Below are 120,042 nucleotides of genomic sequence, written 5' to 3'. Positions count from 1 at the left end.
AAATTTCCTTACCGAGAAAAATGCAGGCTGGGTGCGGTGGCTCATGCCTATAATCCCAGCATTGGAAGGCCAAGGCGGGCGGATCACCTGAAGTCAGGAGTTCAAGACCAGCCTAGCAAACATGGTGAAACCCCATCTCTACTAAAAAAATACAAAAATTAGCCTAGTGTGGTGGTGGGCACCTGTAATCCCAGTTAGTCGGGAGGCTGAGGCAGGAAAGATTGCTTGAACCTGAGAAGCGGAGGTTGCAGTGAGCCAAGATCGTACCCCTGCATTACATCCTGGGTAATAGAGCGAGACTCCGTCTCAAAAAAAATTAAAAAAAAGAAAAAGAAAAGAAAAGAAAAATGCCCCAGAAAGGGATGCAAGACTGAAGGGAACAGAGGAAGGTGCTTGGGAGAGTCTGGGAAGGAAGGGATCTCAATCTATTTACTTCGTTAAACAAATATGAGTTGAATTGAATTCCAACTGTGGACCAGGAACTGCTCGAGGTCTGGAAATGCAGTTCCAATTCTTCTAGTAGAAAGAGGGGATCTGAGAAGGCCTTTAGGGACAGGTCTGGGCAGCCTTAGGATGTCTTTTTGCTCCCTTTAGATGTTGCATCTCAGAGTTGCAAGAAAATCCCCCTTCCTCAGGACAGTCTCAGCATGGATGCGTGTGTCCAGCCTATCTCCACACTGGCCCTACAGGGCTTGAGGCCAGCCAGGCTGAGCCAGGCAACCAAGCGGCTGAAATTTAATCCCAGTGGTGGCTCAGATGTAACCACAGTTCTTGCCTCAGGGAAACCTGGCTGTGACAGAGAAGGCAGAGAAAGTGACCTTCCTTACCACCTCTCCTCATGACCAGAAGGGTTGGCACTCACTTCGGTGCCCTGGGGGAGTCCACCCTTGACTGAGGCCAGCAGCACCTGGGTCTGGACAAGGGCTGGTATCAGACAGTCTGTTCCAAAAGGCAGATCCCTGGTGGGAGACTAGACGTGGTAAGAGAACAGACAGCTGCTATTGCACAAATGAGGACTCTGGCATCACAGGCACTGAGGTCAAATTCCTGTTTTGTCATTTGCAGTGGCAGACCTCAGAAAGGGCCCTGTTCCTCCTCTGAAGCTCTCTTTTCTGAACAACGGGCTGAATAATATCTACTGCACTGGGCAATATCTACTGTACCTGAACTGGGCAAGGGAAACCCCTGGCCCATGACTTGGGCTCAGCAAAATCTAGTTCTTTTCCTTTCCCAGTCACATACACATGCCCACACACCCAGCAACCTAATCTGCCCAGATCTCCTGGCCAGGAGGTCAGAGGACCACTCTCCTGGAGGGCTCATTATTTGGGATTGGAATCCTTTGCAGAGGATTTCTCAGGGGAAGAAATGGGCACTCTGAGCCTTTTTCAACATTTCCAGCTGAGAAAATGTATACTGAAGGCTAACTTGCAGTTTGAACCAGCAATTGCTGATCAGGGACTCTCTTTACAGTTACAGACCCTTGGCCATATGCGTCTTCCCCTGTTTCTATTCACTTTCTGAGAGGAGGCAAGAACTAAGACCTCCCTCTGCCTAGTCCTTCCAGATCTCAGAAAGAGATCCCCAGGGACTGGCTGAAAGCAAACAGAATCAATGGCAGCGGGAAGAATGAAAGTCAAATTTCAAGTAGAACCTCCTGTCTCAGTAACAGGAGAAAAATTTCTCCAGTAACCTTGAGTATCTTCTGAACATGGAAACTGAGACCCAAAGAGGTCAAGCAACTGTCCAGAGTCCCACAGCATGGAATTGGCTGAACCATGACCAACAAATCAAGTCTCCCAGGCCAACGTTCTTGCCAGGGCTCCCCAGATGTCTATCAGGGCAGAGAGAAAGAGGGAGGTGGAGAGAAGAAAGAGAGAGAGAGGGAGAGCATGGGCAGCTCTCCTCCCTCTCTCACATGCAGCCCAGCTGGCTGCCTCCCAGTCTCCTGGGCCCTGGGGAATTTTCCAGCCTCTCTGGATGGGAACAATCAATCTCCTGCCTCCACCAGACCCCCAACATCCCCCATCCATGCCAAAGCCGAGGCCATGACCCAAGTTCAGAAAAGAGAATATCCCCTCCATGTTCCTGTACCCTGAGTTCCCCCCATCTCCAGTGTTAGCCCTGGGCCTTCCTCACTGGATTCTATTCCACAGTGGCTACTGGGAGAGCCTGTTCTGCCAACCTCCTTGAACACCTGCCTCCTTTCTCCCAGACTTGGGGTGGGGGCCTAGGCAGCTGAGTTCCTCTCCCAGGCCCTGCACAGGCATCTGGGTCTTGTGCCATGGGCATGTGGGAGTAGAGCTGAAGAGGGGGATGTGGCTCTGAATGCTGGCACAGCTGTGTTCAGAGAATGGGGGCTTTGATAGCTTCTGAAAGAGGCCAGGAAGCACAGGACCCCAGCCCAGGCGGGAGGGGGTGGGGGGCAGAAATGGCTGAGTGTGGCTCTGAGGGCTCCTGCTGCCACAGACAGGGAGTGTGGAGTGTGGAGTGTGGAGTGGGAGGGGAAGTGGGGCAGTAGGGAGACAGCAATGGGAACTACAGGCTGAACAGCATCATCAGAGAGCCCCCTGCTGCACCAGCAGGAGCCAGCGTCCCCATGAGCTGGTCAGACGGCGCTTTGAGGGTTGCAAACCCATGTGTTCAGAGAAGACCATCAGCTTGTTCCACAAAGAATAGTGGGAGGAATTGGAGGGCTGGAGCCCGAGTACATCTGAATCTACCTCGTGAGGTCCCACCAGAAGGCCGCCTGTAGTGCCTCTCCCAGCGTCCTATGGGGAAGGACCACTTATTTCTCTGTGATGTAGGGGCAGGTACTAATCTCTCTGCGCTTCAGTTCCTTCACCTGTAAAATGGTAATAACCCCTTGTTGTATGGTTTTGATGTTGGAGCCATGTAAATGTTTTATATAATTAAAATACAAAATTAATTAGAGTTTACATTAATTTTAGATTAAATTAAAAAGAAGAAAAATAAAGCAACCCCTAAAAATATAAAACAAATTATAACAAATGTACCTAACTGTATATCAAGTTGGAGCAAAACCACATAGAAGAATTTTCTTTCGGCCAGGCTCAAGCCTGTAATCCCAGCACTTAGGGAGGCAGAGGTGGGCAGATCACCTGAGGTCAGGAGTTTAAGACCAGCCTAGCCAACAAGGTGAAACCCCATCTCTACTACAAATACAAAAAATAGCTGGGTGTGGTAGTGCACACCTATAATCCCAGTTACTCGAGCAGCTGAGGCATGAGGATCCCTTGAACCTGGGAGGTGGAAGTCTCAGTGAGCCAAGGTTGTGCCACTGCACTCCAGCCTGGAAGACAGAGTGAGACTCTGTTTCAAAAAAAAAAAAAAAATTATTTCAAGTGATTATAAAACTCAGCATTTTGACTATATCTCTCTAACCCTCTAAGGGCAAAAGGAGCCATGGATAAATTTTAATGTTGGCATTATTATTTTGAGAGTTATACACACACACACACACACATATACATATATATATATATATATATATATATATTTATTTTTTTTTTTTTCTTTTTTGAGACGGAGTCTTGCTCTGTCATCCAGGCTGGAGTGCAGTGGTGTGATCTCAGCTCACTGCAAGCTCTGCCTCCCGGGTTCACACCATTCTCCTGCCTCAGCCTTCCAAGTAGCTGGGACTGCAGGCACCCGCCACCATGCCCGGCTAATCTTTTATATTTTTAGTAGAGACGGGAGACAGGGTTTCACCGTGTTAGCCAGGATGGTCTCGATCTCCTGACCTCATGATCCGCCCGCCTCGGCCTCCCAAAGGGCTGGGATTACAGGCATAAGCCACCGCGCCCAGCCTATTTTGAGAGTTATTATAACGTACTATTTATCATAATAAAGCAAATAACTAATTAGTAATATTAATAGTGTTAGAAACCAAGATTTTGACTGTAAGAGAAGGAAATTTAAGCAAAAACTGCTAATCTTTTTTTTTTTTTTTTTGAGACAGAGTCTCTGTTGCCCAGGCTGGAGTGCAGTTAGTATAATCTTGGCTCACTGCAGCCTCCACCTCCTGGGTTCAAGCGATTCTCCTGCTTCAGCCTCTGAAGTAGCTGGAACTACAGGAGTACACCACCATGCCCAGCTAATTTTGTATTTTTAGTAGAGATGGGGTTTCACCATGTTGGCCAGGATGGTCTGCCCACCTCAGCCTCCCGAAGTGCTGGGATTACAGGCATAAGCCACCATGCCCAGCAAATACTGCTAATCCTTCATCTGAATTGGAACTATCAGCATGAACTCATGCCACTGAAAAGGCTCAGAAGCAGTGACAACCCAATAACAATGAATCCCCTGTGTGTCCCAATTGTGATCTCCACATAGCACTTCCTACTAAAAGGAACAAGGACTCTTTGGTGAAATTCCAGGTCTGGGCCAGGATAGCTTGACAGACTAGAGAATAAGGAAGTTTGGCTGGGTGGGGTGGCTCACATCTGTAATCCCAACACTTTGGGAGGCCAAGGCAGGAAGATTGCTGGAATCCAGGAGTTGGAGACCAGCCTGGGCACATAGCAAGACTTGGTCTGTACCAATAAGAGAAAGAAAAGAAAAGAAAAGAAAAAGAGAAATAAATAAATAAATAAATAAATAAATAAATAAATAAAGAGGGAGGAAGGGAGGGAGAGAGGGAGAGATGGGGAGGGAGGGAGGGAGGGAAGAATGAAGGAAGGAAGGAAGGAAGGAAGGAAGGAAGGAAGGAAGGAAGAATCGATCAGCTGGGTATGGTGTCACATGTCTGTAGTTCTAACTTCTTGAGAGACTGAGGCAGGAGGATCACTTGAGTCCACAGTATGAGGCTGCAGTGAGCTAGAACGGTGCCACTGCACTCTAGCCTGGGTAACAGAGCAAGACCTTGTCTCTCTAAAACAAAAAAGAAAGAGAGAGAGAGAGAGAATAAGGAAGTTACAGTTATACAACTCAGGTTAGGTGAGGGTCATTTTAAAAAGACCCAGTAGCCAACTTGAGAAGACTCCCACTGGCCAAAGATGAAACAGTTTCAGCATTAAAATGAATAATGACTGCATGAGATTGAAACACATCAAATACATGAAAAGTTCATGAATTCATAATTATACTGAAAAATAAAACCACTGGTCACCTTTGGACATTGGTAGGGCACCGATTCAAGGTTTTGAAAATTAACAGGGGCTAGCACATCCTGTTGCTGGCCTGACCCATATTCTCTTAGCACTCAACAAACCAAAGACTGCTTGCTGCCCGAGGATATTTGTGTCTGTGGAGGAATGCTCGGCCTAAGTGCACAGTAAGTCAGAAGCGCCAGAAGGTTAATGCCCCTGGGACCAGCCCTCAACAAGTGACAGGTGGAGAGGTGGTAAATTATTATTATTGCTATTATTATTATTATTATTATTTGAGACAGAGTTTTACTCTGTCACCCAGGCTGGAGTGCAGTGGTGTGATCTCGGCTTTGTAACCTCAGCCTCCCGGGTTCAAGTGATTCTCCTGCCTCAGCCTCCCCAGTAGCTGGGATTACAGGCACATGCCATCACACCTGGCTAATTTTTATATTTTTAGTAGAGATGGGGTTTCACCAGGTTGGCCAGGCTAGTCTCAAACTCCTGACCTCAGGTGATCTGCCCACCTCGGCCTCCCAAAGTGCTAGGATTACAGGCATAAGCCACCGCGCCCAGCTGGAGTTGGTAAATTAAAACCCCAGCCTCCTCATCTCTCAGGTGGGAAAACGGTGGCAAGTTCTACACCAGCTCCCAGAGCGCCCCAGCAGGCATGCGTTTCATTTGTCCACGGCCATAGCCTGTTCCATTATGCAGCCTTTACTGGATTCCTTCCCTTTCTCGTCTCTGCTTGCCATCAAGATCTGGGAATTTTCAGACCCACCAAGTCATGAAGACATATGGGCACAGCAGCAACACAAATGGTACATTTAGAATTGGATGTAAGCATGTCCAGAGGGCATGAATAAGCTACAAGTGCAGGGAGTCCAGATCCCACTTTACCTGTCTCTGTTGCTCCTGTACCTCTCTCAGCTCACCCTGTAGACTTGTGGGAATTTCCCTATAACCAGGCTTTAGAGGAGGAAAACATGTAGGCCTGGTTCATGGGTGGGTCTGTCTGATCCATCAATATGAGCTAAACTTGGATGCTGCCACACTACAGCCCCACTCAGGGGTGGCCTTGAAAGACAATGTGAGGGGAAATCCTCCAGGGAGGACATTTCAAGCAGCACACTGGTGGTCTACTCTGCAGTGAGAGAGGTGACTTGAGGAAAGTATATACACGTGGATTCTTGAGCAGTGGCAGTGGCTTCATTGGTTGGTCAGGGGCCAGAAGAGAGCAAGATTGGAAGGTTGGAGATAAGGATGTCCGGGGAAGAGGTATATGGATGGACTTACAGGAGTGAGCACAAAGTGATAAATCTTTGTGTCTTATATCAGTACGATTAAAGAACATTCACTGAAGAGGGGGCATTGAATAGCTAAGGGAACAGAAGGACTCCAGTGGATAAACCAGCCTTTGTCATGCCAGGGCTTCCATGGTGGGCCCATGAATGGAGTAGTTGTGGCAGTAGATCAGGAGTCTATGCAAGGGTCCACCAGCATGGGTGGCCTCTCATCAAGGCTCGTCTAGCTACTGCCACTGCTGAATGTTTGGTCTGTCTGCAGCAGAGACAGATGCTGGCCCCTCAACATGGTACCAGCCCTCAAGGAGATCAACCAAGCAGTTGATAGTATGTTTTTTGTTTGTTTGTTTGTTTGTTTTTGAAACAGAGTCTCACTCTGGTTGCCCAGGCTGGAGTGCAGTGGTGTGATCTCAGCTCCCTGTGGCCTCGATCTCCCAGGCTCAGGTGATTCTCCCACCTCAGCCTCCTGGGTAGCTGGGATTACAGGTGCACACCACTATACCTGGCAATATCTTTTTTTGTATTTCTAATAGATATGGGGTTTTGCTATGCTGCCCAGGCTGGTCTTCAACTCCTGATCTCAAGTGAGTGCCTGCCTCAGCCTCCCAAAGTGCTGGGATTACAGGTGTGAGTCACTGTGCCCGCCTGATGGTATGTTAATTTCAATGTATCTCTTTCAATCTGGGGGAGGAGCAATATGTCCTCACTGGGATGAGTGCATATTCTGGATAAGGATTTGTCTTTCCTGACTAAATGCCTTGGCCAGCACCAAATATCAAGGGCCCAAAGTCAATGATTTGTCCTTATGAGATCCCTTATAGTCTCACCTCTAACCAAGGGTGTCCACTTTATAGTGAAGGAAGTGTGACAATGGACACACAACCACAGGATCCATTGGTTCTATGCTATAATATATCACATCACCCTGAACCTTCCAGCTTGCTAGTACATTAGTATGGCCTCATTACAGCACATCTAAAGCCAGCTTGGGGAAAAGACCCTCTGGGATTTGGGTGCTGTCCTGCAAAATGCAGTACATGTTTTGAGCTAATGGTCATTATATAGTGTTATATGCCAGATAACTAGAAATCAGGGGTACAGGAACCAAGGTATGGAAGAAGGAACACCCCTCTCACCATCAGTCCTAGTGACTCATTTGGGGGAATTTGTGCCTCCTGTCTTTATATATTTAAGGTCTGCGGGATTAGAAGCCCTGGTTCTTGGAGTGGCAGATGCAGCTCCCAGAGGTCACAGTGAAGGTACTACTAAACCTAAGGCTACAACAGCCACTGGATCATTTGGGGCATCTCATACCAATTGGCCAGTACACAAAGAAAGGAATTATGCAAGCAGAGATATTTCATCATCATTATCCGATGATCAGGCAGTTGTATCAATGATGGCCTGGCAAGGGCATGGTAATGTAAGGCAGATAACTTTAGGCATGAAGGCCTGGATTTTCCACTGAGAAAGCCCTGCAGACCAACAGAATGAACTGTAGAGGAGGGAAATGTTGAATGTTGATTTCAGCCTTGGAACCAACTGCAGCAATGGTTATGGTTTGTCCCACTAACCCACCGGTTGTACAATTTTTTAAAAAAAACAGATGCGGTCTCACTCTGTCACCCAGGCTGGAGTGCAGTGGCATGATTATGGCTCACTGCAGCCTCAAACTACTAGGCTCAAGAAATCCTTCCATATCAGCCTCCCTAGTAGCTGGGACTAAAGACACATGCCACCATACCTAGTGAATTTTAAAATTATTTTTTAGAGACAGAGGTCTTGCTTTGTTGCTCAGACTGGTCTCAAACTCCTAGCTTTAAGTGATCCCCCAACCTTGGCCTCAAAAAGTGTTGGGATTACAAGCCTGAGTCACCACACTCAGCCTGTTGTTAAGACTCTTTTAAAAGAGTTAGAAATTACAATCAGCCACCACCTTGAAGCATCAGAGACAGGATAGAATGAACTCATGGAATGAGAGGCACGAATGGATCCTAGCAGTGCAAAGCGTGGATGGTACTGTGACCCACATCCTTCAGCATTCACCTCTAAAGGAGAAGGCATCTTTGTGAACATCTGTGACTCTGCCTGGAGGCATTTATTCTGGCTGTGGGAGCATGTTGTGCTCAGGGCAAACCAGGAATGCTACAGAGTTAATGCTCCCAGGAGGTCTCAACCAACAGAGAGGGAGTTGACAGTTATATCCTATTTCTTTGCCCCTTGGGTAGGATTCTCTGAGGCAGCTTCTATACTTCTCCGAGGTTCCTAGCAGGATTTAACACCATTTGCCCACCTGCTCTAATACATGCCTCTAATTGGCCCCCTTCTCTTTCCTGTCCCACTTCTCCACTCCTCTCCCAGTGCCTATAAGCATCACTTACCAAATAAACTACTTACATTCCTGACTCAAGATCTGCTTTTAGGAAGTAGATCTTCCTTAGCCCACCTAAGACAAATGGGAGATAATCAAGCATTAATTCTACCTTTCCTGAATGGGTGAAATGTCAGAGTAACAAAGCAGTTATTGAGAGCAGTTTTTCTTATAGATGATTCACAGCTAATAAACGAAGGTGGGCCTGGCGCAGTGGGTCACGCCTGTAATCCCAGCACTTTGGGAGGCTGAGGTGGGCAGATCACTTGAGGTCAGGAGTTCGACACTGGCCTGGCCAACGTGGTGGAACCCCTTCTCTACTAAAACTACAAAAATTAGCTGGGCATGGTGGCACGCACCTGTAATCCCAGCTACTAGGGAGGGTGAGGCAGAAGAATCACTTGAACTCAGGAGGAAGAGGTTGCAGTGAGCCGAGATCAAGCCACTGCACCTCCAGCCTGGGTGACAGAACAAGACTCCATCTCAAAAAAAAAAAGAAGAAGAAGAAGAAGGAGGAGGAGGAGGAGGAATGACAAAGTTAGACAATCTCCATTTTGCAACTGCTAATGAATGAATGAATCTAGACAATGATCATCAGTGCCATCAGATAAAAGGTTGATAGGTGAAGGGGGTCAAATGGTGGCCACAAGAAAATATGTCCATAGGCTGGGCACGGTGGATCATGCCTGTAATCCCAGCACTGTGGGAGGCTGAGATGGGAGGATCACCTGAGGTTGGGAGTTTGATACCAGCCTGACCAATATGGAGAAACCCTGTCTCTACTAAAAATACAAAATTAGCCAGGGTGGTGGTGCATGCCTATAATCCCAGCTATTTAGGAGGCTGAGGCAGGAGCATTGTTTGAACCCGGAAGGCGGAGGTTGCGGTGAGCTGAGATCGCACCATTGCACTCCAGCCTGGGCAACAAGAGCGAAACTCTGTCAAAAAGAAAGAAAGAAAGAGAGAGGGGGGAGGGGAGAGAGAGAGAGAGAGAGAGAGAAAGAAAGAAAGAAAGAAAGAAAGAAAGAAAGAAAGAAAGAAAGAAAGAAAGAAAGAAAGAAAGAAAGAAAGAAAGAAAGAAAGAAAGAAAGAAAGAGAGAAAGAAAGAAAGAAAGAGAGAGGAAAAAAAAGATAATATGTCCATGGCCGAATCCCTGAAAACTGTGAATGTTACCTTGTTTCAGGAAAGGATCTTTGCTGATATAATTCATTACGTGAATTCATTCCTTAACTTCAGTTAAGGGTCATGAAATGAGTTCATCCTGGATTAGCCAGTTGGGGTACATCCAATGACATGTGTCCTTACGAGAGATAGAAGAGGAAAAGACACAGACGCATGAAGAGGAGGAGGCTACATGACCACAAAGGCAGAGATTGGAGTGATGCAGCTAAGGAAGCCAAGGAACAGAAGTTGGAAGAGGCAAGGAAGGGTTCTGCCCACAACCTCCAGAGGGAGACAACCCAGGTTTTTGTTGTCGTTGTTGTTGTTGTTGTTGTACCACTGTGTTATTGAAAACCTAGATTTTGGACTTCTGGCTGATAGATGTCTCTATGGTAATAGATGTCTCGCTGATAAATGTCTCTATGGTAAGAGAATAAATGTATGTTGTTTTAAAAACAAAATTTGTGGTAATTTGTAACAGCAGATACCGGAAACAGATACAATGGAGACCTTTTATTTATTTATTTTTGAGATGGAGTCTTGCTCTGTCTCCCAGGCTGGAGTGCAGTGGCCCAATCTCGGCTCACTGCAACCTCCACCTCCCAGATTCAAACAATTCTCTTGTTTCAGCCTCCTGAGTAGCTGGGACTACAGGCGCCCGCCACCACACCAGGCTAATCTTTTTAACTTTTTTATTTTTAGTAGAGATGGGGTTTCACCTTGTTGGTCAGGCTGGTCTCAAACTCCTGACCTCAGGTGATCCTCCCACCTTGACCTCCCAAAGTGTGGGATTACAGGCGTGAGCCACCGCACCTGACCTACAATGAAGAACCTTATAATTAATGGACAGACACTCTGAATTTACCAATCAGTCTCAACATCACTGAAAGTAGATTAAGGCCCAGGCGTGGTGGCTCACAGCTGTAATCCCAATATTTTAGGAGGCCAAGGCGGGAAGATGTTTTGAGGTCAGGAGCTTGAGACCAGCCTGGGCAACAATGGCGAGACCTTGTCTCTACAAAAAAAAAAAAAAAAAAAAAAAGGCTGGGCTCAGTGGCTCAAGCCTGTAATCCCAGCACTTTGGGAGGCCAAGGCGGGTGGATCACAAGGTCAGGAGATCAAGACTATCCAGGCTAACATGGTGAAACCCCGTCTCTACTAAAAATACAAAAAATTAGCCGGGTGTGGTGGTGGGCGCCTGTAGTCCCAGCTACTCGGGAGGCTGAAGCAGGAGAATGGCGTGAACCCGAGAGATGGAGCTTGTAGTGAGCCAAGATTGCGCCACCGCACTCTAACCTAGGTGACAGAGCAAGACTCCGTCTCAGGGGAAGAAAAAAAAAATTACTCAGGAGGCTGAGGCAGGAGGATAACTTGAACCCAGGAATTAAAGTCTAGCCTGGGAAACATAGTGAAACCCTGTCTGTTAAAAACAAACAAACAAACAAACAAACAAAAAAAACCGCCCCCAAATTAACCAACTGCAAAGTTGTAGACCTTAGTTGGATTCTGGTTTGAGCAAATCAACTGTAAAATTTTATTTTTTGGACATTCAGGGAAAAATGATCATGAACTAAGTATTAGATGACTAATATTTAGTTTAATTTTGTTGGAGAAGTGTGATAATGGAATTATGGTTATTTTTAGAAGTCATTGTGTGTTAGAAATGCATGTTGAGTCTTACAGATGAAATGATAGGCTATCTGGGATTTACTTTCAAATACTCCAGTAAAACCCAACATGACTGAGAGGACCCATGAAAAAAGAAGGGCAGAATTTTGATAATGGCCAAGCCAGGTGATGGAGTAGTTCATCATACTATTCTCCTTACTTTGTGTATGTTTCAAATTTTCTATAATAAGAAATAATGGTGATAGCAATATACAGAGTAGTTGTAGGAATGAGTGGTATTGTGGTTTTGTGATTGAAGAAATGGAGATTTGCAGCAAATGGAAAGCTCTTCTCATGGCCTTTTTCACTTTTTTTTTTTTTTTTTTTTTTTTTTTTGAGACAGGGTCCTGCTCTGTCTCCCAGGCTGGAGTGCAGTGGTGTCACCTTGGCTTACTGCAGCCTCGACCTCCCTGGCTCAAGTGATCTTCCCACCTCAGCCTCCTGAGTAGCTGGGACAACAGGAGTGTGCCACAAAGCCCAGCTAATTTTTGTATTTTTTTGTAGAGATGAGGTTTTGCCATGTTGCCTAGGCTGGTCCCAAACTCCTGATCCCAAATGCCTCGGCCTCCCAAAGTGCTGGGATTACAGGCATGAGCCACTGTGCCCGGCCCATGACCATTTCTTGTATGATCTCTTGCCCTTAGGCTGAAGGCATTACACTGAAGAAAAGCCATCCTCCTGCTGGCTGAGCTGCTGGGGTCCAGTATCTTGGCTTTCTGGGGCTCTGACTTTATCATAGGTAATAGCTTAGAAAACGCAGAAAAGGGGTAGATGGATGGGTGACTACCAATATGTCCCAGAGTCTAGACTGTTCTCCTTTGTGCTTATGGTGGACACTGATGCTGTTCAGCAAATATTTCCCGTTTTCCTATTTCTAGGCCAAAGAAGGAGTGCTCTTTCTTGCCCCCTTGTGGTTGGGTGGGGCGATGTGATTAGTTCTGGCAAATGAGTTGTCAACTGAAGGGACAGGTGTCACTTCTGGGTGGGAGCTATTAATTGCCTTTGTGAAACCCTGCAGAGCTCTTATTATTTTTTCCTGCTAGTATGGTGACTGACAGTATTCGAGATGGTGGGTACTCTATCAGCCTGTGTCCCTGAATGACAAAAATAAGAACTCCCTTGTTGACCGTGTAGCCTGAGAAATAAACCTTTGTGGTTTTGTTTGTTTGTTTGTTTGTTTTTTTGAGACGGAGTCTCGCTCTGTCGCCCAGGCTGGAGCGCAGTGGTGCGATATCTGTTCATTGCAGCCTCCGCCTCCCGAGTTCAAGCAATTCTCCTGCCTCAGCCTCCTGAGTAGCTGGGATTACAGGCACCCGCCCCCATGCCTGGCTAATTTTTACGTTTTTAAAGTAGAGACAGGGTTTCACCATGTTGGCCAGGCTGGTCTCAAACTTCTGACCTTAAATGATCCGCCCACCTCAGCCTCCCAAAGTGTTGGAATTACAGGTGTGAGCCACCGTGCTGGGCCTGATTTTCCTATCCTTAATAGTAGTCCCCACAAACGCTTCTGGGAGATCTGCAGGCTGCACATTTTGAAATATGTTTAAGTCGTCTTATATTTGCTATCTGAGATTTGGGAGTTGTTTTCACAGCATAATCTACATGATCTTGACTAATATAGTGCCATAGGACAACCAACCCTCCAGGCTGCCTGATAAGAAGCTGAAAAACTACTATTGTTGCTATATTACTGTAATCACAATAATTATTAATTATTATAGGTACCACTTGAGTGCCTATTATGTGTACCAGGCATGTACTACCCAGTACATGCAATGCCTCAACTGATTCTCACAACAAACACAAAAGACAAACACTACTATCCCATACTAAGATGAGAAAGTCAAGGTTTAGGAAATGGCACAAATATCTCATTTGTTGCGTGATGGTTTTTGAAGATGCTGTTCATTCTATCATTCTTTGTCCCTTATATAATGTTCCATGGCATGAATTCTCTTTAGCAATTATAGCAAGAACCCCCTTGGAAATCAGTTTTACTATATATATCAAGTACCATTAGCTTGTTCATGCCCTTTGCCCCATTCATTAGTATTATCCAGCTCAGGCTTTTTGAAGTATAGTTAGAAACCTATGTATAGGCCGGGCGCGGTGGCTCAAGCCTGTAATCCCAGCACTTTGGGAGGCCGAGACGGGCGGATCACGAGGTCAGGAGATCGAGACCATCCTGGCTAACACGGTGAAACCCCGTCTCTACTAAAATACAAAAAAAAAATTAGCCGGGCGAGGTGGCGGGCGCCTGTACTCCCAGCTACTTGGGAGGCTGAGGCAGGAGAATGGCGTGAACCCGGGAGGCGGGGCTTGCAGTGAGCTGAGATCCGGCCACTGCACTCCAGCCTGGGCAACAGAGCCAGACTCTGTCTCAAAAAAAAAAAAAAAAAAGAAACCTATGTATATACACACCAACGTATATGTGAAAAGTGAATTAATAACATTAGAATTTGTCTCTTGAATTGTTAGTATGTTTCCTTTAGCCACGAGTTAAGAATGTTACTTGTCCAGTTGCCCGTTTCGTTTGGTGGCCCTGGTGTTTGGTGTTTGCCTCCTCCTTCCACAGGGTTAATTTCCTGTCAATTCCAGCAAGAATATCACTTTCTTATCTGTAACAGTAGTCTGCGCAAACGCTTCAGGGAGGTCTGCAGGCTGCACATTTTGAAATATGTTTAAGTTGCCTTTTTTTTTTTTTTTTTTTTGAGACGGAGTCTTGCTGTGTCGCCCAGGCTAGAGTGCAGTGGCACAATCTCGGCTCACTGCAAGCTCCGCCTCCCGGGTTCACGCCATTCTCCTGCCTCAGCCTCCCGAATAGCTGGGACTACAGGCGCCCGCCACCTCGCCCGGCTAATTTTTTGTATTTCTAATAGAGACGGGGTTTCACCGTGTTAGCCAGGATGGTCTCGATCTCCTGACCTCATGATCCGCCCGCCTCGGCCTCCCAAAGTGCTGGGATTACAGGCGTGAGCCACCGCGCCCGGCCCTAAATTGTCTTATGTTTGTTATCTGGGGCACACAGTGTAGGCCTGGTGGTATGGGGCGCCCCTGGCAGATTTGAACTAATCTTAGGTGAGTGTGAGGCGCCCCCGCGTGGCGCCTGGCGCAACAACATGCTGGATTCTCCTGCGTGGGCCAGGCGCCCACGTCGTCTCCAGTTCTCCCTCTCCCTTGGCCTATTGGTGCCCTCCCACCGCACTCCCGCTCTTCCGCTGACCCACCCCGTAACGGCAACAGCCCTGCCCCTTACCCTGTCTTAGGTGCTCGGTGGGCACGCAGGATCACGGGTCATCAGCCCCGACATGCGCGCGCGCACACACACACGCACACACACACACCTCTCCACGCCTCGCAGCGCTTACAGCTCCGCCCAATACAAAAGATCCCCAGGTTATTTTATTGCTGTACTCAGAGGTCAGTTAATGCCCCCGGCCGCCTCTCCCTCCCCTCTGCGGTGGCTGAGTCCTCTCCTGGGGCTCGGGAACCGCAGCGGGTCGGAGGGTCACCGCCGCATCTCGCCGCTGGGGGCGCCCCGCTTCCCCTCCCCGCCGCCGGGCCAGCCAGGGTCCGAGGCCCGCAGGCCCCGGCTGGGAAGACAGGTCTGGAGAGGCCGCTCCGGGTCTGGAGGGAGGGGAGGTTCTCCGGAAAGGGGTGGCGAGAGAACCCCGCCACGACTGCCAAGCTTCGTCGCGCGCGCTGGAGGGGACACGGTGGGCGCCTAATTCTCGGCGTAGCAGTAGGTCCCATAGGCTGCCTCCTGGGGCCTGGGGAAGCCGAAGCTGCGTACTCCGGGATCCGGGAGCCCCCCGCAGCGCGGCCGCGGCGTGATGATTGGGAAGCGCACACTGCCGTCAGCCAGCCAGCCGCCGTCGCACTGGTCTAGCCCTGAGAACTTCCAGGCGGCGTAGAGGTGCCCAACCTTGGCCACCACGGCGCCTCGTCGCCTGCACGCCGCGTGGGCTTCAGACAGCGTCAGCCGCCCGGGCACGAAGAACACTTGACCTGGGGATCACAGCGGGTCACCGACCGAAAGTGGGGTAGGCGGGGCGGGGCGGGGCGGCTGACTCCCAGAAGGCGGAGTTGGGGGGCGGGGCCGCAGGGGTGCTGGATCGAGCTTGGGTACTAGGAGTGGGGGGATCAAGGCAGAAGTGCAGGGAGGGTTTGGAGAGGTGGGCTGGAGCCCGGGCGGACGGGCGAGCGGGCTGATGGAGGGACGGTGCCTTGGAGGGACTCGGAGACCCTGCCCTGATCTCAAGCTGAGGTCCACTCCTCGCCCCCCACATTTTTCAGACCCCGCCCCAAGACCCTGCCTTCGCCCCGCGCTTCACCTGCCAGCGCGGAGGTGAAGCAGAAGGCGTCGTAGCGGTCGCGCATCCGGTCGCGGGGCCCGTAGCTGCGGATCCCGGGCCGGCCTCGGCCGCCGCACGGGGCGCGCGCAGTGAGCACAGGGTAGCGCACGGAGCCCTCGAGCAGCCAGCCCGCGTTACACCAGTCCAGACCCTCGGTCCAAGCTGGCGGGAGACGGCGGGGGTCGGGGATGAGAGGCGTCACAGGCAGGAGCCAGACTGAGCTCGCCTGGCGCCCTTTCTCGGGCCCCTGAGACAGCTCCGCGGGGCCTGGGAGGTGCTGGGTTCGGCCGCTCACCCTGGTAGAGCTGGGAGTAGGTGGCCAGGCGTCCGTCCTGCTCCTCGCACGCTTGCTTCGCCTCGTAGTAATTGAACTGGTACCGGCCCCGGCTGGGTTGGTACGGAAACACCACACCTAGGGGGTGGCGGAGAGCCTGGGGAGGGCCAGCAGATGGGAGCGGAGGGGGAGGAAGGGCGGCGCGGCCTGGGAGAGGGAGCTGGGGTCCCCAAGGGTGAGGGGGAGATACTGGAAAGGAGCCCTGGGAGACCCAGGCGAGGCAGTCCCGCCTGCTACAGAGGAATGGGGCGGGAGCGGAAGGGCCTCACCCTCCAGGCTCAAGGTCAGCGCCACGCTCTCGTCCTCGATGCCGTTGATGAGCTCGCAGCGGTACCGGCCTTCGTCCTCCAGGCGCACGCCCGCGATGACCAGGGAGGCGTCTAGCCGATGCCCCCTCCGCATCCTGGCGCGCCCTCCCAGGGGCCCATACCCCCGGGCGTGCAGTCCGTTGGTGACGAGGATCAGAGTTTCCCGGAGCTCCCCAGGCTCCACCTTGCTCCAGCGCACCTTATAGCTGGGAGGCGTGGTGCCCAGGACACAGGGCAGCGTGGCCGTGGCCCCACGATGAGAGTGAATGACCTCGTGGATGGGGGGCAGGAGGTAGTGGGGGCCCGGGTGGGATGCTGAGCAGAGGGGGCCACAGTGGCAGGAACCCCCGATCCTCACTGCTCCAAGTGCCCATCAGACCCTGCTCTCCAAATGCTTTCTCCAGAGCCCCCCAACCCTCTCCTCCATTGCTTTCTCAGCAATGACTTTCACTCCCTGAGTACCTGCAATAACTGCCCTTTCCCCTTTCCCCACCCTTGCAGCCTCCCCAAGCCTTCCCCAGATTCTGGCCTGGGCTGGGGTCTTACCTGGGTCTCCTTGGCCTTTGTGGAAGATGGTGAAGACCCAAAGAAGGAAGCAGCAGAGTGTGGGGAGGGTGGGCCCACCTGGCATGATGGGGGGCAGCCCAGCACTGTCTGCAGGGCACAAAGAGTGGGCAGTTAGGACTGGGGCAAAAGGGTGGGGAAAAGCAGGGTTGTCAGTGAACTCCCATCAGAGATTCCTAGAAGGGACTGTCCAGTTGGAAGCCACTGGGGCAGAGAGAAGGGGTAGGTGACAAAAGGAAGGTGATGAGGGGAGGAAGGCAGTGGCAATCCCCTTCCTCTCCCTCTCTTCCTCTGTCACATCCTCTCAGCCTGCAGGTACTAATTTAGCATCTCCTCTACCTGTCCCCTTCATCACAAGTGCCACTTCCCAAGCTTGCCATCTGGACTGCCAGCTCGTCTCTATCCTCTCCCAGCACCCATTCTCCATCTTGAAGCCAAAGGCAAAATGATCTTATCACTCTCCCGCTTTTTTTTTTTTTTTTTCTCTTGAGACAGAGTCTTGCTCCATGTTCCAGGCTGGAGTGCAGTGGCATGATCATGGCTCACTGCAGCCCCTAACTTCTAGCCCCAGGTGATCCTCCCACTTCAGCCTCCTGAGTAGTTGGGACTACAGACATGTGCCACTACCCCAGCTAATTTTTTCTTTTAAGTTTTTAGTAGAGACAAAGTCATGCTGCGTTGACAAGGCTGGTGCTGGGATTACAGCAGGCGTGAGCCACTGTGCCTGGCCTTGTCACTCTCCTGCTTGAAAGTGACTCCCGGTTGCCCTGAGGATAAAATCCAATCTCATAACCACAGCTTCCAAGGCTGTCTATAATCCAGTTGCTCCCTGCACCTCCAGCATGGCCCCCACCTCGCCTCTTACCACTTTGGCCCCTGCACTGTGCCCCAGACATGCCGGACTTCTGGCAGTTTCCCACACAGTCCAAGTTTGCACTCATTTCCTTTCCTTTGTGCCTGCATTGGTTGCACAGGCCTCACCTCCTTTGGGAAACCTTTACTCACCCCCAGTTTGCCACACTGTAGAGCACTGTGATCTGCTGGACTGGGGACCTTTTTTTCTTGAGATAGGGTTTCACTCTCTTGCCCAGACTGGAGTGCAGTGGTATGATCATGGCTTACTGCAGCCTCGCCCTCCCAGGCTCAAGCCATCCTCCCATTTCAGCCTCCTGAGTAGCGGGGACTACAGGTGCACACCATGATGCCCCACTAATTTTTTTTTTCTTTTCTATTTTTTGTAGAGATGGAGTTTCAAAATGTTGCCCAGGCTGGTCTTGAACTCCTGGGCTCAAGTAATGCTTCTGCCTTGGCCTCCCAGAATGCTGGGATTACAAGCATGAGCCATCACACCCAGCCAGGACTTTTTTTGTCTTACAAGTACTTTTATTAGCACCTAAACTTAACAGTGTGAATTTGAACATAATATGTATCCGTATATAGACTATATCAAGGAGGTTTTCCAGAAATTACGAAGTTAAAATATATAAAATTATGAAGTTATTTTTAAAAACTACTTTAAATGCAATTATCTATTTCAGTACAGTAGTTGATTTCCCCCCTTTTAAAAATTTTTTAAATAAGATACAGGGTCTTACTATGTTGCCCAGGCTGGCCTCCAACTCCTGGGCTCAAGCAATGCTTCCACCTCAGCCTCCTAAGTAGCTGGAACTACAGGTTTGAGCCACTGCTCCCAGCTCTTCCTTTATTGTATCATTCTTTTTTTTTTTTTTTTCTGAGACGGAGTTTCACTCTTGTTGCCCAGGCTGGAGTGCAATGGCACCATCTCAGCTCACTGCAACCTCTGCCTCCTGGGTTCAAGCAATTCTCCTGCCTCAGCCTCCCGAGTAGGCTGGGACTACAGGCACCCACCACCACTCTGGGCTAATTTTTGTATTTGTAGTAGAAACAGGGTTTCACCATGTTGGCCTGGCTGGTCTTGAGAACTCCTGACCTCAGGTAATCCACCCTCCTTGGCCTCCCAAAATGCTGGGATTACAGGCATGAACCACCACCTCCGGCACCTGTTGTATCATTCTTATCCCCTTGACCTTAAAAAAAAAAATTGGACTAGGCCAGGCACAGTGGCTCACGCCTGTAATCCTAACACTTTGGGAGGCCGAGGCGGGTGAATTACTTGAGGTTAGGAGTTCAAGACAAGCATGGCCAACATGGTGAAATCCTGTCTCTACTAAAAATTTAAAATTTAGCTGGGCATGATGGCATGCACCTGTAAGTCCAGCTACTAGGGAGGCTGAGGCAGAATTGCTTGAACCCAGGAGGTGGAGGTTGCAGCGAGCCGAGATCGTGCCACTGCACTCCAGCCTAGGGGATAGAGCAAGACCTTGTCTCAAAAAAAATGAAGACTTCTCGACTTCACTGTATTCATTTTCCAAATCTGGCTCCTCTATTTCCTAATTGCATGACTACGCATAAGTTAATTATCATGCTCAAGTTACTTAACCTCTCTCTGCCTCAGTGTCCTCATCAGTGAAATGTGGGGAATAATAGCACACCTACCTCACTGAGTAGTTGTGAGGAGCAACTGAATTGATATATGCAAAGTGCTTGAAATAGTGTCTGGAATGTAATAAGTGCTGTGTATGTGTTAGCTGTTGTCTCCAGTTCCCAGCATAGTTTCTGGTACATAGTGGTGTTAAATAAATGTGTGTGGCTTAATGAATGAACTTTCATTAAGGATTCATAAGAAGACGGGATGGGGAATGGGGAAACGGAGGAAGCACCCTGAGAAGTCACCAGAAATCTAAAGAATGGAGCTCCATCTTCCTGCAAATGAGGACCAAAGACCAGCTTGCCGTAGGAGAAACAGAGGTTAGGCACAGAAAACTTCTCAGTGGTTAAAAGTGAAAGTATCTGGGATGCGAACATGAGCAAGAGAACACTTCTTTATAGGAGAACTTGGTAAGTAAGAGTGATCGTGAGGACTGAAATTGACTGAGACCAACAATGATAGCCCAAATGAATACCTTTAAAATTGAATGTGCCTGACACTGCTCTAAGCACTTTACATGCATATTTTTATATTTACTCCTCCCAGCAATCCTGAGGCAGAAACAATTATAAATCCTATTGTACACATGCTGAAACCAAAGTGCACACATTTTAGGAAATGAGGTCACACAGCTGGTAAGAGGATGCGTTTGCTGCGATTTGAATCCAGATCTGACAGTGAGGCTCAAGCACTTAATCACTAATCTATATTTCTGTATTTCAAAACAAGTGCACACACATGCTCTTCATACCCCTTACAGAAAATACGAGTAGTTAGCAGCTCCATTGCCTACCTGTTAGAAGCTGGTCTCTTCACAGAGACGGAGGGAGCAGTGCTTAGCAGCTTTTTGTCTTGCTTGAGGAAGAGGTTCTGGATGAAGGTTTTGCCAGGCTCCTGGGAGTTCCAAGCACCTTAAAACCCTGGGACTTGAGCACCTGTTCAACACAGTTGCTCCTTTTGCACCTTTGAGGAAAAGCTTCTGTCCTGTGCTCAAAGAAGAAGCCAAGATGCCAAGAACGACCCCCTCCCCCATCAGTCCACTAAGCCTTGTTAAGAGACCTGTGTCCAGCCCAGATCTGTGGAAATCACTATTCTGGGACTAGGGGAAGATGCTGGGCTTGGGATGAGGGCTGGGAACCCATGAAGGGCAGTGGAATAAAGGGAGCAACCCAGGAATGATGACCTGGAAGAGTGCAGAAAGTGAGGTGCTTCATTGTTTCTTGATGCCTTTGGACGAGAGAGGTGTAGATTGATCGGTGGATATGAAGGTGTTGGACTGATGGGGATGGGGATGAACTCTAAATGTGGCTCAAAGATCTATAACTGCCAAGCTCGAGCTGCCTCCCTTTCCATATGCACCTCATGTAAGCAGCATCCCCATCTCCCCTCTCCCCACAACAGAGTACTCACCTCTGCCCTCTGGTGCCTGACTGCACATTGCCTTTGCAAACGGACTCTCAGGTGGGAACCATCCAGGACTTTCAGCTGCTTCAGGAAACCGGACCTCTTCTGTACAACCCCCCTGTCTGTCTGTCTGTCTGTCCTTTCCTTCTCAGTCCCCACCCCATCGGAAGCACAATTTCCCATTGTCTCTGTCTTTTCCCCTATTGTTGACTAACAGGGCCCCTTTCTTCATTCTGTGGGTAATGGCAATGAAATGTCAACAGCTGGGGATGTGGGATGCAGGACCGGCTGGCACATACCACCGGAAAAGGGCCTGGGTTGGGGGCGGGCTCAGAACAGGAATTGACATCCCCAAGAAGAAGAGAATAGGGTGAGGGGCAGAGACCGGATGGTGACAAGGTTGAAATGGAATCTCTCTCAACACTCCAAACTACAGGGCTCTAAAGAGATTTTGTCTACGGCCAGGGGAAAGGCTGGGCTCCATGAGGGCACAGGGAGTGGCTAGCATTGCAATAGGAGAGATGGAGATCAGACAGTAAGGAGGATTTTTCGTGTTCCCTGGGGAGGGAGAATTTCTGAGGATAGAAGGACTTTGGAAATCTCTCCAAAAGAGAGGTTATCTTATTGGTTCCCTAATAGTCTACCTCTTCCCTCAGCACAAATAGAGAACATTTTAAAAATACTCAGAAGGGGATCCTTAGTTTTCCTGGATGGAAATTCACTTTCTCTAGAGTCCTTTTTTTGTTTTTTTGTTGTTTTTTGACACGGAGTCTCTCACTGTCGCCCAGGCCGGAGTGCAGTGGTGTGATCTCGGCTCACTGCAAGCTCCGCCTTCTGGGTTCACGTCATTCTCCTGCCTCAGCCTCCCAAGTAGCTGGGACTACAGGCGCCCGCCACCATGACCGGCTAATTTTTTGTATTTTTAGTAGAGATGGGATTTCCCCGTGTTAACCAGGATGGTTTCGATTTCCTGACCCCATGATCTGCCCGCCTCAGCCCCCAAAGTGCTGGGATTACAGGCATGAGCCACCGCGCCTGGCCTTTTTTTCTTCTTTTTTTAAGACAAGGTCTCCATCTGTTGCCCAAGCAGGAGTGCAGTGGGCCAATCATTGTTCACTGCAGCCTCAAACACGTGGGGTCAAGAGATCTTCCCCACTTAGCCTCGAAATTAGCTAGGACTACAGGCACACACCACTACACCCGTCTAATTAACATTTTTTTTTTTTTTTTTTGAGACAGAGTCTGGCTCTGTCACCCAGGCTGGAGTGCAGTGGCACAATCTCGACTCACTGCTCTGCCTCCTCCTCTTACCTCAGCCTTCAGAGCAGCTGGGACTACAGGTATGCACCACCATACCCAGCTAATTTTTGTATTTTTTTGTAGAGATGGGGTTTCACCATGTTGCCCAGGCTGGTCTCGAACTCCTGGGCTCAAGCAATCTGCCCACCTCAGCCTCCCAAAATGCTGGGATTACAGGAGTGAGCCACCATGCTGGGCCTAATTAAGTCCATTTTAAAATCTTTCCATTGAGGTATAATTTACATACAAAAAAGTCATTGAAATTATGTGTACAGCTAAATGAATTTTTACCTGTGTACATTTAATGTACACAGGTAAAAACCCACCAGATCAAGATATAGAACATTTCCAACAATGCCGAATAGGCCCAGTTGTTTTTGTTTTCTATCAATGCAGAGGGAGGGCTCCCTTGACCTGCCCCTGTAAACAGACATTTAGAAGTGTTTTGAGCTTTAAGTTCCATTTTAGCCTTATTTTCTCTCTGCTGTAGCCCCATGGAAGTAGCTTTGCATTATTAAAACCATATAATTTCATGTTCTGTGAGTTAAAAACTAAAAAAAAAAAAAAATGAGGCCAGGCATTATGACTCACGCCTGTAATCCCAACACTTTGGGAGGCTGAAGTGGGTGGATCACCTGAGGTCAGGAGTTCGCGACCAGCCTGGCCAACATGGTGAAACTCTGTCTCTACTAAAAATATAAAAATTAGCCAGGCATGGTGGTGTATGCCTGTAATCCCAGCTCCTTGGGAGGCTTGAGGGGGGTGAATCCCTTGAACCCAGGAGAAGGAGGTTGCAGTGAGCTGAGATCGTGCCACTACACTCCAGCCTGGGCAAAAGAGTGAGACACCATCTCAAAAAACACAACAAAACAACAACAAAAATACCCTTTCAGAACTGGAGGAGACCTCAGGATGCTGAACATTTACTAGAGGAGGAGATAGAGATGAAGGTGGCTTGCCCCAAATCACACACCATACAGTCGTTGAGTCAAGCCTAGAAGTTTCCACTTTTTCTACTAATCCTCTTCTGCCTCTCTCCTTGGCTATCCAATTCAGACAAGCTCCAGGTTTTCACTAGGGTCATATCTAATAACAGGAAGCCACCTTGAATATACTTTCTTTCTTTCTTTCTTTCTTTCTTTTTTTTTTTTTTTTTGAGACAGGGTCTCACTCTGTCACCCAGGCTGGAGTGCAGTGATACGATCATGGCGCACTGCAGCCTTGACCTCCCAGGTTCAAACAGTCTCTCCCATCTCAGCCTCTCAGGTAGCTGGGTGCACAGATGTGCACCACTACACCCAGCTAACTTTTAAAAATTATTTGTAAAGACAGGGTCTCCCTGTCTTGCCCAGGCTGCTCTCGAACCCCTGTACTCAAGTGACCCTCCCGCCTCGGCCTCCCAAAGTTGTGGGATTACAGGCGTGAGCCACTGTACCCGGCTGACTATACTCTTGAGAGATCTGATTGGCTATCTTTTCCCTATCTACTCCATCCCTGTTCTTAAGCGCTTCCCTCCTCCTCCCACGACTGTCTCTCTCATGAGAGAAGACAAATAGCCCCCTGTCTCCTTGGACAGGACACCCTGATCCAGTGCATCTGATTGGCTTCCTGCCAACTCAAACAAACAGCCTCCGGCAGAGGGAGGAGTAGATATAAATGGCTCCACAGCCTGGTTACTGCGTCCATTCCCAGGCCCATTTCTCCACAAATTTACTGCTCCTTTCTCCACAAATCACTTCTGAACTGTGGCTTGGAAGTCTCTGGTATGTAAATCCATAAAAGGCTGAGTTTGACGGGGAGGAAAGCCTAGAACTATTTGATAGATGCAAAAACAACCCAGTGAGGATCGAATGAGAAAGGAACAGACAGGAATACATATAATAAATAGCCAAACTGTGTTTAGTTTACTCAAGGTCACTTTCATTCTCAGTTTCCCCCCAGACGCTAAAACGGGAGTGGGGTGAGATGGCTGAGGCAAGCTGGGGTCTCCTCACTGACCCAGCATCTCTGAGGAAGGGCTTTGTCAGTCCTATACCTACTGACCAGAATGTGGTGGAGTGATTCCAGACAAGCATGGAGTCCCGACATCTTCTCTAACACCCACGTTCGGCTTCCACCATCCAAGCAGGTTCAGCTGGCCAGTTTTCCTGACCCCTGGTGATGCCCGCATGGTCCCAGTTTATGACTAGGATTGTTGTGTGAATGACTGGAAGGGTTGGCAAGACGACACTTTAGGGAGGACTTGAAAAGGAGTGACTCTCTCTGGTCTTTCTCTTTCCAACATTTTTTAAATAAATTTTTTTTTTTTTTTTTTTTTGAGACGGAGTCTGGCTCTGTCGCCCAGGCTGGAGTGCAGTGGCCGGATCTCAGCTCACTGCAAGCTCCGCCTCCCGGGTTCCCGCCATTCTCCTGCCTCAGCCTCCAGAGTAGCTGGGACTACAGGCGCCCGCCACCTCGCCCGGCTAGTTTTTTGTATTTTTTAGTAGAGACGGGGTTTCACCGTGTTAGCCAGGATGGTCTCGATCTCCTGACCTTGTGATCCGCCCGTCTCGGCCTCCCAAAGTGCTGGGATTACAGGCTTGAGCCACCGCGCCCGGCCCAATAAATTTTTTTTAAAAGATGGGATCCCTAAAAATTTTTTTAAGAGATGGGATCTGGCCGGGTGCGATGGCTCACGCCTATAATCCCAGCACTTTAGGAACTCATGACGAGGTCATGAGTTCAAGACCAGCCTGGCCAGCATGGTGAAATCCTGTCTCTACTAAAAATACAAAAAGTTAGCTGGGCATGGTCGTGCGCACCTGCCCAGCTACTCGGGAGGCTGAGGCAGGAGAATCACTTGAACCCAGGAGGTGGAGGTCGCAGTGAGCCGAGATTGCACCACTGCACTCCAGCCTAAGCGACTGAGCAAGACTCTGTCTGAAGAAAAAAAAAGAAAGAGAGAGATGGGATTTGTCTCTGTGGCCCAGAACTGCAGTACAGTGGTGCGATCATTGCTCACTGCAGCGTCAAACTTCTGTGTTCAAGTGATTCTCCTGCCTCACCCTCCTGATTAGCTGGGACTACAGGTGGGCACCCCCATGCCTGGCTCTCCAGCATTTCTCCAGGGCCAAAAGGCAGCAACATCAAACTCAGCCTGATGTTTTATTTGGACACTCACCTAGACTCCACTCCTGACCACATATAGAGGCCTGAAGTATGCAAGGCATACTCCCCAGAGCGTGCAAGGTAGAACTCCACAGTACAAACCTTTATAGCTACTGGGCATAGGAGACCTTCTAGTAGAGGACAGGAGGCTTGGGTTCTAGTTACAGTTCTGCCACAGTGTCACCTTCGGTGACACAGTCCCAGGCTTCGCCGCTGGGCCTGTTACTTCATCTGCACAATGGAAACTCAATTCTATTTAAATTATTTTCTGAAGGGCCTCAGTCTGCAGAGACACAGAAGCAAATGACTTTATGAAGCTCCTGACTGTATGAAGTTCTCAGTGAAACAGAATAGCACCTCTTCTGCCCGTCTCAGAAGTAGATGAGGGCAAAGTGAAATAATGGAAAGCACAAGGAACAGTAAAAGGCAAATGTCAAGAAGCTGTTTGCAAAGTTACCAAGATGTAAAATTAGATTTTACTTATTAATAATCGTGTCACTTGTCATTCTGTTTATAACGGCCAGTTCACTGCTGATATTCAAGTGGACCATTTAAACTGTATTTTTGCTCAACTATCCCTCCAAATAAATATCTCAAGATCTTGACTGTTTATTTTCTTAGCCCATCTTATTCTCCCAGGCCTCAAAGCTTGGTGTCTCAAATCCCTGGCTTGTCTTCTCATTCTGGCCAGTCTAGGCGGGGTCTGGCTTCAGTTTGCACAGATTCTCACTCCCAGTCTCATATTGGTCAAACAAACCCAGAAGTAAGATCTACAAGTATTAATCGACCATTCTCAGAATAGGATTGGAATAATTTTAAAAAGTGAACTCTGGCCGGGTGCCATGTTCACACCTGTAATCCCAGCACTTTGGGAGGCCAAGGAGGGTGAATCACGAGGTGAGGAGCTCGAGACCAGCCTGGCCAACATGGTGAAAGCCGTCTCTACTAAAATTACAAAAATTAGCCAGGTGTGGTGGCGCATGCCTGTGATCCCAGCTACTCGGGAGGCTGAGGCAGGAGAATCGCTTGAACCAGGGAGATGAAGGTTGCAGTGCGCTGAGATTGCGCCACTGCACTCCAGCCTGGTGACAGAGTGAGACACCATCTCAAAAAAAAAAAAAAAAAAAGTGAACCCCATCTTATAGCTGTATGTTCTTTCACGTGGGAGAAATAAATTCTATCACAGTATTATTATTCCCATTTTATAGACCAGGAAACTGATGTCCAGAAAGGGTTAGTAAGTTAGTAACTTGTTCAAGTTCCTACCTAACCCAGGTAGCCTATCTCTAAAGCTAGATGAGTTCTTCTTTGCTGTGGAAGAATCATTTCTTGAAACTTGGAAAAGGTAAAATGAGGATTTTTTGGTTTCTTGTTTTGTTTTGTTTTTTTGATATCACACTAGAGCATTTTTTCTTTTTTCTTTTTCTTTTTTTCTTTTTTTTGAAATGGAATCTCACTCTGTCACCCAGGCTGGAGTGCAGTGGCATGATCTTGGCTCACTGCAGCCTCTGCCCCCTAGGTTCAAGTGATTCTCCTATCTCAGCCTCCCAAGTAGCTAGGATTACAGGCATGCTCCACCATGCTCAGCTAATTTTTTGTATTTTTAGTAGAGACGGGGCTTCACCATGTTGGCCAGGCTGATCTTGAACTTCTGACCTCAAGTGATCCACCTGCCCCGGCCTCCCAGAGTGTTGGAATTACAGGTATGAGCCACTGCACCTGGTCTAGAGCATTTTCTAATGAGCTTGCTTGACACTCATCTGACTCTGCCAGGGAATGTGACTTTGTTGTCACAACACATTTGATAAATAATCTACAACTTACAAATGCACTGACATTTATAGTCCTGTCGGGTAAAGGCTAACCTGTAGAACTTGATAAAATCATAGGGTTTTATTGCCCAATTGAGACGTTAATCACAAAGGGGTTTTGGTTTTACCATCCTAGAAAGTTAACCAGTCCTATATCTAAATTATCAATCTAATTTTGACAATTCTTTTCTCTTTTTTTGAGATGGAGTCTTGCTCTGTTGCCCAGGCAGGAGTGCAGTGGTGCGTTCTCGGCTCACTGCAACCTCCGCCTCCTAGGTTCAAGCGATTCTCCTGCCTCAGCCTCCTGAGTAGCTAGGATTACAGGTGCCCACCCCCACGCCCAGCTAATTTTTTTGTATTTTTAGTAGAGACGGGGTTTCGCCATGTTGGCCAGGCTGGTCTCAAACTCCTGACCTTGTGATCCGCCCGCCTCAGTTTCCCAAAGTGCTGGGATTACAGGCGTGAGCCACCACGCCTGGCCTGATAATTCTTTTCTTATTGACTGTTTAAATTCCTATCTCTCAAATGCTCCTCAAAGCTGCTCTTTTGTCTCCTTATTGGTTCTCTCATTAATGAGTTAAATAAAATGATGACATGAGTTAATGAATAACAAAAGAGTTTGAGAATTGTGTTTTTCCACTTCTCAACTTCCCTTTATCAAGGGCAACACACTAGCACCCTCTGCTTCCCTTTAATAATAAATCCACCGGCAGAATTACTGCAAGAGTTTTTAGGAAGCTAAAACTCTTGGAAGCGTAGGATCACTTTGTATCTCCAGCATGCAAGGAACCAGCTATGAACTCCAAGATGAAGTGACCATTATCAGCAAGACTCCTCTGCAAGGCCTTCGCATAGCTAAGGACATCCTTAGATGTTTGTTGCTCCCATGGGCCACCATTTCCTGCTCCTCAGTCCCACTAGCAACATCAAAGATACTTTAGGTGCACCTATTTGTGCTTCCTCCGGGAAGCTTTCCTTAACAAAAGCAAGAAACAGGAACCAGGAGCAGTGCCATGTGCTTGTGGTCCCAGATACTTGGGAGGCTGAGGCAGGAGAATTACTTGAACCCAGGACTTTAAAGCTGCAGTAAGCTTTGATTTAGCCACTGCCCTCCACTCTGGAAGACAGAGTGGGACCACTCCCCCCTCCAAAAAAATACCCAAACAAAAGGAAGAAGCAACTTAACAGCTTCACCTGGATATACCAGGCATTCAGAAAATGTTTACTGGCAGGGCGGTGGCTCATGCCTGTAATCCCAGTACTTTGGAAGGCGGAAGTGGGTGGATCACCTGAGGTTGGGAATTCGAGACCAGCCTGGCCAACATGGTGAAACCCTGTCTCTACTAAAAATACAAAAATTAGCTGGGCATGATAGTGGGCACCTGTAATCCCAGCTACTGGGGAGGCTGAAGCAGGAAAACTGCTTGAACCCTGGAGGCAGAGGTTGAAGTGAGCTGAGATCATGCCACTGCACTCCAGCCTGGGCAACAGAGCAAAACTCCGTCTCAAACAAAACGAAACAAAACAAAAACTCAGAAGATATTTACTGAATAAATAAATAAAATTGAAGTTGTCTTCCAATTTCTGCAAGTTTAACAAAAAGGCAGTATAGTTTAGAGGTTAAGTTGCACAGGCTCTGTTCCTTCTTTCCCTGTGCGCAAAACAAACTAACAAAAAAGTTCCATAGCCTCTGGGTGGAACGTCTAAGCATAAATCTCAGCCCTGCTACCTACTAACCAGGGAACATTAGATAACTTACCTACCTTCTCTTTGTTTAATTGTTTTCATCTGAAAATGAGGATAACAACAGCATCGATAAGCAGAACAGTGCTTGGCTCATAGAAAGTAATCAACACATTTTAGGGATTATCACTGGTAGGGGAAGAAGTTTCAAAGGGAACAGAATCAATCAAACCTCAGAGAGCTACTGATTGATTGAAGCGATCACCTGTTGTTGTTGTTGTTGTTGTTATTGTTTTGGCGCTTTTTTTTTTTTTTTTTGAGACAGTTTCACTCTTGTTGCCCAGGGTGGAGTGCATTAGCGCGACCTCGGCTCACTGCAACCTCCGCCTTCCTGGTTCAAGCAATTCTCCTGCCTCAGCCTCCTGAGTAGCTGGGATTACAGGCTCCCGCCACTATGCCTGGCTACATTTTTTGTATTTTTTAGTAGAGACGGGGTTTCTCCATGTTGGTCAGGCTGGTCTCGAACTCCTGACCTCAGGTGATCCGTCCGCTTCGGCCTCCCAAAGTGCTGGGATTACAGGTGTGAGCCACCGCGCCAGGCCTCCTACTTTGCTTTTCCACCTAATAATATGATGTGAGCATTTGTCCTATCAGCACATGACATCAAATTCTCTCATTTTTCATGTCTGCATGGTATTTCAGTGGGTGGCTGTAGCATTATTTACTTGTTTGTTGTTTTTTTTTGAGATGGAGTCTTGCTCTGTCATCAGGCTGAAGTGTGGTGGCGTGACCTCAGCTCATTGTAACCTCCACCGCCCAGGTTCAAGCAATTCCACTGCCTCAGCCTCCCAAGGACCTGGGATTACAGGCATGTGCCACCACGCCCAGCTAATTTTTTGTATTTTGGTAGAGACAGGGTTTCACCATGTTGGTCAAGACGGTCTCCATCTCCTGACCTTGTGATCTGCCCACCTCGGCCTCCCAAAGTGCTGGGATTACAGGCGTGAGCCACCGCGCCCGGCTGCTATTTGTTTGTTTGTTAACTTTTATTTTATGCTCAGGGGTACATGTGCAGGTTTGTTCTATAGGAAAAGTGCGGCCGGGTGCGGTGGCTCAATCCTGTAATCCCAGCACTTTGGGAGGCCGAGACGGGCGGATCACGAGGTCAGGAGATCGAGACCATCCTGGCTAACACGGTGAAACCCCGTCTCTATTAAGAAATACAAAAAAACTAGCCGGGCAAGGTGGCGGCGCCTGTAGTCCCAGCCACTCGGGAGGCAGAGGACGGAGAATGGCGTGAACCCGGGAGGCGGAGCTTGCAGTGAGCTGAGATCCGGCCACTGCACTCCAGCCTGGGTGACAGAGCGAGACTCCGTCTCAAAAAAAAAAAAAAAAAAAAGGAAAAGTGCCTGTTGTGGGGGTTTGGTGTATAGATTATTTTGTCCCCCAGGTAGTAAGCGTAGTATCTGATAGGTAGTTTTTCAGTCCTCACCCTCCTCCCACTCTCCTCCCTCAAGTAGGCCTGGTGTCTATTGTTCCTTTATTTGTGTCCATATGGAGCATAATTTACTCAATGAGATGCCTATTGATGAACATTTAGGTTGCTAAAGGTTGCAACAACTAGTTATCTGGAAAAAGAAAACAGCAGATCTATAACTCTCCTTAAACTAAAATCCAGAAGGCTTGAAAACATAAATGTAAAAATAAGGCCATGAAAATGCCAGGATGAATCATAGAATAATATTTTTTTAATTGGAAGACTACTTGGATTAATTTTTTACTGATTACACAATGATGCACTTAATTGTAGATAATTTAACAAACATAACAATATTAAAAAGTGAAAATCCCCCTTAATCCTACGACATAGAGAAAATGACTTTTAATCTTTTGTTGTCTTGCAGTCTTTCAAGGCATTTGTAGACATTCATATATGATGTGCATGAATATATTTAGTCATGATTGAAATGGTAACATGTAATAAGGCAGAGAGCCAGCAGGTGGAGCAAGAAGGCTGTATCCCCAGCGCTGAGGGCCCCCGCAGCGTTCTGGGCGCTGCACCTGGCTCAGGTCCCCGTGCATGTTTAGGGGATCACCAGGTGTCTGTGGTGGAGAATGCGCAAAGATAAAGATGCTACAGCAGAGCCCTCAAAGCTCTGTGGGCATCCTTCAGACTCAGCGCTTCAGACCTCTGCTTTTCCTGTGTTCAGCTAAGCTCTTGTTCGAAGGGAGAATGAATGAGGCTGGGATTCCTTCGTGTTCTTCTTACCATCATGGTCCTGCTTCCCAGCTCTACTCCCACTGGGGTTGGCATCTTCTATACCACCCCTTTCAGAAATTTTTCCACAGCATCTTTACTAATGTATCTGGAAATATGTCATATGAAAAATATAAAAAAGCAACCCAAATGGGTGTGTTTGCTACCTTGAAACCCACACCCTCTAGGACAACTCTAGAAGCGCAGCAAGCACTGCAAAAGAAAGAGGTGGGTGGATCACGAGGTCAAGAGTTCAAGATCAGCCTGGCCAAGATGGTGAAACCCTGTCGCTACTAAAAACACAAAAATTAGCCGAGTGTGGTGGTGGGCACCTGTAATCCCAACTGCTCAGGAGGCTGAGGCAGAAGAATCACTTGAACCCCGGTGGCGGAGGTTGCAGTGAGCCAAGATCCCGCCACTGCACTCCAGCCTGGGCGACAGAGTGAGACTCCATCTTAAAAAAGAAAGAAAGAAAGAAAAGAAAAGAAAACAAAAGAAAAAGAGGGCCCTGCTATACCCTGCCTTTCTTCCTGGCATCCTTCACCCACACCATGACCAGCATTTACACACACTGAAGGTTTTAAAGGAGACAATGAGGCCAGGGAAAGGCAGAGACAAGACCCAGAGGACAAGGATGCAGGTCAGAGACAGGGCTTCATCCAGATTGGAAAGAATGATGACACCAAGAGGCAGATGGCAATAGTGCTTTAAATAGAAATAAATGTTAAGCTGAACCTGCACTAGATGGCATCAGAGAGCAGCAGTGATAGTGCTGAGATCACATTTCGTTCCATCTCTGTCTGCTCTGTCGGCCCCTATCTGTAGGTAAGCACAAATCTGGGCAGTATTATGGTGAGACTCAAATACGTTAATGTTTGTGAAAATGATATTCTAAACTGTAAACCACCATATGAAAATTATTAAAAAAAAAAAAAACGAATCCTACACTCATTGCAACCACGAGATATTTTCTTTCCTCAGTCTCAGGGTTCACTGGCAGAAAAAATAACTGGGAAGAACTGGAGGAAGATAAATTGTGTAAACTACTTTACGAACCATGGGAAGATGCTGGCTTGGCCTGACTTTTATAACACTGTGTGTAGATTTGAACCCAGTATAGAAAAATAACACAGTGCCTTAATTTTTAGGATTTAATTCTGCTTCAGGCATGTGGAGAGGCATTCAAGGTTCAGTAGTCAGTCTCAGGGGCCACACATACTTCCTCCTGAAGGTCTTCCCCTGTGGCCAGTCATACGCACCTCACCTCTGCCCCACCTCCCTCAGCACTCAGGGACTCTCATTTGTAGCCATTTCTTGATTGTTTTTGTTTTTGTTTTTGTTTTTTGAGATGGAGTCTTGCTCTGTCACCCAGACTGGAGTGCAGTGTTCCAATCTCGGCTCACTATAACCTCCACCTCCTGAGTTCAAGCCAATGCCCCTGCCTCAGCCTCCCGAGTGGCTGGAACTACAGGCGTGTACCATCACGCCTGGTTAAATTTTGTATTTTTAGTAGAGATGGGGTTTTGCCATGTTGGCCAGGCTGGTCTTGAACTCCTGACCTCAGGTCTTTCACCCACCTCGACCTCCCAAAACCATTTGTTATTTTAAAGTCACTTTCGGCCGGGCGCGGTGGCTCAAGCCTGTAATCCCAGCACTTTGGGAGGCCGAGACGGGTGGATCACGAGGTCAGGAGATCGAGACCATCCTGGCTAACACGGTGAAACCCCGTCTCTACTAAAAAAATACAAAAAAATAGCCGGGTGCGGTGGCGGGCGCCTGTAGTCCCAACTACTCGGGAGGCTGAGGCAGGAGAATGGCGTGAACCCGGGAGGCGGAGCTTGCAGTGAGCTGAGATCCGGCCATTGCACTCCAGCCTGGGCGGCAGAGCAAGACTCCGTCTCAAAAAAAAAAAAAAAAAAAAAAAATCACTTTCCTGAAAAAAAGTACATTAATTATAGACAATTTTTAATGAAGGGAAAATATCTTGTTAAAGAAAAAGATTATTCAGTGACACTTGTCAAAGCATGGTAAGGCAGACTTTATTCAGGACCATTGTGATAGGTATAGGGACCATGACAATGGGATTTTGCAGTGGGGCAGAAAGAGAAATTGCGCTCAACTCTCAATACAGCATGGGAAGCAGGAATTTATAACTGAGGTGTAGGGTGGAGGTCAGGAGATGGGAAATTATTAAGAGAAAACACCAGGGGTAAAGGGGATTTGCACTAAAACCTTACAAGATTCTTGCCGAAGACAGGTTGAGGTAATCAGATATCACTTGATGGATGGTGAAGGATGAGGAACCTGATCAGATATCAAGGGTGATCAGGTATCAAGAGCAAGGGGCTTAGGCTGGACAAGGTGGCTCACTCCTGCAATCCCAGTACTTTGGGAGGCCAAGGCGGGAGGAACGCTTGAACCCAGGAGTTGGAGACCAGTCTGGGCAACATGGTAAAACCCCGTCTCTACAAAAAATACAAAAATTAGCCAGGTGTGGTGGGCCATGCCTGTGGCTCCAGTTACTTGGGAGGCTGAAGTGGGAGGATTGCTTGAGTCCAGGAGGTCGAGGCTGCAGGGAGCCATGATCATGCCACTGCACTCCAGCCTGAGCAACAGAGAAAAACCCTGTCAAAAAAAAAAAAGAGTGGAGGGCTTCATGCTAAATTGACTTCACAGGATTCTTTCCTTGAGACAGAATCTCACTCTGTCACCCAAGCTGAAGCACAGTGGTACAACCACAGCTCACTGTAGCCTTGACCTCTCAGACTCCAAGCAATTCTCCCACTTCAGCCTCCCAAGTAGCTGGCACTATGGGCATGGGCCACCACGTTCAGTTAATTTTTTAATTTTAATTTTTATTTATTTATTTATTTATTTTTTGAGACGGAGTCTCGCTCTGTCGCCCAGGCTGGAGTGCAGTGGCCGGATCTCAGCTCACTGCAAGCTCTGCCTCCCGGGTTTACGCCATTCTCCTGCCTCAACCTCCCGAGTAGCTGGGACTACAGGCGCCCGCCACCTTGCCTGGCTAGTTTTTTGTATTTTTTTTTTTTTAGTAGAGACGGGGTTTCACCGTGTTCGCCAGGATGGTCTCGATCTCCTGACCTCGTGATCCGCCCGTCTTGGCCTCCCAAAGTGCTGGGATTACAGGCTTGAGCCACTGCGCCCGGCAATTTTTTTTTTTTTTTTTTTTTTTTTGACATGGAGTTTCGCTTTTTTGTCCAGGCTGGAGTGAAGTGGCACAGTCTTGGCTCACTGCAACCTCTGCCTCCTGGGTTCAAGCGATTCTCCTGCCTCAGCCTCCTGAGTAGCTGGGATTATAGGCGCCTGCCACTATGCTGGCTAAGATGGGGTTTCGCCATGTTAGCCAGGCTGGTGTCGAACTCCTGACCTCAGGTGATCCACCCACCTTGGCCTCCCAAAGTGTTAGGATTATAGGCGTGAGCCACCACGCCCAGCCTAATTTTTATTCTTAGTAGAGACGATGTCTCACTAGTGATCCTCTTGCCTTGACCTCCCAAAGTGCTGGGATTATAGGCATGAGCCACCATGCCCGGTCAACACCATTTGTTGAAAAGACTATTCTTTCTCCAATGAACTGTTTTGGCACTCTTGTTCAAAATCAATTGCCCATAAACGTATGGGTTTATTTCTGGATTCTCAATTCCACTACATTACATTGATCTATATGTCTATCTTCTTTGAAAACCACACAGTCTGTAGCTTTGTAGTAAGTTTTGAAATCAGGAAGTGTGAGTCCTACAACTTTCTTCCTTTTAAAGATTTCTATGGCGGCCGGGCACGGTGGCTCAAGCCTGTAATCCCAGCACTTTGGGAGGCCGAGGCGGGCGGATCACTAGGTCAGGAGATCGAGACCATCCTGGCTGACACGGTGAAACCCCGTCTCTACTAAAAAACACAAAAACTTAGCCGGGCGAGGTGGCGGGCGCCTGTAGTCCCAGCTACTCGGGAGGCTGAGGCAGGAGAATGGCGTAAACCCGGGAGGCGGAGCTTGCAGTGAGCTGAGATCCGGCCACTGCACTCCAGCCTGGGCAACAGAGCGAGACTCCGTCTCAAAAAAAAAAAAAGATTTCTATGGCTATGCTTTTTTTTTTTTTTTTTTTGAGACCAAGTCTCGCTCTGTAGCCCAGGCTATGATCTTGGCTCACTGCAACCTCGGCCTCTTGGGTTCAAGCGATTCTCCGGCATCAGCCTCCAGAGTAGCTGGGATTACAGGCATGCACCACTGCACCCAACTCATTTTTTGAAAAATTTTTTTTTTTTTTTTAGTAGAGACAGGGTTTCACCATGTTGGCCAGGCTGGTCTTGAACTCCCGACCTCAGGTAATCTGACCATGTCGGCCTTGAAAAGTGCTAGGATTACAGGCGTGAGCCACCGCACCCAGCCTGCATTTCTATTCTTTTCTCTCTCTCTCGTTTTTGGTTTGTTTTTTTTTTCTTTTTCAGACAGAGTCTCATCCTGTCACCTAGGCTGGAGTACAGTGGTATGATCTCAGCTCACTGCAACCTCTACTTCCCAGGTTCAAGTGATCCTCATGCCTCAGCATCCCAAATAGCTGGGATTACAGACTCGTGCCACCACACCCAGTTAATTTTTGTAGTTTTAGTAGAGACGGGGTTTCACCATATTGGCCAGGCTGGTCTCGAACTCCTGACCTCAAATGATCCTCCCGCCTCAGCCTCCCAAAGTGCTGGGATTACAGGTCTGAGCTACTGCTCCCAGCCGGTCCTTTGCATTTCTATATGAATTCTAGGATGGGCTTGTTGATTTATGCAAAAAAAAAAAAAAAGAAAGAAATCAGCTGGGATTTTTTATAGAGATTGTGTTTAATTTATATATCAATTTGGAGAGTATTGTCATCTTAACAATATTGTCTTCTATTCCATGAATACAGGATATCTTTCCATTTATTTAGCTCTTCTTAGTTTCTTTCAATGAGGTTTTGAAGCTTCAATGTATAAAGCTTGCACTTCTTTTGTTAAATTTATTCCTAAGTATTTTATTACTTTTGATCCTATTGCCTATGAATTTTTAACATAGGTAGGTTCTTACTGTAGGTAACATTTTGTATCTTCTTTTTTCATTTCAATTATATCACAGACATGTACCCAAGCTATTAAGAATTCTTCGGCTAGGCCGGGCGCGGTGGCTCAAGCCTGTAATCCCAGCACTTTGGGAGGCCGAGACGGGCGGATCACGAGGTCAGGAGATCGAGACCATCCTGGCTAACACAGTGAAACCCCGTCTCTACTAAAAAAATACAAAAAACTAGCCGGGCGCGGTGGCCGGCGCCTGTAGTCCCAGCTACTCGGGAGGCTGAGGCAGGAGAATGGCGTAAACCCGGGAGGCGGAGCTTGCAGTGAGCTGAGATCCGGCCACTGCACTCCAGCCTGGGCGACAGAGCGAGACTCCGTCTCAAAAAAAAAAAAAAAAAAAAAAGAATTCTTCGGCTGGGCACGGTGCCTCCGCCTTTAATCCCAGTACTTTGGGAGGCCAAGGCAGGCAGATCATGAGGTCAAGAGATCGAGACCATACTGGCCAACATGGTGAAACCCCATTTCTACTAAAAATACAAAAATTAGCTGGGCGTGGTGGCGTGCACTTGTAATCCCAGCTACTCAGGTGGCTGAGGCAGAATTGCTTGAACCCAGGAGCTGGAGGTTGCAGTGAACCAAGATCATGCCACTGCACTGCAGCCTGGTGACAGAGAGAGACTGCATCTAAAAAAAAAAAAAAAGGAAAAAAAAGAATTCTTCAACATCATTGTTGAAGACTACACATTAGTCCATTGTATGTTTACACTGTAATTTATTTAGCCTTTCTCCTGTTGTAAGATATTTTGATTCTTTCCAATTTTTCCATTTTATAAATATCACTGTAATAAATATTTCTATGCATCTTGTTATCTGATTTCAGGCCATTTCAAGTATTCATGTATTCTTTTTCTCTCATAATGGCCTCTATTTCTACCCTTGTGAGGTGGTATGAGACCCCATTAAACTGCGAACTCCTTGAGACCCATTTCTCTTGTGATCCCTCATAGCCCCCAGGGACAGGCTGCAGCCTCGATGACTTCTTCAAGAAGTTCCCAGGGGTCTTAGACAGGGTCAGATGCTTCTTATCTTATCCCCATAGCACTGTGTCCTGACCTTGCCATAACTCTCATTACTCAATGATATAAATGCCTGGTAATTAGTTTAAACCCCCACAAGATCATGAGGCCTGACAGGACAAGAGATGGACCTTTTTATACCTCTAGCCCTTAGTATATAGGAGACCTTTAATAAATATTTATTGAATGAATGAGTCAGACAGAATAGTGAGCTCAAAGACTTAGGCCAGACTAGGAATCTTGATTCAAAGATTTATGGTCATTAAGTTTTGAGAGTGGCTGGCAAAGTGCGTCATGCAAAAACTCTAGGTTGGAAAGGGTCCTTGAGGGTGACCTCATTAAGAATTTTAAAACTTCTGGCCGGGCGCGGTGGCTCAAGCCTGTAATCCCAGCACTTTGGGAGGCCGAGACGGGCGGATCATGAGGTCAGGAGATCGAGACCATCCTGACTAACATGGTGAAACCCCGTCTCTACTAAAAAATACAAAAAAGTAGCCGGGCGAGGTGGCGGGCGCCTATAGTCCCAGCTACTCAGGAGGCTGAGGCAGGAGAATGGCGTGAACCCAGGAGGCGGAGCTTGCAGTGAGCTGAGATCCGGCCACTGCACTCCAGCCTGGGCGACAGAGCGAGACTCCGTCTCAAAAAATAAAAAAAAATAAAAAAGAATTTTAAAACTTCTTATATATTTCATATATATAAGTATATATTTCATGTATATATTTCATATATAAATACATATACATGTATATGAAATATTCTACATAACAAACAATTTTGTATGTAATACACACACACATATATTTTAGATAGAAGGGGTAGAAGAAATGGAGAGGTGGGGTGTGGGGGGTGGGAACTGAAGCCCTGTCTGTGGAATTTTCTCAGTGGCTGCAGGATGCTACAACGCAACTCAAGTTTGCCCTGGCATAGTGGCATGCACCTGTACTCACAGCAACTTGGGAGGCTGAGGCAGGAGGATCATTTGAGCCCAGGAGTCCAAGGCCAGCCTGGGAAACACAGGGAAACCCCATCTAAAAAAAAAAAAAAAAATTGTTCAAGGTCACATAGTGAGTGGCAGAATGGGAAAAGGAGTCAGATCTGACTCTCCTTCACAAAATGTTCCTCTGTTGAATCCATCTCGAAGGAATGCCTTTGAAGCATCCCACATCCCTTCTGCAAGTGTCTAAAATTCCAGTAATTAAGATCCATTGTTTAAAGTATTGTCCCCATGTAGCATGTTTTGAAAGTAAAATTAATTTTATGAAAAAAATTATGGGGATGAATGGGTATGAGATACAGAGCAATTATGACAAGGCTTTCCTGTGAAATGGCGATTTTTCTGTGTGGCAGTTTCTAGGGGGCGCTAAGTGAACGGAAATACCGATATGGGGAGGCAGAAAGGGATGCTTTTCTCGGGTTTTAGTTCTTGGGTGGCTCAGTGAGGCAAAGGAACAGCTTGCAGAGGTAGGGGCATGTGCAGTCCCTCTTGCTGACTTGTTTGCAATATCTTCTTTCCCTCCTCTGCTCAATAGATCCTCATAACCATACGGCAAGTCCAAACTCCTCAGCCTGGCATGCATTCTGGGATCCTGCATCTTTTTTTTTTTTTTCTGGCTCACTGCAACCTTCGCCCTCCCCATCCCCCACCGCTGGCTGAAGGGATCCTCCCACCTCAGCCTCTGGGACCCACAGCTGTGCACCACCATGCCCGGGTTCTTTTTTTTTTTTTTTTTTTTTTTTTTTTTCGGTATTTTTAGTACAGTCGGTGCCTCGCCATGTTGCCCAGGCTGGTCTTGAACTTCTGGGCTCAAGCTATTTGCCTGTCTTGGCCTCCTAAAGTGCTGGGATTACAGGCATGAGCCACCGCGTCTTACCCATCCTGTATCTTTCTCCAAGTTCCACTGGCCATGTCCTCCATCTGATCTCACCCAAAGTCCTAACTTTCCCAGGCTAGACTAGGTGTTCCCCGAAATCAAGACCTGTGTCTTAAGCATCCTTGTATCCCCCAGTACCAAAGGGACAAGTTCTGGCACACAGTGGTGAGTCAAAAAGTGTTTGATGAGGCCGGTCATGGTGGCTTACACCTGTAATCCCAACACTTTGGGAAACCGAGGCGTGCGTATCACTTGAGGCCAGAAATTGGAGACCAGCCTGGACAACATGGCAAGGCCCCTTCTCTACAAAACATACAAAAATTAGCCAGGCGTGGTTGTGCATGTCTGTGGTCCCAGCTACTCACGAGGCTGAGATGGGAGGATCACTTGAGCCCAGGAGGCAGAGGCTGCAGTGAGCCGAGATCGCACCATTGCACTCAAGTCTGGGCGACAGAGTGAGACCCTGTCTCAGAAAAAATAAAAAATTAAAAAAATATATATAATAATAATAAATAAAGTGCTTGATGAACATACTGAGATGTCTAGTCTCTAGGCTTTTATAAATAACTGTTCCTGTGAAGGCTGAGTATTCATGAGTATTCAACCCTGCAAAATCAGGACACAGCTATCACCCATTCTGCCTCCACGAATTTCTCAGGCTACTCTCAATGCTTCCCTAGAGTTTTTCTTCCTCGTATTTGTGCCTGGGACTAGCTCAGTGTAGGACACATAGCGTTCTTGGCATCCTGAGAGGGCCAGTTAGTACTGAAGTCCCTTGGCTGCTCAAGGAATGCAGGGATGAGGCAAGTGGAACAGCCTCGGAACCTCCGAAAATGGGCACACTTCAGGTCCCAGTTTCTATGGCAACCATATCGGCAAATTGGCCTCCGCAATGGTTTCTCCTGGGAGGACCGCGATTTTGGTTCCAGCGGACGTCTCTATGGTTTCGACAGCCTAGAAGGAACAAAACGGCATTTCCGGGAAGATGGCGGCGCACAAGTCAGGTTTGGCACATGTGTCCGAGGAGAGGACCCCTCATTGACGGTAAGGGGCTCCCTTCCCCCGAACGGTGGTAGTCGGAGCCCGAGCTTAGTAGCAAACGTGAGAGGAGCGGAGTATTTTTACCCAAGTGGCACTGCGGTAGGAGGGCTGGAATTTATACCTCAGGAGGAAGGAAGCCTAGGGAAAGGGCAGCCGGCTCTTGAGGACAGCTGTAAGACTAGTGCACCTGGGGCCACTTCTGAAAACGCAGATTGACTGTAGAGGGGACAGTGCCAAAGTGTGATCACAGGTTTCAGAAAGACTGGGGTGCACAGCTTCTGTACAGTTATCCATTGAAAATCCGGTAAAGCCATTCCTAACTATGCCATTCAGTTCAACAAATAACGACTGAATGCGTTCTAGAATTCTGGCGCCGCGTTACGTGCTCTGGAGTTGCGGAATAAAGCCGATCTCTTAACTTCCAGGGCATGTAGTTTTCAATTACTGCGACAAGGCTTAGGCTGTGGTCTTACGGGAGAAAGCACAAAGAGCTATAAGAGACTGAAGAGTGTAGTGATGAAGAACATCAGTCCTTGGCCGGGCGCCTTGGCTCACCCCTGTAATCCCAGCACTTTGGGAGGTCGAGGCGAGTGGTCAGGAGTTCGAGACCAGCCTGGCCAGTATGGTGAAACCCCGTCTCTACTAAAAATACAAAAATTAGCCGGGCGTGGTGGCATGATCCTTGTAGTCCAGCTACTCGGGAGGCTGAGGCAGGAGAATCGCTTGACGCTGGGAGGCGGAGGTTGCAGTGAGCCAAGATTGTGCCATTGCACTCCAGCCTGGGCAACAAGAGCGAAACTCTGTCTCAAAAAAAAAAAAAAAAAAAAAAAAAAAAAAAAAAAAGACAGAGGACCACTTTGGAGTCAGGCGACTCGGGCTCATTCCAGCTCCAACATGCAATTCCAGCTCCATCATCTGCCATGTTACCTTAGGCAAGAAACCCAGGCCTTGTTTTCCTCTTTTGCAAAATAAGAATAATATCTATCTCACAGGACTATCAAGATTAAATGAGTTAAGCCCAGACAGTGGCTCATGCCTGTAATCCCAGCATTTTGGAAAGCAGAGGTGGGCAGATCGCATGAGCCCAAGAATTAGAGACCAGCCTGGGAAACATGGCAAAACCCTGTCTGTACAAAAAAAAAAAAATACAAAAATTAGCCAGGCGTGGTGGCATGTGCCTGTGGTCCCAGCTACTCGGGAGGCTGAGGTGGGAGTATTGCTTGAGCCTGGGAGTTTGAGGCTGCAATGAGCCATGATCGTGCCACTGCACTCCACTCCATCCAGCCTAGGTGACAGAGCAACCTTGTCTCAAAAAAAAAAAAAAAAAAATTGACTGAGTTATTATGACAGTATATCAATATGTGTAATCCACCTGTTATGCATTAAGTGCTCAATAAGAGTGCCCTTCCTAAGTTGGACACTTTCAAAAGGGGAACTCCAGCCAGACTGAAATACTGCAGTGGTGTGTGAGAAGTGTGTAGCCCCCACACCAAGAGGACAGTGTAAATGCTGAAGCATAAGTACAGGATCTGGTCTCTACCAAGTACCATTATCTTATGACTTAGGTTAATAAGCACCTCATTAGCTTTGTTTTTACAAGGTAATATATTTTGAGAGATACTATGTAGTGGTAGAGTATAGATTCTGCAGACAAGCTGCCTGGGCTTGAATTCTACATGTTAACCTGTGTGACCTTGAAGTTCCTTAACCTCTTTAGGCCTTACTTTACTCATTTGTAAAATAGGCTAATATTCCCCCGAATGGGCTGGGAAGATTAAATGAAATAATCTTTGTAAAGTCTCAGCACATCCTGGCATGTGGTGAGCACACCATAAATTTAGGTATCAGAATTGACACCATTCATCCTTGACTTCTCTATATGCTGGTCTTTCTGTAGCCAGATAGGGAGCTCCCCAAAGACCAGGCCACCTCCTTCCTCTCTCTCGCCCCAGGGCTCAGGAAAGAGAATTCTTTTTTCTTTCTTTTTAATTTTTTATTTTTTTCTAGAGATGGTTTCACTATGTTGCCCACACTGGTCTGGAACTCCTGGGCTCAAGTGATCCTCCTACCTTGGCCTTCCAAAGTGCTGGGATTACAAATGTGAACCACTGCACCTGGCTGCTTTATTCTTTTTCTAAGAGGGGGTTCTTGCTATACTGCCCCGGCTGGACTCAAGCAATCCTGCCTCAGCCTCCCATGTAGCTGTGGCTACAGGTGTGTGCCACTGCACCCAACTAGCAGAGAATTCTTAACAAGCAGTCAGGATGGAACTGATGGCTGTTTGGGCACTTTCTCCTTTCTTCTTAAAAGGATGATATCACCTCTTCTTCTCTGGTGAAAGTCTGAGGATAGAGACCTTTTTCTCACCATGAATGTCACCCCAGAGGTCAAGAGTCGTGGGATGAAGTTTGCTGAGGAGCAGTTGTTAAAGCATGGATGGACTCAAGGTGATCCCCATGGGGTCTCTTACATCCCCCAACTCCCTGCCTACCTTCTGCCCAGGAGAAAGGCATCATCCTGGATTACCGCCCTCCTTTATTTAAAGGAGGAAAAGCTAGTTTAAAGGGAAATTTGCAGAAGAAAATTTCTGACTTTCCCAGAAAAGGGAAGAAAGGAAGAAATTTGACAGTGGATAATGAAGAAGTTGTGGTTGGGAGGACTAGGGGAGAGAAGAAGAGACATGGCCTCTCTTCCAAAAGAATTATGAAGGAAGAGATAGTTCAGGCTCACACAAAGGCAGGGGACTATATGGAGTGGTATTAGAAAGAAAGGAGCTGGGAGGTCTTCCGAGAGGTACACAGTATACCCCAATGTCAGGTGTGTGAAATGGCAAGAGGCCTGTGGGGGGCGTGCCTTGTGAGGTCTCACAGCAGGCAGGAGAATAAGCCAAGTCGCTCACTGTCCTCTGCAGGCAAAGGTCTCGGCCGGAAGGAGAATGGTATCACCCAGGCTCTCAGGGTGACACTGAAGCAAGACACTCATGGGGTAAGACTGGGTGGACTGAGGAAGGTTAGCATGCATGGGAGAAGGAACCCTTGAGGGCAGGTGAGGCAGGCACTCAGAGCTCATACTTATTCCCCTGGCAGGTGGGACACGACCCTGCCAAGGAGTTCACAAACCACTGGTGGAATGAGCTCTTCAACAAGACTGCGGCCAACTTGGTAGTGGAAACTGGGCAGGTATGAGCTCTTGATAGATGGGCACATGAAACAAAGGGCCTGGGACCTGTGGGGTAGGCAGTCATGGTATGTCACCCATTCACTGGTACTGATAATTCTCTACAGGATGGAGTACAGATAAGGAGCCTTTCTAAGGAGACCACCCGTTACAATCATCCCAAGCCCAACTTGCTGTATCAGAAGTTTGTGAAGGTATTAGAGACTGGGTAACAGCGTCCATCCTTTTTCTCTTCCCTGGTCTCCCTGGGGCCTGAACAGTTGCCTTGTATGCCTTATCAATTCTCAGGACTTTCCTAACATAGTGGGATCCTGTGACCAGCCTTGTTGTTGCTTACTTAGACTGCCCAGACCCTCAGCAGGAATTGAGATCTTCAGGTTCCATGGATCCTGCCATCTGTTAAGGGAGCAGCAATAGGGAGTGAGAGGTAGGGTACAGTCTCTTTAAGTCAGGAGCTGCCAAATTTTGGGGGGGCCAGGGGACATCTAATTCAAAGGACTTAGAAGCCAGAGGAGGCCGGGCACGGTGGCTCACGCCTGTAATCCCAGTACTTTGGGAGGCTGAGGTGGGTGGATCACAAGGTCAGGAGATTGAGACCATCCTGGCTAGCACAGTGAAACCCCTTCTCTACTAAAAAATACAGAAAAATTGGCTGGGTGTGGTGGCAGGCACCTGTAGTCCCAGCTACGTGGGAGGCTGAGGCAGGAGAATGGTGTGAACCTGGGAGGCGGAGGTTGCAGTGAGCCGAGATTGCGCCACTGCACTCCAGCCTGGGTGACAGAGCGAGACTCCGTCTCAAAAAAAAAAAGAGAAGCCAGAGGAGACCTGAGAGATTATCTAGACCATCCCTGCTTTGCAGATGTGGCTAAAAGGGTGAAAAGTGGTTTGCTGAAGAGCCCACGGCTGGCTAGTAATGGCAATGGCAAACAGGACTGGAACCCAGGTCTTCAGGCCTCCACTTTTTACTGTGCCAACAGAAGGAAGCTAACATGTAATGGTCATTATGTGCTAAGGGCTATACATGTTACCTAGCAAATCTTTCCCATTTTTCTACATCTCTGTTACCATCTACTATCCTACTTCAGGCCATCATCATCTCTTGCCTAATTTCTTTTTCCAGCAGCCTCCTAAGGACACCTTTAGTCTCACTCCCCACCCCAACCTTTGTGGAGGATGGACTCCTCCACAAAGCATCCAGAGTGTTCTAAAACATAAATGTCATCATGTCACTGGGTCTTCTTTGACCTAGGATGACACAATCCAGATTTATCGGACTGGCTTATATGGCCCTGCATGCCTGTTCCTGCCATCTCCAGCCTCATCTCTTTTCACTTTTCTCCAGGACCACTACACTTTAGCCTAACCATTAGCCTAACAGAGTCCAATCTGTTTCTTTTCTTTGAAGGCACCACATTCTTCCATCTTCAGGTTATTGCACATGTTGCTCCCTCTGCTTGGGACATTCTTCTCCCTTTCCCCCTTTACCTGCTGAGTTCTTCTTATCCTCCAGAGCTCAGCTCATACATCAGTTACTTTTAGAAGTCATTCTCTGAAGTCTGAGTTGAGTACCCTTCCTCTATCACAGGCAACACTTCCATCATAATTGCCTATGTAGATTCCATCTGGGCTGGGCCCATCTCATTCTTATTCCACTCGGAATCCCCAACTCTGTGGCCCATAGTAGACTCTCAGTCTGATTAAATGAAGGTACTATGAACAGGTACTATGGTTGGGGTGGAGCGGGGCATGTTTACTGCCAGTCACTGGCACTTGTCTACTGTGAAGACCTGATGAATCAGAGCATTTTCTCTTCTTCTTCTGCTCACCAGCCAGTTGTAGGCCAGAGAGGGCAAAGCTGCTGCACATCCCAGCAGCAGCAGCCCAACTCCTATCCAAGTTCAAGTATGCAGGATGGCATGCCTCCCTGTGGCTCCTCAAGGAGCAATGGTGGGGGCTGGCAAACTCCTGCCAGGAGCTATGAATTCTTAGGGGGCTTCCACAAGGGAATAAGGATGGTGGTGGTGTTGAGAAGGCCTTGTCCACCCCCGTGACCCCTCCTAGATGGCCACGTTGACTTCAAGTGGAGAGAAGCCACACAAAGACTTGGAGAGCTGCAGTGATGATGACAACCAGGGGCCCAAGTCCCCAAAGATGTGAGACTTCATTTTAGCTCTTGGGGAATGTGGGAGGAGATGTCCTTAGATGGTAAGAGAAAGGGCTGAGTCTAATGCTTGACTGGGGGCTTCTTGGTGGTGGGTGGAACTGTGTTGTACTAATCTTTGTATCCCTAGTACCTCAAAAAGTGCCAGGTCCTGAACAAGAACTCAGTGTTGAAGGAATGTTTTAGAAGGAAGAGAGGTCAAGCCTTTCTACCGGGTCTGTTTGTAACTGCCGATCTCCCCTAACAGTCTGACTGATGAGATGCTGCTCCAAGCCTGTGAAGGGCGAACAGCACATAAGTAAGTAGTGGTCAGCTCCTTGAGCTCGCTTCTTTTCTCCCCACCTTTGAGCATGGCCTGTGCCACCTCCTGATTCTTTTTACCCCAGGGAAATGATTCCTATTACCTACCCATCTATTGCCTGAAGCTAGGCAGCTCCCCACTCCTTCTACCCTCCATCAACTTTCCCTGCAGGCTTAAGGACTAGGCCCATTTCCCCTGATACCCTTGCTCTGACTTGGACCCTGTCTGTTTCAGGGCTGCCCGTCTTGGGATCACGATGAAGGCCAAGCTTGCTCGCCTAGAGGCCCAGGAGCAGGCCTTCCTGGCTCGTCTCAAAGGCCAGGACCCTGGGGCCCCTCAACCGCAGTCAGAGAGCAAGCCCCCGCAAAAAAAGAAAAAGAAAAGGAAGCAGAAAGAGGAGGAAGAAGCTACAGCATCTGAAAGGAATGATGCAGACGAAAAGCACCCAAAACACGCTGAGCAGAACATCAGAAAAAGCAAGAAGAAGAAAAGGCGACATCAAGAAGGAAAGGTCTCAGATGAAAGAGAGGGTACAACTAAAGGGAATGAGGAGGAGGATGCCGCAGGAACAAGTGGGCTTGGGGAATTGAATAGCAGAGAGCAAGCCCATCAGTCCCTCAGGAAAGTGAAGAAAAAGAAGAGGTGGCACCATGAAGAGGAGAAGATGGGGGTCTTGGAGGAAGGAGGAAAAGGCAAGGAGGCTGCAGGCAGTGTCAGGACAGAGGAGGTAGAGAGCAGAGCGTACGCTGACCCATGCAGCCGAAGAAAAAAGAGGCAGCAACAGGAGGAGGACTTGAACCTAGAAGATGGAGATGAGGAAACTGTTTTAGGTGGTGGAACCAGGGAAGCAGAGAGCAGAACGTGCAACGATCGGAGAAGCAAGAAGAAAAGACAGCAGCATGAAGAGGAGGAGGACATCTTGGATGTAAAGGATGAGGAGGATGGCGGGGCTAGGGAAGCAGAGAGCGGAGCACACACTGGCTCAAGCAGCAGAGGTAAGAGGAAGAGGCAGCAGCATGCCAAGAAGGAAAGAGCTGAAATCAGCATCAGCCAGAAAGCCAAAAAGAAGAAACAGAAGAGAGACTAAAGGTCTGGTCAAGGTGGGGCTCCATTGATTGATTTTCAGGAGTTGAAGCCTCGAAGACCAGGGTTGATGCAGGTCTGCAGGTCTTCTGCACCCCCACTCAATGAGGAGTCCCTCCCAGAAAGGAAACTGATCTCTGGGACGTCAGCTGCTGAGAGGAGCAAGCGGTAGTACCAACCCTTAGTTGAGGGAGTCAGCATAGTCACCTCTGCAGCTTCTAACCCAGGATCATAAACTCAGGTGCCTAGAGAAGCCAGGCAGCTAAAGGATAAGGAATGCTGGGGGCTGTGGGAACAGGAATGCAGATACCCTTTGAAGGAGCATTCCTGCTAAAATTAAAAGAAGCTGAAAATGTAGACCTATGTGAAGTGCTCTGATTTTTAAATATTGTGAAGATTAAGAAAAACACAAATTTAGGTCTATGGGCTAGATTTAGCCCACAGTTGCCAGTTCCTAGCACTACCAAATGAATAACAAACATCATCTTGGGCTCCTAGCCTAGAGATAACTGGCTAGGACTGACTGGCTCTCTGTTCCCAGCCTGGGAAGGTCCTGAATACAAATTAGAAGATACTTCTTGGAGGCCTTTGAGGAAATTCCTTCTGTTAACCTCCTTGTAGTCTTGCTACACTGATAAGTGAACGTAGCTCCTTGTCTGTGTCCCAAATGAGTAAGAATTGTGTAAAGGACAGCACAACTCACTTGGCATCTAACAGTCCATTTTCATTGTTTCCAAATACCATAGCAACCTCTTGCCCGTTGTGTTACCCCCAGAGAGATGGCACCCAATCCCCAGGGTTGCTCCCTGATTTCCACCATTCACTGACCTTTATTGCCAGAGGAGCTGCCAGGACTCCACAGTTCCGGAAGAGAGGGGCTCTAAGTCTTTATTGGGAAGAATACCCACCCACCTTCCCTCACTGCAGACGATAGACACACGCGGTGTCAGGGTAGGGTGGCAGATTCAGCTGGTACTTCTTTTCCAGAGCAGGTGGCACAAAACGACCCCCCAGGTAATGGTAGCGACCAGTAAACTGGGTTGCAGATTTTTTGGGGGCTGTGAGGGAGATGAGCAAGTCTGGCTGGATCCCTCCAGAGTTTCCCTTCTCCACGTCCCATCCTGAAAAGAGGGTGGTATTCAGGAAGAGGCCAGATGTCTCATCCCCTTCTACACCTTATTTTACCCTAGTCCCAGAGAAGTGGGAAGTCCCCTCAGTTCCCACCTGAGGAACTCTGGTCCAACAAGCTCCACGTACCCTTGGGCCGTGGTCTCTTCATGGGGCCAACATGTAAAGGGGACTTCTGAACGCTGTTCCCCAGCCCTGATGGGGGTCCAGAAAGCTGTGTTCTGCCCCTCTAGACTAAAATTATTTTAGACCTGGTGTGGGCAAGAGTCAGGAGGGTAGGGCCCCAATCTCCGCCCACCCCTGCCCCACCTTCTGGGTCCCAGCACCTGAGGGAATGTCAATGCTAGCAATGGGCACAGTGAGTCCCTTCAGGACGCTCAGGATGCTGTGGAACGGTTCCCGAACATCGCCCTTGAAGCTGAAGCCAAAGATGGCATCCACCACCAGCTCATACAGTTCATCAATCATCGTGGGCTGTGGTGGAGCAGGAAAAGGATGTCAGAGCCAGCAGCTGCACAAACAGCCTTAACTGGAGAGGGCTGTCCTCTGCACCTGCAGACCATTCACAGAGACGCAAGTATTGTATCTCATTCAGAGGGCAGCCTGAGGCCTAGAGAAAGTGTGAGTTGGTCACTGATTCAGGCCAAACTGAGACGAGACAGTTTTTGTTCTCGGTGCCTGCCTGCCCGCCACTGGGGAGGCTACAGGGTGAGAGAGCCTGAGACCGAGTCAGGAGAGCCAGATTATGGTTTCAGCTCTGCCATGATACAATTCAGTGACTTTAAGCAAACCACTTCTCTCCACCTCAGTATCTTCATCTGTAAAATGGGTTAAGGAAAAAAATTACCCAATTTCCCATCCCTTAATTCATGCATCTGCAGGAAGGGTTTCAGATAGGGCAGCCACTCTGGCCTCCGAGGGGCAATCATGTGTTTACTGCATGCTAGGGCAAGAGGATCTGACTACAGAGTGGAAGGAGGGACCAGGGAGATGAAAGGGCAGGGAAGCTTTAGAGAAGGTGGTGTGTGGGACTCATGGAGCACACTTTATGAAGGGGGAGAAGGCTCTTGCACACTTATTTGAATACCATCCTTTAGGCATCTTCTGTACCAGGCACTAAAATGAGCTCAGCCTGGAAACACGATGGAAGAGCAGAGCACAGGCAGTGGTTACTGGGAAATGAAGTATTCAACTGGAGCCACCTACCTCTGAGGGCATTTCCCCAAGGAAAGGGATGTCCATTTTCTGACACTGGGTCACCAATGCAGTGAAGAGGGGCTTGTTAGGCCTTTTGGGGTAATAGATGGTTGGCTCATAGCCCTAGGAAGAAAGTGGTAATTCAACCCCAGATCCCAGAGCCCTCACACCCTCCTCCCCCACAGCCCCTCCCCACATACTCACAAAGAGTTTGAGGTGTCGAGCACAGACCAGACCATCTCCTCCATTATTCCCCGGGCCACAGATGACCAGGACAGTAGGGGGGCTCCTGGACATGGACGTGGGGGGATATGCCTGAAGGCAGAGTCAAGGGTGGTTCAGCGGGGTTTCAGGCGGTAATAGACCAGATTGGCCCAGCTGTTTCTCCCACCCCTTTGTGCCTAGGCCAGGGGGCTGGGACAGTGACTCCTCCCTGGCTGCTCCCAAAGGTCGAGAGTTGTGCCACTGACCTTGGCGATGGCTGTGGCACAGCTCAGCCCGGCCAGCTCCATAAGTTGGTCCACGCTGAACTGGTATTCGTTAAATAGCTCCTGGTCCACGGCCTGGGCCTCCTCCTGGCTGAGGAAAACCCGCGGCCTGAGTCCCGCCCCTCGTGTTCTCCATCGCGCAGGTGGCCCGGCTGTCCCAGGCCCCGCCCCGCGGCAGAGCAGGCCACCCTAGACCCGCGCCTACCTCAGGTACTTCACCGCCGTGCTCGCCATGACCTCTGAGTCCCAGCGGCCACCCGAGTTCAGCCGCTGCGGTCCCCACCAGGTGGGTCCCGAGCGGCAGGAGATGGTCTCGCTTTTGATCCGCAGCAGGCGCGAGCCCGCAACCAGCAGCCCGAGGCCCAGCAGCCTCCGCACCCCTGACATCCAGCTCGCAGAGCGCTCGCCCCCTGCCAGGCCCGGCTCGACCCGACCCCGGCGCATGCGCCGCCCTCGCCCCGCCCCCGGAGAGGCCGGGCCAGCACGCGCGGGTTCCGGAAGCGGCTCGGGGCTGGAGTCTTGTGGTTCTAGCAGCCCTTGGGCCGGGGAGCCGTTCCCACCTGGGCCAACTTCCCTTACCCTTGGGATCCCAGCTCTCCTCAGGAGTGTTTACAAATCGCCACACATTTCCAGATACGCCGAAATGCCTTGCTCCCAACCACCCTTTGATAATAAGTGCTGGCTTTGTAACTCTTTCAGAAAGGTATATGGTATAGCAGTTAGCCTTTATTCCTGCCCCACTGCTTAGAGGCTGAGTGAATGGGGGAACTGCTGGTGTCAGTTTTTCGCCTATACAACAGGGAAACGAGTACATACTTCATAGGTGCTAATGCCTGCAAACCGGCGCAGAGGGAGTGCTATAGAAATTAAGCTACTGTTGTTATTTACACCACCAAGCCTATGTAACTTAGGCCCCCTCTCCACTAAATTAGCTTCCCCTACCTCTATTTTACCAGGATATCGCACTGTACTTCCCTAGTCATACTTACCTCCTTTACTGAGATAATAGCTATGGAAATAGAAAATTATCCTTAAATAGGTTTTGTAAGCTATGGTTTAAAATGTAATTGAAACCATAGGCTCTGTCAGGCCTCTGAGCCCAAGCCAAGCCATGGCATCCCTGTGACTTGCATGTATATGCCCAGATGGCCTGAAGTAACTGAAGAATCACAAAAGAAGTGAAAATGCCCTGCCCCACCTTAACTGATGACAGTCCACCACAAAAGAAGTGAAAATGGCTGGCCCCTGCCTTAAATGATGACATTACCTTGTGAAAGTCCTTTTCCTGGCTCATCCTGGCTCAAAAAGCTCCCCCACTGAGCACCTTGTGACCCCCACTCCTGCCCGCCAGAGAACAGATCCCCTTTGACTGTAATTTTCCTTTATCTACCCAAATCCTATAAAACGGCCCCACCCTTATCTCCCTTGCTGACTCTCTTTTTGGACTCAGCCCGCCTGCACCCAGGTGATTAAAAAGCTTTATTGCTCACACAAAGCCTGTTTGGTGGTCTCCTCACACGGACGCGCATGACTGCTCCAGGTCACGATGATGTTTCACTAGAAGTCTTGAGAGGAGGAGTAGAGTTTACCCAAGTGGTTCTGAGAACGCAAACACACTCTGTTGCATGGTTAGGGGAAAAGGTTGGAGAGTAACAAACCAGTTACCATCAAGGCACTAAGATAAAGATAATTATCCAGACTGCTATGGACTCAATGTTTGTGTTCCTTCCCCCCTCACAAATTCGTATGCTGAAGCCCTAACCCCCAGTGTGATGGTATTCTGAGACAGGGCGGCCGTTGGGATTAGCATTAGTTGGGGTATAAGGGGTAGGCCCTAGTCTGGTAGAATTAGTGCCCTTATGAGACTTTCTTCCTCTCCTCGCCCCTCCTCTCTGTCACCATACTGGAACCCTAATCTGACTTCCAGTCCCCAGAACTCTGAGAAAATTAATTTGTTGCTTGAGCATCCAATCTATGATATTTTATTGTGACAGCCCAAGTTAAGACACAGGTAAAGGGAAGGTCTTTTTTGTTTTTTAGACAGGGTCTCGCTCTGTCGCTCAGGCTGCAGTGCAGCTGCCTGATCATGGCTCACTGCAGCCTGGACCTCTGGGATCAAGTGATCCTCCAGCCTCAGCCTCTCCAGTAACTGGGACTACAGGCATGTGCCACCACACCCAACTAATTTTCATATTTTTTGTAGAAACGAGGTCTTGGCAGGGCACAGTGGCTCACGTCTGTAATCCCAGCACTTTGGGAGGCCGAGGGTGGGTGGATCATTTGAGGTCAGGAGTTCAAGACCAGCCTGGACAACATGGTGAAACACCGCCTCTACTAAAAATACAAAAATTAGGGCCAGAGGCACTGGCTCACACCTGTAATCCCAACACTTTGGGAGGCCGAGGCGGGTGGATCACCTGAAGGTCAGGAGTTCGAGACCAGCCTGGCCAACATGGTGAAACCCCATCTCTACTAAAAATACAAAAAAATTAGTGGGGCGTGGTGGCAAGCATCTGTAATCCCAGCTACTCAGGAGGCTGAGGCAGGAGAATTGCTTGAATTCTGGGAAGAGGAGGTTGCAGTGTGCCGAGATCCTGCCACCGCACTCTAGTCTGGGCAACAGAGCCAGACTCCATCTCAAAAAAAGAAAGAAAAGAAAAAGAAAAACAGTAAGTAAAAGAAGAGTGCTCTAACCTCCCCTTTTCTTCCTGAAAGCAGGAAACAAAGCTCCCATGTGAACAATGCCTTCCTCCAGGAGGAAAGAAACATTATCACCAGAGACAGGGAGTCGAAGCTGAGAGAATTCTCTATAAACAGACCTTAATAAAATATCTCTCATCTTCCTTTAGCCTCCCCATATATTTTATTTTTATTATTTTTTTGGAGACAGAGTCTCACTGTCACCCAGGCTACAGTGCAGTGGCACGATCTCGGCTCACCGCAACCTCTGACTCGGGTTCAAGCGATTCTCCTGCCTCAGCCTCCCTAGTAGCTGGGACTACAGGCACGCACCACCACACCTGGCCAATTTTTGTAGTTTTTGTAGAGATGGGGTCTCACCATGTTGCCCAGGTTGGTCTCAACCTCCTGGGCTCAAGCAATCCACTCACCTTGGCCTCCCAAAGTGCTGGGATTACAGGTGTGAGCCCCTACGACTGGCCTCCTCATATATTTTAGCTGCTTTTCCACAATTAGCTCTTTGTTCAACCTAGTACAAAACATTTAGGTTTTCCTTCTTTGGGTCTTCATTGCTTTATGAGGGCTCCTGTGTCACATAAAATTCATATTAAGTAAATCTGTATGCTTTTCTCTTGTTAATCTGTTTTATGTCAATTTAATTCTCTGTCCCAGCCAGAGACCCTAACAGGATAGAGGTAAAGTTTTGCCTTCCTTACGTTCTGTTATCTGACATGCTCAGGAGTGGATTATTTTATTTCAACTTAAAAAAATACATTAATTTTCCATCTGTCAAGTGTGGTCAGGGTCTTTTCTTTGAGGATGGAGCCCGTGATTGGATTCCTCATCTTCTTTCTTACATAAACCTCACCAGTTATGTATCACCTGCAATTTCCAGTTTACTTCCTTAAAGTGAAACAGTTAATGGCATGTTTGAAGCAATCTTGAGTGTAGAATTTATTTATATTTTTATGATTATTCTCCCAATTTGTAATAATCTTGTTGCTCACATCTAATTCCATAGCAGCTTTTATCTTTTCTTTTGAGACAGAGTCTCACTCTCTTGCCCAGGCTGGAGTGCAATGGCATGATCTTAGCTCACTGCAACCTCCACCTTCCAGGTTCAAGTGAATTATCCTGCTTCAGGCTCCCGAGTAGCTGAGATTACAGGCGTGCACCACCACGCCCCAGCTAATTTTTTGCATTTTTAGTACCGACAGGGTTTCACCATGTTGGCCAGGCTGGTCTCAAACTCCTGGCCTCAAGTGATCCATCCACCTTGGCCTCCCAAACTGTTGGGATTACAGGCATAAGCTACCGTGCCCAGCCCACAGTAGCTTCTTAAAGTAACTCAGAGGTTGGCTGCAGTGGCTCACGCCTGTAACCCCAGCACTTTGGAAGACCGAGGCAGAAGGATCACCTGAGGCCAGGAGTTTGAGACCAGCCTGGCCAACATGGTGAAACCCTATCTCTACTGAAAATACAAAAATTAGCCGGGCTTGGTGGCATGCACCTGTAATCCCAGCTACTCGGGAGGCTGAGGTAGGAGAATCACTTGAACCCGGGAGGTGGAGGTTGCAATGAGCCGAGATCACGCCATTGCACTCCAGCCCGGGAGACACAGTGAGACTCCATCTCAATAAATAAATAAATAAATAAATAAACAAACAAATAAATAAAGTGACACTCAGGCTGGGCACAGTGACTCACACCTGTAATCCTAACACTTTGGGACGCCAAGATGGGAAGATGGCTTGAGCCCAGGAGTTTGAGACCAGCCTGGGCAACATAGTGAGACCCTGTCTCTATACATATATGTATTTTTTAATTAGCCTGGCATGGTGGTGCACCTGTAGTCCTAGTGGGAGGCTGAGGTGGGAAGGTCGCTTGAGCCCAGGGGTTTGAGGCTGCAGTAAGATGTGATCGTGCCACTGCACTACAGCCTGAGCAACAGAGCAAGACCCTGTCTCAATAAATAAATAAATAAACTCACTTTTTCCTCCATCACTGGAGGAAAAATATATTATTATAAAGAATAATAATAATACAGAAAAAGTAACTTACTTTAGTGGAGTCTTCTAAGGATCCAACTTAGTTTTGTTTTTTTTGGTTTTTTTTTTTGAGATGGAGTCTCGCTCTGTCGCCCAGCCTGGAGTGCAGTGGCTGGATCTCAGCTCACTGCAAGCTCTGCCTTCCAGGTTTACACCATTCTCCTGCCTCAGCCTCCCGAGTAGCTGGGACCACAGGTGCCCGCCACCTCATCCAGCTAGTTTTTTGTATTTTTCAGTAGAGACAGGGTTTCACTGTGTTAGCCAGATGCTCTCCATCTCCTGACCTCGTGATCCGCCCATCTCAGCCTCCCAAAGTGCTGGGATTACAGGCTTGAGCCTCCGCGTCCGGCCCCAACTTAGTTTTTATAGAAACAGTGATTTGTTTTCCACTCTCAGTTCATCAATTTATTTTTTTTTAAAGATACATTTTCTTTTACATCGACATGGGGTCTCACTATGTTGCCCATGGTGGTCTCAAACTCCTGGACTCAGGCAATCCTCCCACCTTGGCCTCGCAAAGTGCTAGGATTACAGGGATGAGCCATTTCACCTGGCCTGTTCATCAATGTATATAGTATTTAATTAAATTATGAATTACAGTAACACACACAATGGGCATAAACACACTTGGTATTAAATCACAACTGCCTCTGGGTAAGCAAGGGCTTAGCTGGGGGAGTGGAACTGCACAGCATTCTAGAAAGTGCTCACTGCCTGGATTTGATTCCCAGCTTCTCTACATACTAGTTATGTGATCTGGGAATTCAGACTACTGAAGCTTTGTGCCTTATTTTCCTCATTTGTGAAAGGGGATGATAATAGCACCTCATATATTTGTTGTGAGGATTAGAGGAGAATACACTTGTGAAGCACCTAGAATAGGGTGGGGCATGAGCTAAGTACTTAGGACATGTTACATCACATCATTGTTCCTGTGGCTGCTGGCAGGAGCTGTCCTACAGGCTACAGCCTAGGCCTGCGCCCAGCATCCCCTATGTTTCACAGAGGAAGTAGGGTGCATCGGTTGGGTAAGATGCCTCTTCTGTAGTATTATATCCTCATTTCCCATAGGCAAAAATGGAGGTCTGGAGACAGTCAGTGACTCCAAAGCTACTTGACCACGAAGTCAGTGTTTAGAACTCCCAGGCCCCTAGCAATCATAAGATTTGGATCCAGAAAGACAAAGGGAATTTGCCATCCATTTTCCTTTTTTATTTTACCTACTGAGTCCAAAAATCCCAAGGAAGAACAAACAGAACCTCTCAGGGCCGCGCCTGCAAAAAGCCCTTGCCCAGCATCCTCAGGAGTCCACTAGCTGCACTGTGTTCCGCACCCCTGCAGGGCTGAGCAACTGGGAAGAGGCTTGGCCCCCAGGACCCCCTAGCATGTGCGTGTTGGGCAGGTGCTTCAGCGATGAGGGCTGCGGCCGGCAGGGGGAGGTCACACGATAGTGCAGATGCCGGACTCCATGGGTCTCCTCTGGCAGCTCCTGCTGAGGCTTTCCCTGGGCCACTTGGATGACCTGAAAAAGGCAGGGAGGGGCTTGCCAGTGGGGGTGACTGGGGAGACAGCAGGAGGCAGCCTGCCCTGGCTTCGGCTTCCTTTGCCCTATTTGGCCCTTACCTCTGCTGGTGGGCTCCAGAGAAGGAGGGAGTTGGCTTAAGCTTCATATCCCCCCATCCTGCAGCACCCTGTCTTTCACTGAGGCCTACCATCAGGCCATTCAGGAAGCAGGTCATACCCCGGGCTTCCAGAGCTGGGTGAGGGTTGTTCACATTGCTAAAGGGCAAAGACAAAGGGGAGCCCGGGGCCCTATATCCCAAGCATGAGATCCCAGCTTCCCCTAACTTCAACAGCAGTCATGTTCCATTAATATCATCCCAAGCCACATATTCTACTTTCTTTGCTATTCTCTAGGCCTCCTGCTCTCCCCCAAGGACCCACCTATTGACTTGAGGGCCATTGGGTACCAGGATGCTAGGGTACTCCGCTCTGGGAGGGCCTCGACCTACAAATGGAAAATGGGCCCTGGGTCCTGGACCTAGATGGAGAAGGACAGACACATTCATCACATGCCTCTCTGCACCAAGAACTATCATGGTGGAAAAAAGCTCTGGAGAAGAACCAGGAGTTGGGGCGGTGTCAGGGGATGCACTGCTCACTATACACGGAGGCTTTGCCGAGGACTGTCCCTCTGCAGGGCGAGTGCTTGGTAAACATGGGGCAACTAGAAGCTAGATGGTGGGAATGATTCACTGTGCCTGGAAGGAAACACACTGAAAAGGAGACATTGGTAAATTCAGGTCAACTCAATAAGTAGCAAGGAACTCTGCTCCCCGAGTTGCAAGTCTTTGTGGGAGAGGCTATTGAATAGTGAGCTGGGGATTACAAGCAGCGCCCAGTGCTGTGTTGGGCATAAAGTAGGCTTTCAACAAAACCCTGGGGTCCAAGATGCAACGTTCTAGAAGTTAGGAAAGCCATGAGAGCAGGAAGAAAGAGGCAGTTCTAGAAAGGGTTCAGGGAAAATGGTCCAGGGCCTTGAGAGACAAGCAAAAATCAGGGGAGGGCTGTTGGGGAGTTGTGAACTGGGACAGTCAGGGTCAGGGGTGGTGCGAAGTTGTGCCAGGCCTCAGAGAAATGACAACAGGAAGGTGGGATGGCAGGATGGGTGTAAGAAGTGGAGGCAGGCAGGTGGGGGCGGGAGTGCCACATTTGCAGTGCGGAGAGGCACCACCAGGAATACTCTACATCAACTCACGCTCCAGTCTCCCCGGCCCAGCCCTCATGGGAACGTTTGCCGACCTCTCCTCTTTTTTCTCCTGGTGGCCCTCCTCAGACTCTTCATCTTCCCACCCACTGGAAGATCTGTAGGGGCAAGGAACGAGGGCACAGCTTGGCAGAGAGACACCAGTCCCCTCCTCCCTGGGGGTATGCATGGGGTCCCACCCCACTGCGACAGCCCCCAACACCCTGCAGAGGCTGCATACATCCCTGCTGCACCGTTGCCACCCTCACCTGTGCTGGGCACCTGCTGCACTGCTTCCTGCCTTTGCTGGGGTCCCCTCCACCTGGCTGGCCCCACCTGGAGCCTGGAGTCTTCCCGGAGCCGAGGTCTGGGAACGAAGGGGAGTAGAGGGACTAGGTCTGAGAAAAACGGCCATCCCAGCTATGTGTGTGCCAGGGTCTCGGAGAATACAATTCTGGGGTGAGGTTCTTTGTTCTATTAAGGTCCCTGCTAGTAACTCTCAAGCTTGAATTCAGATTTAGGGACTAGCAGACCTGGCCAGTGTCTAACGGCCACCCCATCCCTTCTGGGGCCTGATATGGTAAAGTCACAGAAAGTAGGTGGCAGACATTGGCTGGGACCCAGGTATTCTGACCCCTCAATCCAATCCTCTGCCTGTACCAGGCAATTTAATTTTTCTTGCAGATTTTAAATATGATGTCTTTAAATGTGATCTTTAAAATGCGGGAGCATAAAATCTATTACATACATATAAATATTAAAGTATAATTTCAATTCCTGGAGTGGGAAGAGGTTTTCTGGGGTTGTCTGAAAATGTGAAGGAGGAGGCGGTTGGAGAGTCAACGAATCATACAAAGAGACCCGGAGATAGAAACAAGTTAAAGCAGAGACAGGGAAGGAGTAACGCGGTGGAGACCCACAGAGAAATGAACTCTGGAGACTTAAAGACGGGAGAGAGGGACTTCCTTGGAGCACATCTCCATCCTGTGGCCATTTAGGGAACTGCAGTCAAGGACTTGAAACTTTCTACCTCCTTGCACACATGGTCTACCGATTCTTTTAAATTTATTTATTTATTTTTAATCACCTACATATCAGCCCTTGTGTTGGAGATATGCCGCAGTCCCACACCCACCTCCCACCCCTGGAAAGTGACATATCTCATGCGCAGGCTCAAGGCGGATGAACACAGATGAGCTGCCAAGCGCGCCGCATCCCAGGGAACATCGGCTCTGCTTACCACCAACCCCTTCTCTGGGTAACCTCTCTCCACCCCCATCTCCTTGTCTCAGGTGTCATCTCACCAGGGTGTGACCAGCCCCACCTGGGCCAAGTGCGTCCTCACGGTGTCTGCCAGCTTGGCCACCAGCCGTTCTCGCACAGAATCTGGCTCCTTCTGGGGAGAGGGTGATAATAGGGTAATGGGGAATGCCTGGACTTTGTGGTCCTCTGGGGGTTGGGGAAGAAGGAAGCAGGAAAGGGAGGATGGAGCGGGACTTTGTTTCCCCCTCTCTTCTACCCCATCCCCATGCCTTTCCCAGGGTCCTGCCACCACCTGCCCAGAATTGCAGACAGTGATGGACTCTTCCTCACAATAGTATCCCAACACCTAGCACACAGTGTGTCCGATGCTGTGGGAGAAGGCAAGGAGTGAAGGCAGGAATGTCAGCCAGAAGAGGGATAGCAGGGGAGAGGTGGATTCCGGGATACAGGGTCTCACCTGACACTGGGCCAGTGCTTCCTTATAGTACTTCAAGGCCTGGTCATACTGCCCCAGCCTGGCTGCAGCAGCCCCCAGACCCTCACAGGCCTGCCACTGTCCCTTCATGTCCCCTGAGAAAGAGAGCCTGGAAGGTCCTTTCATGGCTCCCTACCCCACTGACCCGCCCCTTCAGAGGCACTCCCTACCCTCAGTTCCCTCCATCTGCCTCCCCACCAGCTCCTAGGACCCTCAGCCTCCCCGCTGGCCCAGTCACATGCCAACCCCCTCACGCTTACCAGAGTCGCGGGCAGCCTGCAGGGCATGCAGGTAGTTGTCTCTGGCAGCCTTGTGGTCCCCCAGCTGGCTCAATGCAAAGGCCAGGCTGCCAAAGCTCCGGCCCTGCTCCCACCGCTGCCCCACAGAGCCTGAGGACAGAGCCCACCCCATCCTCAGAGGGGACTCTGGCTGCTGGGACATTAGGACTCCGCCCTCCAGCAACCAAGACAGAGCTCCCAGGAGGCCTGGTGCCCAGCCCCAGCACACTCCAGATGCATCCGAGAGGCCTGAACCCGCCACTCCCAGCCTGGACCCATCCTGAGTTCTGGTGTGAGTGCCTCCACCTGGCTAGTTTGAGTCAGGCAACAACCTTGTGATACAGGCAAGGCAGGTATTAATGGCCCTGTTTTTATAAATGCGAAAACTGAAGCTCGGAAAGAGAAAGTGATTCCTGAATGTCACACAGTCAGCAGAGAGGCTGAATTCCACTTCAGGCCTCCTCTCCCAGCCAGTACCCTTCCCCCTGCCGACTACTGCCTTCCCAACCCTGAGGTCTCAGCCTCTGGGCCCACAACCCTCTGTCCTGTCTGACTGTCCCATCTCCTGCACTTCCAGCTCTCCCCCACTGGTTATGGGTTTTCAGGCTCCATAAGTGGTCCCAAAGGGCCATCCACCCTTAAGCCTTGGGGCCCCTTTTGGAAACCCTTCTTAGTGTCTTAGTCCCAGTCCCATTCCCCGGCCCCGGGCACCCACCGTGCAGGTCAGCAGCCTTCTGGTGAAACTCCTGAGCTTCCTGATGGTTGCCAAGGGCGTTGTGGGCCATCCCGAGGTTTCTTAGCACTGTGGCCTGCTCTCCTGGCACCCAGCACAGAGGAAGGGCCTGCAGGAAGGCCTCCACAGCCAGCGGGAACAGCCGGAGCTGGCAGTAGCCCAGGCCTAGATCATTATAGAGGTGCCCTAGAGGGCATAGCCAGGGTCACTGGTAGCTGGACCACATATAAATAAGGCTGGTACAGCCCCTATCCACTCCTCCAGGGTTCCCCAAACCCAGCCCTCTGAATAGCACCAGGCTTTGTGTCTCCCCAGATCCCACACCTTCCCTGCCCAAAGATCTCACCCAGCAGTCCCCTCTCAGTGCTCCTCTCGGCAAGCCTCCGGCTTTTCTCCAGCACCTGTACAACTTCCCCTACCCGATGCCGCCCACTCTTCAGCATACATCCTGCCGCAGCCCCCAGTGCCAGGGCTGCGGCCTGCAGCTGCCTCTCTTGGACATAGGCCCGGCTTGCTTCCTGCAGGCAGTGGGCTGCTAGCTCAGGCTGTCCCAGAGCCTGGTAGCAGGCTCCCATTTTTGCCCAGGCTTCTCCCTGGTCACCCTGTGGCTGGTAGTGGCCCAGGGCCCTGTGGTACCAGGCCAAAGCTTGAGGCAGCTCGCCAAGGGCATGGTAGGCCAAAGCCACATTGAAACACTGGTCTCCATGACGCCTGCCCTGTGCCTTCTCTTCAGGGTGGGCTCGCAGGAGCAGCTCAAGGCCTCTGGCTGGGTCCCCAGTCTCCACATAGGCAGCCCCCAGGTTGAAGGCGCAGGCCCGGAGCACCAGGGTGTCCCCGGTTTGTGGGGTCTTGGAGGCCAGAAGGAAGGCCCTCTGGAAGTTGTTCAAGGCTTCATGGTTCCGGCCAGCCTGAAGGGCCCCGTGGCCAGCCCTGGTGAGGGCTTGGATGCTGGCTTCTTGCCGCAGCCACTTTCTTTTCTTCTTTGTCTTATTGGAGCTTGAAGGCTCAGGCTCTGGCCTCTGGGGCACATCCTCAGGGTTGGGGGAAGACATAGAGCTGACAGAGGGGAACAGAGGGATCAGTATGTCAGCCTTGGCTTCCTCTGGAGCAGGACCCCCTTCGAGAAATTCAGCTCTACCCCGCCCTAGCATGACCCTCAGGGTTTCAAGGATTGCTCTCTGACCTCTCACTTTGTTTCTTCTGTCCCACTGGGTACCATATCCACTCTCACTCTAACGTCCTGACTAATTCTTAGTCTTCCTTCAAGACTCAAGTCAAGTAACAGCTTGCTTCAGAACATACCTTCTTCTCAACCAACTGGGTACTCCTGTGGTCCCATAGCACCTGATGCCTACGTCTTTTATAGCATTTATCACACTGGGTCAGAGTTGATGACTTTCTTGTCTTCCCCCCGCTACTAGATTTGGAGCAACTTGCAGGGTCTGGCACATAGTAGATTCACAATAAATGTTTTTGGAAGGAGATGAAAAAGTTCTGGAGATGGATGGTGGTGTTGATTGCACAATAATGTGAGTGTACTTAATGCCACTGAACTGCACATTTTAAAATGATTAAAATGGTAAATTGTATGTTATATATATGTTACCACCATACAAATGTTTTTGGAATGAACAAATAGGCCAGGTGCAGTGGCTCATACCTGTAATCCCAGCACTTTGGGAGGCTGAGGTGGGCAGATCACGAGGTCAAGAGATAGAGACCAGCCTGGCCAACATGGCAAAACCCTGTCTCTACTAAAAATACAAAAATTAGCCGGGCGTGGTGGTGCACACCTGTAATCCCAGCTACCCAGGAGGCTGAGGCAGGAGAATTGCTTGAACTTGGGAGGTGGAGGTTGCAGTGAGCTGAGATCATGCCATTGCACTCCAGTCTGGGTGACAGAGCGAGACTCCATCTCAAAAAAAAAAAACTGCAAATAAATAGGTGAAGGAACCACATATGCAGGGCCTCTCCTCCATAACCTCCTTCATACTGTGCCTCTACTAATACCCACCCACTCATCATCTGGGTACTCCTGCTATCTAATCTCAAGATGTAGTTTAGGTCAGTTCAACAAGCACTCAGTAAGTCCCTGCTATGTGCTGAGAGCCACACTAGGCACTGGGGACCCTAGGGTGAGGAGGCTTCTGAATTGGCAAGGAGCCAACCTCCAGGAGAGCAGGATTCTCTGAAAAGGAGTGTGGTGTGGGATGGAACATCCATTTACTGCCCCTTCCCTAGCTCAAGGGGAAGCTCTCTCTCTCCATTTCTTCTGCTTTCTGTCTGCTGGCTGGTTCCAGGCCCCCAGCCTCCTGCTCTGGTCTCCAGAGCCTCCCAAATACAAGCATCTCATCAGCTTGTATATCCTGTTGGTATCTTTCCCCTCGAAGGGCAAAGGCTTTTCATGAACTCTCCTCCCAGGAGACGGAAAAAAGAGTGGAAAAGACCCAGGCCCTGGCCTCTTGACCCCTCCCATTTTATTCTTTTTCCCCCTTTTTTAGGAGGGGCAGGTAGAGGAAAAACAGTCTCTTTTAAAAGAAGTTCCCCTCACTTCTAAGAACACCCAGAAATCCTGCCTTTTCAAGGCCTTCCACTCCAGGGCATTCCTGACTACCCCCATGCAGTGTGGGGACGCCCACTGCAGGACACCTTACCTCCTTGGGTCTTCTCCGCAGCTGTCTCTCTGGAATGGCCCCTCCGGCTTGGGTTACCTCCCTAGCTGTTAGCTCAAAGCCCTGGAGGTTACTAGACAACCAGGTACCACCCTCCACTCCTAGGGAATTATTTGAGTGGCAGTTCTGGGGCCGTATCTTAGTGCTAAACCTCGATAGTGCTGCAGACACACCCCCTCAAGTCCCTCACTTCAAGAAATGAATCAAGGCATCAGAGGGGCGCTTACTAGTTACACCCCCAGATATCATCTACTTCGTCCCCTCATTTCACAGAGGAGGGGACCAAGCCTCAGACAGCAGATGTGACTTAACTAAGGTCAAAGAGCAGTCATGTAGCTGGGGTTAGACTAGGTTTTTTTTGAGACAGAGTCTCTATCACCCAGGCTGGAGTTCAGTGGCACCATCTCGGCTCACTGCAACCTCCGCCTTCCGGGCTCAAGTGATTCTCCTGCCTCAGCCTCCCGTGTAGCTGGGATTACAGTTGCACGCCACCAAGACCAGCTCATTTTTGTATTTTTAGTAGAGATGGGGTTTCATCATGTTGGCCAGGCTGGTCTCAAACTCCTGACCTCAAGTGATCCAGCTGCCTCAGCCTCCCAAAGTGCTGGCATTACAGGCGTGAGCCACCGTGCCCGGTATTTTTTTTTTTTTTTTTGAGACAGAGTCTTGCCGTGTCGCCTAGGTTGGAGTGCAGTGGCGCGATCTCAGCTCACTGCAGCCTCTGCCTCCTGGGTTCAAGTGGTTCTCCTGCCTCAGCCTCCCAAGTAGCTGGGATTACAGGTGCCTGCCATACACCTGGTTAATTTTTGTATTTTTGTAGAGACTGGGTTTCACCATGTTGGCCAGGCTGGTCTTGAACTCCTGACCTCAGGTGATCTGCCTGCCTCTGCCTCCCAAAGTGCTAGGATTACAGGCGTGAGCCACTGCGCCTGGCCAACTCTAGGTTTTTTGATTCAAGGTGAGTAACCTAGGGTCCCTTCCACTACACTGTGTGATTGCAAGTTTTTTTGTTTGTTTGTTTTTTTGTGTGTGTGTTTTTTTTTTTTTTTTGTTTTGTTTTGTTTTTTTTTTGAGACAGAGTCTTGCTCTGTCATCTAGGCTGAAGTGCATAGATGATCATAGCTTACTGCAGCCTCTACCTCCTGGGCTCAAGTGATCCTCTCACCTCAGCCTCCTGAGTAGCTGGGACCACAGGCATGTGCCACCACACCTGGCTAATTATTATTATTATGATTATTATTATTGTAGAGATGGGGTTTTGATATGTTACCCAGGATGGTCTCAAACTCCTGAGCTCAAATGATTATCCTGCCTTGGCCTCCCAAAGTGCTGGGATTACAGACTGAACCTGGCCTGACCTGTGATAGCAAGCTTTAATGGGGCTTGAGCTGTCCTGGAAGTGAACTCTCTCTCTCTCTCTCTCTCTCTCACACACACACACACACACACACACTCTCTCTCTCTCTCTCTCACATACTGTGCTTCTGTGTGGTGGTTTCACATTTGGGAACAGGGTGAAAGGTTGATAGTCAGGAAACTCCTGGAGATCAGAAGAGACTCCCCCCAGACTCCTTTTTCCAACTCCACTGATCTGCAACCTACAGTTTCTGCTTAATGAGAGGACAGCAGGCCCCAGGACGATGGGAATATAATGCCCTAACTCACCAAGGGTGGCCTGCATCAGAAAGCAAACGTCCTCACTGCCTAGGGAAAGTCCTCTTTTAAGTAAAGAGGGCTTTGCCAGAAACAAAATTATGAAGCGATGGGGCTCACCTGCCTTTGGCCTGCAGCCTTTGCTAAATGCCTGCTATGTGCAGGCCTAGTGCTGGGTGCTACAGATGGTGCTGTGGCAGAGTGAAAAAATGGCTTCTCTCTACCTTCCTAGATTCTATGGCTGGGCTACAAATTAAATTGACATACGACAGATTAGCAGGAGAAAAACCATTTTAATTACAGTCATGCTTTGCTTAGCAACAGGGATATGTTCTGAGAAATGCATCATTAGGTGATTTTATCGTTGTGCAAACATCATAGAGTATACTTACACAAACTTAGATGGTGTAGCCTACTACACACCCAGGCTCTCTGGTATAGTCTATTGCTCCTAGGCCACAAACCTGTACAGCATGTTGCTCTCCTGAATACTGTCACCAAATATCATTCAATGATATTTGTGTATCTAAACATATCTAAACAGAAGAAGTACCCTAAATAGATGGTATAAGAGATTTAAGTGGGGAGATTTAAGTTGCTCACACCTGTAATCCCAGAACTTTGGGAGGCTGAGGTGGGTGGATCACTGGAGGCCAGGAGTTCGAGACTAGCCTGGCCAACATGGGGAAACCCTGTCTCTACTAAAAATACAAGAATTAGCTGCACGTGGTGGCACACACCTGTAATCCCAGCGACTGGGGAGGTTGAAGCGGGAGAATTGCTTGAACCCACGAGGCGCAGGTTGCAGGGAGCCGAGATCACACCACTGCACTCCAGCCTGGGTGACAAAGGGAGACCCTGTCTCAAAAAAAAAAAAAAAAGGAGATTTAAAATGGTACACCCGTATAGGGCACTCACCATGAGTGGAACTTGCAGAACTGGAAGTTGCTCTGGACAAGTTAGTGAGTGAGTGGTGAGTGAACGTGAAGGCCCAGGACATTACCATTTTTTGTTTATGTTTTTGTTTTTTGAGACAGAGTCTCTCTCTGTCACTCAGGCTGGAGAGCAGTGGTGAAATCACAACTCACTGCAGCCTTGGCCTCCTGGGCTCAAGTAATCCTTCCTATTAGCCTCCTGACTAGCTGGGACTACAGGCGTGTGCCACCATGCCCAGCTAACTTAAAAATTTTTTTTTCGTGTAGAGACAGGGTCTCACTATGTTGTCCAGGCTGGCCTTGAACTCCTGGGCTCAAGTAATCCTCCTGCATGAGCCTCCAAAGTGCTAGGATTACAGGCATGAACCACCATATCCAGCCTAGGACATTACTACACATATATATATGACTGGCAGCACGGTAGGTCTGTTTACACCAGCATCACCACAAACATGTGAGTGACGTGTTGTACTAAGATGTTAGGGTGGCTACAACATCACTAGGTGATAGGAATATTTTAGGTCTCTTATAATCTTATGGCACCACCGTTGTATATGTGATTTGTTGTTGACCAAAACATTGTTATGAGGCTCATGACTGTATGTGCATATACACAGGAGTCCTATAACACATGAGACTCAAAGAAAGGTCAGATGATTGACGTTTATATAGCATCCCCAGCTACAGAAAGGAATAGAGGTTGGGGCATCTCAGGGGTGGTGTTGATCCAAGTTATTGGAGGGTGAGGGGAGCAAGTGCATGGTGAACAGAGGTTGTCTGGCTAGGACAAACAAAAGTTATCTCAGAGCAACTTTACTAATGTAGATTTCCTTTACAGATATAAATTTCTTTTATGAAAGGACAACTTTTCAGAGCTACTCCTGTGTCTGCAGTTTCTCAGAATAACGTGCTCAAAATATGCCAAAGAAGTATATTTTGAGGTGGCATATTACAGTTTCCTACAGTCATATTTTGGGGTGGTGTGTCCTGAGTCCCATGCCCAAGGCAGGCTAACCCAGCTGTCCGCAGCTTCTGCAGACAGCTGGGCCTTTGAGATGCTACCACAGCCTGGTCAGGGCCAAACATGCAGCTCAGTTTGTCCTTCACTCAGTAGGCTTCCCTTAAGAAGGGAGGATGATTTAGGGAGAGGGCAGGGACTGAAACTGTTCTCACCAAGGCTCCAATGACCTCCCAGTTATCCAGCAACCATTTCTGAATCATTTTCTTGTTTGATTCCTTTCTGTATCCACCACATCCTTGCACTCTTTTTTTCACCTGGCTTCCATAACGTTCTGTCTCCTGGCTCTCTCTTTCCTTCTCTGAAAATTCCATTTGCATCTCCTTTGCTGTGCCCTCTGTCTGCCTCTTAAATGCTAGTGTCCCCCAACGTGCTGCCCTTTGCTATTTTCTCTTCTTACTTTATATACTCTTCTAAGAACATTTCACTGACTCCTGTGATTTTAACACCACTGATGGACTGATAATTTCTAAATGTATACCTGTAGATGTAACCTGTCCAAGTGAAACTCACATTTCCCTAACTGTACCCTTCCCGTGTTTTCAGTGTTAATAGTAGACCAACAACCCAGTCTCTAAACCAGAAACCTAGGAGCCGTTCATTCTTGACTCCTTCTCTGGCTCTCAATCCCAGCCTGTTGATTCTACCTTTGAAATCCTCCTCTAGTATACCCTTTGTACCGCAGTCTCATGCCTTGGAGGTGGTATAGTATATAGTGGTTAAAAACTCAAGCTTGGGGCCAGGCGTGGTGGCTCATGCCTGTAACCCCAGCACTTTGGGAGGCTGAGGCAGGCGGATCACCTGAGGTCAGGAGTTTGAGACCAGCCTGGCCAACATGGTGAAACCCCGTCTCTACTAGAAATACAAAAAAATTAGCCAGGCATGGTAGTGGGCACCTGTAATCGCAGCTACTTGGGAGGCTGAGGTAGGAGAATTGCTTGAACTCAGGAGGTGGAGGTTTCAGTGAGCCGAAATCGTGCCAGTGCACTCCAGCCTGAGCAACTGATTGAGACTTTGTCTCAGAAAACAACAACAACAACAAAAACTCAAGCTTGGAGTGCAACTATCTGCATTTAGCTCTAGTCTCTACCCATTATTAGCTGTGTGACCTTTCTAAGCCTCAGTTTCTAATCTGTACTGTAAAGATTAAATAAGACAGTTCTTGTAAGATGATGCTAAATATAGTACCTATCATATAGTAAACACTATATGTTTGTTGGTCCATAACTCTGGTGTGGAGGAAATTCATCTCTACTCAACTTCTGTTTCAAGCCCTGATTCCACTGGGATGATGGGAACAATGTGAATCAGTTTGGGGATTTGCCCCCTCCTTTTCCCCAGGGTGGAGTCTAAGTAGGGGGAGGTATATGATGCCAAGGTGAGGCTCATCTGGTCCTCAGCCATCTATTCACAAAGGTGTCCACTGACACCTTCTTTCTTCTCATCTACCTGGCCCTTTCAAGCCCAGGGACCAAGCAGAAGAGGGGAGTCATTCATTCAGATACTTCCTTTCTGGCTAGGTCAGGAATTTCTGCAAAGTTGTCTATTGTCTGCCTGGCTTATTATACAACTGTTCTTTCTCAGGGTCCTGTACACCTAGGGTCCTTTCCAGGAAGCAAAGAATGGGACCCCAGGTGCCCTGAGCCACCAACATCTAGATTCTATTTCCCCCAGCTGGTGAGAGGTAAGGGGAATCCCTCAGATATTCAAGGGGGCATCCGCTCTCTTCAAATCATACTTTTCCCAGTTTTGTCTCAGCCCTTGAGTCTCCTCTGTTCCTCTGAAGGCTTTAGGTATGGATTTCTGTTTTCTGTTCTTTCACATTCTCCTCTCCTACCTGCCCAAGCTATAAGCCTAGGCTGCTTGGTTGCTTGGATGGAGTGTGGGGAAAGGGTAAAAGGAGAAATACAAGATGGGGAAACCTATCAGATAATATTTTTTCAGCATAGTTGTTGGTGTCATAATTATTTTTTATTAGTTCAGGCTCTTTTTTTTTTTTTTTTTTTGAGATGGAGTCTTACTCTGTCGTCCAGGCTGGAGTGCAATGGCACAGTCTCAGCTCACTGCAACCTCTGCCTCCCGGGTTCAAGCAATTCTCCTGCCTCAGTCTTCTGAGTAGCTGGGATTACAGGCATACACCACCATGCCCGGCTAATATTTGTATTTTTACTGGAGATGGGGTTTTGCCATGTTGGCTTGCCTGGTCTGGAACTCCTGACCTCAGGTAATCCACCCGCCTTGGCCTCCCAAAGTGCTGGGATTACAGGTGTAAGCCACCACACCCAGCCTAGTTCAGGTTCTTATTATCTCTCTTCTGTGCTACTGCAGTAGCCTTCCAGCTGGTCTTTGTCTCTAGTCTCACCCCCTTCCAATCCCCTGCTATAAGATGGCTCTTTTTAAAAGACAAATCTGGCTCTGACCTATGTCTAAAGTGTTCCTTGGCTGGTGACTGTTCACCAGACTCCATGCCAGGGCCCTAGCATGGTGCCCAAGGTGCTACTGGACCTCACCCTGTGCCTCCAGGATCCCTTCTGGCCTCTCCCTGGCTGAGCTTTGTTCTCCTCTAAAACTGAACCAAGTATAAGTTCCCGAACTCACCTTCTTGTTCTTGCACATGCTGTTTCCACTGACTGCACTGCCTGTCTTCTTCAATCTGATGAATTCTCTTTCATTTCTAAACCCAAATCAGCTGTCACCTCCACTAGGACGTCTTCCCTGTCATTCGCTGTTCTTAATCACAGCAATGACTCCCTCCCTCTGTGCATCACAGACCTCTAATTTATTTGACTGTATGTCTATCACTCGTGTCAGAACAGCAAACTTTTTTAGAGCATTCACTGCGCTTATACATCTCTGCATTCGCATCACTTAGCTTAGTGCGTAGCGCCAAGTAGGCCCACAAGTTAGCCAGACTTGGGAACACATAGGAAGCGGAGTAGGGGTTAATGGGAATACTAGTTGGAGACAAAGGCAGGGACAGCAGCTAGAATAAGACTGTTTAGCAGAAAAGGAGCCTGGGAGGAACAAGGCGAGGAACTGCTGTAAGGGGAACGGTACTGCCCCGGCCTGGTGCGCCTCTTCTCCCAGCACTTGGGCAGTCCCGCTCCGCGGCCTGGAACTACAAATCCCAGGATTCTCAGCGGTGTGAACAGGAAGTGTCCTGTCCGGCCGTGGCGACGGTGAGGGGCGGCGGCCCAACGGCGGGAGATTCAAACCTGGAAAAAGGAGGAACATGGAGAGGAGAGCAGCGGGCCCAGGCCGGGCAGCGTGTGAGTGCGGGAAGGGTCTGGGAAGGTCTCGCAGTGGTGCCGCTGGTCGGGGGCTTGGCTGTCCTGGGAGAGATTGGGGCGTGTGTCGGGCGTGGAGCCTGAGGGGCGAGGGCGGTGGGACTGCTCAGTGGGACGGGAGTCCTCAGCCCGGGCGCCGCGGGCTTGAGTGGAACTGTGAGCGGCGCATTGTCCCCCGAATAACGTGCTTTAAAGCTTACAAAGAATTTTCTCCCTATTTCCAAGTTCTGGGGTTCCGGAGTCGGGAGAATGTAGGTGGTCCTGATGGCTCCTTAAAATTCCGCAGTTACTGCTGGCTACCATACTTGTCCAGCGCTGCCACGGGACAAGACGCCTCAAGGGATCTGGGGGACTCTTGGGCTTTGAGATGCCGCTTTTGGACAATGCCTGTCAAACAGGGGGCTGAAATTACCCGGGCAGCTTGTTTGAAATGCAGATTCAGGCCGGGCGCGGTGGCTCAAGCCTGTAATCCCAGCACTTTGGGAGGCCGAGACGGGCGGATCACGAGGTCAGGAGATCGAGACCATCCTGGCTAACACGGTGAAACCCCGTCTCTACTTAAAAATACGAAAAACTAGCCGGGCGAGGTGGCAGGCGCCTGTAGTCCCGGCTACTCGGGAGGCTGAGGCAGGAGAATGGCGTAAAAACCCGGGAGGCGGAGCTTGCAGTGAGCTGAGATCCGGCCACTGCACTCCAGCCTGGGCGACACAGCGAGACTCCGTCTCAAAAAAAAAAAAAAAAAAAAAAAAAAGAAATGCAGATTCCCGGGACCTGTCCCAGAGCTTCAGTTCCAGAAGGTCTGGTTTGGGGCCCATAATCTGCATTTATAACAAGCACTGCTATGCTTCTTCCCCGACCCCAGGTGATTGTGAGGAAGGTAGTCCCTGGGCCACATTTTCAAAAACACTGTTTTGTTTTTTTGTTTTTGTTTTTGTTTTTGTTTGAGACGGAGTCTCGCTCTGTCGCCCAGGCTGGAGTGCAGTGGCCGGATCTCAGCTCACTGCAAGCTCCGCCTCCCGGGTTCACGCCATTCTCCTGCCTCAGCCTCCCGAGTAGCTGGGACTACAGGCGCCCGCCACCTCGCTCAGCTAGTTTTTTGTATTTTTTTTAGTAGAGACGGGGGTTTCACCGTGTTAGCCAGGATGGTCTCCATCTACTGACCTCGTGATCCGCCCGTCTCGGCCTCCCAAAGTGCTGGGATTACAGGCTTGAGCCACCGCGCCCGGCCAAAAACACTGTTTTAGAGAGAGAGAGACGAGTTGGAAGGTTGGAAGGGGCAGAAAAGTTCTATCTGATTTTCTGAATGAAAGGCAAAACCTGCTCCTTCTTCCACCCCTCCCTTCCTCTCTATTAGGATTCAAAAAGCAAAGTCCATGTCCAGTCTTCTGTTAAAGGAAAACTAGTTCCAGACCTGAGAAGGACAGGAAAACCGTTTTTTGTGTTTTTATTTTTTTGAGACAGCCTGTGTATGTACAAAATCCCTCCCATCGCCCACAGTCCTCAGTTCATAACTCTGAGGTGATGTCATTCACTTACTGGTTTATTTTCCATGCTTAACAACCAACACTTGTTCCTTGTACACCCTGTTGGAGGAACTGATGGCTTTCCTGTGGTTGGCCAGTGTTTTCAAATCTGTATTTGGAGGGGGTGTGTGTGTGTGTGTGTGCTCGCGCATGTGTTTTAATTTACTTAACTGCTCATTCAAATAAGCCCTGCCCTTGCCTGAATCATTGCAGAATATGCAATATAAGGAAATAGGATAAAAACCGGGAATGACATTAAGTACTGAGTCAAAGACAGATTGGCCAAGCTCTGCCTTTTTTCAAGCCCTCTGAGTTTATTTTCTTACTGTGTGTGTAGCTTTCTCTTACTCTTTCTGTTTGATTTTGTATCGTGTTTCTCAAGGAAAATAGAGAGAGGGGAGAGAAAGAAGGATTAAGGGAGGCTGTAACTAAGGTACATTATGATTGCTGTCTCACTTGAGGGATTTGCTATTCTTGGGTTTGGAATCAGTACTCTGTATTTTATTTAGCTTGAAGATTCTTTTCCTCCTTAGGTGACCTATACCAAAAAGGACAGTGAAGGTACCTTTGTGATCTTTTAAACTTTTCTTTGTCCTTCCACTTAATCTCAAGTGAGTGGTATGTTTCCCTCTGTTGGACTGCCTTTCTCCATGTTCTGCCTATTTATTCCTTAAGATCTAGTTCATAGCTAGAATCCTTTGCTTCCTCTGCTGCTTCCATTGTTTTTATTCATGGGCCATAATCATACTTATCACATTAGATTAATTTATTTAGATGTTTTTCTCTTCTAATAACAATAATCTTTGGGCGCTGTGGTTTACGCCTGTAATCCCAGCACTTTGGGAGGCCAAGGTGGGAGGATCACTTGAGCCCAGGAGTTCAAGACCAGCCTGGGCAACATGGTGAGACCCAGTCTCAACAAAAAATACAAGAATTAGCCAGACATAGTGGTGCCCTGTTTCAAAAACAAACCCACCAATAACTCTATTGTCCAGGCTGGAGTGCAGTGGCACCATCATGGTTCACTGCAGCCTAGAAGTCCTGGGCTCAGGTGATCCTCCCACCTCAGCCCTGCCCCGAGTAGCTGGGACTGCAGGTGTGCACAGTCACTCCAGGCTAATTTTTGCATTTTTTGTCGAGACAGGGTCTCAACATGTTGCCCAGGCTGGTCTCAAACTCCTGGGCTTAAGTGATCCACCTGCCTCAGCATCCAGAAATGCTGGGATTATAGGGATGAGCCACCATGCAGGCCTTTATCTCTGCATTTCTTAAGAGTAGGGGTCTGCTAGTCCAGTGCCTGGCATAAAGGAGGTATTGATGAATGAATAAATGAGTGAATGATGAATCCTGGTTGGTTCTATTACCTAACCTCTGAGAGAGTAACCAACAAGGATGACACAGGTCCAGTTCTTGGAGAACTCAGTCTAATTAGGGATAAGAAAAGGAGTTAAGTTTAAAGCCAAAGAAGGCTCTGGATGTCTCAGCTGGGAGGCACTGAGGGAAGTTCCATTAGTAGACTTGAGGAGGAAGAGGACAGGAAGATGGCTACAGAGGAAAAAGAAGTAATGCCTCCAGCACAGGAGGAGGCTGCCTATTAAAGGGTATCCTGGGAAGAGAAGGAGGGACACATGGGAGGTGCTTCAGGTCTCTGAGCAGGGTTGCCTAAACAAGTCCGTTGAGAAGACGCTTGGGCCGGGCACGGTGGCTCATGCCTGTAATCTCAGCACTTTGGGAGGTGGATCATGAGGTCAGGAGATTGAGACCATCCTGGCTAACATGGGGAAACCCCGTCTCTACTAAAAATACAAAAAATTAGCCGGGCCTGATGGTGGCACGCGCCTGTAGTCCCAGCTACTCAGGAGGCTGAGGCAGGAGAATGGCCTGAACCTGGGAGGCGGAGCTTGCAGTGAGCCGAGATCGCGCACTGCACTCCAGCCTGGGCGACAGAGCAAGACTCCGTCTCAACAAAAAAAAAAAAAAAAAAGAAGAAAAAAAAAAGACACTTCAATGCTAAGACCCCTGTAATGCTCTCTTCATTGACCTTATCCCATTTAACTCCTCAGATGAACGCCTCACGGCTGAGGAAATGGATGAGCAGAGGCGGCAGAACGTTGCCTATCAGTACCTGTGCCGGCTGGAGGAGGCCAAGCGGTGAGCAGAGTCCAGGAAGATGGACTCTTTTCTGCTCTCCCTTTCCACCACCCCACCCTAGGCATCTGCCCCCAAAGCAAATGCAACAGATGGAGAGTCCGTCCTGTGGGAAAGGGCGAGCTGAAATAACTTTTTAATTTTTTTTTTTGAAGCAAATCCCAGTCACATCATTTTACCCCCTATAAACTGCAATATGTATCTCCAAAATATGTGGACGTTCGCTTATCCAACTAAATTATTTAAATCCTTGGAAGATCAATACCCAGCCCATTTTCAAATTTTCCTGCTTGTCTTAAAAAAAAAAAAAAAAGAAATCTGTTTTTTTACAGTTATCTTATTCAAATAAGGATCTGAAAAGTTCACTAATTATATCTGCTTGTATGTCTTCTTTAATCCAGAGCAGCCCATCTCCTTTTTTCAGTTCATTGTATTATTGACTTGCTGAAGAAAACCGGGTCATTTTTCCTAAAGAATATCCTACATTTTGTCTCTATTTCTTTTCTTTCTTTCCTTTTGTTTTTTAGAGATGATTGTCTACTTGCTTTCTTATGTCATTCAACTTGTTCCTCTGTACCCTGTATTTCCTATAAATGAATGTTGGCTTAATTAGATTTGGGTTCAACATTTTTGATAAGCAACATGGCGAAACCCCATCTCTACAAAAAATACAAATACTAGTCAGGCATGGTGGCATGTGCCCATAGTCTCAGCTACTTGGAGGGCTGAGGAAGGAAGATTGCTTGAATCTGGGAGGTCAAGGAGGCAAGTCAGCCAAGATTGTGCCACTGCACTCCATCCTGGGTGACAAAGTGAGACTGTGTCTCCAAAAACAAACAGGAAAACCTGGATGGGCGCTGTGGCTCACGCCTGTAATCCCAGCACTTTGGGAGGCTGAGGCGGGCAAATCACCTGGGGCCAGGAGTTTGAGACCAGCCTGGCTGACATGGTGAAATCCTGTCTCTACAAAAAAATACAAAAAATTAGCTCGGCGCGGTGGTGCATGCCTGTAATCCCAGCTACTCAGAAGGCTGAGGCAGGAGAATCGCTTGAACTTAGGAGGCAGAGGTTACTGTGAGCTGAGATCGTGCCGCCACACTCCAGCCTGAGTGAAAGAGTGAGACTCTGTCTCAAAAAAACAAAAACAGCCGGGCGCGGTGGCTCAAGCCTGTAATCCCAGCACTTTGGGAGGCCGAGACGGGCGGATCACGAGGTCAGGAGATCGAGACCATCCTGGCTAACACAGTGAAACCCCGTCTCTACTAAAAATACAAAAAACTAGCCGGGCGAGGTGGCGGGCGCCTGTAGTCCGAGCTACTCCGGAGGCTGAGGCAGGAGAATGGCGCAAACCCGGGAGGCGGAGCTTGCAGTGAGCTGAGATCCGGCCACTGCACTCCAGCCCGGGCTACAGAGCAAGACTCCGTCTCAAAAAAAAAAAAAAAAAAAAAAAAAAAAAAAACCGTTTTTGACAAGAAGTCTTCATTAGTATTGGTGGGTTTTTTTTCCCCTCCCTCAGATCCTTTTACCCCTTATATACTGTAATATATATATATAAAAATGTGATATTTAACATATGTAAGATATGTGTTCTATATCACATCTTATAGAAAGAATACAATGCTTGTTTCAATTTTAGTGATGCTAAATCTGGGAGTTTAGGTGAAACCAACCTGATTTACATGCCATAAAATTTCCCATTAACTTTTCATCTAATGCCTTCATTCATTGTTGGTCTATATCAGAACTTATTATTTTATCAAGGGTGTAAAATGACTATTTTCTAGTTCTGTCATTTCTTCCATATTTACTAGCTGAAATCCTAAAGAACATTCCCTCATCATCTTAGGACTATTTGGTTACCCTAAAAGTCAATCTGTATAGGAAAAACAGGATACATACTTAATTTTTTGCTTTTAATCAATAGGATACTTTTAATTTTCTTAAAGGAAGTCAATAGGATGGGGCAATCAGGAAAAATCAGGTGTCTAAGGCAGGGAAGACATGGAACAATGTATTAACTGGCTCTCTTTTTGGAAACAGGTACTTTCCAATTAGACCCCAATATGTAGGGAAGTTTAGAGATTCCATCTGAGAAGACTTTAATCTCTCCCTTGTACAACCACCAGTAATAATAATACTTTACATTTATATTCAAAGTGTTTTCACATTCATTAGCTCATTTGATCCTGGCAGCTGCCCACTGAAGGAAATACAGGTGGCATTATCCTCATTTTGCAAATTGTGCAACTGAGGCTCACAGAGGTGAAGTAGGAGAGATGGTTGGAAAGCAGGCCTTCATACTCCAAGAGCTGTGGTCTTTCTGTTCCTTTGTGCTACTCCCCTTCCATCAGTCCCACTACCCTCATCATCATCAAAGCTGGGTTATGAGCCATGTAGATCATTCAGGCAGACCTTTCTGCACCCAGGTTCTCGGAGAACAATCCAGAATGAAAGAAGTGAGCACATTCTGTTTGGTTTAACAGTTAAAGATGTAACTAGAGCCGGGTGTGGTGGCTCATGCCTGTAGTCCCAGCACTTTGGGAGGCTGAGGCGGCTGGATCACTTGAGGTTGGGAGTTTGAGACCAGTCCAACACGGAGAAACCCCATCTCTACTAAAAATACAAAATTAGCCGGGTGTGGTGGCATGTGCCTGTAATCCCAACTACTCGGGAGGCTGAGGCAGGAGAATCACTTGAACCCCGGAGGTGGAGGCTGCAGTGAGCTGAGATCACGCCACTGCACTCCAGCCTGGGCAACAAGAGCAAGACGCCATCTCAAAAAAAGAAAAAAAAAAAAAAGAAAAAAAGATGTAACTAGACTGAGTGAGAAGCTATGTAACAGTTAAGCCTCACTGAAGATGGGCAGATTCAGGATCTGTCAAGGAAGATTTGCTGGGTGGGTGGGGCTGAGGGTTGGCCAATCCAGATATTTGGGGCAGCCTGGGAGAAAGTGGGAACAGACAGGCAATGGGCAGAGAGGGGAGCTGGAGGTAGGGCAGGAACAGGAAGCAGAGGAGGGTCAGGGGCCACTTAAAAGGAGGGAGAGAGGGAAGTTCCTGTTGTTCGAATAAATCACTGTGGTCTGCCAGAGTTTGTGAGAAGGTGCTCTCATGTTCGTAGCTGGATGGAAGCCTGCCTGAAGGAGGAGCTTCCTTCCCCGGTGGAGCTGGAGGAGAGCCTTCGCAATGGAGTGCTGCTGGCCAAGCTGGGCCACTGTTTTGCACCCTCCGTGGTTCCCTTGAAGAAGATCTATGATGTGGAGCAGCTGCGGTACCAGGTGGGAGGATTGGACTCCACCTTCTACCTACTTCCCTTCAAACGATCCCTTCTCCTCAAAGCTGTGAGGGTACAGTGACCATATAACTTATTGTCCAAATCTGGATAAAAAGGAGTGTTATTAATCTATGTTTTTCTGTGCTGGTAAGGATGGAAAATTCACAAGATACGGTCCTCTGGTTCCCCTCTGCCCATCTCTCCTGAATCTTTAAGCTGTAGTCTGGGCTGTACCCACAGGGAGTGCTGAGAACTGTGGAAATAGATTTTCTTTTTCCTTCCCTTTCAGGCAACTGGCTTACATTTCCGTCACACAGACAACATCAACTTTTGGCTGTCTGCAATAGCCCACATTGGTCTGCCTTCGGTAATACTGGGCCTCAAGATTGGTATTCATCTTTACTCCTTACCAGCCACCCGCCACAATCCCATGCTTTATCTCCCTGAACCCTTTAGCCCTATTTCCATGTGTCTTCTAAACTAATCTAAGAGAACAGTTCCTTGCAGCTGTGTGTCTTTGAATCAGGTTATCTTTTCTCTGCCTCCTCTTCCCTGTGAATGAAAGGAGGTGAAGTTTCCCTGGCCTGAGTGGCACAGTTCCCATTATGCAGTAGGGGGTGCAGGAGGGCCTGCTATGTCATGCTCGTATTGGCCAGCCCTATCTCCACCAAATTTCACAGTGTGAAGCAAGGGTATACACATCCCTAGGTGGTAGACTTTGAATTAGAAGCCTAGGTCCAAAATCCCAACTGGACACATGATTTCATTCTTTGAACCTCAATTTGTTATTTGTCTATAAAATGGGGATAGTGAGCCCTGCCTTGTCTACCTTACAATGTTGTCAGGAGGATCACATGGTCTGTGTGAACTCCCTTTGTGAATTGTGAAGAGCTATACAAATGAAGGCATGATAGGATGCTACAATGTATGGTTTCTTTCTGCTTCGTTTTTCTTCACTGTAGAAAGGAACTATAATACAGGAATCAGCAGTTAAGAAAGACAATTTGATGGGAGGCAGAAGCAATAGATGTCATGTGTCTTCAGTGGGACTGGAATACTCTAGGTCTCTAAATTTGGTCTTTTATTGTGAATCTAAATGTAACGAAGATATATTGAGGTTAGGCCTCATTACAGTTGTCAGGTGGCATTGAGAAGCCATACCTGGTGCCACTCGGTTCTTAGAAGGTCTCTCATTGATCAGAAGCCGCTGGTTTGGAGACAGGGATAACAGCCTGACACTTTTGTGGTTCTTGGCAATACATGCCTCATTGGGCCCTCCATGGGAGTAGGCCAGCTCTCCAGCATACCACCTCTCTGGCAAGGGTCTAAGGTGAGGCATGCAGGCTCACTGTAGACATCTGGAAGACAACTGGGGGCTTGTTTTTTTTTTGTTGTTGTTGTTGTTGTTATTATTATTTTTGGAGGATATGGCTTATATCCTGTAGCCTTGATAGCCTTATCTGGTGTTTGGTTAATCCAGGGCACCCTAGGACTATGTGTCTGTGACTGAGCCTTGGCTTAGTATGCATCCGCAGTGCCTTTCTTTTATACTTTTTTGACTTGAAATGGTTGGGGGAGACTGACCTAGATACCCCAGGTAACAAGGGAGCGCACACCTCAGGTTGGAGAGGAAGACCCATGCCTCGGCACCCCCCTCCATATTTGGTGCTGCTTAAAGGTTCCCAATGGCAGTAACTGACTGGTTTCTCTTCTAGACCTTCTTCCCAGAGACCACGGACATCTATGACAAAAAGAACATGCCCCGGGTAGTCTACTGCATCCATGCTCTCAGGTGAGAAACCTCAAATTTTATCATCCAGGTTCCTCTAGGTGGATGCAACCAACAATCAGCAGCAACAAACTCAGCGAGAAGGATGAAGGGTAGAGCACAGGGAGCCCTGCTCAGGCGAGTGAGCTTTCAGATTTTCAGAGTTGTGTTTAGATTTGTGTGCATGTCTGTGGCACATTTATGTATGGCCTGTGTGGGTGAAGGGGAAGGGCAAGCAGGGTACCAGAGGCAGGAAGGTAGCAGGGTAGGGCCTTCAGTGTGTAACTGGGCATAAAGGAATCAGAACAGGACCTATTGAGAGCAACACAGGCAAGCCACTTAGTGTGGATGGTGTAGGCTCTTTGGTCCTACTTACAGCCAGCCATCAGCAACCCGTTGGCTAAATCACAGCAAGTGACTGACCAGTTCCTTGTGTTTCTCTTTCTGACTTCATTTCTCATGTCCCTTTGTGCCGCTGTGCCTTAGCTCAGCAGGTATCTGCTCTGTGCCCTTCCTGTCCTCTGTCTCCGTTGAGTGACCTGCTACTGCAATGTGGCCTTATCTGTGAAGCCTTCCTAATCCCCTCAGACCCCCAACACCATCTTATTTACCTTCTGCAGCACTTTCCTTGGGCTGATTTATGGTCATATTTCTTTATGTGGGTTGGGGATGACTTGAGGACAGGTGCTGAGTGGTCTTCATCTCTAGGTCCCCATAGTATCTCCTTCAAACCCATCGTGGGCAGAGTGTCAAAATGAATAGGCCCCAGTGCCTTCCAATGCCTTCCGTTTTTTCCTAGTCTATTCCTCTTCCGGCTGGGATTGGCCCCTCAGATACATGATCTATACGGGAAAGTGAAATTCACAGGTAAGCCCAGCTCCTTCCCCTACCACCGCAGCCTGGGCAGGGTCTTGGGGGTTCTGGACCTGATGAAGGGCACCTGTGGCATCATTGCAGCTGAGGAACTCAGCAACATGGCATCCGAACTGGCCAAATATGGCCTCCAGCTGCCTGCCTTCAGCAAGATCGGGGGCATCCTGGCCAATGAGCTATCAGTGGATGAGGCTGCAGGTAAGGACTAGGCTCTGCCCTGCCAGGAGTAGAGCCAGTGGGTATGGGAGGGCTCCAAGCCTCACAGCCATTGGATGGATTCTGGCCAGCCCTCGTCCACAGATAGGGCCATAAGGCTACCTGGTTTGCCTGGCCCCTGAGGGTGGGAAAAAGGATGACGTTAGAGTGTCCTGCTACTGGTTGCGCTCCAGTCTGGGGTTCACTCTGGCCTCCTGACCTTGTTTCCATGCCCCCTCCCAGTCCATGCAGCTGTTCTTGCCATCAATGAAGCAGTGGAGCGAGGGGTGGTGGAGGACACCCTGGCTGCCTTGCAGAATCCCAGTGCTCTTCTGGAGAATCTCCGAGAGCCTCTGGCAGCCATCTACCAGGAGATACTGGCCCAGGCCAAGATGGAGAAGGCAGCCAATGCCAGGAACCATGTAAGGAGTAGTCTTGGGTTGCAGGGACCGAAAAGTTGAGTGGCTGGAAAGTCTTGAGTGAAACCAGGACTCCTGTCTGTCATGTCTCTAGGATCCAAAATTGCTTCTTAGAGAAACCATAACTTGTCAGTGATTTTAGAGAAATAGGAAAGGAACTTGGAAGAATGATGAAAATTCAGAAAAGAAGACTGGAGAAGAGGTTCTTGGGGGATGATCTTCAGGGAAGCCTGAGAAGGGCGCTGGAATGTAGAACAGAATGAGATTGGACTGGAGGTTCCAAAGGTTGGTTTGGCTTAAATGTGTCAGTGCCAGGTGTTTAGACCCCACAATTTTCTAAATTCTGAGCAGACTGACCTTTGGCCTTGGGAAGGTCCCCAGAAGAAGAAATAAGTGTAGCCAGGGAGGGAAGAGCAGGACAAGAAGATTGAATTGGGTTTCGCAGATTCCCTCTCAATGGAGTTTTTGCAGGATGAAAGAGAAAGCCAGGACATCTATGACCACTACCTAACTCAGGCTGAAATCCAGGGCAATATCAACCATGTCAACGGTAAGAGAGATCAGGCAGGAGTGGTTTGGGGGTGCCCTCAGGGTAAGCCCCTGCACTGGGAGGTTGGGGGATAGCTTTTCTCAAGCCAGAAAGCCCTGTGGTCTCACTTGGGCCAACTCTTGCCTCTGGGAAAGATCAGAGTCCAAGGAGTATGTGCACTGCTTTCTGGCCATCAGTGTCTAGAGGAGAAGTAGTGTGTCCAGGAAGTTTCTGTCTGACTGGAGAACCACAGAGAGGAGCAGCTCTTGCTGCTGGGGGGAAGTTGGACTGGGGTCCTTCAAGAGGAGCAGTGTGGATAATACATGAGGAAGGGGGATCTGGGTAGGAGCTGTGTGAAGGCTCAGGATAGGTAGGCATTTGCCTGTTTGGGTGAGGATATCCCTGGGGTTTGGGGTGGTGAAGTGAGAAGGCTGTGAAGACCAAGCTGAAGAATTTGGGCTGAACCAAATGGGCCCAGGAACCAAGGGGGAAAGGGTGGGGGTAACTCCAGGCAGGCAAGAAGAGGGCAGATTCCTGGAGCTGGACTAGGGGATTATGAGAGGTGGCTTTCTCACACTGTCTGTTATGGAGTCTCTTTTTTTTCAGTCCATGGGGCTCTAGAAGTTGTTGATGACGCCCTGGAAAGACAGAGCCCTGAAGTCTTGCTCAAGGCCCTTCAAGACCCTGCCCTGGCCCTGCGAGGGGTGAGGAGAGACTTTGCTGTCTGGTACCTGGAGCAATTGAGCTCAGACAGAGAGCAGAAGGCACAGGTTAGCCTCTGTCTATTACCTGCCACCCCCTCTATGTGACTGTAGAATGGGAGAGGGCCTCTTACTCAGGGATCACCACTGTTGGTCCTTTGTATTCTGTAAGTGCTGACTGCATGTTTAAATGGTTAAATCACCCAAGGCTTAGTAGACCAGACTGATCAGCTTCTGTCCCTGAGAGTCCCCCAGACTGACCAGGAGGAACCCAAGGACAGTCGCATAGGCAGTAATGTGCTCCCCCATTGCTGAACTGGTGCCTCCACTTAGCAATCTTGTTTTTAACGCAGTTGACTTTTCCCCTGACACTATTTGTGTTGTCTGTGTTGTTATTTTACATGCTTGCTGAGCAAGAAAGGTTAAAGATAAGTTAATAGGGCTGGGCACTGTGGCTCACGCCTGTATTCCCAGCACTTTGGGAGGCTGACGCAGGTGGATCACTTGAGGTCAAGTCTTTGAGAACAGCCTGGCCAACACAAAGAACCCCACCTCTACTAAAAATACAAAAATTAGGCTGTGTGGTGGCACGCGCCTGTAATCCCAGCTACTCGGGAGGCTGAGACAGAGAATCGCTTGAATCCAGGAGGCGGAGGTTGCAGTGATTCGAGATTGTGCCACTGCACTCTAGCCTGGGCGACAGAGCAAGACTCCATCTCAAAAAAAAAAAGGTTAATAAGGATGAGTGAGCCAGCCTAAAGGGGAGAGGTATGATTGAGGTTAGGTGGCTGGGTAGACCTGGGAGCTCATGCTGGCAGCTTGTAAACCATGGTCTTGGCCCCAGAAGGACTCCGTTCTACTGTATCTCTTCCCTCTCTTAGGAGCTGGGCCTGGTGGAGCTTCTGGAAAAGGAGGAAGTCCAGGCTGGTGTGGCTGCAGCCAACACAAAGGGTGACCAGGAACAAGCCAGTAAGTCATCTCCAGGTCTGAGGCCTGCTCTGTGCATATCTCTGGCTCTTAGAAGAGTATCCCACCTCTTTGCTGGCTTCTGTGTTGGGCAGTGCACACTGCTCTGCTGCTGCTTCCAGCCTGGCTAGGGACTTCTCCCCTCACATAATCTGCTGTATTCCTGCTGCCTGGGGGGACACTACAGATAAGTTCATTAAGAACTTAGAGATAATGACATGCCAATACTGCACTGGGTTGGTCTCCTGGGGCAGGCAGTTTTCTTCCAGGTAGTTTACCTATAATTTTGAGTTTCAACCCGCTTGAATTCCTTTGGCTTCTGAAATGTAGTAATTTGGCCGGGCGCGGTGGCTCAAGCCTGTAATCCCAGCACTTTGGGAGGCTGAGACGGGCAGATCACGAGGTCAGGAGATCGAGACCATCCTGGCTAACACGGTGAAACCCCGTCTCTATTAAGAAATACAAAAAACTAGCCGGGCGAGGTGGCGGGCGCCTGTAGTCCCAGCTACTCGGGAGGCTGAGGCCGGAGAATGGCGTGAACCCGGGAGGCGGAGCTTGCAGTGAGCTGAGATCCAGCCACTGCACTCCAGCCTGGGCGACAGAGCGAGACTCCGTCTCAAAAACAAAAACAAAAACAAAAACAAAAAAAAAAGAAATGTAGTAATTTTCTAGAATATGAGCAAGAAGCTCATATTCTAACTCCGTTTCCCTTGAAAACATTATATACAAATTATAATTCTTTTTTGTTTGTTTTTGCTTTTGTTTGAGACAGAGGCTCACTCTACTGCCCAGACTGGAGTGTAGTGGCACAATCTCAGCTCACTGCAACCTCCACCTCCTGGGTTCAAATGATTCTCTTGCCTCAGCCTCCTGAGTAGCTGGGTTGACAGGCATCTGCCACCACGGCAGGCTAATTTTTGTATTTTTAGTAGAGGTGGGGTTCTTTGTGTTGGCCAGGTGGGTCTCAAACTCCTGGCCTCAACTGATCTGCCTACCTTGGCCTCCCAAAGTGCTGGAATTACAGGCATGAGTCACTGGGCCCGGCCACAAATATAATTATTTATTACAATAATGCGAGTTAGTAATTGTCTTCCTCCAAGAGATCTATCTGCACTGCAAGTATGAAGAGAAACAGTGCTGAGGCAAAATGCAGTAGCCTGTGGACATTAGACCTGTTACAGTTGCTTGCCTTAGTCTGGACTTGCTGTCAGGTTTAGAGGTTGCTCAGTAACCATTTGCCTTCGTCTAACAGAGCTTTCCAACATTCACTAGCTTTCAGTAGCCCCCAGGCCACTCCTGACTGGCTGCTTTCCTAATCTGCTCAGTTCATTCCCGATTGCCGATTGCCGCTGCCAGAGTAATCTCTGAAGCACAGATCTGATCTTATCTCCCTTGTTGAACATCTTCAGACCTTCATGGATTCTTGCATTATTTAGCCCACACTTTAGTCCTGTCTGTTTGTCCTGGCAGATAAGACCTTTCCAGAGTTCTTTGCCAGCTCTTCTGTTCACATTCCACCCAGTTCAGCCTAGCAAACTGTCTATTCTCCCTAGATTGCCCTCCAGCCTTTCCCATCACCGGCCTCTGGTCCTTTGGGTTACATTTCTCCCGCATTCTCACCTGTTGATAAGCAGGTGAAAACATTCTCCAGAGCTGTCTCCAAGGCTTCCTCCTCTGTGAAGTCTTCCTGCTCTGCCAGCCAGAATCCCTCCTTCCCTGCTCTGCCATAGCATTGTGTGGGGGTGGGGGGAGGTGGACTTCTAACATGACATTGACAGCAGTGCACTGTAAGTACTTTGGTATCCTTAGCTCTTCCCAGTAGATTGTGCTCTCCTTGATGCCAGTGCCCCTATCTGCTTGGCATTTTGTTAGCCACGGAGTTTGTAAACTCAGACTACGTTGAGGCACCACAGCCCCTTTTAAGCTTACTGCTGCCCTTTGCAGCAAACGGCTCCACCTTGGAACTGGTTCCTTATTTCTCTGTGCTGTCATCAAGCCTTGGTCCCTAGAGCCCCCTGACTAACCTCATCTTAGTTACGCTCCATAGCCACCTGTCAATCTTGTGCTCACCACCTTAGGAACTCACCCTCTGCCATGACAGCCACTCTGTGTTACATGCTGAGCTACTCAATTTCAAGGCCTGACAAATTGCTTCTTACAGAGCCTCTTCTTAAAGGGACCCAGCCCCTTTTCTTCCTGAACATTTAGAAATGCATTTTAAACCTAGCAGAAAACCTCACAGGTTTTTCAGAGCAGTTACAAAGCAATTTCCCCACCAAGATCCCCCAGCAGAGCCTAGTTGGTCAGGAGAGTGGAGATGCCACTGAATGCCCAGCCTGTACAACCTGTTGCTCTCCTCCCTTGCAGTGCTCCATGCTGTGCAGCGGATCAACAAAGCCATCCAGAGGGGAGTGGCGGCTGACACTGTGAAGGAGCTGATGTGCCCTGAAGCCCAGCTGCCTCCAGTGTACCCTGTTGCGTCAGCTATGTACCAGCAGGAGCTGGCAGTGCTCCAGCGGCAGCAGCAGGGGGTAAGCCCCAGAAATATGGGTCTAGCTCTGCAGCCCCCAAGTAGTTGGAGGGATCAGGACAGGCAGCCCAGGCCACCCTCTTGTGAGTGCAATATGAGATGCTGGCACAAGATTAGGATGGGGAAAGAGCTACCATCCCTGCCTTACTGAGCATATTTTAATAGCCATTACCTTGAGCAAACACTGCTTTACATACTCACTTAATCCTTAAAAAGACCCTATGAGGGAGGCATTCTGTTTTAGAGATGGGGAAACTGAGATGCAGAGGTTAAGTCACTTGCCCAACACAGCTGTGAGTGCCAGTGCTGGGAGTGGATGCAGGGGCCCATGCTTTGAACCACTTCGCTGTCCCACCTCGTCCCAGTCCATACCTCTTCTCTGACAGTGAAGTGACAGGGCCCTCACTTAGGGACTTTCAGTCTGTCGGAGGAGTTAGAATACACCTGAGGGTCCAAAGAGAGACACAAGGAGAGAAGAGCAGATGACATAGGTGGAAGAAGTCTTCAGACCAAGGAAATGGAGGAAGCAGAGCTGGAAAAGCTTCCTGGAAGAGAATCAATAGAGAACTACACCCACAGCAGGTGTTTATAGAGCGTCTACTCCCAGCATGACTTGGATACAGGCACAGCCCTCAGGAAAGGCATAGTTCAACATAGGAATGACTATGTACGAGGAAGCATAAAATAAGTACTAAGAAGTAAAGCATTGTGACTAAAGTTGTGGACTTTTGAGCTGGGCTGCATGAGTTCAAATCTGGCTCTGCTAGTTCTTAGCTATGTGACATTGGGCAAGTTAATTACTTTCTCTGCTGCTCAATTTCTTTGAATATAAAATGTGAACAATAATATGTTTACCTCAGGCTATAGGATTAAATGAGGTAACATATTTGCTTAGAGAAGAACCTGGAAAGTAAGCTTTAGCTATTAATATTATTGTTGTTGATGTTCACAACATTCTGTTAGGAGAAGATAGGAAGGGGGCTGGACATGGGGGTTCACGCCTATAATACCAGCACTTTGGGAGATCCAGGCAGGCAGATCACTTGAGACCAGGAGTTCAAGACCAGCCTGGCGAACATGGTGAAACCCCATCTCTACTAAAAATACAAAAATTAGCCAGGTGTGGTGATGGCACATGCCTGTAATCCCAGCTACTCCAGAGGCTGAGGCTCAGAGTTCTCTTGAACCCGGGAGAGCCAACATTGCGTCACTGCACTCCAACCTGGGCCACAGAGTGAGACTCTATCGCAACAAAAAAAGAGAAGAAAATAGGAAGGGTGCTCTAAACAGAGGGCACAGCATAAGCAGATGTTTGAAAAGGAGAAGAAGGCAGGGCAGGGAAATGGGGCCAGAGCTTTTTGGGTGTGTGGTGCAGTGCAGTGTAGAGGCGACCACTCCATTTTCATCTCTGTATACCCAGGGCCTAGTGCAGTTCAATTTTTTAAAATTTTATTTTAAGACAGGGTCTGACTCTGTCACCCAGGCTAGAGTGCACTGGCGTGATCTCGGCTCATTGCAACCTCCACCTCCTGGGTTTAAGCGATCCTCCTGCCTCAGTCTCCCGAGTAGCTGGGACGACAGGTACGCGCCACCATGCTCAGCTAATTTTTGTATTTTTAGTAAAGACAAGATTTTGCCATGTAGGCCAGACTGGTCTCAAACTCCTGAGCTCAAGCGATCTGCCCATCTTGGCCTCCAAAGTGCTAGGATTACAGACGTGAGCCACTGCTCCCGGCTAATACAGTTCTTGATGTGCAGTAGGGACCAATGGGAGCTGGTAGAGCTTACTTGTTAAGTGTGGGCTTTGAAATCAGGCAGCTCATTTTGACTTACATTATTGGTTGTGGGCTCATCCATGAAATGGGGATATTAATGGTACTATGGTTCTATTGTCGGCTTATTATGAAAATTAAATGATAATGTATGTGAAGTACTTATAATTGAGCACATAGTAAGTATTCTCAAGCATTTCGTATGATGATTATTAGTGAATGAATCAGGCCACTGGGGTTTTGGGATAGAGACACTGGGATATTTGAGAACCTTGGGGGCAGGATGGTGAATAGGCCTTTAGACCTTTCACCTGCCCACTTGGGAACTGGCCCTCCCACCCATTGTAGGAGCTTGGCCAGGAGGAGCTCTTCGTGGCTGTGGAGATGCTCTCAGCTGTGGTCCTGATTAACCGGGCCCTGGAGGCCCAGGATGCCAGTGGCTTCTGGAGCAGCCTGATGAACCCTGCCACAGGCCTGGCAGAGGTGGAAGGAGAAAATGCCCAGCGGTGAGAAAGGCTTAGCCACACATTGGGAGTGAGGGATGGGGGAATGCAGCCAAGACTCAGCAGTCTTCTGTTGGAGACTTGCCTTGTGTATGATGTCCCATTCTTGGGCCCAGGCCCACCCTCTGGGTCTGTTCACAGTTCCCTCGCCTGTGTTTCTTCCTGGGAGTGGATGGGGTCACAGTCATTCCTCTTTTCTTCCTTGATTCATTCTTTCCTAGCAGATGTTTGAGTACTGACCCATGTGCCAGATATTACTCTAGGTGCTGGGGAAACACCAGTGAACAAAACACTTTCTGCTCTTGTCTAACTTACATGCTAGTAGAGGGAGACAGATGATTAGAAAAGAAGATGAGGTGGCCGGGAGCAGTGGCTCACGCCTGTAATCCCAGCACTTTGGGAGGCCGAGGCAGGAAGATCACCTGAGGTCAGGAGTTTGAGACCAGCCTGACCAACATGGAGAAACCCCATCTCTATTAAAAATACAAAATTAGCTGGGTGTGGTAGCACATGCCTGTAATCCTAGCTACTCTGGAAGCTGAGGTAGGAGAATCACTTGAACCCGGGAGGCAGAGGTGGTGTTGAGCCGAGATTGCACCATTGCACTCCAGCCTGGGCAACAGGAGCGACACTCCGTCTCAAAAAAAAAAAAAAAGAAAGAAAGAAAGAAAAGAAAAGAAGAAGAGGCATAGAGAAAAATAAAATAAAATAGGGCAAAGTGAGTAACGGGTAGAGACATAGTAGGGACGGTTTTTCTGTTTTACATAATGTAGTTATGCAAAGCCTCTTTGCTGAGGAGGTCATTTTGAAAGAGACCTAAAGGGCATAAATGATTGCCATGAGTCTATCTGGGGCAGAGGCCTTGAGAAAGCAATGTGCATGGTGTGTTCAAAGAACACCAAGAAGCCAGTGTGGTGGAGTCAAGTGAGGAAGAAAGAGGAGTGGGAGATGAAGACCAAGTAGCCAAGGCCTGACCATGTAGGACTCTGCTTTTTACTCTGAGTGAGGAAGGAAGCCATGGGAGGGTTTTGAGCCAGGAGGGAGTTGATCTGACCTATTTCGTTTTTTTATTTTTAGAGACAGGGTCTTGCTCTGTCACCCAGGCTGGAGTGCAGTGGTGCAATCACAGCTCAGGGTCTTGCTCTGTCACCCAGGCTGGAGTGTAGTGATGCAATCACGGCTCACTGCATCCTTGAACTCCTGACTCAAGTGATCCTCCCGACTCAGCCTCCCAAGTAGCTAGGACTATAGGCACATGCCACCATGCCTGGCTAATTTTTTAATTTTTTGTAGAGATAGGATCTCTATGTTGCCCAGGCTGGTCTTGAACTCCTGGGCTCAAACTATCCTCCCATCTTGGCCTCCTAAAGTGTTGGGATTACAGGTGTGAGCCACCATGCCCAGCAATCTGATCTACGTAACAGGATCTTTCTGGCTGCTGTGCTGAGAATTGACTGCAGGGGTACAAGGGGAAAGTAGGGAGACCTGTTAGACAGCTATTGGAGTAATCTAGGCAAGAGATGATGGGGGCTTGGCCTTGAGCGGTAGTGGAGATGGGGAAGAGGAGTCAGATTTTGGATACATTTTGAAAGCAAACTGACAGGATTTGGTCATATAATAGATATGGGGTATAAGAGAGAATGGAATTAGGTATGACTCCAAGATTTGGGGCAAGATGGGAGAGATAGTGGGACACGCAGGTTAAGCAGGGGAATCAGTTCAGATGTGAGCTGTTGGGTTTGAGGTGCTTGTTAGACATTCACTTGGAAATCACAAGGAGCTGGCTGGGATAAATGAATGGGCTGGAGATGTGCTTTTGGGAGCATATGGTGTTAAAGTCATGAGATTGGGTGAGATCACCTACAGTGTGAGTATGGAGAGAGAAGAGGTCTGGAGACTGAAGACTGGGGTGCTCCCATGTTTAGATGTCAGGGAGGAACCAGCAGGGGTGTCTCAGAAAGAACAGCCTGTGAGGCAAGAAGAGAACTAAAAGAGTGTGGTGTCCTGGAGGTCAAGTGAGGAAAATCGTTCAACTCTTTCCCCTGACTTCTGGCTGATGATTTACATGCTACTCACCTCTCTGCCCTTCACCCCGCTGCCAGTTACTTCGATGCCCTGCTGAAATTGCGACAGGAGCGTGGGATGGGTGAGGACTTCCTGAGCTGGAATGACCTGCAGGCCACCGTGAGCCAGGTCAATGCACAGGCCCAGGAAGAGACTGACCGTGAGTATAGTCTGGAGCTGGGTGGAGATGGCCCAACTTAGGCAGCCTGTCCCTTAGCCGTAAGTCTAGGGGCCCCCCACACACCTAGATCTCTGTTTCTTAGGGGTCCTTGCAATCAGCCTCATCAATGAGGCTCTGGACAAAGGCAGCCCTGAGAAGACTCTGTCTGCCCTACTGCTTCCTGCAGCTGGCCTCGATGATATCAGCCTCCCTGTCGCCCCTCGGTACCATCTCCTCCTTGTGGCAGCCAAAAGGCAGAAGGCCCAGGTAAAGTTAGGGCTGGTCATCAGAGCAGGAAGAACATTCTCTGTGGGTTGCACTGTACCCAGTCTGGCAGAGCTCTATTCTGATGGACACAATGGCTTCTGGGTGGGGGTCGGGGGGTGTTCCAATCTGGTAAAGAAGGATGGCCCCCATTGCCAGGGCAGTGGACAGTCCATGGGAAGAGCACAGACCTGGGAGCCATAGAACCAGGCTGGATTTCCCACTCTGACCCTTAGTGACCATGTGACCTTGAGCAAATCCCTTGATATCTCTGAGCTCTATTTACTCATCTGTAAAGTACTGCCTACCTGGTCCTACCCAGCTCCCAGAATGAGGGTGAACATTAAATGAATTGACAAATGGGGCAGGATTTTGAACCTGAAACGCCCTGAGTATATTGCAGTAGAGAGTGGTTGAGAGCCCAGGCTCCTGGGCCAGACTACTGGAGCCTACGTCCTGGCAGCCTGACCCTGCACGTGTTACTTAACCTCTCTGTGCCTCTGTTTCATTACCTACAAGCTTGTGGCAGTAATGAGCGTATCTCATAGTTATGGGGTGTAAGTGAGATAATATGACAGTAGTACTGGCTAACATTTATTGAGTCCTCACTCTGTGCCAAGCATCATTTTATGTGCTTTACAAGTATTAATGCATAAGAAAGTGCTTTAGAATACTGCCTGGCACATAGTCAGTACTCAATAAAATGTTAGTTTACAAAGTCTATTATTAATGAGGAGAGTTGGGAAGGAATAGAATCTGGGGTTGTGTGAGGCAAGGAAGGGTTCAAGCCTTTATCAGTCTGACAGTGTGGCAGGCATGGGATTACTTAACCTGTGGCCTCATGTAATCTTCCCACTACCTTGTCGGGTAGAGGAGTGTGGAGCAAGAAAAGGAAAGAGAAGGTAAAAGTCATGGTCAGGATCAGCCTGAGAAGTTGCAATGAGGCCTAGGGGAGTGGGGCGTGGGGGCAGGTAGGTGGAGCCTCCAGCGTGGGCTATCCCTGGACATGACTGAGGCACAAGAGCACGGAATCGAGCTGTTGAGAAGGTGGTGGATGCTGAGGGTTTGAGGAGCTATGCAGAGCCTCTGTGGTTCTGGAGGTGCTGTGGCCAAACTGAGTAGAGTTAAAAGCCCAGCAGGAAAAGAGAGCCTTCTGAGCCTGGCCACATCCCAGGGAACCACATGCCACACGTGCCCACACACAGGACAGGGAGCTGAGTAGAGATCACTGTCCCTGTGGCTCCCAATGCCTGCCTGTAGTTTGGTTCCCTTAGGCACCTTGGCCTGGGAACCTAGAGAGATTAGCTTGGGGTCTCATCTTTTTTTTTCCTCCCTCAATCTACCAGGTGACAGGGGATCCTGGAGCTGTGCTGTGGCTTGAGGAGATCCGCCAGGGAGTGGTCAGAGCCAACCAGGACACTAATACAGCTCAGAGAAGTAAATGGACTGAGCAGGGGACCCTGGGAGGGGAGGGATATGGGCTCAGCAGCAGCCCAGATGGTCAGGCGGCCTCCCTGGTCACCTCCGTCTTCCTTCAACCTCTGTGGTGAGGCAGGCCAGAGTCAGAGCAGGAGGGCTGCTGTTCGGACTGCAGGATGGATTTCCTGGCAGTCAGCAGGGCAGGAAATTCTCAGGAGGTGAGAATCCATGGTTCACCCGCTGCCTCCCTCTATGCCTTCCTGTGGACACTTTCCCTGTAATGTGGGTGTGTGAGATCACACAGTAGTCAGAAATCCCATTTCTGCTGGTAACTTGAGTTTGGGTTCCAATAGTCAATCAGCTCTGGCTAGAAAATGTTTAGACTTGGAGTGAGAGAAGAGGAATTGGCAGGAGTTTGAGGAAAATAGGCAGACTCAGTGCAAGTAGACAGGGGTGTGCTGATGTGTGGTGCTGGTGGTGTTAGTTCTCAGTGGCTGTGGTCTCTCTGTCCATCTGTCTGTCTACTAGTGACTGGAAGGCAGATGCTACATCAGCCATTCCCACCTCTTAGGCTCTCTTCTCCTAAGAAACTGTCCCAGAGTCCTCTGCCCATATCCTGCCTTTATGCTTCTCTTTTGAGACAGGGTCTCACTCTGTCACCCAGGCTAGAGGGCAGTGTACTGTGATCTCCATTCACTGCAACCTCTGAAGCAATCCTCCTACCTCAGACTCCTGAGTAGCTGGAAGTACAGGCATGCACTACCATACCTGGCTAATATTTTTTCTTTTTTTTTTTTTGAGACAGAGTCTCGCTCTGTCACCAAGACTGGAGTGCAGTGGTGCAATCTTGGCTCACTGCAACCTCCACCTCCTAGGTTCAGGCGATTCTTGGGCCTCAGCCTCCTGAGTAGTTGGGAGTATAGGCACCCACCACCACAGCTGGCTAATTTTTGTATTATTAGTAGAGACGGGGTTTCACCATATTGGCCAGGCTGGTCTCGAACTCCTGACTTCAGGTGATCTGCCCGCCTTGGCCTCCCAAAGTGCTGGGATTACAGGCGTGAGCCACAGCGCCTGGCCAATTTTTGTATTTTTTTTATAGAGATGGGGGTTTGCCATGTTGGCCAGGCTAGTCTCAAACTCCTGGGCTCAAGTGATCTGCCTGCCTCAGCGTCCCAAAGTGTTGGGATTACAGGCATGAACCACTGCTCTGGGCCTTTATGCTTCTGTTCAAGCTGATTTTCCTTTTATCAAGCCCAACTCAGCCTAGCCCCATGCTGCCTCCCTCGGAGTGCTTCCTTGACTGCTGCTGCCTTTCCCTCCAAGCACAGTTGCATGGTGCTGCTTTTCATGTATGTGTCTCTGTCCATCCTGGGATGTTCCTGTCTACTCCTTCAGAAGGGTGATTTTGTGTCCTCTTTCATGGAATCTGTCCCTAGTGGACAGGCTAAGGCCCATGGGAGGGACTTAGGCGAAGTATTGACTGCTGTCTCCTGATGCCCCTGTCAGTGGCTCTTGGTGTGGCCGCCATCAATCAAGCCATCAAGGAGGGCAAGGCAGCCCAGACTGAGCGGGTGTTGAGGAACCCCGCAGTGGCCCTTCGAGGGGTAGTTCCCAACTGTGCCAACGGCTACCAGCGAGCCCTGGAAGGTGCCATGGCAAAGAAACAGCGTCCAGGTAATGGCCCCAACCTGACCCTCCTCTTCTCTGCCTGCCCCAGCCACCCCTTGCCTACTCTGAACCTTTTCTGCTTGCTTGGTTTCTGCTTAGCAGACTCAGCTTTCTGGGTTCAACATGACATGAATGATGGCACTGCCTACTACTTCCATCTGCAGACCTTCCAGGGGACCTGGGAGCAACCCTCTGGCTGCCGCCTCCACACCTCTCACCTGACCCGGGAGGAGATCCAGGTTGGCAGAGCCCCTGCAAGGGTGGGGGATTTTGGATGGGAATGCCCTGAAGAAGAGGCTCCCACTCCCTGAAAGACCACAGCATCTCTCTCCTGCCTCCACAGTCAGCTGTCACCAAGGTCACTGCTGCCTATGACCGCCAACAGCTCTGGAAAGCCAACACGGGCTTTGTCGTCCAGCTCCAGGCCCGCCTCCGTGGCTTCCTAGTTCGACAGAAGTTTGCTGAGCATTCCCACTTTCTGAGGACCTGGCTCCCAGCAGTCATCCAGATCCAGGTGGCAGGCTCTGGCCTTCTCAGTCTTCAGGGCCTGCGCTTATCTGGGCTCCAGGGTATCCACCCTGCTTCCTTTTTACTGACATGGGAATGATCTTTCGGCCTCTAAATAGTAGTGGTTAAAAGCATAGGTTCTGGACCCAGACCATGTACGTTTGAATCCCAGCTCTGTCACCTCTTAGCTGTGTGACCCTGGCAAGTTACTTACCCTTTCTCCCTCAGTTTCCTCACTGGTCCCTCAGTCTTTTCATTTGAAAAATAGGGCTAATGAAAGCACCTACCTTATAGAGTTGTTATGAGGATTAAGTTGGGTAATATCTCAATTGTTTATAAATTGTGCCTGGGAGGTAGGTAAGAACATGGTAGAAGTTACCATGCTATTTATGTCATCATCATCACTATCCAGAGAGTAAGAGTTGCTTTTTAGCTTCCCCAAGGGAAGAGTGAAATAAGATTTAGCTGGGTGCAGTGGCTAACACCTATGATTCCAGCCAGTCAGAAAGCTGAGGTGGGAGGATTGCATGAGGCCAGGAGTTTGAGGCTGAAATGAGCTATAATGGCACCACTGCATTCCAGCTTGGGCAACAGAGAGAGCAGAGTGAGACCCTGTCTCTAAAAGTGTGTGTGTGTGTGTGTGTGTGTGTGTGTGTGTGTGTGTGTGTTTAGTAAGACATCAAGGCTTAGACACCAGGAGGGCTCGAAGAAGTGGTGGTTAAACAGAAAAGGGGTGAAATATCCTTTAGGAAAAGAAGAGTCTTCTACCTTTCCTCTCCAACCAGCCCTTCCCATTTTTATTCTTCCAACCCGTGGATGGTCCAGTGTGGCCTCTGAGACTGACCTGTAAGTAACTGAGACATGAGGCTGGTAGAGAAGATAGCCAGAGGCACTGTGCAAGCCAGGAATCATGGCAGTTGAGCAGATACCTTCCCAGGCAGATGTGATCTGGAGGGCCTCATGGGGGTGCTGGCAATGTAAAGATGCTTTCATAAACTTTTTGAATGCCAAGAGCATGCCACTTGGCACTAGGCAAGGGTGGGAGATGGGTGCGAGGCCTAAGGGTGAGTAATCACATCTCTCCCCTCACAGAAATTGGAGTACACTTGATGTTAGACATTGTGATAGGAGGGACACAAAGACAACACCAGAGGACTCCAAGGGAGACAGATGTGCAGACCAGGACTGGCAAATGGCCCTTGATTATGACTGACGGTGTTGGGGGGTAATTGAGAGCTTAGGCTTTGGGGTCAGAAGGTGGAGTTTGCCTCCTGGTCCTACCACTTCTGGGTCATATGACATTGGGCACCTTACTTATGCCCTCTCTAGCACTCAGTCTTCTCATTCATAATGATGGTGCTCACCTCATATGTTGATTGGGAAGATTCAATAGGAAAATTACATGTAGCACTTAGTGTGGTAAGTGCTCCATTGATGGGAGCCATTATGAGATTTTGTTTTCAGGGCATTGGTCCCAGAACTCAATACAGAACTTTAGTGAGCTGTATTTAGTGGTCTGAATCATAGGGATTTCTCCATCCTAAGCCCAGTCTGGAATTTCACACTAAGGCGATGAAAAACCACACCGACAGTGAGAAAGAAGATGGAGTCAGAGGGAACATTTGTCACTAGTACCAGAGCTGTGTGGGCTGTGGCCTGGGTTCTGGGAGACAGAGAAAGAGAGAGGTAGCCCAGAGCCTTGAGCCTCTTGCCAGGGGAAAGGAAAATCCAAAATGAGGCTGCCTGGGTGTGCTGAGACTTTATCTCCTAAAAGCTCTGACCCACCCTGGCCAGAACCCCAGCCAGGGTCCTGAATTCTGACCAATTCAGAGGCCTTAAGGAGCCTGGTGGAGGTTGTGTAGTGGGAAAGAGCAGAGAGCAGACCACTCTCTTTCACACCCACAGCAACTTCAGACCACCCACAGCAACTTTCCAGGCAGTACCTGGAGGAGGAAAAGAAAGAGTCCTGAGGGCAGGCATGGAAATGGGGCTTCCTGACCTCTAGGCTCCAACATGGACAGCTGGCATCATGGACCAAGCTATCCTCTTTTACATCCTTTCCCAACAGAGGGGCCATGTAAGCCTCGAGGGAAAGCTGGCAGAACTGGCTTTAGGAAGGGCTGGGGGCAACTGAATGAAAGGGGTTGCTTCCTTGCCGGGCACGGTGGCTCACGCCTGTTAATCCCAGCACTTTGGGAGGCTGAGGCGGGTGGATCACGAGGTCAGGTGTTCAAGACCAGCCTGGCCAACATAGTGAAACCCCATCTCTACTAAAAATTTAAAAAATAACTAGCTGATCATGGTGGCAGGCGCCTGTAATCCCAGCTATTTGGGAGGCTGAGGCAGGAGAATCACTTGAACCTGGGAGGTGGAGGTTGCAGTGAACATGGGGACTAAAAGACAGGAAGGGCCAAGCATGGTGGTTCATGCCTGTAACCTCAGCATTTTGGGAGGCTGAGGTGGGAGGATCACTTGAGTCGAGGAGTTCAAGACTGACCTGAGCAATATAGTAAGACCCCATCTCTACAAAACATAAAAAATTAATCAGGCATGGTGACACATGCCTGTGATTCCAGCTACTTAGGAGGCTGAGGCGGGAGGATCACTTGAGCCTAGGAGGTGGAGGCTGTAGTGAGCCATGACGGCACCACTGCACTCCAGCCTTTGAGACCCTGTCTCAAAGGAAAAAAAAAAAAAAAGAGATGGGAAGGATTTCAGTGGGTAGAGATAGGGCTGGGAACAAGGGTGGGTATAAAAGGTTTGGGGACAGAAAACCATAAGGCATGTTTAGAAGAAAGTGAAAAGTCTGATGCATCTAGGATCCTTAAGAAGGTGGGGACCAGTGGAAAGTCAAATAGGCAGTGTGGGGTCAGATGGTTGAAAACTTCTGGAAATAGGCTGGGACAGTCTAAGAGGTACTTTAGGAAAATTAATCCCACACAAGCTTGGAGTGAAAGGGAAAAGGCTCCTAGGAAGGAGACTGGAATGGAAGAGGGCCTTGAGATTTTAGAGACCAAAGGAGGCATGATTTGTGCAGATGTCAGTTGGACCCTTTGCAGCAGATCAGCTAGGGGAGAGGCCATTGGCCTGACAGCTGAATTACTGGGGACCTTGGTGGGACGATTTGCTGAAAGCTAGGGTCAGGAGCTGGATTGTGTTGTAAAGAGAATGTGAGTTATGAGAGCATTAGTGACCTGCTGCCCAGGTGGCCCCTGGCAGAGATGGTGAGCACATGGCTTTGTGCCTGTACACACTTCGCATCCACACAACCACATTCATTTCCAGACTGCTCTCTGCCCACTTTCTGTGCACATGAGGGAGGGTGGAGTGTGTGATAGGGTGTGGGTGGTCTGCATATGGGTGTATGAGTGTATTTTAGGCTGATATGGTACATACTTTGGTGAAGTTGGTGAGTAGGTGTATGCTTTATTATCTTTTAGGACTGTATCTTATAGTTGAGTTTCTGTGAAGAGGTATTGGTTAGAGGTGTGTGGGTGTGGGTATGTGGGTGTTTGTTCTGGGACCAGGGAGTATGGCAGAGGGCATTGTTGGCTATGTGCAGCCATTTGGTCTTCCCCATGAAGTTGGAAGTTCTTTGAGAACAGGGCCACTTTCCCCTTCCCCCTCTATTTAACTGCCCACTTCCGTTCCCTGGAGAGCCCAGGACAAGGATTTTCTTAAAAGCCTCCCTGACCAAAGGAGACCTACTTGAGTTACTGCCCTTTCTCTCCTGATTTGCAGGCTCATTGGCGGGGTTATAGGCAGCGGAAGATTTACCTGGAGCGGTTGCAGTATTTTAAGGCAAACCTGGATGCCATAATCAAGGTAGCTACAGTGGTTTTGGCAGGCTTCTTTCTCTCGAAAGACCCTCTGAGAACAATCTTGCAGTATTGTCACCTCCTTGTGATCTCTGGATTTGGCTGAATTGGCCTGGGACTGAGGGTGGGCCTCAAGCTGGAGCTGAGGCAGTGTGTTTCTTCTCCCAGATCCAGGCCTGGGCCCGGATGTGGGCAACTCGGAGGCAATACCTGAGGCGTCTGCACTACTTCCAGAAGAATGTGAGTGTCACCTTGCTCCCCCTGCCCACATACCCAACCTTTACCCATGAGACTAGAGCAAGGACAGCCAGCAACCCTTTTCCCATCTGTGTTCGTGGCAGGTTAAGTCCATTGTAAAGATCCAGGCATTTTTCCGAGCCAGGAAAGCCCAGGATGACTACAGGATATTAGGTGAGCTGCCTGATCCACCCTCCCCAGCTGATGGGAGGGAGAGCACCCCACAGAGCCAGGCAGGTCTAGACATCCTTCTGGGACTGCACAGCAGGTAAGGGGAAGGTAGTCATAAGTCGTCTGTGCAGGAACGTGGAGCAGAGGTTGTAACAAAAGCCCACCTGCTCATCCCAATCACAGATAGCCTTGTCACAGTGAAAGTTCTAACCAGGCTCTTTTTGTACCAGGCTTAGATTATCTACCTATTGCTACCACCAAAGCAAAAAGAAAAGGATCTTGCTTCTTTCCTTCGGGTTCCAACTTCTCCCCTCCAGACCTCTGTGGCCCAGCACAAACAAGGCCTGGTGAGGCACACAGAGTCCATTCTGTGGTGTGGGGAATGTGAGAAGCACCCAAGGGTGCTTCATCTTCCTGCTCCATATTCCCCATTAGTTGAGTGCTCATTTAAAGCTTTAAAGAGGTCCTTCCTGGCCCTTGTTCTACAAGTTCAGAAGCCCAGCAAATGGCATCCCCTTCCTTTTTGTGAAATTGACAAGTAGTCCATTTCCACATTCACCTCTAGCCCCTGAGTTCCTGAAGCGGTAGACCCCTTTCCTTCCTGGCCTTGAGGCTGCACTCTTGGGCTTCTGGTGAAATGTCCTATTCAGGAATCCTCTCCTTCACCTCCTCAGTCCTTCTTCGCCCCTGAACTGCCCACAGGGACTTTGCCTGTCCCTTCTCTGGTCATGCACACTCAGGCCATCTGCTTCCTGTCAACAAGCTTCTTTCTCTCCTTCCCTCTCCCCAACCTAGCTCATTCTATTTTGTCTCTGTGGCTACACTAATACCATTGTCCTGGCCATTTTTTGTCTTCTTTTTCTTCTCTTCAGTTTATGGTTTTTCTGGAAGAATTTGTTTTTCCCTAGTGCTGTCTCCTGATTTCACTGGCCCCCAAACTTTATTCAGAGCTCTACCATTTACTAGCTGTGTGGCTCTCAGCAAGTTACTTAACTTCTTTTTTTTTTTTTTAATTGATTATTTATTTATTTGGGACAGAGTCTCACTCTGTCACCCTGGCTGGAGTGCAGTGACACAATCACGGCTCACTGCAGCCTCAACCTTGCAGGCTCAAACTATCCTCCCACCTCAGCCTCCTGAGTAGCTGGGACTGGAGGCATACACTACCACAACTGGCTAACTTTTGATTTTTTGTAGAGATGGGGGTCTCCCCATTTTGCCCAGACTGGTCTCAAATTCCTGGGCTCAAGTGATCCACTCGCCTTGGCTGCCCAAAGTTCTGGGATTACAGTCGTGAGCCACCACACCTGGCCAATTAACTTCCTTCTTGCCCACTTTTCTCCTTTATAAACTGGACATAATTCTAATATTTGTCTTGTAGGGTTGTTTTGAGGAGTTAATATGCTCCAAGATGCCATGAATTGTCTTGGATTCTACCTTTCTTCACTCCTCAAAGATTTGTCCCCAGGCCAGGCATGGTGGTGGCTCACACCTGTAATCCCAGCACTTTGGGAGGCTGAGGCAGGAGGATCACCTGAGGTCAGGAGTTTAAGACCAGTGTGGCCAACATGGTGAAACCCTGTCCCTACTAAAAATACAAAAATTAGCCAGATGTGGTGACAGACGCCTGTAATCCCAGCTACTTGGGAGGCGAAGGCAGGAGAATCTCTTGAGCCCGGGAAGCAGAGGTTGCAAGGAACTGAGATCATGCCACTGAATTCCAACCTGGGCAACAGATAAAGACTCTGTCAAAAAAAAAAAAAAAATTTGTTCCCCTATTGTAGCCAGATTAATCCATTAAACCTGTACATGTGATCATGTCACTCACCTCCTTAAGAGTTGTCATGATGCCCTGTTGCCTTGAGGGTAAGGTCCAATCTCCTAACCACAGCTTTGGGACTCTGTGATCCAGCCTTTCCCTGCACCTCTAACCTTACTGACCTGCCCCTCACCACCTACACCTTCTGCACTGTGTTCCAGATACAGTGGACTTTCAGCACTCCCCACATTCACCCTCTCCACCTCCTTTTCACCGACATCAGGGATGTCTCACCTCCTCCTTGCAGTGTTTCTTCACTCCCCAGTGGGGTTGGGCAACCCACTTTTGTTTTCCCAAAGATCCCCATGTTTGCTCTTCTCAAAGCGCTAACCACATTACAGTGAATTGTGGTTTATTTGTCTAGTTTCCCTACTAGACTGCCTTTAGGGACAGGGACTAGTTTTATTCATCTTCCAAATCTGACTCCTTCATTTATTATTAACTGTGTAACGTAGGGCAAGTTGCTTACCTTCTCTGAGTCTCAGAGTTATCATTGGTAAGAGAGGATAGTTATAGTGTACTGACCTCACAGGTGGTCTTAAGTGTGTAAAGCACTTAGAACAGCTTCTGTCTCATAGTAAACATTCTATGTATTAGTTGTTTTGTTGTTATTTCCAATAAATTAGCTCAGAGGCTTCTTTCTTTTTTGCTCAAATACTAATTCCAAAGGTGATTCAAGGAGAATCACCAGCTAGCTCTGACCTCCCCTATATTATAAAGCCCACTGTCCATCCCATCTACCTGTCCTTCCTGGTGTGTACAGACACTCCTGACAGAGGAGCACTGTGAGGGCAAGCAGGGCTGAGTGGTGGCTGGCAGGTAGGAGGAGGAGCAGGTTGGCCCAGCAGAAGTGACTGGTAAATTGCGGTAGACAAGGGAGGTCTGGGAGGATAATCAGAGGGAGCTGTGGCTCTGGCTTTGGTGTCAGAGGTTCCTGGGATAGGCCCAGGCTGGGGTGAATCAGAAGTAGGGGAAGAGCAGCTATTATGTCATCTCCAGTTATAAGACAGGGGGCTCAGGGACAGGCCTGGCTAAGAGGCTACCCACTGCCCTCCAAGTGCAAGCAGAACCAGTTAGGAGACGACTGGGGTTGGGGACCTGCTGATTCCAAGCAGAGCGGGGACTGGGGTGGGCTAACTCTGGGGCAGGGACTGGCAAGGAGGCCTCTGATGAGACATGCCTAATCCTGATGCCTCCTCCCTTCCTCCCAGTGCATGCACCCCACCCTCCTCTCAGTGTGGTCCGCAGATTTGCCCATCTCTTGAATCAAAGCCAGCAGGACTTCTTGGCTGAGGCAGAGCTGCTGAAGCTCCAGGAAGAGGTAGTTAGGAAGATCCGATCCAATCAGCAGCTGGAGCAGGACCTCAACATCATGGACATCAAGATTGGCCTGCTGGTGAAGAACCGGATCACTCTGCAGGTGTGGGGCCCACCAGTCCTCCCCTTCCCCAGATCTGTCTACCTCTGGAGATGTGATGCTGACCATTCTCTGTTTGCTAATCAATTTTTTCAAAATGGTGTGGATTTTATCACCTGACTCAGTTCCTTGTTCCAGTGGCCCTCTGCCATTCTAATAAATCATTTCGGGGGACCCATGACAGAGTAGAAAGAGCATGAGACCTAAAATCAGAATGCCCGGCTCTGCTGATTCCTAGGGATGGGGCTGTGGGTGCTCATTTCACTTCTAAGTCTGTTTTCTCATTAGCAAACTGGGAATAATGAGAATGTCCGCCTCTCCAGGCCAAATATAGAGATAGATAAGAAAGCTCTTTAAATCATAAATTACCATACAAATATGCAGTGACAGGGTAATAGTGACATAGTGATAGCTCCACCTCAAATGTGTGTAGCAGTCTAATAAGAAGTGATAGCAAAAGCCAAATAGACACAATTCCTCAGCCTGGCAACCCAATTCTCTTTGGAGACTCACTCCCATGACAGGAGAGGAACCAGATGGAGTCTCAGGGCACTAGGAGGGGCCCTTCCTCACCCTAGAACTGCTTCTCTCCTCCAGCTTATGCCTGTTCCTTGAACAGCAGAAAGCCCTGGCTCTTCAAGGCGCTGATTCTGGACCATACATTCTGTGCCCTGGGATGGCCTAGGCTGGTTGTATCACCCATTCCTCCACCCCTGCAGGAAGTGGTCTCCCACTGCAAGAAGCTGACCAAGAGGAATAAGGAACAGCTGTCGGATATGATGGTTCTGGACAAGCAGAAGGGATTAAAGTCACTGAGCAAAGAGAAACGGCAGAAACTGGAAGCATACCAACACCTCTTCTACCTGCTCCAGGTTAGCAGAGGACTTTCCAAGGAGAAGTCTCTCCCATCTCCTGAGGGTCTGAGACTTCAAGGCCTTCTTGTCTGTGCCTTTGACACCATGCAAGGTGTCCTTTCCCATAATCTTAATTCCTTATCCCCAGGAAAAGAGACTACCTCTTCCCCTGTTTGTCTGGAATGTCACTAGCACCTGGAGAAAGTGTGGTAGTGCTTTCTCCATTCCAGATTTCCATCGAGGGAAAACCTTTCTTTATCCTATCACTGGTCCTCGAAGTACATGGTCAGCCATTCCTGTCTCCCCTCTTGCTTGCAGACTCAGCCCATCTACCTGGCCAAGCTGATCTTTCAGATGCCACAGAACAAAACCACCAAGTTCATGGAGGCAGTGATTTTCAGCCTGTACAACTATGCCTCCAGCCGCCGAGAGGCCTATCTCCTGCTCCAGCTGTTCAAGACAGCACTCCAGGAGGAAGTCAAGTAGGCTCTCCAGACACAAAGGAATGGGGAGAGAATGGGTTAAGAGATGCCCCTGTTGGCTTCTTCACAAGGTGACAGCTTGTTGAGGCTTAAGGGTAGAAATGGAATCAGAAGACCTCTCTTCTCTGCCTCCTGTGGAGAAACTGTAAAACATCTGGGACAGCACAGTGGGAGGATATGGGCTGACATGCTAACACAAAGGTTGAGAGAGATATCAAGACATTCCTTAAGAGCAGGGACACCAGGGCAGGCTTTGAGAGCCAAAATCTCAAAAAGAAAAAGTAACGGTTTGTCCTACACAGAGGCAGAAGACTAGCTTCAATGACCTCTTAAACCACAGGTCAAAGGTGGAGCAGCCCCAGGACGTGGTGACAGGCAACCCAACAGTGGTGAGGCTGGTGGTGAGATTCTACCGCAATGGGCGGGGACAGAGTGCCCTGCAGGAGATTCTGGGCAAGGTTATCCAGGATGTGCTAGAGGACAAAGTGCTCAGCGTCCACACAGACCCTGTCCACCTCTATAAGAACTGGATCAACCAGACTGAGGCCCAGACAGGGCAGCGCAGGTGAGCACATGGGCAGAGGGAGAGCTCTTTTTGATCAGCTGTGTCTCGACCCTACTGGGGAAGCTTGGGTGTACTTTGAAGGTGGCATATAAATGGGCGTGCTGATTTATGCAAATATGATACCAGCTTTTTAGGCATGAATAAGGTAGTCTTTTAGACCCCCTCTGATAATTAACATGAAACTAATGTAAATGACTCCAGACCTGGTGGGCTTAACTAAAATGAGTACAGATGAATATGCAAATGTGCTTAATTGCTATGTCAGTGCTTGCAAATGATGTGTCAAATTTGCTGGCAGTAGGGCCGGGCCCAGTGGCTCACGCCTGTAATCCCAGCACTTTGGGGGCTCAAGGTGGGCGGATCACCTGAGGTCAGGAGTTTGAGACCAGCCTGGCCAACATGGTGAAACCCCAACTCTACTAAAAATACAAAAATTAGCCTTGTGTTGTGGCCTACTCCTGTAGTCCCAGCTACTTGGGAGGCTGAGGCAAGAGAATCACTTGAACCTGGGAGGCAGAGGTTGCGGTGAGCTAAGATCGTGCCACTGCACTCCAGCAATAGAGTGAGACTCTGTCCCCCCTACCAAAAAAAAAATTGCTGGGAGTTAGGACATGGACTCCTATTTATAGGGGTATAGATGAATATTTCTATTTATAGATGAATAGGCAAACGAGATAGTGGGAGAAATAGGTTGCCCTTATCGCCTGGGGTCATTGCTCAGGTCTCTAGGTGCTAGGGAAACATAGCCACGGAGGCGAGCAGGCAATCCTGGTGGCTGTTCTGGATGGCACAGGAGGCTTTAAGTGAGGAAACTATAAGGCTCTGGCCCAGCCTCTCCATTATTCCAAACTCCCAAAGACTATTTGCAGCGCAGCCGCCTGCTTGTCATCTGTTCCCCTTAGAAGCGTCCATAGATTCCAGGTTCTCTGTTCCTTCCTACATTCTTCCAGCTTCCCTGTAGATACTCTAACTCTTCTTCACCTCCCGATTGCATTTCTCCAGTCCTTACTCTCATTCTGGCCCTTTCTCCTTTAGCATGCTGAGCTGTCCTTAGCACATCTGTATAAGATCTTGTTGTTAGACAAGAGTTTAAGGAATAGGGCCTTGGGGAAGGAGGCCATTGGAGGGTGCTCCTGTTTATACCTTGTCTCTCTCTGCTCATAGCCATCTCCCGTATGATGTCACCCCGGAGCAGGCCTTGAGCCACCCCGAGGTCCAGAGACAACTGGATATCGCCCTACGCAACCTCCTCACCATGACTGATAAGTTCCTTGTAGCCATTACTTCATCTGTGGACCAAATTCCGTATGTGCAACAGCCCCACCCCAGCCTACACATGGGATTTTGAGAGGGCCAGGCCACCATGGGGAGCAGAGCAGGGTGATAGTCCTGCAGGGAGGAAGGCAGGGAGGGAGATAGAGCCAGGGGTACTCAGAGGGGTTCCTGGAGAGATGTGGGGAATGTTCCAAGCTCCTGCTAGACAGCTGAGCTGAAAGATGGCATGTAGGTCTGCATGTGGCCTGGTAAGATGTCAGTGGAACCAGAGCAGGGACCCTAAAATGATCTCAGGGACACTTTATTATCTAAGAGCAAATGAGGAGAAAATGGGACTCTTCAGTTCCTAATATCAAAAATAAATATTTTAAGCCCATAAAGTACTTTATAGTTCTCTCTTTTCTTTAAATTTAGTCAATACATTTGGTTTTCTACATTTATTTTTTGACACATAATAATTGTACATGTTCATAGGGTACAGTGTGATGTTTTGATACATATATACATTGTGCAATGAATGATGAAATCAAGGTAATTAGCATATCTATTACCTCAAACATTTATTTGTGGTGAGAACATTCAAAATCCTCTCTTCTAGCTATTTTGAGATATACAATACATTATTATCAACTATAGTCACCTCCTGTGCAATAGAGCACCAGAATTTATTCTTTCCACCTGACTATAACTTTGTACCCATTGACCAACCTCTCCCCATCTTCTGTCCCCCTCTCCTGCCCTCCCCAGGCTCTGGTAACCACCATTCTACTCTCTACTCCTGTGAAATCACCTTTTTTAGATTCCACATATGAGTGAGATCATGCAGTATTCGTCCTTCTGTGTTTGGCTTATGTCACTTAACACGAACCTCTAGGTTCATCTATGTTGTCGAAATGGCAGGATTTCATTCTTTTGTTTGTTTTTCTTTATTTTTTATTATTTTTGAGACAGGGTCTCACTCTGTTGCCCAGGCTGGAGTGCCCAGGGCAAGATGAGGATGCTGAAAAGGGGAACCCATAGAGTTCATAACCCTGCTCCCCAAAGCTGGAGAACTGGATTAAGAGTTTACAATTAGGAGTAAGAAAAGATTGTTCTAGGCTTAAGAAAGGAAAGTACACAATGAGCTGTAAACTTCTGTCTCTGGTACCCTAGGAGGGGAAATTGCTTTTAAACGAATTTAATTACATTTGTAGGTGGCACATCCATAATAAGAATAATAATGATAATGAAGTCTAGCACATTTGAATAGTACTCTACCATTATGCATTACTCTCGCAGACATAATTTCACTTGATCCTCAAAAAACCCTGTGAGAAGAGAGGGCAAGAATGATCATTCCCATTTTCTAGACCAGGGGACAGACTTACAAAGGGGAAGGAAATAGCCTAAGATAATATCTCTGGTTGGTGGTGGAGTCCAAACTGGAGCTTCTCCTCCTGGCTACTTGATCTCCTTGGGACCCTGCCTCTAGCCCAGACTAGGCCACTCACAGGTGCTCTGTGACAGCTGACAAGGTTGACTACCTCGGAGCCACCTAGGCTGTCCTAGGACAGGGTTTTGGCTGTGAGTGTCAAATACCCAAGCTTTAGGTTAACAGTGCCTCTGGGGGATGGGGGATGACTGTGGTGATCTGGAGTGCTCTGTAGGGGAGACCAGAGAGTCTCAAAGAAGAGGTTCTCAAGCCAGGTTGGAGGCTGTGTGAGACATTTAGTAGATAATAGGCCCCTGGTCCTGACTACTGACACAAGGCAGGAGGGATGGACAAGGCCCAGAGATGTTCAGAGGAAGGCAGCAGGGAGGTGGCTATGTATAGTGGAGGGACAGTGCTTGAGCTCCACTCTGGAGTGGCTGAGCCTTGGGGAGGAGAGACAGCCATGCACTCAAGCTCTTATATCTGGCAGAGAGAGATGGGCAGAGGCACAGGCACAGTGCACCTGTTTCTTTGTCCCCAGGTACGGGATGCGATATGTGGCCAAAGTCCTGAAGGCAACTCTGGCAGAGAAATTCCCTGACGCCACAGACAGCGAGGTCTATAAGGCAAGTGTTATCTTCCCACCCCCACCTTTCAATCCCTCCTTTGCTTTGCTGGTACCTGCGATCCTCAGACCGAAACAAAAACACAAAAAATCCTATGCCATAAAAATCCAAGGAGGGAAATATGCTGCCCCTTGTAAATGGAGCCTGGCTCACGCTGGGGCATGAGCGAACAGAGTGGGCAACACTGGCTTCTTGTCAGGAGATCTAGGTTCAAGTCCCAGCTCTTGCTCAGGTTTGCTGTGTGGCCTTGAGAAAGTTGCCTGCCTGCTCTGGGCCTGTTTTCTTTGAAGTGAGGGGGTTGGCCCAGGTATCCCTTCCAGCCAAGCAAGCTGGGAATGTGGGGCTGCACCAGTCAAGGTGGCCCCTGGACACTTCTGGGAGAGTCTTCTCTGCCCTCAGGTGGTCGGGAACCTCCTGTACTACCGCTTCCTGAACCCAGCTGTGGTGGCTCCTGACGCCTTCGACATTGTGGCCATGGCAGCTGGTGGCACCCTGGCTGCCCCCCAGCGCCATGCCCTGGGGGCTGTGGCTCAGCTCCTACAGCACGCTGCGGCTGGCAAGGCCTTCTCTGGGCAGAGCCAGCACCTGCGGGTCCTGAATGATTATCTGGAGGAAACACACCTCAAGTTCAGGTCTTGGGTCCCTTTCCTCTCTGTCCCCTTTCTTCCCTCTTCTCATCTTTGACATCCCGCTTCTCCCCTCCAGAATCCATGAGGACAAGAGGCATAAATAGAAGGGAAGAGCGTAATGAGTGGGGTGGAGGATAGGTTGTTGGAAGGACTCCTCAGTGGAGAGAAAGGAGACTATTAAGAGAGATTGGCTTGAGGGGTCACTGGGACAGAGGTAGGGCAGGACAGAGGGCAGAAGCTGAGACTGGAGAGTCCAAATTGGCCTGAGCAATCACTGGAGAAGGCTGGGGAAAGGATGGGGACAGAAGATGTGTGGGGTGCTGGCCCTCCCCGCTCTCTCACATGCCCTCCCTTTGGATAGGAAGTTCATCCATAGAGCCTGCCAGGTGCCAGAGCCAGAGGAGCGTTTTGCAGTGGACGAGTACTCAGACATGGTGGCTGTGGCCAAACCTGTGGTGTACATTACCGTGGGGGAGCTGGTCAACACGCACAGGGTGAGGGCCTGAGATCTGGAGAGTGTTGACTGGGTGGGCAGGGGTTTGGTAGCCTGTGATGGGGTAGTGGGCTGGCCCCAGGGAGAAGACCTGGCTCAGACCCTGCATTTCCTTTTCTTCCTCTGTCCTGCAGCTGTTGCTGGAGCACCAGGACTGCATTGCCTCTGATCACCAAGACCCCCTGCATGAGCTCTTGGAGGACCTTGGGGAGCTGCCCACCATCCCTGACCTTATTGGTGTGTGCCCTCCTTGGCAGCCGGGGCCAGCTAAGGGGCCTGCAGGGAGGGAGGGACAGGCAGGCAGACAGGCCATGTGAGCGCACCCATGCAGTCTAGGTCTTGTGCCAGGTGGCTAGTTCCATACTCTCCCTCTAGTCCTGACATGGGCACAGGGACACAGATTGAAGTGGAGAAGGTAGACAGACGGTAGAGGGACCCGTGATCATCAGGTAAATGGCCAATTAAATGATGTGAAAGAGGCACGGGGATAAGGGTCTCATTAGGTTTCTCTGAGAAGGAGGCGTTTCTGGGCCATGGAATAGGAGGAAGCCAACTTACTGGGAGGAAGGATAGAATGAAGATGGTGATTAGAGAGAGCCAGGAGCTGCAGGCTGGGGGAGGCATGGCTCCTCTACCCTCAGGGCACCCAGGGCTGAGGGTGTGGGGGTGGCACAGCCCCAGTAACACGAGGGTATGCTCTGTGGGTAACAGCCCTTCCATCGGTGCTAAGGGTTGGGGACACAGGGTGGTTCTGCAGGCCAGTGTGGGAAAACTTCTTGGAAGAGGGGCATGTAGAGCAGCCGATTTAACATGACCCGATTGGTGCGTGCATGCGTGCGTGCGTGCGTGTGTATGCCTGTCTCCCTCTCATTCCTCACCACACCTCAGGGGAGAGCATTGCTGCAGATGGGCACACGGACCTGAGCAAGCTAGAAGTGTCCCTGACACTGACCAACAAGTTTGAAGGACTGGAGGCAGACACTGATGACTCCAACACCCGTAGCCTGCTTCTGAGGTGGGTGACACCAGCCTCTGCCCCTGCCTACCTAAGCTCCCCAGCCCTGAGGCCAGTAAAATGGCCTTACTTTGAGGCGCCCATTTCACTTTCTTCCTGGGCTCCCTTATCCTTCAGGAAGTTCTCCCTGAAGCCTACCTTTATTCCCCTTGCTGCAGCCTTGGCTGTTTTCTGTCTGATATCCTCAGCTTTTTGCTCTGTGTTGTACTGAAAGTAAAGGAATGATGAAGATATTGGCAACAGCAGATGTTTGCATATTGTGCTGTTTACCAAATGGCTTTTTTCTTTTTTCAAGTAGAGACAGAATTTCACCATGTTGCCCAAGCTGGCCTCAAACTCCTGGTCTCAAAGCCATCCACCTGCCTCAGCCTCCCAAAGTGCTAGGATTACAGGCTTGACCCACAGCGCCTGGCCCAAATGCTTTTTTATATGTTATCGTTTATTCTTAGAGACAAGCTATGAGGTAGATGGTGGCTTCTCCTCTTCATAGTTGAGGAAAGACTCAGTAGTTATGTGATTTATCCAAAGTTCCATAGCCAGTGGGTTGTAGAGCTCATGTTCTAATTCCGCTTTTTTTTTTTTTGGATACAGAGTCTCACTCTGTCACCCAGGCTGGAGTGCAGTGACGTAAACTCAGCTCACTGCAACCTCCACCTTCTGGGTTCAAGCGATTCTCCTGCCTCAGCCTCCCAAGTAGCTGGGACTACAGGTGCTTGCCACCAACCCCGGCCAATTTTTGTATTTTTAGTAGAGATGGGGTTTCACCATGTTGGCTGGCCTGGTTTTGAACTCCTGACCTCAAGTGATCTGCCTGCCTTGGGCTCCCAAAGTGCTGGAATTACAGGTGTGAGCTACCACGCCCAGCCTAATTCCACATTCTTGTTGAGTGTGATGGTCAGGAGATGGGCATGGGGCTTTTCTTCCCCAGTTCTACAAAAGTGAGGGAGGATCCCCAGTAGGGGTGGGCTGGTCATCTGGGCAGAAGTGGAGCCAAAGTGCCAGCTCAAACTCCCTGCCAACAAGGCAACCCCCCTTCCACCCACTCATGCACTCAATAAACAAGTGAGCTGACCAGGCGCAGTGGCTCACATCTGTAATCCCAGCACTTTGGGAGGCCGAGGCAGGTGGATCACCTGAGGTCAGGAGTTGGAGACCAGCCTGGCCAACATGGTGAAACCCTGTCTCTACTAAAAATTAAAAAATTAACCAGGCGTGGTGACAAGCACCTGTAATCCCAGCCACTTGGGAGACTGAGGCAGGAGAATCACTTGAACCTCGGAGGTGGAGGTTGCAGTGAGCTGAGATCATGCCATTGCACTCCAACCTGGTGACAGGAGTGAAACTCCATCTCAAAAAAAAAAAAAAACAAAAAAACAAGTGAGCTGAGTATCGTCTTTGTCCTGCCCATCAAAGGGCTGAGAGCAGGGTCGGGCTAGGGCTGAACACAGCACCACCAAGAGGGCAGTGGGTGTCAGATGCATTGAGAGCTAAGGAGAAGGGATGGCTGGGCTGGAAGGACATGTGTGCTCAGCTGAAGGACTCAAAGGAAGATAGTTTGTGGGGAAGGTATCCTAGTCTACGACATCCCCTATCCCTCACTCTCTCTCCTTACCTCCTAGCAGCCATGCTATAGAGCATGGTCCACTTACTCTTAGACCTCTGGCCAGTCCCATGTCCAGGCCCTTCCCCTGCCCCTTACCTCTCCTCTGTCACTGCCTCCTTGTGCAGCACCAAGCAGCTCTTGGCCGATATCATACAGTTCCATCCCGGGGACACCCTCAAGGAGATCCTGTCCCTCTCGGCTTCCAGAGAGCAGGTGGGTAGCTGCGCCAGCCCACAGGTTCTATCTCATTCATCCCCGCCTCACCCCAACTGCACCACTGCTGCTTCCCTCCTCTGAACCTCACCCACAGTCGGCCAGAAGCAGACACCTGTGCTCACCAGTAATGAAAACTCTGGAGGCCTACAGGGTGAGGGACACAGCTTTAGCCTTGGGAAGCCTCAGGCTACAGAGTCATGGGGCCCCACCCCTCTCCCCACTGCACACACTGAAACAAGCACCAACACTAGGGCTATGGGGGGCGCTGAGAGGCGGTCTGGGAAGGCACCCCTGGAAGGCCTGTACTCAGAAGAGTGGTCTGCTAGAAAGCCTGGAGGCAGGAGAAGGTAGTAGGCGGGTGGGGGGCCAGGGGCATGTTGGGCCTGATGGAGCGAAGACTGAACCAGGGTCTTCCCAGAGAAAAGGTGGGGATGGCCAGTAGAGGTATGTCCCAAGACGAAACAGACAGGGAAATGCCCCCAAACATCCTGGGCCATCAGAAAGATCCATTGTTGGGAAGTCACAGCTAGTGTCTGTCCGGAATCCTTTATGCCGTGACCTGGGTTTGGGTCTTCTTTGAGCCACTCTTCCCCTGTGGTGATCTATGAGGTGATCTATGAGGCCCTCCCATGCGTGACACCATGTGTTACGATGTTATACCTTGATATTCTTCATAAGCTATGCCCTGCCCCAGCCATACCCTGCAGAGGCTGGGCTCTGGGGCACTTTCTTAATGATACCCAGAAAAATCTCAGGCCTCCCTTTGTTGCTGGTGCCCATGGAGTCTTCCCTGGTGTGGGAGCAGACTGGTAGGGCCTGGTAGACCCCTCCAGCATCCCTGTGTCCCCAGGAAGCAGCCCACAAGCAGCTGATGAGCCGACGCCAGGCCTGTGCAGCCCAGACACCGGAGCCACTGCGACGACACCGCTCACTGACAGCTCACTCCCTCCTGCCACTGGCAGAGAAGCAGCGGCGTGTCCTGCGGAACCTGCGCCAACTTGAAGCCCTGGGGTTGGTCAGCGCCAGAAATGGCTACCAGCGGCTAGTGGACGAGCTGGCCAAGGTAACAACCTGGGCCTGGGCTCCATGTGCCTTTGTGTATGTGTGTGTGTGCGTGTGCATGTACATGTTAATCCATAAATGTTGGTGGGCCCCTCCTGATGAGTGCCCACCCAAAATTGTCACCAGCTAGAGGAAGGCTGAGGGTCCGTTTTGAAGGAAACATCTTTTTTTTTTTTTTTTTTTTTGAGACAAAGTCTCACTCTGTCATCCAGGCTGGAGAGCAGTGGTGTGATCTTGGCTCACTGCAACCTTCACCTCCTGGGTTTAAGCGATTCTCCTGCCTCAGCCTCCCAAGTAGCTGGGATTACAGGTGCGCACTGCCACACCTGGCTAATTTTTGTAGTTTTAGTAAGAGACATGGTTTCACCATGTTGACCTGGCTGGTTTCAAACTCCTGACCTCAGGGTCCGCCCACCTTGACCTCCCAAAATGCTGGATTACAGGCATGAGCCACTGCACCTGGCCAAATTTTTGTATTTTTAGTAGAGACAGGGTTTCACCATGTTGGCCAGGCTGTTCTCAAACTCCTGACCTCAAGTAATCTGCCTGCCTTAGGCTCTCACAAAGTGCTGGGATTACAGGTGTGAATCACCACACCTGGCCTGAAGGAAAGATCTTGAAATTACTCAGGGAGGAGGGTGTTCTTGCAACTCTTTTTTTTTTTTTTTCCCCACATTAGCTGGGTAATGTGCCCAGGTCAGAAGGTTTGAGAGAAGCATATCTCACACATGAGCATGAAAACCCAATCCTCAGCTTATGACCTACAAAAGTATCCTTGCAACTTTCTTTTACCAAAAAACAAAGGCCTTGAAACCAGTTAGTCCTCAATGGACAGAGGCCCTGAGGACATGCCTTAAGGGCCCTGAGGACATGCCTTAAGGATTTGGAATACCATCCTTGAGATTTTCCTTCTAGGAAAACAGCCCTGAAGCCTGTTCTTCAAAGAGCCTCAGTGTGTAACTCTTGGGCTTGTGTCAGGCCCTAAGTCTCTCCTGCCAGGAAGGACCACTCATCCCTCCCTCTGTTCCCCAACCCCAGGACATCCGCAACCAGCACAGACACAGGCACAGGCGGAAGGCGGAGCTGGTGAAGCTGCAGGCCACATTACAGGGCCTGAGCACTAAGACCACCTTCTATGAGGAGCAGGGTGACTACTACAGCCAGTACATCCGGGCCTGCCTGGACCACCTGGCCCCCGACTCCAAGTAGGTGCTGCTTTCTCGTAATTGGACGGTTATGTGTGACTTCTCACCCCTGCCCATGTCACCTTTGCCCCACTATCTCCCAGCTGTGAAAGGGGAATCTCACCCAGCACAGCATAGTCCCTTCGTAAGTCTGGTCTTTGAGCCTCACTTACAAAGTCTTGGGCTCAAGTGCAGCCCTCCTCCTCTGTCTTCCATCAGTGAGAAGTCTTTCTTGGGGTCTCATTTCCTTTCCAGCCACAAAAAACAAGTTTCTTTGGTGGTAAAGTGTTTGTTGGATGAATTCTCTGGGGCCTTCTTTTAATCAGGAGTTCTGGGAAGGGGAAGAAGCAGCCTTCTCTTCATTACACTGCTGCTCAGCTTCTGGAAAAGGGTGTCTTGGTGGAAATTGAAGATCTTCCCGCCTCTCAGTATGTGTCTTTGGAGGGCAGGATGTCAGCCCCTTCCTGTCCTCTAACTTGGGGGTGGAGCTGTGGGCTGGGCACCGGGTGGAAGAGAAGGAGAAGCATGGTCCCGGTCTTGAAGGAGCTGCTAGAATGATGGTGGAGACAGAGCATGCCCAGACAGAAAGTGAGGGGCCGTGGACATGGTCTAGCACAGTTCTAGATGCCCTGAGGCGAGGGTACTGGGAAAGCTTTCCAGAGGTGAGAACAGCTGGGTAGGGCGGGGCAGATAAAGAGATGGTGTGGGGAGCAGAAGTAAAACTAGGAGAAGACAGCGAGCTGGACCCTCTGGGAGTGACAGAGGGAAAGCTGGCTCTGGATGACACCGCTGCCCAGGATGAGGAGCAGTAGGTGCAAGAATGTGGCTGTAGCCCTGGAAAGAGGCAGTGGGTTCCTGTTTTGAATCCTGTTCCTGACAGCTTCAGAAACGTCATCTTTGACATCACCCCGGGAGATGAGGCAGGAAAGTTTGAAGTAAATGCCAAGTTCCTGGGTGTGGACATGGAGCGATTTCAGCTTCACTATCAGGTGAGGGGACAGTCCCGTGAGCCTGCAGGACACCTGCTGGGCTTTAGGTGCTGGCCTGAAGAGAGCAACTGGCCTCACTTCCCTAGTCCTCAGATGACACCAGCTCAGTTTTTCACCCAATCAGTATTGTCTGTTCCTGAAGAGAAGGGTGGGGGTCTTTGCAGCCCCAGCCCCCCTTTCCCCATGCCCTGACACAGACCCAGCATCAGGGAGAGTGCAGTGGGCTGCTGGTGTCAGAAGCAGGATTAATATTTGAAGCCCTATCACATGTCAAGGACTTTACATGTTACCTCCTTTAATCCTCTCCACAGCTCTGAAGTATTATCCCTATTTTACAAGCTCTAGGCTAAAAGGTTAAGAAGCTGGCCTAAGTCATAGGCCAGTGTTCAGGAAAGGAGTGAAGCAGTGGTGTTTTTGGGTTTTGTTGTTGTTGCTTTTTTGGTTTTTTTGTTTGTTGGTTTGAGACGGAGTCTCACTCCATCTCCCAGGCTGGAGTGCAATGGCACGATCTCGGCTCACTGCAACCTCTGCCTCCCAGGTTCAAGCGATTCTCCTGCCTCAGCTCCTGAGTAGCTGGGGTTACAGGCACACACCACCACTCCTGGCTAACTTTTTGTGTGTTTTTAGTAGAGACAGGGTTTCACCATGTTGGTCAGGCTGGTCTCAAACTGCTGACCTTGTGATCTGCCCATCTCGGCCTCCTAAAGTGCTGGGATTACAGGCATGAGCCACTGTGCCCGGCCAAGCAGTAGTTTTAAATCCAAATCTTTTTGCTCTGCTGTTTTGCCTTTTGAGTAAGAAAAATGACTTTGGCCGGGTGCAGTGGCTCACGCCTATAGTTCCAGAACTTTGGAAGGCCGAGGCGGGCGGACCACAAGGTCAGCAGTTCGAGACCAGCCTGGCCAATATGGTGAAACCCCATCTCTACTAAACACAAAAATTAGCCTGGTGTGGTAAAATTAGCCTGGTGTGGTGGCACCTGACTGTAATCCCAGCTACTCAGGAGGCTGAAGCAGGAGAATCACTTGAACCTGGGAGGCAGAAATTGCAGTGAGCCGAGATCACGCCACTGCACTCTAGCCTGGGAGACAGAGTGAGACTGTGTCTCAAAAAAATAAATAAATAAAATAAGGAAAACAATTTCAATCCCTGGTTCTGCTTGAGCTGACATTTGATGAAGTCACTGTACCTCTCTTGCCTCAGTCTCCTCATTTGTGAAGTGGGATTTCAATGCCCTACTTCAGTGGCCAGTGCCACTGGTGACTGCAGAAGGCCCCATGATGTGAGTGTTTTGTACACCATCTGACTGGACCACATTCAGAAGCCCTTAAACTCCCCTCCCTGCCTCTTCCCTCCTAGGACCTCCTGCAGCTCCAGTATGAGGGTGTGGCTGTCATGAAACTCTTCAACAAGGCCAAAGTCAATGTCAACCTTCTCATCTTCCTCCTCAACAAGAAGTTTTTGCGGAAGTGACAGAAGCAAAGGGTGCTACCCAAGCCCCTCTTACCTTGCTGGATGCTTTCTTCACCACTGCGCTTCCCTGCAGACACCCAGACCTCAGGACTGGGCAAGGCCCAGGGATTCTCACCTCTTCCCCAGCTGGGAGGAGCTTGTTTGCCTGGCCACAGACAGTGTATCTTCTAATTGGCTAAAGTGGGCCTTGCCCAGAGTCCAGCTGTGTGGGTTTTATCATGTATGATAAACCCCTGGCTTTCCTGCCAGATGGTAGAACATGGACCTTGGCCTGGGAAGGCCATTATTCTTGTGTCTGCTACTGCCCTCCCACAGTCACCCCAATATTACAAGCGCTGCCCCAGCGACTTGATTTCACCTCTGTATTCCTTCTCTTTGCACTCGCACAAAGCCAGGGCCAGGCTCCCCATCCCTACCTCCCACTGCATCAGCAGTGGGTGTTCCTGCCCTGCCTGAGTCTAGGCAGCTCTGCTGCTGTGATCTGCACACCCTTCAACCCGGGCAGGGACTGGGGGGATACAGTGTGTGTTAGTGCCCACGTGGCATTGTGGCACTGTTGCCCCCCGTGGCGGCATGGGCATGTTGACCTTCCATTAGCCTCAAGTCTTGTTCTCTTGTTTGTGGTCTGTTTAATATGTGGGTCACTAGGGTATTTATTCTCTCTCCCATCCTTACACACTGGATCATTGTGCAGCCTTAATCAGGGTTTTAATGCTTTCTTTTTTTTTTTTTTTCTTTTTTTTTTCTTTTTTTTAGCTCAAAGAGAGTTCTCATTTTCCCTATTCAAACTAATATCCATGCCATGTTTTATACCTTGGATTTAAAGTCACCTTAGGTTGGGGCAAAAGAGTCCTCACTCATGTTTAAGATCTTGTTATTTCAGCTTCATAAGATCCAAGAGGAGTCTTTCCCTTTTCTCTTTTACCCTCAGGATTCTCATGCCTTACAGCTGACTCTTCCAGGCAATTTCCGTAGATCTTCTGTCCTGCCTCTGCCACAGTCTCTGTTGTCCCCACATCTACCCAACTTCCTGTACTGTTGCCCTTCTGATGTTAATAAAAGCAGCTGTTACTCCCACATCTGTTGTTAACCCTTATTTCATTTTCTGTGGAGCTGGTCTTTAAGTTCTGGAACTCATCTTCCCTGAGAGAACTGGGGAATCCTTCCTGCAGCCTCCCCCAGCCCTCTGCCTGCCTCCGGTGTGGGCCCACTCTGCCCGCCTGAGCTCGTAAAAGCTTAATGAGATGTGGCATTTATTCTCTCTTCCCTCTCCCGGGGGACAGAGAGGAGGAAGGAATGCTTAGGTTTCGATTCTGTTTTTATCGGCCACTCTGAAGACTAAAGCTGAGAAGGGAAGCCACTCTAACTTCGACCCCACCCATTTTACACACAGTTCCAGCAGGTTCTTTTCCTGAGCTTTGGGTGGTGATATCAAAGGTGCTTAAGCCATAACTCCTTAGGTATTGTAGATTCTACACTCTGATCAAGATCTCCTTTCCGAGGGGAAAGCTCCCTCCTTTCCTCTTTGCTTTCAGAAAGTAGGGAGGGAAGTCTGTTGGGGAGGGGACAGTAGAGACAGACACCTGCCCTGACATCTGAACTCCCAGGCAGCTCCTGTTGGGGACACACCTTTGCCTGGTGCAGTCTGCCTCCTTCTACTCCGTTCCATTCTGTCACTCAGGATCTGTCTTGCTGTCACATCCAATCTCAGTCACAGCCTCTCCCCCCCCTTAACGTGTCACAGCAAAGACTTCAAGTACTGCCTTGCTCTGGGTGACAGTGACATTTACCAGTAGATCCAAGTTTCTACATGTGATCAGTCATCATTAAAAATCTCATACTCACCAAATGGCTGCAATGCTCCCCCACAATCACATGATCTCAGCCACATATACCACATATAGAAAAGTCACAATAGCTACCGTTACTGAGAGTCTATCGTGGGCTGGGATATTTACATACATTTACTCCTCACAACAACCCTACAAAGGTTGTTGTGGTCTCCATCTTGGTTTAACATGATGAAACTGAGGTTCAGAGTTGGATCTGACAGCTACCCAAGGCTACTCAGCTGGAAAGGAGCAGAACGGGGCTTTAAACTCAGGCCCACCAGATATACATTCCCCAGCATTTTTTCTCTTCTCTGAGAGAAACATTTTTACTTCCTTCAATCTCCCCTTTCATGACACTCTCAAGCTCCCTGCACACTCCACTCTGCTGTGTGTCCCTGATAAGCTTGAGCTCATTAATGTCCTCGCTAACCTTCAATGCCCAATCTGAGATACAGTCTCTTAGCTTCTATGGATGGGATTATATGCCAGTGTAACCTCTTTGGAGGACAATTTGGGAATATAAAAAATATAAGTGCTTCTTAGACAAGGTGGCATGAAAAAAATTAAGTGCAGGGTGCCAGGATAATTCAACAGAGAAAGTAGTCTTTTCAACAAATGGTGTCGGCCGGGCGCGGTGGCTCAAGCCTGTAATCCCAGCACTTTGGGAGGCCGAGACGGGCGGATCACGAGGTCAGGAGATCGAGACCATCCTGGCTGACACGGTGAAACCCCGTCTCTACTAAAAAATACAAATATTAGCCTGCCGAGGTGGCGGGCGCCTGTAGTCCCAGCTACTCGGGAGGCTGAGGCAGGAGAATGGCATGAACCCGGGAGGCGGAGCTTGCAGTGAGCTGAGATCCGGCCACTGCACTCCAGCCTGGGCGGCAGAGCCAGACTCTGTCTCAAAAAAAAAAAAAAAAAAAAAAAACACAAATGGTGTCAGGACAACTGGAAATCCACATGCAAAAGGAGGCAGTCGAACCCCTACCCCACACCATATACAAAAATAAACTCAAAATGAACCACAAACCTAACTGTAGGAGATGAAACTATAAAACTCTTTTTAAAAAGGCCAGGCATGGTGGCTCACACCTGTAATCCCAGCACTTTGGGAGGCCAAGATGGGAGGATTGCTTGAGTCCAGGGAGTTAAAGACCAGCCTGGGCAACATAGTGAGACTCCCATCTCTAAAAAATGTAGATATTTTAGGCCAGGTGTGGTGGCTCACGCCTGTAATCCCAGCACTTTAGGAGGCCGAGCTGGGTGGATCACCTGAGGTTGGGAGTTCGAGACCAGCCTGGCCAACATGGAGAAATCCTGTCTCTACTGAAAATACAAAAATTAGCTAGGCATGGTGGCGCACACCTGTAATCCCAGCTACTTGGGAGGCTAAGGCAGGAGAATTGCTTGAACTCGGAGGTGGAGGTTACAGTCATCCGAGATCATGCCACTGCTCTTCAACCTGGGTGACAGAGCAAGACTCCGTCTCAAAAAACAAAATAAAAATAAAACTTGGAAGAAAAAAAATGAAAAAACCCACAGAGTGGGAGAAAATATTTGCTAATCATATATGTGATAAGGGATTTAGATCCAGACTATATAAAGAACTCATAACAACAAAAAGACAACCTAATTAAGAAATTGGCAAAGGATTTGAATACACATTTCTCCCAAAAGAACATATACAAACGGCCTTTTTTCTTTTGAAATGAAATCTCACCCTGTCACCCACACTGGAGTGCAGTGGCGTGATCATAGCTCACTGAAGCCTTGATCTCCCGAGGCTCAGGTGATCTCCTACCTCAGCCTCCCACATAGCTGGGACTACAGGCATTTGCCACCATGTCCAGCTAATTTTTGTATTTTTTATAGAGACAAAGTATTCGCCATGCTGCCCAGGCTGGTCTTGAACTCCTAGGCTCAAGTGATCTGCCCTCGGCCTCCCAAAGTGCTGGGATTACAGGCCAGGGCCACTGTGCCTGGCCATTACTAGCCATTAGAGAAATGCAAATCAAAATCACTATGAGATCCCATTTTACTCCCATTAGGATGGCTAAAATAAAGCAGACACAATAGTCAATGTGGTGAGGATGTGGAGAAATAACTCTTATGCATTGCTGGAAGGGTTAAAATAGTGGAGCCACTTTGATAAACAATTTGGCAACTCCTCAAAATGTTAAACATAGAGTTATCATGTGACCTAACAATTCCTCTCCTAGGTGTACATCTAACAAAATTGAAAGCATATGTCCACACAAATATCTGCACATGAATATCTATAGCAGCACTATTCATAATAGCCAAAAAATGGAAGCAATCCAAATGGCCATCAACTGATGAGTGGATAAACAAAAGTGTTATCTCCACACAGTGGAATATTATTCACCTATCAAAAGGAATGAAGTACTGACACATGCTACAACATGGATGAATTTGAAAATGTGCTGCTAAATGAAAGAAGCCAGACACAAAATGCCACATACTGTATACTTTTATTTATGTGAAATGCCCAGAATAGTCAGATCCATAGGAACAGAAAGTAGATCAGTAATTGCAAAGGCCTGGGTAAAGGGAAGAACAGAGAGTGACTGCTAATGGATGTGGGCTTTCTTTTAGGGGTGATAAAAATGTTCTGTAATGAGTGGTGATAGCTGCACAACTCTGAGTATAATAAAATATCACACAATTATATACTTTAAAAGGGTGAATTGTATGGTCTGTGAATTATATTTCAATAGAGCTTGTTTTTCTTAATGTAAGTGCACATACCCAGCAAGGACTTTTTCCTGTGGATATACTTGGATACGTGGGCATAGAGCTCTGGAGGATTTGTTGCAGTATTGTTGGTATTGGCAATAAACTCAGTAGGGCAGCCACGCAATGGAACATTATGCAGCCAATAAAAATTATCAGCTGGAAGCTGGGTATGGTGGATCATGCCTGTAATCCCAGCACTTGGGAGGCCAAGGCCAGAAGATCGCTTGAACCCAGGAGTTCAAGACCAGCCTGGGAAGGCCAGGCATGGTGACTTACACCTGGAATCTCAGCACTTTGGGAGGCCAAGGCGGCTGGATCACCTGAGGTCAGGAGTTTGAGATTAGGCTGGCCAACATGGTGAAACCCTGTCTCTACTGAAAATACAAAAAAATTAGCCAGGCGTGATGGCATGCACCTGTGATCCCAGCTACTCGGGAGGCTGAGGCAGGAGAATCGCTTGAACCTGTGAGGCGGAGGTTGCAGTGAGCCGAAGTCACGCCACTGCACTCCAACCTGGGTGACAGAGCCAAAAAAAAAAGGCCGGGCATGGTGGCTCACGCCTGTAATCCAAGCACTTTGGGAGGCTGAGGCAGGGGATCACCTGAGGTTGGGAGTTCAAGACCAGCCTGACCAACATGGAGAAACCCCATCTCTACTAAAAATACAAAATTAGCCAGGTGTGGTGGTGCATGCCTGTAATCCCAGCTACTCAAGAGGTTGAGGCAGGAGAATCGCTTGAACCCAGGAGGCAGAGGTTGCAGTGAGCCAAGATTGCGCCATTGCACTCCAGCCTGGGTGAAAAGAGCGAAACTCTGTCTCAAAAAACATTAATTAATTAATTAATCTAATTAAAAAAAAAAAAGAGACCAGCCTGGGCAACACAGTGAGACCCTGTCTCTTAAAAAAAAAACAAGGTGGATCTGTGTGTGCCAATGTAGAAAGCTGTCATTTTGGACTGATACACAAGAAACTTGGCGGTGGTCACCTTCAGAGAGTAGAGATGAGGAGAAGGCCCTTCTTGTACTATTATTACAATAAGCTTATATTGCTCTTTTTTTTTTTTTTTAAATTTAGAGATGGGATCTCCCTCTGTTGCCCAGATGTGAGCAACAGGACAGAGTGGCAGGCTGCTTGTTCTAGAGCAGTGCTTCTAAAAGTGAGCACCACAAACTGTTACTGG

At 48.9% G+C, this 120,042-nt stretch overlaps 5 protein-coding genes and 1 non-coding gene across 9 annotated transcripts; 2 read left to right on the top strand and 4 right to left on the bottom strand.

Moving 5' to 3' along the window:
• Positions 1–14,997: 14,997 nt before the first annotated feature.
• Positions 14,998–21,759, bottom strand: HAPLN2 (hyaluronan and proteoglycan link protein 2). 2 transcript variants are annotated; one of them, XM_025388678.1, is made up of 7 exons: positions 21,094–21,759; positions 20,477–20,667; positions 17,157–17,264; positions 16,572–16,925; positions 16,264–16,380; positions 15,948–16,130; positions 14,998–15,621 (listed from the first exon to the last, which is right to left on the bottom strand). In XM_025388678.1, exons 3-7 carry the CDS (start codon positions 17,239–17,241, stop codon positions 15,338–15,340), a joined length of 1,023 nt encoding a protein of 340 aa, XP_025244463.1. In that variant the 5' UTR covers positions 17,242–17,264; positions 20,477–20,667; positions 21,094–21,759; the 3' UTR covers positions 14,998–15,337. The 2 variants fall into 2 exon arrangements, with proteins under 2 accessions (XP_025244463.1, XP_025244454.1); XM_025388669.1 differs by having other exon boundaries at positions 20,477–20,618.
• Positions 21,760–40,228: 18,469 nt separating this feature from the next.
• On the top strand, positions 40,229–47,558 carry GPATCH4 (G-patch domain containing 4). The gene is given in 9 exon segments (XM_025401646.1): positions 40,229–40,330; positions 42,638–42,774; positions 43,239–43,312; positions 43,414–43,506; positions 43,612–43,698; positions 45,566–45,657; positions 45,913–45,963; positions 46,201–46,789; positions 46,792–47,558. Coding segments are annotated over 8 exon segments (1,143 nt in total). The 5' UTR covers positions 40,229–40,330; positions 42,638–42,695; the 3' UTR covers positions 46,870–47,558.
• Positions 47,559–47,752: 194 nt separating this feature from the next.
• NAXE (NAD(P)HX epimerase) lies at positions 47,753–50,537 on the bottom strand. 2 transcript variants are annotated; one of them, XM_025401658.1, is made up of 6 exons: positions 50,068–50,537; positions 49,845–49,953; positions 49,579–49,689; positions 49,384–49,497; positions 48,504–48,651; positions 47,753–48,170 (listed from the first exon to the last, which is right to left on the bottom strand). In XM_025401658.1, exons 1-6 carry the CDS (start codon positions 50,304–50,306, stop codon positions 47,968–47,970), a joined length of 924 nt encoding a protein of 307 aa, XP_025257443.1. In that variant the 5' UTR covers positions 50,307–50,537; the 3' UTR covers positions 47,753–47,967. The 2 variants fall into 2 exon arrangements, with proteins under 2 accessions (XP_025257443.1, XP_025257451.1); XM_025401666.1 differs by having other exon boundaries at positions 49,845–49,949; positions 50,068–50,086.
• Positions 50,538–55,480: 4,943 nt separating this feature from the next.
• TTC24 (tetratricopeptide repeat domain 24) lies at positions 55,481–61,136 on the bottom strand. The gene is made up of 10 exons (XM_025355938.1): positions 60,431–61,136; positions 60,067–60,270; positions 59,334–59,462; positions 59,056–59,168; positions 58,640–58,731; positions 57,605–57,727; positions 57,348–57,454; positions 56,752–56,865; positions 56,534–56,630; positions 55,481–56,111 (listed from the first exon to the last, which is right to left on the bottom strand). Exons 1-10 carry the CDS (start codon positions 61,134–61,136, stop codon positions 56,030–56,032), a joined length of 1,767 nt encoding a protein of 588 aa, XP_025211723.1. The 3' UTR covers positions 55,481–56,029.
• Positions 61,137–69,525: 8,389 nt separating this feature from the next.
• On the top strand, positions 69,526–115,350 carry IQGAP3 (IQ motif containing GTPase activating protein 3). 2 transcript variants are annotated; one of them, XM_025367706.1, is made up of 38 exons: positions 69,526–69,631; positions 73,236–73,323; positions 76,441–76,597; positions 76,883–76,960; positions 78,309–78,385; positions 79,161–79,228; positions 79,319–79,432; positions 79,673–79,851; positions 80,320–80,398; positions 80,984–81,147; positions 81,960–82,047; positions 84,412–84,575; positions 86,695–86,852; positions 88,952–89,073; positions 89,177–89,340; positions 90,684–90,774; positions 92,266–92,433; positions 92,527–92,666; positions 92,771–92,941; positions 96,676–96,759; positions 96,921–96,992; positions 97,094–97,163; positions 100,191–100,399; positions 101,116–101,268; positions 101,569–101,732; positions 102,073–102,297; positions 103,462–103,602; positions 105,525–105,609; positions 106,009–106,241; positions 106,600–106,732; positions 106,866–106,968; positions 107,620–107,746; positions 109,475–109,562; positions 110,416–110,628; positions 111,666–111,832; positions 112,138–112,239; positions 112,692–112,800; positions 114,160–115,350. In XM_025367706.1, exons 1-38 carry the CDS (start codon positions 69,595–69,597, stop codon positions 114,271–114,273), a joined length of 4,899 nt encoding a protein of 1,632 aa, XP_025223491.1. In that variant the 5' UTR covers positions 69,526–69,594; the 3' UTR covers positions 114,274–115,350. The 2 variants fall into 2 exon arrangements, with proteins under 2 accessions (XP_025223491.1, XP_025223498.1); XM_025367713.1 differs by having other exon boundaries at positions 69,592–69,631; positions 96,921–96,998; positions 97,100–97,163.
• On the bottom strand, positions 111,301–111,400 carry LOC112616515. The gene has a single exon (XR_003117652.1). It is a non-coding gene; the product is annotated as a small nucleolar RNA U13 (small nucleolar RNA).
• Positions 115,351–120,042: the final 4,692 nt, after the last annotated feature.

Source organism: Theropithecus gelada, chromosome 1 (genome assembly GCF_003255815.1).
Source record: "Theropithecus gelada isolate Dixy chromosome 1, Tgel_1.0, whole genome shotgun sequence".
Lineage (NCBI taxonomy): Eukaryota > Metazoa > Chordata > Mammalia > Primates > Cercopithecidae > Theropithecus > Theropithecus gelada.
The sequence above is the reverse complement of the archived record's forward strand: the minus strand, read 5'-3'. Positions and strand labels throughout refer to the sequence as shown.

What these genes read in the sequence shown, in the direction of transcription:
- HAPLN2 (XM_025388678.1), bottom strand. Translation starts at nt 17,241, where the DNA reads ATGCCAGGTGGGCCCACCCTCCCCACACTCTGCTGCTTCCTTCTTTGG. An exon ending in GCTGACCTTGAGCCTGGAGG is followed by an intron (nt 16,381 to 16,571) that starts GTGAGGCCCTTC and finishes GCCACCCCCTAG; the next exon opens with GTGTGGTGTTTCCGTACCAA. An exon ending in CTACTCCCAGCTCTACCAGG is followed by an intron (nt 16,131 to 16,263) that starts GTGAGCGGCCGA and finishes GTCTCCCGCCAG; the next exon opens with CTTGGACCGAGGGTCTGGAC.
- NAXE (XM_025401658.1), bottom strand. Translation starts at nt 50,306, where the DNA reads ATGCGCCGGGGTCGGGTCGAGCCGGGCCTGGCAGGGGGCGAGCGCTCT. An exon ending in GTGCCACAGCCATCGCCAAG is followed by an intron (nt 49,690 to 49,844) that starts GTCAGTGGCACA and finishes CTCTGCCTTCAG; the next exon opens with GCATATCCCCCCACGTCCAT. An exon ending in CTCGACACCTCAAACTCTTT is followed by an intron (nt 49,498 to 49,578) that starts GTGAGTATGTGG and finishes CTTTCTTCCTAG; the next exon opens with GGCTATGAGCCAACCATCTA.
- TTC24 (XM_025355938.1), bottom strand. Translation starts at nt 61,136, where the DNA reads ATGTCTTCCCCCAACCCTGAGGATGTGCCCCAGAGGCCAGAGCCTGAG. An exon ending in GTGGGGCTGGTCACACCCTG is followed by an intron (nt 57,728 to 58,639) that starts GTGAGATGACAC and finishes TCTCAGACCTAG; the next exon opens with TCCCTCTACTCCCCTTCGTT. An exon ending in CGGCAAAGCCTCCGTGTATA is followed by an intron (nt 56,631 to 56,751) that starts GTGAGCAGTGCA and finishes TTCTCCATCTAG; the next exon opens with GTCCAGGACCCAGGGCCCAT.
- IQGAP3 (XM_025367706.1), top strand. Translation starts at nt 69,595, where the DNA reads ATGGAGAGGAGAGCAGCGGGCCCAGGCCGGGCAGCGT. An exon ending in GGGCCCAGGCCGGGCAGCGT is followed by an intron (nt 69,632 to 73,235) that starts GTGAGTGCGGGA and finishes TTAACTCCTCAG; the next exon opens with ATGAACGCCTCACGGCTGAG. An exon ending in GGATGACTACAGGATATTAG is followed by an intron (nt 97,164 to 100,190) that starts GTGAGCTGCCTG and finishes CCTTCCTCCCAG; the next exon opens with TGCATGCACCCCACCCTCCT.